Source organism: Diadema antillarum, unplaced genomic scaffold, assembly GCF_040938485.1.
Source record: "Diadema antillarum isolate AM-2024a unplaced genomic scaffold, OU_Dant_1.0 seq00000043_RagTag, whole genome shotgun sequence".
NCBI classification, from domain to species: domain Eukaryota; kingdom Metazoa; phylum Echinodermata; class Echinoidea; order Diadematoida; family Diadematidae; genus Diadema; species Diadema antillarum.
This window is the reverse complement of record NW_027271155.1, coordinates 5,132-149,310: the sequence shown is the minus strand read 5'-3', so window position 1 is coordinate 149,310 and position 144,179 is coordinate 5,132. Positions and strand designations below refer to the sequence as shown.

The 144,179-nt window shown below is 38.8% G+C and overlaps 1 protein-coding gene across 2 annotated transcripts; it reads right to left on the bottom strand.

The window, feature by feature from the left end:
* Positions 1 to 49,739: 49,739 nt before the first annotated feature.
* Positions 49,740 to 122,282, bottom strand: LOC139725466 (BTB/POZ domain-containing protein 8-like). 2 transcript variants are annotated; one of them, XM_071636543.1, is made up of 14 exons: positions 122,260 to 122,282; positions 105,121 to 105,253; positions 90,349 to 90,531; positions 88,506 to 89,612; positions 86,527 to 86,616; positions 85,861 to 85,941; positions 71,400 to 71,496; positions 70,181 to 70,271; positions 68,088 to 68,190; positions 60,727 to 60,918; positions 58,958 to 59,095; positions 53,336 to 53,465; positions 51,617 to 51,681; positions 49,740 to 50,428 (listed from the first exon to the last, which is right to left on the bottom strand). In XM_071636543.1, exons 9-14 carry the CDS (start codon positions 68,184 to 68,186, stop codon positions 50,210 to 50,212), a joined length of 843 nt encoding a protein of 280 aa, XP_071492644.1. In that variant the 5' UTR covers positions 68,187 to 68,190; positions 70,181 to 70,271; positions 71,400 to 71,496; positions 85,861 to 85,941; positions 86,527 to 86,616; positions 88,506 to 89,612; positions 90,349 to 90,531; positions 105,121 to 105,253; positions 122,260 to 122,282; the 3' UTR covers positions 49,740 to 50,209. The 2 variants fall into 2 exon arrangements, with proteins under 2 accessions (XP_071492644.1, XP_071492643.1); XM_071636542.1 differs by lacking the exons at positions 49,740 to 50,428; positions 51,617 to 51,681; positions 53,336 to 53,465; ... (2 more) ...; positions 68,088 to 68,190; positions 122,260 to 122,282 and adding an exon at positions 121,653 to 121,755.
* Positions 122,283 to 144,179: the final 21,897 nt, after the last annotated feature.

The window sequence follows — 144,179 nt, the reverse complement described above, 5'->3', positions numbered from 1 at the left end:
GGCACTTTGGGGCTATTGTCTGGGGCCCCGTAAAGGACAAAATAACTGGCTTTGGTGTTTTGTATGTCTCTGATGGGTACTACTTCCATTGCAAATGGAATTAGCCGTTACTCTTATCAGCTGAATAAAGTCAATGCGTGTGTAAAAGAATCACTGCTATAATTTCTTTTGCAATGGAAGTAGTACTCAAGGAGGTATCAAAAACACCGAAACCAGTTATATAGCTGTACGGGGCCCCACGGAGTGTTCCTAAAGTGTCCCCACATGTAATTCCACTATCAAGATCTGCATCCCGATCTATTCAATCTGTCAGATCGGGAGAGAGCGGCAAATTAGTGTACGGGGACCGGGAGCATCGTAGCAGCAGCGTTTGGGTGATGGGGTTAGATCTGGCAATTTTACAGATCGGGAAGAAATTTTGAACTGGTTCAAAATTTCTTCCTCATCTCCCCATCAAGATTGACCTATTTTGAATCGTAGCTCAAACGGGGAGAGAGCAGTGACAGTGTAAATACCGCGGGATGAGCGTAACAATTCTAGGTTTTTCTGACCGTAGTAACAGCGGCACAAGAACGGGAAATGTAGTCTAAACTAGACACCGACGACATGGTCCCGCTGCTGCGCCGCTTTCTTGATCAAAGCACGACCTTCCCGCTTTAACGACGCTCTCACTAAGTTCTCTACTCTCGTATAAAATTAAGGCCTGTTCCTACGACGCTTCATTCCTGCTTCGATAACGCTGTTGGCCGCTTTAGCTACGCTGTTCCTACGCTTTCCCAGACTCAATTATGCACGTCTTCCGCTCTCGCCGCTCTAAAATCGAACGTAGCCGATACGCTGGAAATGTTTGCCAGAACAGCAAAACTGATGGTGATGAGGAGGACGCGTTGTCGTTGTCGCGAATATGAAGACGAAGGAGCGCATATTTAAGAAGAAGAGATGCAAACAATAAAGAGAATAAAGCAAAACACTTTGGAGCTACTGACGGGACCCTGTGCCGGATAAGATATCTGACTTTGGTATTTTGATATCCGATGGATACTACTTCCATTGCAAAAGAAATTAGCCGTGACCCTTTTCGGCTGAATGAAACCAATATATATATATATATATATATATATATATATATATATATATATATATATATATATATATGTGTGTGTGTGTGTGTGTGTGTGTGTGTGTGTGTGTAGGGGGCACTTTGGGGCTACTGTCTGGGGCCCCGTACAGGATGAAATAACTGGCTTTAGTGCTTTGGATATCTCTGATGAGTACTACTTCCGATTGCAAAAGCAAGTAGCCGTGACCCTTTTCAGCTGAATAAAATCAATGTGTGTGTGGGGGGGGGGGGGGGGAGGGGCAGGGGGTAAGGGGACAATTTGGGGCTACTGTCTGGGGCTACTGTCTGGGGCCCCATGCAGGATAAAATAACTGGCTTTGGTATTTTGGATTTCTCTGATGGGTACTAATTCCATTGCAAAAGAAATTAGCCGTGACCCTTTTTCAGCTGAATGAAACTATTGTGTGAGTATGTGTGTTGGGGGGGGGGGGGGGGGCACTTTGGGGCTACTGTCTAGGGCCCCGTAGAGGACAAAATAACTGGCTTTGGTGTTTTGTATGTCTCTGATGGGTACTACTTCCATTGCAAATGAAATTAGCCGTTACTCTTATCAGCTGAATAAAGTCAATGTGTGTGTGTGTGTTTGTACGTACAGGGCGTATAGGGGGTGGGGCACTTTGGGGCTACTGTCTGGGGCCCCGTGCAGGATAAAATAGCTGGCTTTGGTGTTTTGGATATCTCTGATTGGTACTCCTTCCATTGCAAAAGAAATTAGCCCTGAATCTTTTTAATTGAATAAAATCAATGTTTGTGTGTGTTTATACGTAGGGTCCTAGGCCTATGGGGGGTGGGGCCCTTTGGGGCTACTGTCTAGGGCCCCGTACAGGATAAAATAGCTGGCATTGGTGTTTTGGATATCTCTGATGGGAACTACTTCCATTGCAAAAGAAATTAGCCGTGACCCATTTCAGCTGAATAACACCATATTTCTGGGACCCTTTGGGGCTACTGTCTGGGGCCCCGTACAGGATAAAATAGCTGGCATTGCTGTTTTCATGATAAGTACACCCAAAGGAACAATATCCACCAACTTTTGTCCGTGACCCCCTTCGGCTGAATAAATCCATTTTTCGGGGTCCCTTTTTGTGGTCCCTAGGCTTACGGTACAGGATGTGACTTGCCAGCAATTCATTTTATTGACCCTTGGCCACATCCTTACATGATGAGACCATCAAAAAGTGTGACCCTTTTCAGCTGAATAAATGCTCTGGGCCCCCGGTCTATTAGTGTTCGTGCAAAGGCAGTTGAGTCTGAAAAGGCACATCAGCCAATAGTCCAGTAGGCGATGTCATAGACCATGTACATGACCTGGAAAAGTTTTTAAGTACAAGGTTTTATTGTTGATTTGTGTTCTAGAAGGGTTTTGGAGTAAATTTAGCTTGGTTGCCACCTGGGCAACCTTGGGCAACTTGTTTTATTAGCCTAATTAGCATAATTACGTAATTACCATATATAAAATATGTAATATATTTCTAGTTTTGATACAGGGAACCAGAAAACATGGTAAATAAAAACTTTTTAAGGGATTTTTTATATCGAGGAATCCATTCATAACATTAATTTTCAATTTCAAATTATGTAAGTGTCTTAAATACCATAATTAGCATAATGAGCGTATTTGCATACTCATAATATAGTGAAGTATATGGTAATATATACCATTGATATGACCTGAAAATGCTGTTAAGCCCAGGTTTTGTTGGTGTTGTGGTTGATTCATTCTTAAGATGGGTACTGAAGTTATCTGAGCTTGCTTGGTATCTTGGCAACCTTGAACAATCATTTTCATTAGTCTCCTTAGCATATTCAGCTAATTAGCGCAATATGTCATATGTTCTTTAATAATTTCACTGCAGAAAGCCCGAAAACACACGTAAAATACGATTTTCAAGGGTTTTTTTAAGACCAGGAATTCATCTGTAACATTGGTTTGTACTTCCAAATTATGTTACTGTTGTAAATATCATAATTAGCATAATTACATAATTAGCATATTATATATGTACAGTGTACAATAGTCCAGCAAATGGTGTCATATGCCATGTACTGTATATGACCTGGAAAAGTGGTGTTTAGATGGGTACTGACAACGCAGTAAACTAATTAAGCTGGTTGCCATCCTCTCAGCCTTGGGTAAATATCTTTGATTAGCCTAATAAGCATAATGATTTATACCTAATTAGCGGAATATGTATCCTGCTAATCTTAATCCAGGACGCCTGGATATTGAACTTTAATACAGGAAGCCTGAAAACACGCATATTATAGCTTGTTACTAGGAATCCATTTGTAACACCAGTGCCCAATTTCAGATGATCCAAGTGTCTTAAATATCATAATTAGCATATTAACCTAATTTGCATGTGTACAAAAGTAAATGAGAAGTAAAGTAGATAAATAAATGCACCACATGTAAATGTTATCGAAAAGTTGCTTAGTACAAGGCTTTTTATTGCTATATTTGTTTTAGACAAGTATGGAAATAAGCTAAGCTTGGTTACCACCTTGGCAATCTAGTGCGATTATTATCTATTAGCCTAATTAGCATATTCAGCAAAATAGTATAATGTTTAATATGTAGTTAAATTCAATGCAGGAAGTCTAAAAGAAAAAAAGATGTTTTTCAAGGTTTTAAATGAAGAGGAATTCATTATAACATCGGTTTTCACATATTTGCAAATGGCTAAAGTGTCTTAAATATCGTTATTGGGATAATTATTTGCATATTTCCGATAGTCCATTTTATGATACTAGATACCGTTTTATGTGACCTTGAGATGTTGTTAGATATGTATATATATGTTGTCATGAATATGCATTTGTACAAAGTGAGTGTGGCCTGTTCGGCCCATGTATGAAAAAAGATAGATCGAGACTGGGACGATGCCGCTTGAGGCGAGGGAAGAATAAAGTTTTTGTTTCTTTAAGTCTGATATCATTGGTAGTGGTGATTTGTTTTGTTGTCAGAATGTGTGACATGCTGTTGTGCCACCAGTTTTTCCCCTCCCTTCGGTAATAATATGTATATATTTTCACCACACAACAATGAAAAACTATATTTTGTTTTATAGGGGGATGTCCTTGCCCTCCCATCCCAGCCATCGCCCATAAAAACTGGCGTCACAAATGGATTCCTTTTCATAGAGAACCTTTGAAAATGTGTCTTTTTTCAAGCTTTCTTTATCATAAAGCGTAAACAACATTCTATTGTCAACCTAATTAAATCTTTATGCTATTAGGCTACTAAACTGTAATTGCCTGATGTTGCCAAAGTGGCAACGAAGTATTATTTATCCTTGAATACAAATCTCAGAACCTCAAAAAGTTATATCTTATGAGAATTCAGATTCATGGATTAAGATTAGCAACATGCTCATTGCATATTCTAATTAGCTAACATCATGCTAATTAGCCTAATCAAAGATAATTACCCAAGGTTGAGAGAGTGGCAACCAAGTTAAACTAGTTTACTGCATTGTTAGTTCCCATCTAACAAATCTAAAACCCCAGTCTACAAAGACCTTGTACATACCAACTTTTCCAGGTTATATACAGTACATGGCATATGACACCATTTGCTGGACTATTATACACTGTACATACATATTATGTTAATTATGTAATTATGCTAATCATGATATTTATAACAGTTGCATAGTTTAGAAGTACAAACCAGTGTTACAGATGAATTCCTGGTCTTAAAAAACCCTTGAAAATCGTATTTTACGTGTGTTTTCGGGCTTTCTGCAGTGAAATTATTAAAGAACATATGACATATTGCGCTAATTAGCTGAATATGCTAATGAGACTAATAAAAATGACTGTTCAAGGTTGCCAAGATACCAAGCTAGCTCAGATAACTTCCGTACCCATCTTAAGAATGAATCAACCACAACACCAACAAAACCTGGGCTTAACAGCATTTTCAGGTCATATCAATGGTATATATTACCATATACTTCACTATATTATGCGTATGCAAATACGCTCATTATGCTAATTACGGTATTTAAGGCACTTACATAATTTGAAATTGAAAATTAATGTTATGAATGGGCTCCTCGATATAGAAAACCCTTAAAAAGTTTTATTTCCCATGTTTTCTGGTTCTCTGTATCAAAATTAGTAATATATTACATATTTTATATATGGTAATTACGTAATTATGCTAATTAGGCTATTAAAACAAGTTGCCCAAGGTTGCCCAGGTGGCAACCAAGCTAAATTTACTCCAATACCCTTCTAGAACACGAATCAACAAGAAAACCTTGTACTTAAAAACTTTTCCAGGTCTAAAAAGTTTCTACTCGACTACAAATAAGATCGAAATGAGGGATACGGTTGTTTTGTAAGTGACGATGCACGATTACACAATCGACGTTGTCCAAAATATCTGAATGCACACATTAAGATGCATAGGGTGGACAGTCTGTAATGTTAATCAGGCGAAGGGGATGGGATCACACAAACAAACAAAAATCTCCGTACATAGTCCTTATGTGTAGGAGGCCCATGGTCAGGGACACTGTTTCAAGTCGATAAAACATGGCAAAACATGCACCAAATTGCACCATTACCAACATAAAAAAGATAAAAGTTCCCACTGCTCGGGTGGGGGGTTCAAATCCTAGCTACGCCACTGGTATATATCAACGTGAATACCGTTGGTCAAAGCGTTAATGTGTTTAAAAAGTCGTTACGGCCAGTGCAAAGACACTTTTATTTTCAAGAAATGTAATGGAGTTGATAGAGGAGACATGAATAAGCCAGTTCGGGGTTCCAGTTTGAGCATGAGCAGAAAAAGGTCATTTGTACCGAGAGACGGGTTGGTTTTTAATTTCACTGAGATAACCATCTGTAATGCTATGATTATTCATGTAATCCTTATACAAATGTAGATGGTGCCTGCCAGTATATCCACCTGACAGCAAGCCTAGTGTTTGGCAATGTTAACAGAAAAAGTTTGTTAATGTATTCAAAACAGCACAATGAAATTATTCTTCCCAAAGTGTTGACTGACGAAACATTCCGGTCACTTCATCTACACAGGTTCATTCTTTGTGAGAATACGAGTTCCATAAATTGCTATGTTGGGCAAGCTGCTGCATTATGTTGCTTTGAAATGAGTGAAGTGCCTAACCAACTGAGAAAAATGAGAGGTCATTTGTACCCATGTGCCATGCACATGAGCTATCTCCGAACTGGCTTATAGTGAAAAGGGTGCACATTCAAAGGCAACCACATGGGAAGTGTCCAGACTATTCACACCGCACAAAACATGCATTACAACCGATGCGAATGCAATAGGCCTATATCGTTTTAAGCGTACATGCTTTTCAAAAATCGTTCCGACCGACTGTATTGAAAAGTCGCTTTTATATCAAAAAAAAAGAGTAAGGAAATTGATAGAGGAAACATTGCTCTACAATGCCTATACATAGTCGAAAGGGTGCACAAGAGCCCTTTTGGATGTGACCACCCCCACGTCAGCATGGAAAACGGGCATTATTTTCCTCAGTGATTCACACGTATGTCTGCATTGACTGAATGTTTACCTTCCGGGAACTTTCCTTTTAGGTTCGCTCATTTGCATACATTCAAAACCTGTCTATAGCAACCACCTGTTTATAGCGGCCACTGAAAAATCCGCCTAGAGAAAAGCCCTGTTAAAGACCCTGTGTACGGTGGCCACCTGTCTAACGCGGCCAGCGGCCACAAATTTTGTTTCCCGCGGTAGATTTTAACCTGTCTATAGCGGCCACAGACCCACATGGAGCCGAAGTAAAGCCGATGATTCAGCGTGATTTTCTACTTGTAGCCGTGCAAGTCATTCATGGGCAACGTTCAGTATTAGCCACCACTACGGGCGGATCCAGGAATTCTGTCAAGGGGGGGGGGGGGGGGGCGCAACTAATATTTCTAGTACCACTTCCGGGTTTCATTTAATTTTTTTCCTTGTTATTTCTTTTGTTTTTAACGAAAAATAAAGGGGGCGTGCGCCAGTTGCGCCCCCCTCTGGATCCGCCACTGCACTGCATTCATCGCTCATTTAGTCATGAATAATGCACTAGTGTAAAGCTTTCTTCACGACTAAATAAGGGCCTACACATGCTTTTGTGCACAAACTTGATAAACACCGATATTGTTCAATGCATGAAACAACACACGTGTGCATACGTACACATACATCTACATGTAGGCAGTGCACACAAAAGTCGGATAACCTGTCTATAGCGGCCACCTATCTATAACGGCCACTCTTTTCGTCTCCCTTGGGTGGCCGCTATAGACAGGTTCGACTGTATTTAGCAGCGACTTGCGCTTAAGTTGAGTATACATAATGCAAATCGTATGGAAAATTGCCTCGATCGTAACCTTTCTCGGTTGTTTAGTCGTTATAACGCAGTTCAGTCTTAGATCAAAATAATGCATAAAAACAGACGAAATGATGCATACATTTAGTATTTCTTTGAGATGGTGTAATCATTTTTTTTTTCGGCTAGCTGTCACTATAGGTTTCACAAGATTTGTGCGTGTGTGTCTGTGTCGCTTATAATTTCATTCATCCAGATTATGCAGAATAATGCATATAATAGGACCTCGTGAAATTTCGAAACACCTCCCCCTCCCCCATTAGTTTCACCACTCGCGTATCATTTGAATACAAATCTATAAGACGTATTTTATTCACTTCCTATACAGAGCGTATAAAAAGAGAGTAATCCAACTTTGGAGGGCTGCCATTTCTTAGTTGTCAGTTATGAAGAGCACAATGTTGATTGTAAGGAAAGAGGAACCCTTCTTCTTTCCATTGATACCTAATGTTGACAATTGTCATGCATGACCGAGCACATGGACTTTAAAGACAACAATGACAAATTGCACTTTTTCCAAGTTTGCGTGTTATTGTGAAGGAACAATGCATGTCTCACTGCATGGATGAGATCTGTCAATGAAAGTTGCCAAATAGGCCAGCCTGTACGAATGCAGGTTTGTGTTTAAGTTTTGTGTTTAGGGTTTGTGTTAACGTTTTCTCCTAACATTTTAATGGTCCATAAACTTTACCATGGCCTTTTGTCCGAAAACTTTGTCGCTCCCACAGAGGCCAACCCACACAATCCATTTTTCTCTGTTCATATTCAACACCTAGCTCCCAGTGGCAAACCATGTCTTGAATATGAAGAGAGTAAAATGGATAATGGTTTCGCCTTAATGGGAAGGACCAAATATAGACAACGTGGCCATGTTGAACGTTATGAACCATAAAACGTTAGAAGAAACCCTAAAACACGAATCTGCAGTCGTGTAGGCTGGCCTGATGATTTGACCACTTTCATTGACAGATCTCATCCATGCAGTGAGGCATGCATTGTTCCTTCACCACACTAAGTTTTATAGAGATATTTAAAGTATCCCAGTGATTTACATGTACAAATAATAATTAAATGTTTCTAAGACAAGTTTTGTAAGATGTATGAGTTGCATAATTCTTCAAATATCTATTATATTGATTACTGTTGTGCTGACGGACAGCCTATTGTTGAAAAGACATCTGCTAAATTCTTAGGCATTACTATTGATTCAAATTTGTTTGGGAGTGATCACGTCATATACACAATGTTCATTATTCAGTTTCTAGAGGCCTCGGAATCCTATACCACCTAAGAAACTTGGTTTCTCCAAAGTCTTTGTCTATTTGGTATATGGTCTATTACACGTACTGTCATATCGTGTCCGAATGCAAAAATAAAATCAATCAATCAATTAATCAAACCAGTTTGGTGAAGCAAACTGTCTTTGACAATAATTCAGATTGTGCTCAATGTATTCCGCATGAAAGAGCCGAGGTTTCTGTTCTCAAATTTCACTTGCTTTTTACTTGACTTTTGACCCTTTATGCATTGAGTAATTTTCAAGGTATGGAGAAAAAAAGGTGTAATTTCAGTATAAAAAAGTAAAATAATAGCACTTTAACTTGACCTTGGACCCTATGTCCCTAGAATTCCCTGGAGAATCACTGTCAGGTATATAGAACATGCATAAATATGTACTAAGTTTCATGATGATACCTTGAGTAACTTTCGAGATAAGAGGGAAGAAGTGAAATATAGCACTTTCATTTGACCTTTGACCTTTTGGCAAGAAACTTCCCAGAGAATCTTTGTTGGGTAATACATGTATTAAGTTTCAACAAAAAAGCTGCAGGCATGGCATAAATATGAGGGGAAATTTTGAGGAGTTGACCTTGACCTCTGACCCCCTGACCTTTGACCCATGACCCAAATTCCCTAGATGATCACTGCCAGTCAGTACATACATATCTACTAAGTTCCATGAAGATACCTCGAGCCATTTGCGAAATAAGGAAAAAAGTTATATTTTAACATTTTCACTTGACCTCTGACCTTTAACCTCATGACCGAAAACCTCTCTGGAGAATCTTCATTTGGTAGTACATGTATACACTAACTTTCAGGAAAATACCTTCAAGCATTGCATAGATATGGGGGGAAATAGTGAAATTTTGAGCATTTGACCTTGACCTTTGACCTTGAGCATGTGCATCTTAAAGTTGATAGGCACAACTTCGCCTACTCATACACATACATGCCGAGTTTCAATAGGATACCTCAGACGGTTTTTTTAGTTATGCTGTCCGCAAAATTGATTACGTACGGACGGACGGACAACCCGAAAATAATAAATAATGCCTCCCGAGGCACTTCGTGGCGGAGGCATAAAAAAAAAATCAAAAAAAAATCTCTATGAAATGGGTTATTAGTTATTCCTCTCTTAAACTCTCCGTCTCCATGGCAACCACTATTGCAAACACCAACCAGATCCCTGATCTAAGCCAATTTTTACCTTAACTCCTCCGACAGCTCTGATCCAATTTGTAACTCCTGTCCTTATCCCTACATGCAAACACATCACAGCCCTCAGTGATACCCTGCCGTCTCCCCTCTGGTACAAGTCATGTAGCCTATACCCACATGCATGCCCACTAGCTCAACCACCTTCCTCAAAACCCTTCATCAATGCCATATCCACATCAACGAAGCACAATCATGTATTCCTTCTCACGGTATTCCTTTTGCAATCTATCAAGGATGAACACTGCATATCATCCCTTTTCCTAGCATAAAACCAATTTGCATCTCGTCCAAGTCTGCAATTTCATGAATTCTCTTCCGAAACACAATCTACACGATCTTCATTACATTCTCCAGAAGCTTTCACTCCCGTGTAAACCTCACAGCTCATCGCATCCTCTTTTCCCTTCGTTAATAAAAGATCGGAATGGAGTCAAAAGAGGCCTGAGCTTTCGATCCTAGCGGAATCTTCGTCTGAGGCAAAATGACAAACAGGCAGGGACAGCCATCACATATAAGGAGGGTGGACAGACAAAAGGCAGAGGAGGGTCAATGATGATCCCGGGGACCATGGGGGCAACCTTTGAAGGATAAGGATGAATAGGGAGGCAACATCAAACAAGATGAGGAACAACAGAGGGATAAAGAAAGGAAAAGAGTGAAATAGCAACAGCAAGAATGAGGGGAGGGGGAGGGCTGAGCAAGCAGGGAGCAACCTGGTGTACCAAGAAGAGGCAACAAAAAGAAAGTAAGAGTCAACCAACAATTGCAAGTTATCAAACATATCATAGTGTATGCAAAATAATAATAATAACAATAAAGAAGATATTGATAATAGTAATGGTAAAGATAATGATAATAAAAATCATGAAAAAGGGGGAAAAAACACAAAAACCAAAGGGAGACAGATATAATATATGCATATGTGGATATGCATGCATGTAGGCCTTAATATGCATATACCGTATATGTATGCACATATAAACACAAACAAATACAAGTGTGTGTACGTGTAGGTGGAAAAGAGCTGTATAAAAGAGACTCTGACAAGAGGAAGGAATCAATCGGGAATAAAAGGTGTGCAATATAGGAAAAAGTGCAAAGAATGGGGGGTGTTCGTCATTTTCCTCCTGGATATTGAGGCCATGGGGTTGGATTGTGTGAAGTCGTTTCATCCAGAGCTTCTCTCTGCTGGTTCGGACTGTGTCTTGACGAGTGCCTAAAGATTCAATGCCCTGTAGAGTCATATCAGTGATGGAGTGATTGGGGAGATTGAAATGATGGCCCACTGGAGTATCGAGCTTGGCTGTGTTGACGGTAGATCTGTGTCCGTAGAAGCGTCTTTTGAGTGTTGTCTTGGTTTCCCCAACATACTGGATCCTAAAAACTCTGCAAGTGATTCGAGATACACAACATTAATGGTGGTACAAGTGATGTAGCCCTTGGTGTGGTGTGAGAGGCCGGTAGAGTTGCTGGTGAAAGAGTCACTCTCATAGATATGTATACTACAAATGATGCACCTATTGGCTGAACATTTGAATGTGCCATACTGTAAGGGGGAAGAATTGTCAGTGAGGGAGGGTACTTTGATCAGCACGAACGATGAGATCCTTGAGGATGTGGGGGCGTCGGTATGCCAGGATGGGAGTATCTGGAACGGCCTGTAAGAGACGATCAGAGGTGTGAAGGATATGGTGATTGTCACAAAGGATATTGTGGAGAGGGGGTATATTAGGATGGAAGGTGGTCACGAGGGGTATTCTGTCAGCGGTGTCCTGCTTGTTGGTTTTTTGGTTTGAGAACTTCAGATCTGGGGAGAGAACGAACTTTGTTGATGGCTTCTTGAACTCTCCTGGTATCGTAGCCCCTGGCTGTGAGATGTCTCTTCAGGTTCCTGGCATGGAAAGAAAACTCAGAATCCTCAGAGCAGATACGGCGAAGTCTGAGAGCTTGACTGTAAGGGATAGGCCTACTGGTTTTGCAGTGGCGGGGGTGGCAGCTGGCTGAGTGAAGGTACTGATGGGTATCTGTGGGTTTAGTGTAGAGAATTGTGGTGACACGGTTAGATTCCTTCCTAACGGTGACATCAAGGAAGTTGGTCTCATCCTTGGGAGAAATCAGAAGTAAATTTGATGGTTCTGTGGAAATAATTGATGTGGTCAATGAAAGCATGGTGACTTTCTTCCTCCCTGGTCCAGGTAAGGAAAATGTCATCGATGTAGCGCCACCATATCCATGGACGACGGGGGGCTGAATCTAATATCTGCTGCTCCAGCTTGGTCATGAAGAGACAGGAGAAGGAGGGAGCCATCCTGGTACCCATTGTTGTGCCAGATACCTATAGGTAGTGCTTGTCCATGAATGTGAAGTTTTTTTTTTCATCAGTACATGTGACATGAGGGATTTGGTGTCAGATATTGGGGGGGGGGGGGGTGTGGAATGACCGCTGCGAGCAAAAGCCTCACATGAGGCTAGGATACCTTCATCATGGGGGATATTTGTGTAGAGAGAAGAGACGTGTCAAAAGTACCGATGATTGCAGTCTTGAGTATCTGGTCCTTGATGTTATTGAGTTTCCTGAGAAAGTCTGGTGTGTCATGGATGTAGGAGGGTGCAAGTGAGACAAGGGGTTTAATGTGGTGATCAACAAAGAGGGAGATGTTCTCTGTTGGGGAGCCATTTCCAGAGAGGATGGGAAGACCAGGGTTACCAGGTTTGTAGATCTTGGGGATGAGATAGAATCGGGCAGGTATGGCATTAATAGGGGAGAGAAATTTGTGAGCCTTCTTGATGAGGTGTTCATGTTCCTTCATGTCATCGAGTGTCCACTGGATTTGTTGGGAGAAATCATTGGTGGGATCAGAGTCAAGGAGTATGTAGTGGGATGGATTGTGGAGATGTTTCATGGCTTCATCGATGTACTGCTGGCTGTCCATTACTACAACAGCTTATCCTTTGTCTACAGGCTTAATGGTGATGTCAGACCTGTTTTTGAGAGATGAGAGAGAGAGTGGCGTTCCTTTGGGAAATTGTCATGTGATGCACTGTTGAGGGTATCTGCGGAACGGACTTGAGATGAGACAGCTTGGATGAAAGTTTCGAGGGAGGGAACTCTATTCTTGGGGGGAATCCATGGGTTGAATTTTTTTTTTTTTTTTGGGGGGGGGTTATTTTGTGGAAGGGCTCAGGAGCAGAAGCGGGTTCATTGAGAAAGAACGCTATGAGGCGTAACCTAGCTGCGGCAGAAAGTAGAAAGGTCTTGGCTGAGTGGACGTGGACCTGTGCGCTATACAAGTAGCCACTATTATTATCTGATCGACCTTAGGTGGGGTGGGACAAAACTTGAGACCTTTTGAGACATGGCTTCATCGATGTACTGCTGGCGGTCCATTACTACATGTACAACAGCTGATCCTTTGCAGGCTTAATGATGATGTCAGACCTGTTTTTGAGAGTTGAGAGAGAGTGGCATTCTTAAGTCCTTTGGGAGATTGTCATGTGATGCACTGTCGAGGGTATCTGCGGAGCGGACGTGAGATGAGCAGCTTGGATGTAAGTTTCCAGGGAGGGAACTCTTTTCTTAGGGGAATCCATGAGTTTTGGTGTTTGTTTGTTTTTTTTGTTGGGGGGGGGGTGGTTTTTTTTTCTGGGGGGGGGATGGAAGGGCTCAGGAGCAGAAGGGTGTTCATCAAGAAAGAACTCTTTGAGGCGTAACCTGCGGTAGAAAGTAGAGATCTTGGCTTAATGGACGTGGACCTGACATGCGCCATACAAGTAGCCACTATATTATCTGATTGACCTTAGGTGGGGTGGGACAAAACTTGAGACCTTTTGAGAGAAAAGGCGTTTCTGCTAGAGGGGAGAAGAAGAAAGGTTAACGACAGAAGTGGAGATACATCAGCAGATATGGTGTGTCGTCTGAATCTGTTAGGCCGTTGTCGTTTCTTCGTGAAGTTGCCTATTTTCTTGTTCCTGCGTGCAGTGAGGTCAGACACATGTTTAGAGAGACAAGATTCATCATCATTGTATTTGAGCCACTGGGTGTTGGTGCAGCAAGAGCGGAGTTCACACTCCAGTCTGTCGATGTCAGCTGATAAGGAATTCAGTGAGGCACGGCACACTGTTTAGAGAGAATGTTAATCAAATGGGAAGCTCCATGTAGAGTCTGGTTCCAGCGTTTTCCGTAGTTCAGGCGAGAGTGTTCCAAGAGCAGGAGTGCAGTGGAGTTGGAGGCCTGTGAGTATCATGCGGTTGAGGGAGTAGAATCTGTAATTATCCTGGTGGAACGAGAATCTTTATTGTTATTATTGTTATTTTATATACAATTTGATATGTTTGATAACTTGCATTTATTGGTTGACTCTTACCTTCTTTTTGTTGCCTCCTCTTGGTACACAAATGTTACATCATTTGAAATGATTCAGATGACTCTGGATGATCTGCAGAAATCGTTGCATTTCATCAATGTATATCGTCCACCTAGTTCAGTAGGCCTACAGTTTCAGATTTTCTTGAATGAGTTTTCTAATGTTCTTGATAGACAGCTTCTCTGCTCGTCTGACTTGTTGATTGCAGGTGATTTCAATATACCCATGGACTCATCAACTTCGAATTCGAAGTTGTTCTCTGAATTATTGTCAGCCTTTGATATGATTCAACATATTAATGAGCCAACTCATAATCGAGGCCAAGTATTAGATCTGCTTATAACTCATAAAGGTAACACTGTATACAACTTTGTAATGTAGGCCTACTGGTGTTGTGGAAGGTATATCAGATCATTCAGCAATAATGTGTGAATTGAACCTTCCTAAACGTTGTGTCAAAAAAAAAAAACATTTGTTATTACACGGAATTTGAAATCTGTAAACCCACAAGAGTTTGTTGCTGATAGTCATGTTAAGTCTCTTATATCAGCTGGATCTCATGTTAATAATGTTGATGACGAAGTGAATTTGTATAACACCTTACTCACTGCTACCCTTGATAAGTTGGCACCTGAGAAACAAATCAAGGTCACAATCCACCCCAAATACTGAATGGTATACCCCAGAAATAACTCAAGCAAAACTGCTTCGCAGACAGTTAGAAAGAAAGTCAAGGTCCACAAAACTGGAGATTCACAAGCAGATGTATCATGCACAAAGGCGATGTGTAAATGCCTTGATTAAGGATGCAAAGTTACAATTTCATTCAAAAAATGTTACGAATTGTGGGAAAGATACAAAGAAGTTGTACAAAGTTGTTAATGCTTTATTTTACCGAAAACAGCGATCTCCTTTACCAGAAAACCTCACTCATGGTGATCAAGTTGAGCTAGCAAATTGTTTTAATCAATATTTCGTTGATAAAATTCTGGCAATCCAACAGAGTTTCCCAACTTGTTGTGAACAGCCAAAAGACATTGTCTGTGAAGTCAAGTCAGAATTGAGTAAGTTTCAGTCTGTCACTGTTAAAGAGATAGAAAAGCTGAAGAACTCACCAAACAAATCATGTGAACTTGATCCAATCCCAACAGATTTGGTTAAGAAGTGTAGCAGAGTTTTAGCACCCGTTATCACAAGAATCATAAATGCTAGCCTGAGATTAGGTGTAGTTCCAAAGGTGTGTAAAAAAGCACTAATTCATCCAACTTTGAAAAAAGCAGGCTTAGATCAGGAGTGTCTCAAAAATTACCGCCCACTTTCAAATTTACCCTATTTGAGTGAATTGCTTGAGAAGGTTGTTTTCTCACAATTGACAACATATCTGCAAGATAATGAATTGTTTGATTCATTTCAATCTGCTTACAAACCTGGTCATAGTGTAGAAACACTGTTAGTCAACTTAAAGGGTGTGTACAGTTCTGGTCGAGGTGAGGATTTAGCTTTTAACATTTTGCGAGATATTCAGAAACCACTCTATGAGATGTCAAAGAGCATGCAATTCCAAGGGGTATCAAAAGGTTATTTGATGAAAATCGGTTTTGAAATGACTGAGATATCCAAAAACAAGGTGAAACAAAGAGATCCTAATAAAGTTGTGGCCTGTCCCCTTTTATTATTATCATTTTTTTGGATATCTCAGCCATTTGAAAACCAATTTTCATCAAATAAACATTGAATCCTTCTTAAAATTACATGCTCTTTCATATTTCATAAGAGGTTTCTCATTATCTCACTTAAGAATGTTCAAAACATGAATCCCCACCTCAACCAGTACTGTACAGTCCCTTTAACATATATTGTGTTCAGAGAATTAGATAGTGGTAACATCACTGCTCTTATGCTTGATATGAGCTCAGCTTTTGACACAGTCAATCATGCTGTTCTGATTCAAAGGTTGAGAGATTTGGGCATCAAAGGAACTGTCCTTGATTGGTTTATATCCTATTATGTGAACGATCTCATTATGTCAGAATTGGTGATTCTACCTCTTGCAAAACTATGACAAAGTTTGGTGTACCTCAGGGCTCTGTTGGAGGCCCGCTGCTTTTTTCTCTGTACATGTATATGCAACCAATTAGTAAAGTATTTCGCAAGCATTGTATTCGTTATCATTGTTATGCGGATGATATACAACTTTATTTGTCTTTTAAACCCACTGTGTCTTCATTGTCATCCGCCATTGCAAAACTTGAAGCATGTTTGCAAGACCTGAAAATCTGGCTTAAATCCAATGACCTTAAACTAAATGATGATAAATTTGTTGTTGTTGTTGGGTTCAAAGCATATGTTAGGTAAAGTTGATTATCAATCATGTAGCACTTGCATTATTCCGTCAAAAACATCCCGTAATAAGGTGTCATATGATCAGGAAATGTCATTTCAAAGTCATGTAACTCAAATTCAGCGGAATGTTCGATATCAGCTGCGTAATTTAAGTTTCATAAGGAAATATTTATTTAAATCTGCAGCTGAGATATTTATTCATGCTTTGATTTCTTCTCGGTTTGATTTTTCGAATTCATTGTTGTGTAATCTTAAAAAAAAAAAGATGTCACAAAACTTCAACGGTTGCAAAATTCTGCTGCCCGATTATTAACTTTTACTAATAAGTTTGATTCCATATCACCAGTTCTCCGTTCCTTACATTGGTTACCTTCAGAAAAAAGAATTATTTTCAAGATTCTGTTATTAGTACATCATTCAGTTCATTCTTTTCCCCCGTATACCTAAGTAATTCTGTTCAAAAATACAATCCAACACGAAGTCTACGTTCATCATCAGATGCATTGTAAATCCAAACACCCAGAGTAAAACATGGATGGGGTGATCGGCTTTCTGCGTTATAGGACCAAAATTGTAGAATCAGTTACCTATTCAGTTAAGGGAACTGTCATCTACAGAGACATTCAAATCCAAACTTAAAACTTATCTTTTCCTCTCACACTGAGGACTGTAATTGCCGTATGTCATTAATATTTGGAACAACATTGTATTTTTACTTGGTATATGTTGTATTCTTTATTTGGTATATATTTGTTGTTTGTTTGCCATTTTCTTCTTTGTTGACATGTTTGAACACGATGCATGTATATATATCTTTTTTATTTTTGAAGCGCCATGAGCACTGAAAAGTGGACCTGTGCGCTATACAAATAGCCACTATTATTATTATTATTGTTGTTGTTGTTATTACACCAGGTAAGGGCTCCCTGCTTGCTCAGCCCTCCCTCCACACTTGCTGTTGCAGGGGCCGCGGAACGGGGGGGGGGGGGGGGGGGGGGGGGGGGCTGGGCTGCAGCGCCCCCCCCCCCCCCACACACACACACTTTTGGTTTGTGAAAAAAAAGAAAAAAAGGGGGAAAAACCAGGAAAAAAATCACAATGCCCACTTAAATTTCCTAGATTCCGCGCTTACATAAAGTTTCCGTCTAACTCTGAGCACCACTCACATTCCGAAAAATCAATAGTTCCCTCATGTACAAGGAAAATATCCCCTTTCAATCAACCATTTCCTCTCTCAATTCCCCCTTATCATTTAAACCCCCCCCCCCAAAAAAACAAAAAAAAAACAAAACCCCGAGATATCTCAATTTCAACTTTAAAAAGGCAAAAGCTCCATTGTACGGGAAAGGTAGGGATAGCACTCTCCCACGCTTTCTCCCAGTTTGCCCCGCCCTGTGCATACAAGTAGACTATGGCTACACATTGAGTTCTCCAAATATATGCCACAAAATGTGTGCACCAAAACGTTAACTGCAATCAGAAAATACAGAATCGATCTCCCTCATGTTCATAGGAGGGGAAATAGCCCTGGCTTATCCCCTCCCACATCTTCCTGCTATGTCTCTTTCCACAGACTTGCACTTCTCTATAATTGACAAATTTCCAGATATTCCAACAGAAAAGTGCCCAAGTTGAATTTCAGTTCTAAAATGAAAAAAAAAAAAAAAAAAAGCTCCCTCGAATATGGGAGGGGTATCTTGCCACCCTCCAATTGATTGGTCCCCTCTGTATACTTAGTACATTTTGGGGAATGACAATTTCCGAATTTCCCACAAAAAGTGCTTCAGATTGCTTTAATTCAATTTTTAAAATGCAAAAGCTCCGTCGATAGGGAGGGGCATCCCCCTCCACCCTCCCCTAAGCTCTACCTCACTATAGACTTTGTACATATACACAGAGATGATGCACACTCGGAATAAGAGCTAAATTCCATGATTTTGCTATTAACACTTCCCTGAAAAAAAGCCCAATAATTTCCATTTTGGGGGGGGGGGGGGAGCTAGAAAAAATTCCAAGTACTGCACCAAAAGTTTGCACCAGATCGCTGAATTTCAGGTCTGAAAATGTAAAATCACCTTCGTGTGAGAGGAGAAATATCCTTATGTACACCCTCGTGTGCATGCCTTTTCTGTTTGATTGCTTAACCAACAGCGTTCATGAAATTCATTATAAGAATTAATACAAGAAGTTTATTTGAATGCTACCACTTTAATAGGCAAATTTATTGTTCAATAATAATCCACATCAAACATCCTGCTACCTTAAACAAGTGGGGTAATTTCAAGTCGATAGAGCACGCAAAAACATGCAAATTGCACCATTTACAACATCAATATGCAAAAACTTCTCAACGTTGGAGGGGGACACCCCCTCCCCCTCTCGCTCTCTCCGCTCGGGCTCAGTTGCTTCGCTCCCTTGCATAGTAACCGTCGGCCCCCCCCCCCCCCCCATCATATCCTAGCTACGCCGGTGCGGGGGGGGGGGGGGGGGGGTTGGCGGCTTGGGGCTTGACCATGACCACCCCCCCCCCCCCACCTGGTCCGGCAGCCCCCCTACACTGAAAACCGTTCCGCTGCCCCTGTGTTGCTATTCACTCTTTTTCTTTCTCTATCCCTCTGTTGTTCCTCATCTTGTTTGATGTTGCCTCCCTATCCATCCTTATCCTTCAAAGGTTGCCCCCACAGTGCCCGGGATCATGATCATTGACCCTCCTCTGCCTTTTGTCTGTCCACCCTCTTTAATCCTCCTCCCTTTACCTGTTGGGCTCCTTGCCCCTGACCTCCAACCCTCCCCTTTTGTTTTCTTAGTTCTGTGTCCCTAGCCCTCCCCTGACTGTTCTTGTTGTGTGTTATCCTTATATTATGTGATTGCTGTCCCTGCCTGTTCGTCATTTTGCCTCTGATAAAGTTTCTGCTAGGATGGAAAGCTCGAGCTTTCCATCCTAGCAGAATCTTTTGACTCCATTTGACTCCATTGGCTCGCCACTATGGGATAAGCAGTTTTCAGCAGCCTTTATTTGCTACACTTTGATAAAAGATCGGTACATGTGAACTACATGTACCCTTTTGTATAATAGTTTTTATGCCTCCGCCACGAAGTGGTGCCGGAGGCATTATGTTTTCGGGTTGTCCGTCCGTCCGTCCGTCCGTCCTTCCGTCCGTCCGTAATGAATTTTGTGGACAGGGTAACTATCAAAACCTTTTGAGGTATCCTAATGAAACTTGGCATGTATGTGTATTAGGAGGTGAAGTTGTGCCTACCAACTTTTGGGTGCACATGCTCAAGGTCAAAGGTCAAAAGGTCAAGGTCAAATGCTTAAAATTTCACTTTTTCCCCCATATCTATGCAATGCCTGAAGATATTTTCTTGAAACTTAGTGTATACATGTATTACCCAATTAAAATTCTCTGGTGAAAGTTTGGGGTCATGAGGTCAAAAGGTCAAGTAAAATGTTAAAATTGCACTTTTTTCTCTGTATTTTGGAAATTGTTCAAGGTATCTTTATGGAACAAAGTATATATGCATGTACTGACTGGCAGTGGTTATCTAGGGAATTTGGGGTTCATGTGGTCAAAGGTCAGGGGTCAAAGGTCAAGGGCAATACTTGAAAATTTTACTATTTTTCTTATATTTATGCAATGCCAGCAGGATTATTTTTTTAAAAACTTGATGTATGCATGTATAACTCACTAGAGATTCTCCGGGATTTTCTTTTTTTTTTGCCAAGAAGGTCAAAGGTCAAAAGGTCAAAGATCAAGTGAAAGTGCTGAACTTACTTCTTTCTCTATATCTCGGAAGTGGCTCAAATTATCTTTAAACTTAGTACATATTTATGTATGTTCTGCCTGACATTGATTCTCTTATGAATCAAAGGCCAGATGAAAATGATAACAATTTACTGTTCAATGCAGAAATTGCACTTTTTCTCCATACAATTTATACCTTGACAATTACTCAAGTGCGTAAACTTATGAAAGGGTCAAAGTCAAAGTTAAAGTTCTTAAATCCCCAAATACATGCTCTCCTATTCATCCAATTAAACATAGGTCAAAGAAGGTGAACATTCGATACATTTTTGACAAACATGTCATTTTAATATTTTGCCAATTTTGTGAAAATGTAATCACACATTGTCCACATGTACTATAGACCTATTAGGAGAATCATGCATTAGGCCAAAAAAAAAAAATTGTTGCATTGGCGTAACCCGCCCGACCCTAAAAATTCCGCCGACCCAATGTTTTTTTTATTATTTTTTTTTTGCTATCGATATCAAATATCTTGTTGATTGCGATCGCGATCGCACAAACCCGGAAGTGGAAACGGCTCTGGGGATATCGGATGTACGAGGGAGAGATCTAGCGCCTCGCATAAAAAGCCTTCCTTGATCAGTACGTCATCTGTTTCCAACACGGACACGTGCTCTCACAAGATTTATTCAGTGTATACGTAGCATTCAGACTGCGATGTATTGTGCACAGTTTTGCCATAGGTTTCTTGTGTGGAAAACTTACACGAATCTGTATATGTGGGACTGTAATAGAGATCGCCGTGTGCGATGAAAAGATCGTACATATGGGTCAATTTGCATCTATCTTATCTAAGTCAAAATAGTAAAATATGAAGTGAAAACATTCAGGATAGGGATTTCAACATCTTTAAATTCTGTGAAGGGGTATAATTCCAGTAATATCGGCCTCATAAATGATTTGTAGAATAGATGAACACAGCACATTCGGTGCAGCAGTTGTAACTGTTTACTGAGCTGAGCACGAGTTTTACACGTAAAATGCAGGTAGCAAAAAAAAAAAAAAAAAAAAAAAAATCCGCCCGACCGACCCTATTTGAAAATCTCATGTTACGCCAATGCAACAATTTTTTTTTTGGCCTTATGGCAGAGGCATACCAGTCGCCATAGCGACATTTCTAGTTTACACATGTCTACGGTACACCAGCCTTTACAGTGCCTCTTCCCTCTAGTATACCCTCACAGAGCTCCATAATCCCTATCTCTCCACTCATAATCATTTCCAAACTTACTTCAGAGGGGCAAACCGCTTTTCCCAATTTCATTTTCCTCATTAATTGCCTCCACTACTTCTCCTAGTTAACCCTTAATGGCCCTTCACCATTATAGCTGCTTCCATCCTTTCATCCCATTTATTCTCATTCATTATTCTCTCCATATGCTCTCTCCAAACTCTTCCTCTGTCTTTCTCCCTAAAATCACACCTCGCATCACTCCCTCTCATGCACCTTATATTACCCCTTCAACACCTCTTTCATCCCTTTTCATTGACTTCATAACCCCACACACATTCAACTTAATTGCTTTGTCCCTCCTATTAAAATGCTTGAAGCTGCTGAAAAACAAACAAGATTTGAATGATTTCATAGAAAATACATATTGTTATTAGACAAGTGCAGTATCATTGAAAAGCTTTAATTTTTCTCTAGTTTTGATGATGAGCATACTTCAAAAACTTTGAATATGACATTCATCTGTTCAATTGCATTCAAATTCTTCATGTGTTTTCTGGCTCAGGAAGCTGCTTTTGAACTGGCTTTAGCATCTGATACATAGTGCGGCTCAGGGCCATCGACAGCCCACCACTGCCTAGCTCCTTAACCCGTTGAGGATGCTTTGATTTTGCTACAACACACATTTCCCATTGGCACTTGCCCGAGTATACTTGGGACTCATCCTCAACAGATTAATTATCCACACAATAGTTGAACAGTGAATTTGTTGCTTTCTGGACCGCAGCAATCGTGTGAGCTTCTCCTTTCAGATGATTTATTTCAGGATACACCCTCATTTTACAGTCAAAATTTTACTTGCCCAACATAAAATCTAACTTGTCCTTGGCAAGCAGGCAAGCACTAAAACCCTTGGTTATATCACTTCTCTCATTCTCTTTCTCTCTTTATTTTTGACACATACTAGTTCAAATATATAGTTTTGAAAATTACAATAAGGCCTGTCAATACAAGCTGGATTTGACTGATTTCTTGTTTATGTTAATGATATGATTAATGTCTCACCAATATTAACTTACATTTTGTTTGCAGATGATACAAATATATTTTATTCACATAAAGATACACAGATACTTATCCACACACTTAATTTTGAATTAGGTAAAGTTTCTTCCTGGTTCAAATGCAATAGATTATCTTTAAATATTGATAAAAACTAGTTTTATATATTCTAAAAATGTTCATTCTTTTGATATTGAATGTAATTTATATATTGATGGGGTACACCTTGTAGAAAAAAAGTCTACATAATTTCTTGGTGTAATTATCAATTCTAATCTTACCTGGAATAAACATGTAAATAATATAAGTAATATTGTATCAAGAAACATAGGTATATTGTTTAAACTGAAAGATTTTTAGATAGAAAAGTCTCTTTTTATCTTATATAATGCCCTGATTTTACCATACATCACATACTGTAATATGGTATGGGCAAATTCTAACAAGACAAAATTTCAATCAGTTCATCTTCTCCAAAAAAGAGCACTCCGCATTTGTACCAACTCACATTATCTTGCAAATTCTGAACCACTATTTTTTAAATTGAAAACTTTGAAAATCCACGGTATTCATACATTACAAAGCGCAATATTCATGTACAAATACAAATCCAACACCCTCCCTTCCTCTTTTCCACAACCTATTCACTGTGAACTCCAGCGTCCATGCTTACCGAACTCGACAGTCTAAAGATTATCACCTCCACAATCCCAAGTTCGTGATAGCTCACAAGTCAATTAGACATCATGGACCTGACGTTTGGAACAATCTCCCTGAGCAAATTAAGACAACCACCAAGTTATATATTTTTGAGGCACTTATGAAAAAATATCTTTCATCGAAATATGATATATGAGTGATAAGAAGTTTTCGGGTTTCTACGTTCACTCATAAAAAGTCAATATTGATATAGTATTAGTTTTAGTACTTTGCTGCGCATCAAAATTGTTGATATTGTATACAGAAGTATGTAGAAGACATACATGTGACACAAAGAATAAACCAGAATCCATTTAATCAGGTATATATACCCAAACATTAAATTAACAAAATTATATTGTATCACATGCACAGCTCCGCACAGCTCCGCACAGCACAGCACAGCACAGCACAGCACTCACCTCAGCACAGTATTATGGTAAAAAATGCCTATTGATAAGAAACAAACGAAAACTATTTTGAATTTCTCCTTTACTTTTAATTTCATAAATTATTAAAATATTTTCGATTTGACTATTGATTCTGTTTTTGTAGACACGTCCATTATACAGATATGTAAAGCGATTTTAAGCTTTGAATTTTAACCCGAGGCCTCGATCCATGTCAAGCTGCTGCTTATGATCGCGGTCTCCTGCTTTTCTGTTATCATAATAACCAAAATGTTTAATTTCCAATATCAATTTATTTAAATCCCCTCTGTTATATTCTTTTCTCTGAAATTCGTTAACTGAAACGACTTGATCATATGCTCTGAATGAATAATTCATTATTATTTACATAATCTACAAGTGTTGATTTGATGATTCTCCTCCGAACTTTCTTTTTTTGTGAGTGATATGCTACATGTTTTATACATCGAATACTGTCATGTTCATAGTGTGTATGTGTATATGTACCTTGAATTAATTTGTAAGACAGTATATGCTTGCTTAAATGTCATGTAACGTTGATTTCCAAATATGTGTATTCTTTTGTAATGTGTGATTTGGAAAAAGGCAGAAATAAAATCAATCAATCAATCAATTTGTTCTTCATCTTTCCATGGTTTATTTCTGAGCTCAGTATGATCACAGTTTTCATATCTACTGGTGTGTAAAATCATTTAAAATCATTCAAATATTATGCACATTTCAAATGGAAGAAAAAATGCAGAAAGATACATCTTACTTCATTCCAACAATGAAAAAGGATAGGTCTTAACTGACTCAGTACTGTGCCACTTCTACTGATATACATGTAGTGAGTGTACAAAATGATACCAATAACTTGGAATGTTAATGTTTGCAAACCATTCCCCTGTCAGCTACATTTTGTTTGTTGATTGCAGTTGGCCTAAATACTTTCTGTCATGGACGCTTATGAATCACACATGACAATGGGCACAGTGTTAATGCCAATAAGTTGGGCCATTCTCCCTGTGTCCTCCATCACACATCAAAAGCTATTTGCATTACATGTACCTGTATGTAGTCTATGAACATTGCTTTGATGCTAGAATGCACTGATTTTTAATGAATACCCTGGATGGCTCCTTGTCAATAAAGGATACAGGTCCATGGATGACAGTTTGCAAGCATAATAAGAAAAAACAACAACAATAAACATACACACAGAACACATCCATCATTCAGATCAAATATTTTCCAGTAAGAAGTATCAAAATTATGACATTGTATGGCACAGTGGTGTTACATAAGGTAAAGAACCTGGAAAATTTTACACTGTAAGACATTTGTTTCATCTTCATCCATAAAATATGCAAGAAAATCCATGAAATAAACACTCTTTTTGTTATACATTTCCAAGCAGTGATCTGCAAAGGAGAGACATGTACAGAGCAATTTTCTTTAATACACAAAACTTACAATATCATTTTGTGATAAAACCTAAAATACAACTGTACTGCAGACAGAGACTGAGCTCATGCATTGTTGTACGACAATGCCTATGCACATTGTAGTAGTAATCTGCAGCAAATCACGGAAAATCTTCACCCTTTTTATTTGTAAACAGCATATAGCATCAGTATGATGTACCTTTGACCCCCATGACCAATACAGTCCCAAGAAAATCACTGACAGGCAGTACATGCATATGTGGCAATTAGTTTCATGAAGATTCCTTGAGCCATTACAAAGATATGAAGAAACAAATGAAATTTTAGCATTTTCACTTGACTTTTGACCCCATGGCCAAAAAATTTTCATAGAGAATCTTTATTGGGTAATACAATGTAAATGTATACACTACGTAAAAAAAAAAATAAATAACTTCAGGCATTGCATAGACATGGGGGAAATAGTGAAACTTTTGAGCATTTGACCTTGACCACATGGACCCAAAAGTTGATATGTATAACTTTGTCCACTCATACATACACATGCTAAATTTCATTAGGATACCTCAAATGAATTTTAAGTTATGCTGTCCACAAAATGCATAATGGACAGACGGACAGACTGTCAACTGAAAGATATCATGCCTCTGGCGACACTTCACGGCAGAGGCATAAAAAATTACCAAAAGTATTACTAGTATTGTTTTTGTAGTCACAGTATGGTAAACAAACAAACAAACACAAAGGTCATGGCAAAGAGTGAACATAGCTCTGGCTATGATTCATCCTCTAGAAATACACTGTAGATTGCTAGAACATAGCAGAGTATGACAGCACATCTATTAATCCTTGAATAAGGAAGAACCAAAGTGGGGATGTCAAAATTCATTGCTTTGACATAATTCAATTTTAATTTTTGACCAAATGTTTATAATAGGTTGAGGCCATTGGATTAATTGTGTATCGGATTGATATTCGGGAGGACTTGATGTCGGGCATGAGTTTTTCTGAGACGGGCTATTATTATAACATATGATTATGAAGTATAGTTGAGATGTGTGTAGGGTTTGCATTTAGTTGAGTTTATTGCTCTATGTGATGGGAGTGTTCTGCCGTCGGGTGGGCTCTGGTTTGAGGCTTGGAAAGGGCTCTTCTTTTGTCCATCTAGTCTGAATACATTTTGTTATTTTGAGTTATGTGAGGGAAACCAGTGTCTTTCAAGACTTATTGGGACAGATTGTCGTCACTTGCAATCACTTCTTCATTTGTAATTTATTCGGCTAAGGAAGAATTAAAATGGGAAAGTCAAAATTCATTGCTTTGACATAATTTAATTTTAATCCGTGGCCCTATGTTTAGGTTGAGGCCACTGGATTAATTGTGTATCGGATTGATATTCGGGAGGGTTTGTTGTCGGGCATGAGCTTTTTTGAGACGGGTTATCATTATAACATATTTTTTAATATATATGAATATAAATTAAAGGTTTATAATAATGGGGCGTCCCCATCCGGGCCTGGGCTTTTCCAGGGTTTTTTCGGTTCCCCGGGGCGGAGTCGTCTCATGTGATATTAATAATTTATGTAATTTATTGTTATTGTTATGTTAATGGGGCGTGGAATGAATGACCGTGTCTCATTGTGAATAATTTACGTATGCGGAATCGCCCCACTCTATTATATTGGACTCACTGGAATACAAAATAATGCAAATGTTTGTTAAAATTCAATAGGTATGTTAAATGCCGTCAAGAGAAAAGTGTATCATGTATGTTCTACACTTGTCCTAGTTTTTTTTCTTCTTCTCCTTCGTCTTCTTCTTCTTCATGCTATTTTACTTTTCTCCTTTTTCTTTCTTAGTCTCCATTTTCTCTACTCCTAATCTTTCTGGTCTCATTTCTTATCCTTTTGCCTGCTTATACAATATTTTTCACACTTTGAATATGTGTAGGATTCTGTCTAAGTTATGTGTATTTATGTTCGTAAATCTTCTGTAACATTGTGTGATATTTATGTATATGCCCTGCTTATTCTGTTTATCAAGTTATGTCCTGGGCTTTTATGTTTTGTATTTATGTATTCCTTTGTTCGATTTGTATATCAATAAAGTGATGAAATATATATTTATTTCTGACAGGCATAGATAGCACACAGAGAAACTGTAAGCAGCTGTCTAACAATTAATGCTCACTGTCACCAGAGAGGATTACTATCATTCTTGCAAGAAGGTAATCTGGTGCAGGTCTGGTGTACACAAAGTGCTGTAAATTCAAATGAGCCTGCAAACAAAGTCCCATGTTTTTCATAAAACCATGAATGCTACATGCAAAGTAGAATCAAGGAGGTTTAAGAGATGGAGTTCCAACTGGCTGTAATTATTCAAACAGTTGTCACTTTTCTATTGATGTACAAAAGAATTCCACAGGTGCATCTGTGCCTTTGGTGACGGGGTTTGATGCCGCCGTCTTGCTGAGCAATCTGAAGATTCATTTTGAACGTTAACTTAATGTTGGTTATATTTTGCTTGTTTATCTATCAAATGAAACGAAATCTCACTTAATGATAAAGCTCATTAAACAAAGGTCAATCCCTTCAAGAAATATGTGCAAAAGTGTAAATCAGAGCTGTATCATGTGAAAGTGTTTAAAACTGTACCCTCCTGGAAAGCCGGTTTTATCACTTTTCCACTTAATTCCTCCAAATAAAACTGATATGGAATAATCTTCGAGTATAATTCTATATTAATAGATATATCAGATTTGTGGCCGGGCACGGCCAGTTGGGTAATTTTCATTTTCATTTCATCATTTTTTGCGCAATTTCTATTCGCGCATCCCTGTGTCTTTACCATTATATACCACCTATCTTTTATAAGTAGGGATGGCGAAAAGTAATTACCATCACAAAGACATATTTTCGTTACAAAGTGGCTGATGATTATGCAATGAGAAATGAGTCAATCGTCTTCCTATCTGCGCGGCAGATCCAATTTGCCACATGCTTCAAATACTTTCGAGTGGCGGCATCGAACGTGACTTCAAAGGAAATATGACAGTTGTGACTCCATTCTCTTGAACCTCCTTGGTAGAATATTATCATCTAGTACATGTATTTAGAAACAACAATTCAACACCATCTTTATACACAGTAGCCATGTTCAGACGTATTTCTTGTCGGAGTAAAATCTTATGGCGTAGCAATTAGAATTCAAATTTATGCTTGTCTTACCGTGACCCTGTGTCCACACGAAGGTCATGGGAAGAAACTCCGATCAATTTACCACGGACTTTGTGGGGATCACCGTGGAGGGTCGGCGTAACTTCCGGAAGTGGTAGCGCCGTGCACGTCGACCATACCATTGTTTTTTTTACCAGTGGCATTTATCTTCTCCCTTCTTGTTGATGAGAATTTCTGAGCGCTAACTTCTAGAGCTCTGTCGTGATCGACTAGGTTTGAATTGTACTGCACGCGCATGCGTACTCACATTTAACTCCGGAAGTTTTACCGAGGTCGAATAAGGTTTGTAAGGTCATAGATACTCCGATCTATTTGTCCACACGGGCAATTTACTCCGACCGGCTAGTCGTGGCAGCGAGATACTCCTGGAAAAACTCAGGAGAATCTTGGTCGGAGGAAGAGGTCGTGGTAACTTCCCCCGACCAGAGGAAGTTACCACGACCTTGTTCAGACGGGCACTACTCCGACCTTTCCTCCGACCCTTCCTCCGACCCTTCCTCCGAAGTTACTCCGACCAAAACTGCCTCTGTCTGAATGCAACTAGTGACATTTATACACATAGACTTTATAATTTATGAATTACAGTAGGCAATATCAAGCAAGCATCAGGTTGACAATGTGTTTTGAAATATCTCAAACCTGTATGTGTTAACAGCAAACATTCATTCCATGTCTCTAGAAATGTGGCAGCTTAATTGTTCATGTCTCATTACCTGCATACCTACGACTGTATTGCCCATGTATCCCTTGGGACAGCTGGTACTCCATACACATGAACACAAAGAAATTTGTCAAGAAGCATTCCATAACCTCCTTAGACATACATTTTGTGCCCACATTCCCATAGGCTACACTTTAATACAGTGTACACTTTAATAAGGGATCTTCAAACACAATGGAGTTTAAGGACATGACTGTGGTGATATTTGTAATTTTTAATTAATTTTGGTTAAAAAAATACATTATTTGCACATCTTACATACAGCTGATAAAAACACCTCATTTGTGATACTGGCTATTGTGTACAAGGTTTACAAAACTTGCAAGTGTGGGTAATTGTACCAAATGAGATATATTTTTGATTTATCACCAAATTTAATAGATGCACTGAGTCTGTTTATTAACACATTCTTCTTTTGTGATACTACATGTATGTGTTAGTATAGGTTTGATTTATGTTTCTCATTGTCTATAAATGAGGCTAATTTTTGTGGAACAGATGGCAGAATTTGTTCCACTATTTGGAAATTATTTTCCCAAACTCTTCAAAAATGACAGGATAGTGTTTTGGTTTGGAGTATGGCACAGTGGTATCGATCAGTGGCCTGAATTTGGCCCTCTGAATGACTCAGTGAAGTCTAGTCCTTGTGACATTACATTTTGTGGTCTGGTTGGCAGATTGGTGGAAACTTGTGTATGTATCATTCGTAGATCAGATTTGTTCCTCTATTTTTAGGAAAAGTAGAAGACTCATATGGAAGAGTAACACATAAGAAAGTCTTCCAGAGAGCAACATCCCACTGAAAAGATGGCCGCTTCACAGGGTGAGCAAAATTCTTCAAGAATTATGGTGCTCTCGAGACAGTTGTCAAAGAAACAAGGGGGGGGGGGTGGGTTATAAAAACAGAAATGGAATCTGAGTTGATTAAGCAACATATTGGGCTGTATGCGTAATTAGAGGCAATTGTTTGCGAGCAAAAGCTTTAGCTAGTGAGCTCAAGCAATTGTTTGCTGCCTGCAAGCAATTGCTTAATAGAGACTAAGCATTTGCTTAACCCGTTGAGGACGGTTTGATTTTGCTACAACACGCATTTCCCATAGACACTTGCCCGAGTATACTCGGGACTCGTCCTCAACGGGTTTAAGACATATGCATAAAACAGACCTTTTGCTTGTTCTTGCTAGCAATTGTTTACATTTTCCCAAGCCCTGTAAAACGAGCTTGAGCTTTTGCTTTACTAGGATGCTCGCTTTTAAGTATCATGTTCATATTTGTAAAAGAAAGGCCAAAGTTGTGAAAGAGTGGTATAAATCGACAAGAAATTTCTCATGAGATGTATCAGAAACTTCTTCATTGAAACATGGGGAATGTCCAGTGGTTAGCGCAAAAATGTGATGAGAAACCGGCAGGATGTATGGCATCTGTTGAGAGAACAGAGACCCCTCTGCAAATTTGACCTGGCAGATCCAGGCAACTGAGCATCAGTCAGGGAAGTGATGGGAATCAGCCAGTGTGTGTGTGTGCACGCATGTGTGCATTTTTGAGTGTCATTTTCTCTGCTATAACAGGAAATGTCTCCAAACACACATGCCCTTTCAAATGTTCTTGTATTTGCACAGGTGTGACCTTCCTTTAGTTAAAAACGCAAGCAATTGCTTGAGCAGGACAGGTAAAAGATTTAAAGGGGAAATCCAGTCCAAATATAAGTTAGTCTGATGAGAAAGAATAAAATAGTATGAGTTCAAAGGTACAAATTGATCAAAATCCGATAAAAAAATAAGGAAGTTATGAGGTTTTGAAATTTCCCTATTTTTTTTTTTTTTTTTTTTTTGGGGGGGGGGGGGAAACCGTTCTTGAATGGTCAATATGAATATGCAAATGGCAAAGTGAGCATGTCATTCCCTCACAACTTACTAATACATACTTTGTATATAGAATTTTGAAATCACCTGCTTTTTCATTCAAACACAATTATGCCCGAGGTTCAAATTCTCATATATCCAACTGATATTCTGAAGTTATTCAAACAGGAATAACACCATGTTTCAAACTTCAATGACAGAAACATTGAATTTTCCTCATTATTTTGGTACATGATCAATGCAAAATTGTGGGGGTATGACATGGTTAGCTCACTCATTTGCATATTTGTACATTTAAGAACTGTTTTGGAGAAATCATCAAAACCTAAAAATTTCATAACTTCCTTTTTTTACATCCAATTTCAGTCAAACTTTTACCTATGAACTCGTAATTTATTTATTTTTTTTAATCAGACTAACTTATATTTGGACTGGATTTCCCCTTTAAGTACTCATAATGAGAAAAATAGCATAATATTCATAAATAAGGTGAATTATACATTTCTGGAAAAATTAGGTCTCTAGGAATATGAATAATTAAGTTTCAGAAGGTGAAAATGTCTCTAGAGATGGAGAGATGGTGTTTTGAGACCCTTTTCTGACCATCAGAACCCAATTTGACAGCGAAATTTTGGGGACTGAAATTATGACATCAGACAAGGAACGAATCAGCCCTGCGCTGATGCACTGTTGCTACACAGCACCGTGGTTCAAAGCGTGAATTCTGCATGATCCGTAGACACATTTCAGCTAGGTATATCTTTCTAAAAAAAGGAGGTACATGAACTTTGTCACATATAATTTTTGTAGATTTATACTAATTGAATATACTTTGCTTAAAACTAAAAAGAACTAACTGTTATTAGATTGATCTAGAACATCTAGTCTAAGTGCTAGTTCTAACGTTAGGTTTCAATAGCATGTAACTAAGATACTGGTCTATACACAGCCCAGTTGATGTATCATTGTGTCTGGTCAGGCTCAGTAACATGAAACGTTTGGCCTATCGCGAAGTCTAATTCCCTTGAAATTTTGCACATCCATCTTCATCTGTAGACCTCTAGATCTTTAGATAGAGCTAGCGCTAGAGATCTAGACTAACATTATTCCTACTCCTGTGAGTAGAGCTTCCCATTAATCGTCTCCTCAAACTTTCATTCTGAGAGTATATCACCTGATATTGTAAACAAGGAAAAGTAGAAATCACGCGGTGCGTAATATATGTCCCCGCCGGAAGTAGCATTTAGTAGCAAAATGTACAATATAGGTAAAAAGATCAAGGTCAAAGGTCAAAGAAGTCAAAGGTCAAAATTCTATGTAGAAGATTTGAAGCCCTCACCTAGTGCCATTACATAAAGCAAACGGAATCGAAATCGGGTTAGAAATAGCGAAGGAGTAGCATTTGGTAGCAAAATGTACAATACAGGTCAAAAATCAAGGTCAACGGTCAAAGAAGTCAAAGGTCAAAATTCTGTGTAGAAGTTTTGAAGGCCTCACCTAGTGCCATCACTTAAAGCAAATGGAATTGAAATTGGGTTACAAATGGCGAAGGAGTAGCATTTTGTAGCAAAATGTACAATATAGGTCAAAAATCAAGGTCAAAGGTCAAAGAAGTCAAAGGTCAAAATTCTGTGTAGAAGTTTTGAAGCCCTCACCTAGTGTCATCACATAAAGCAAACGGAATCAAAATCGGGGTAGAAATGGCGAAGGAGTAGCATTTTGTAGGCAATGTGCAATATAGGTCAAAAATCAAGGTCAAAGGTCAAAGAAGTCAAAGGTCAAAATTCTGTGTAGAAGTTTTGAAGCCCTCACCTAGTGCCATCATATAAAGCAAACGGAATCAAAATCGGGTTAGAAATGGCGAAGGAGTAGCATTTTGAAGCAAAATGTACAATATAGGTCAAAGGTCAAGGTCAAAGGTCACAACTGAAATTCTGTATAGAAGTTTCAAAGCTCCCATGTAGTGCTATCATATAAAGCAAACAGAATCAAAATCGGGTTAGAAATGGCGAAGGAGTAGCATTTTGAACATTTTGATCACACACGGACGCACGGACAGACGGACACACGGACACACGGACACACACACGTACGGAGCCCGTTTCATAGTCCCCTGCTCGAACTCGTTCGGTGGGGACAAAAATGATTATCCTTGTTGAGACATGTTCTCGATAAAGCAACTACAGAAAAACTGGTTCATGCGTTTATTTTTAGTCATTTGGATAATAATAATGGTTTGCTCATTGGAGTTCCAGACTCTCACCTGAAAGGACTCCAACGGATACAAAATTCAGCCGCAAGGCTTGTGACACGCAAAAGGAAATTTGATCATATAACTCCCATTCTTCGTAGTCTTCATTGGTTGCCCATAAGAGCTCGTATCAGGTTTAAGATTTTGACCTTTGTATTCAAATGTTTTCATGGAAATGCCCCTGCATATCTCAGTGAACTCATCAAGCCATATCATCCTGGTCGTAATCTGCGCTCAAAATCAAAAAAAATCTCCTCTCTGAAATAAGTGTCAAATCTATTAAAGACATATGGTGATAGGTCTTTGGGAAAAATGGCACCCTCATTATGGAATAATCTCCCTCTCAGTGTTAGATGCATTACAGATTTTGATAAATTCAAATCTGTGTTAAAAACTCACCTTTTTGATTATTGTTGATTACACGTTTGAATAGAGAAATATGTGACAGATTTTGTTTCATTAATTTTGTACACACATAGAGACTATCTTATGGTATTATGCGTTTCTAAGAACTGACTATTATTACTATTATTATTCCCCAATGTCAGATGTGATGAGATTTGAAGCACTAGTCAATGATTTATACCAGATTTGGCTTCTGGTTCTGGATACCCTGTCCTTTCAGTGGCAACCCCCTGGAATTTGTTGCATTCATACAAAGTTTGAAGACCTTGGTAAGGGAAAGAATTTCACCAGCAGAAGAGCTTTACTATATTGGGCAGTATGTGACAGGAGCAGTAAGGGATGCCATTGCAGGATTCTTCTATGGAGACACTAAATCAGCTTGAAGGTGTATAAAAAACCTTATGAGGAAGGTACATTATATGGACATCCATTCAGTGTTCAACAAGCCTTCAGAAAGCTTGACAACTGGCAAAATATTGGTGTCTGGGATAATTCTGCACTGCAGAAGTTCGCTGACAATCTGAAGAGTTACAGTGATGCCATGCCATATGCCCATGGGCTACAAGTCTTGAATGATTGCAACGAAAGCCAATAGTTGATCACAAAATTGCCCGAGTGGTTAGTGACTCGGTGGAATTGAGAGGTCACTGAGGATCTCTAAAAGGGATGATATCATCCTTTTAAAAATTCATAGACTTTGTGGGTAAAAAAGTAGGGATTGTAAATAACTTCATCTCCTTTTTTTGTAGCATTGAGATCTCGGGAAGCCCTAGGATCTGTAGATTCAGGCACTAAGGTCCAAGGTAATGCCCCAAAGAACAAGGCAAGTGCCATAATGTGTCTCGCTAATTCGCGTACAAGAAATTGTATGCGAATGGGATATAACAGATAAAAAAAAAGAGATATAACGGATAAAAGGGTAAAAATTTATGGCAAAAAAGAAACGTGCCATAAAAACTTAACATTGGGCCCTTAAAGTTCGTTGACCCCTGCCTGTGACCTTTAACCTTGTGGTGACCATCCACTCCCCAAGGGACATCTACCATCCAAGTTTAGTCACAAATGGAGTTATGGATCAAAAGTTATGACCTATGATAGAAACGCGCCATAAAAACTTAACATTGGGCTCTAAAAGTTCGTTGACCCCTGCTTGTGACCTTTGACCTTGTGGTGATCATCCACTCCCCAAGGGCCATCTACCATCCAAACTACGGACCTATGGATCAAAAGTTATGACCCATAATAGAAACGCGCCATAAAAACTTAACATTGGGCTCTAAAAGTTTGTTGACCCATGCTTGTGACCTTTGACCTTGTGGTGACCATCCACTCCCCAAGGGACATCTACCATCCAAGTTTAGTCACAAATGGAGTTATGGATCAAAAGTTATGACCTGTAATAGAAACGCGCCATAAAAACTTAACATTGGGCTCTACAAGTTCGTTGACCCCTGCTTGTGACCTTTGACCTTGTGGTGATCATCCACTCCCCAAGGAACACAAATGAAGTTATGGATCAAAAGTTATGACCCATAAATAGAAATGCGCCATAAAAACTTAACATTGGGCTCTACAAGTTCGTTGACCCCTGCTTGTGACCTTTGACCTTGTGGTGATCATCCACTCCCCAAGGAACACAAATGAAGTTATGGATCAAAAGTTATGACCCATAAATAGAAATGCGCCATAAAAACTTAACATTGGGCTCTAAAAGTTCGTTGACCCATGCTTGTGACCTTTGACCTTGTGGTGACCATCCACTCCCAAGGGGCATCTACCATCCAAGTTTAAACACAAACGGACCTATGGATCAAAAGTTATGACCCATAAATAGAAACGCGCCATAAAAATTTAACATTAGGCTCTAAAAGTTCGTTGACCCCTGCTTGTGACCTTTGACCTTGTGGTGATCATCCACTCCCCAAGGGACACAAATGAAGTTATGGATCAAAAGTTATGACCCATAAATAGAAATGCACCATAAAAACATAACATTGGGCTCTAAAAGTTCATTGACCCCTGCTTGTGACCTTTGACCTTGTGGTGATCATCCACTCCCCAAGGGACACAAATGAAGTTATGGATCAAAAGTTATGACCCATAAATAGAAATGCACCATAAAAACATAACATTGGGCTCTAAAAGTTCGTTGACCCCTGCTTGTGACCTTTGACCTTGTGGTGATCATCCACTCCCCAAGGGACACAAATGGAGTTATGGATCAAAAGTTATGACCCATAATAGAAACGCGCCATAAAAACTTAACATTGGGCCCTAAAGTTCATTGACCCCTGCCTGTGAGCTTTGACCTTGAGGTGACCTTCGTAGATGGTAAAATGTGAAACTTTGTATGACCCCTCTTCCCTCGAAGTTTGATTGCATTTGAAGCCCACAGTAAAGAGTTATTGAAGTTTTTGTAGCGTTACGGACAGACAACGGACGGACGGACGCCGCAGGCGATCCCTTAGTCTCCCCTCACCTCCGCTGGGCTCGACAAAAAGGGCTCTTCCCTGAATACCAACAATTAAGTCCCTAAAGAACACAAAAGCAGTGAATGATAACACAAACGAGCCCAAGTCACTACACAGGAGATGTCAAGCTTTAAGCCAGAGGATGTTCTCAAGGTACTATAAGCAAACTTTGCCGAGATGCATCACTGTAATGAGGTCTACTCACAGAAGACATACAGGCCGTCCTCAAGCATCTGGAGATCAACATATTATATTAGTGTGAGGATGGTCACTTTCAAATGCCGCTTCTCTTTAAGAGTTGACCAGTGTTGTCCAACAATAGACAGCTTGCAAACATTCGATACTAGCATCTTCAGATGGAGATAGAAAGATGGAGAGAGACAGGAAGTACAAGGAACATCTGGCCTCTATGACAGATTTCATTGACATGAGCTTCGCAGAATAAGGCACCTCTTGGGTCCACAAACTACATTCCAAATCATGGTGTGTATCACAAGAAGACGCAGAACTCAGAAATAGTCTGTGATCGTTTGGCCAGATTTGGAGGCATGTGCTCGAACGATCACTTGCTGATGGCCCAGCTGGTGAAGGAAGCCAGAGAACTCTGTTGGAAGGGTGGTCTCTGCCTGCACTAGATCACCTCAAATGACAAATCAGTAGTGGAGTGTCCCAGAGACAGAGCGTGCCATTGAGGTGGTCACCATAATAGGTTAGAACTAACAGTCCTTGTGGCAGGAAAGGTCAGCTCTATGCTGAGAGATAAGCATAGTACCAGCATGCAGGGGAATTCTACTGGACAGATTCTAAAGCAGAACTGTGCTACATTCACAAAGAAGCGTGAAAGTTCCATTCATTTGTGGCTAACAGCCTAGCAAATCAGAGGGGGGACATGTCAACATCAGTGGCATTATGTTCCCACAGATAAGAACCAGTGCAAGGAATCAGTGCAGATCAGCGATGGGACACTTGGTGGTTCGAAGGGCCAACTTTCCTCTGGGAGAAGGACATAAGAACTGACAAGGAAATTCTAGACACGAGTGTCAGAGATGCCGAAGTCAAAGCAATAATTGTACCTTGCAAGTGACACAAAACCTGACATGGCAAATCTGCTAGGACATCTAGCAATGATTTTCAACTGGTTCATGATGGTCAAGTTGCTATCTCAGTTGAGGACAGTGGCAAAGAGCTCCAAACATGGGTCAGTTGTGCAAGAGAGGAAAGATGCAGAACTGTTCATCTTGCCGCTAGTCCAAATGGAGGCTTTCCGTGAGGAACTCCAGTCCCATGGCAAAACTGTGAGGAGCACAAGCAGGAAATCCCGATCCATACATCAATGAGGATGCTACAAGCAGGGGTACACTTAGCAAGCTCTCCAATGGCATATCACATCCAGTCATTCTGCCAAAACAGAGTTTGATCACCGAAGCCATTGTTCATCACTTCCACCACAAGGTTCACCATCAACGTAGAGGTGTAACCCAGAATGAGCTACAGATAGACCAGCAGATACAAATGTATTGGATATAGTAAAGGGATCTTGAAGCTTGGTGAAGCCAAGGAACTCTGTGACGTGCAGAAAACTTTATGACATGAGGAAGAAAAGAAGATGGAAGACTTGCCTGAAGATTGCATAGAACCATCTCCCTCGTTCACATAGGTAGGTATGGACTGCTTCGGACCATTCATCATGAAGAGAAGTCATTGAGAGACCAAGCATTACGAGCTGTTGTTCACATGTTTTTGTTCTCAAGGTGTTCATGTAGAGATGCTGGACAACATGTCTATGGATGCATTTTTTAAATATCATATTTATATTATATTTCTTTTTTCTTCTGATCGACATATTGTGTGCGTATTTTACATCTGCATTCATAAAATCAACATTTTATATCATCATACGATTCATATCGACAATTTCATATTCTTTTCATGATGGTGCAATTTTTATAACACACATATTTTTTCTTTTATAATGATGAGTTGAATTGAGACTTCTGTGTAATATTGACTGAGCTTATGTAATCAGATCAGTATCAGAAAATAATTTTATGAGAATAATTGAAATGTAACATATAAATGAATGTTATGTTTGTATGCTTATTGCATATGCGTGGGTAGCCCCCCCCCTTATATGTATAAGGTATTTTGGTTTTTGTATAATTTTGATCATTAATGATATATAATATTGTTAAAAAGATAGTAATATCAAAAGATTATAAGGATTGAAATGATGATTCGAATAGAAATATAAGATGAAAAAGAAATAGATTCATTATTTCATATCTCTTTGTACATCTCATTCGAAGTATTCTCTTCTGTCTCTTTCTATCCCTCTTGCTATCTCCTTCCTACCTCCTCTGTGTTTCTCTCTCTCTCCGCCTCTATGTACGTAAGTGTTTAATATTTCTTATGTCATCACTGCCGTCTTACTTTTTTTTCAGTACATGTATAAACAAAATTTGAAAGTCATTGGAGAAGTATAATGATTTGTGTATATTTGATATATTTTAGTCTATAAGTTTGTGTATTCAAATATGATAATGACATGAAGATTATGTTTCATTTTTCTCGCAGCTCTTTTAATGTGTATGTACAAGTGTATTTGATTAATTTTGATATTTTGCTTATCAGGTGTTTCTATATATATATATTATTGTGTAGTTTTATATTTTAATCGAAGAATAATTGTATGACTATTGACTATGTATGTCATTATAAAATGAAATGATATTGTACAAAATTCTGCAATTCAGCCATCTCCATGGCTGCAAATGAATTTTTACATAAACCATTACCATTACCATTACCATTACCATTCATTCTCGCCCTTCGCTGCTTTCTCGCCATCAGAGGAGCAGTCAAGCAAATTCAATGTAACCAAGGAAACAATTTCATAGGAGCCCGAAATGAATCACAGGAAGCCATTCAGAAAATGGATGTTGACAAAGTAGAGGCTTACCTTGAAGAAAGGCAAAGTGAATTTGTCTACAATGCCCCACGCTCTAGCCATGCAGGCAGGATGCGGTAAAGACAAATAAGAACCACCAAAAAACCCACCAGGGAGAGCTTTTGCCTGTTCAAAGAGTTCATACATGATCAGTGAGCTCTTTGAGCAATGGTTTGCATTCTTCGTAAGGCAGATTCCACCAGCTAGGCCAATGCTGTTGCTGCTTGATGGCCATGGCTCCCACATCACTCTGAGGGTTCTGGAGAAGGCCAAGGCCGTGCAGATCGAGTTGCTGTGTCTACCACCCCACATCACAAACTGGCTACAACTACTGGACCGTACAGTCTTTGGGCCAATAAAGAGGGCATGCAATGAGGAATGTGTGCAATCTATGCACACCTACCCTGGGCGTATCATCACACACACTGCACACACACAAGAGTGTACCCATGTAATGCAGCAGCAGTCCGAGAGGCATTTGGGCCATTGGAGCCTTACAAAGAAAGCCAGCCCATCCCAGACAAACAACAGCCAGCACTGCTCACATTCTTGCATTTTTAGGACTACTTGTACCTCGATATGCACAGTTATGACATTTCAAATTCCTCCTCATTTCCTGCCATTTTGAAAGTCTTCAAAAGGAGCTTACAAGGCCAGGCAGGACTCTGGATAGAAGGGAAATCATTTGAGAACTTTGATGATCTGAAATCAGCCTTTATTAGTCGTTTCAGTGGTACCAAGAGTGCATAAGCACACATTCAAGAGTTTAATTCTAACCAATTCTCACCAGGTGAACCTGCGGAAATTCACCTTTCAGAAAATCCACCAAACCGCATCGTGGATCGACTGTGGTGAGAAACAAATCCGAGACAAGTTTCTCAGCACCTTCTTAAATTTGAGAATGCTAATAGACAGAGATCGTACTCATGCGGACGCAGACCGACGCGCCACGCTCACTCATACTCGACGCCGCGACGGAGCGCAAGCACATACAAGTAGGAGTTGCAATAGATATGGAAGCAGGAACCCATCAAAAACATCACTTCCCGACACGTTGTAATTCCACTTGCTACACGTTGCACTTATAATTACAACACAATGTAATTATTTGTTACATGTGACAAATAGAATGACATTATACCACACGACATATTTGCTACGTGTGGTAATTCCCTTTAACAGCCATAGTTGTTAAAATGGGTTTACAGACGGCAGTTAACCTTTTACTTCACAGGGGCTGCCGGCAGGTGGCCATCAGCCTTGGCGGGGCATAAACAGTGAGCGCGCGCATACGATGTATTACAATGTTGTTAATTTCAAACGGACCGCTTTCCGGTTATGACCAAAAATAGATTCGGGGTGGCGCGCACTCGAGTTAAGCGTAGTGGTTTGGAAGGGAAATGCATACCTCCTTCATTATGCACTTGATTTTAATGGAGATCGGTTCATTGTAGCTCTTGGTTCTGCTCTTGGTTCTGCATAATTTCATTCACCTATATTATTATTCGAAATCCCCCTTTTCGGGTTGTAACTGTTATCTGAACAGGACTTGGTATTAGAATTTACCTTCAAGTTGTAATGGCATAACGGTAGGCCTACCTTTGTGGTGATTTCGAGTTAGGCCTATTAAAGTTGTTTTAATCGCGAATTGTTAATTTGTTTGGGAAGGAACAATCACTGACTTCGTTTACAGCGGAGAGCTCAAGCAGAGGGAGAAGCGTGCGAGTTCAGAGTCTAGGGCAGGGCGAGCCGTGGGCCCAGCCAATAGAGCCCGGCCGCCGTCAGCTTGGGCTACTAACGTTGGACAGGCGGCATCGGGGGCAGAAGGTCATTCCAAGCTTGAATGTAGGTGATGAGATGCAGTCCAGGGGCCCTGCAGTGGCCGGGCCTTCCAGGGAAGCTGTCGGTGATGGTCTGGAGACAAGCTCAGCTACATCAACTTCACAACCTCATGGGCAACAAGCTCATCGGCTGCACCACCAAGGGCCGCTGCATCAGAGACAGCTATGGCGGTATGGGCCGGCGGTGAGTTGCAAAGTGTGCAAGCCTCTTGCATTGGCCTGTAGTAACTGTAAAATTAGTGTTAGTTTGTAACGCTTTAGTGGAGGAATGAAGCGAATGAGTTCACTGGCATGGCTGTGGATGAAATTGTGCGCCCGAGCATGATACCCCCTCATTAATGACAATGGCAAGGGATGAGTTGGACTCCGCCGTCCCTTTGGCTTTATCAATTTATTATGAAAAAAAAAAATGCCCCAGCCCAAGGGGACGATATGGCCATGGTATTACTATAGGTCTATGACTATTAGTATTACAATTAGCGGTGTTTGGCTCTAGAAACCTCTAGTACGTAGGCCTAGCCTAGGGCATAGGCCTACCGTTCAGCTGCAACCACAGCGCAGGGCCCTGCGCATCACTTCCATTGAGAAATGGACGAGCGCCTTTTTGGTTTTTGCATCCAATTAACGCCGAAAAACACGTCCTTAGGGCACGTGAGCTTTTTAAGTGGACATGAATATCGTGCGTACCGCTGGTAACCGTGGCGCTAGGTTTGGGGGCTCTGGATGACGGACATAATAGAGCCTAATGACACACAATTCCGCCTCCTCCAACACCACAAACCCACACGGTTGTGGGCCAGCATGGAGATTTCTTATGCGTTATCCAAACGCGCAGGATGCTCAGTTTTTATGGGAAGGTGTTTAGCAAAGCTTTTAAATGTGTATAGGTCTAGGCCTAGGCCCCTAAAGGACAAACCCCGGCTGCGTCATACCAAAAGACGTTAAAAGATGGGAGTTGCTGCTACCTTGTTTGCCGTCAACAGTTGAAAAGGTTAGAGTAACGTCGATCTGGCACTGCTCAGTGGCTGCCGGACCCACGATCAATTGGGCAAAATGAATTTCCATTCTTGGACAATAAAATTTGGAGTTTATATCCAAAACAATTATTATTATTATTATTATTATTATTATATATAGGGCCTAAACTGCAAAAGAAATTGCATTGGGCCGCATCGTAGGGCCTTTCAAAACTCCCCATTTCGCAATTTTCGGTGTTCAGGCTGTGGGGTTGCAAATGGGGGCTGTTCGTTCGCTTGTTTAACAGCACGTTTCTTGAATTGAAGGAGGTCGCAGGTTCAGGAGACATGTTGCATTGACTGGACGGCGTCTTTTTCGTGGGGACGTCTGCCGTTGAATGTGAGCACCTAATGTATAGTTGTCCGTCTATGTGCGAACGTCTTGGAATAGTCTCCCTAGATCTAGCTATCTATTGCCCGGGAGAAGTCGGAGGGGTCAATGACAACTATCACTTTATTAGGCTTTGAGATAGATTTTGTAATAGGTCAGGTGAGAGTGCCTCAAGAGTAAGGGGTCCTCCTTATTAGAAATGATCAGAGTCATTTTTTGTAAGGAGAAGGTTATGAGGCGAATATTGCAATCGGAAGTGTACGTGGCGCTGTTGCTCCCGGCGGGCCTTTTTGAGACGGCAAGTTGATTTGGCTTTAAATGTGCGGGAACTTGTCTTTCCTTGGGGGCCAGGGAAGACCTCAAGGCATGACAGCAACTTTTGTTTTGTTTAATGGTAAGGTTCTTTCCCGGGTTCGCATTATATGTGACCGTGCAGCGCAAGGCGAGCAGGAGGTCGCACTCCTTGGTTTTATGTGAGGACTCAAAAAAGGTGAAATGGTTCAATCAATCTCAAGTTTTTTATAATTTCTGAAAGAACCATCCTATATTATTCTTCAGTTTGTTATCTTAATATGAATGTGAAAGTGTATTTTTGGCAGTTTTTCTAAAACCCCTTTATTGGGGATGGGTATCATGATCAGGTATGTTTTAGAGGCCGGTTTTCATGTCTTCAAATCCTTTGTACACTCTTCACTTTCAAGTCCAATAACTTTTGGAAAGGATCACGCCTCTGCTTTGAAAATCAGCAGTAATCATGATCAGAATGCGTTGATAGAACATGGTCAATTTCAGCTTAATCTGACTGAAAATCCTTTCATCGTTGTTGCTCTGGTGGTTTACGTACCCGTGTTTTGCCCCTTTTATGGCACAGATGGCACGGCTCGGTAAAGATTAAACGCTTGAATAGGCTGTGGACTTCAGAGCCTCTTTTCTCAGTTCACACTTTTCCAGAGCGTGGCTTTCTTTCCAATACTTAGGTAGGTTACGGGCGTCCAATTGAATTGAATTGTACATCATTTTAAAGCTTAGAGTCTGTTTTTTCAGAATCTGCCCTTAACTAAAAATTCATGTCTGGCCCCCCCCCCCCCCCCCCCCTTTTGTTCGTTTTGGGGTGCAGGATCGCATATGGAGCGCAAAGAATTGCATCTTCCTATTGACCTAGACACATCTTGGGGCATTGGATTTGGTGCCTACTTCTACGGCAAGTGGTCGCAGGGCAGATGGCCGGAAGTTGTCGGCACTCCTAGATATTCCATTGCCCTTCTAAAATTTTCCCCATTGTTGTTGGAATACATTTTTATGGGTATCTCACTTGGCTAATAAGTGAGTGTTGTTTTCGTCGGATAATCAGACCGAGGTTACAGTAATAAATTCACAGACATCCAAATGTCCCTGGCCTTGGTTATGCAATTATTGAGGGAGCTGGTAGTCATTTGCCTTTGTTATAACAATACGATTTAAGGCGTGTTATGTTCCAGGCGTGCAAAAAATAATATTGCCGATGCTCTTTCTCGTTTTTAGAACGAGTGTTTCAGGCAAATCGAACCGGATTCAGATAGTACCCGACGCCTCCCCTGAGCCATTTATGGACGATTTTCGGCTGGAGTTGTTGGACTTATGGCAGTTAGGTTTTAAAACACACATGCGGCGTATCGGCTCGCACATGAATCATTTAATAAGTTTTTTCGCAATTGACTTTCCAGGAGAATACGCATCATTTTTATTTGAATAGGTTCCATTAATCATTTCTTATTTGTTTTTTCAAGGTTACGCAGGTCCACCATTTGCGTATATATTGCGGGGTTATCATTCTCTTTGCGGTCTTCTGGGCACCGTTTCACAAAAGTTGTCAGCGCTAGCGCTGACGAGTTGTTAGTCACTGAAAATTACCATAGTAACAGTCAGTGACAAGAGCGTCTCAACCAATCAAAACCAAGGATTTTATTGAGATAGTCAGCGCTGAGTATATTGATGAAACTCCCCACAGGGCGCCCAGATATAAATAGGCACTTTGGAGTAGTCTGTCGGTTATTGGAGGGTTGCCGTAGGCGGCGTTCTGGGACTGATATGATGTTATTCTGTTTTGTCCTTTATATATTATGGGAAGTTGCTTCCTTGTTCTAAAAGGGAGTGCACGTTCTATGAAGCAGTGCTTTTCATAGTATAGTTGTAATAACAGTTGCTTTTTTTCGGCTTTTGAGGTTATGTTTAGGCGAATTCAGCAGTATCTCACGGTCAGCAACACTAACAGGAGCCAGCCTTAGCATGAACTAAGATGTATAAATTGAGTCTAAAACTAAGGTTAAAGGTTAAACGTTGCGTTCGATATTGTTTAATACAATTGGCGAGAGAGGGATCAAAACAGTAATGAGGGGCATTACTTCTAAATTTGTAAGAATCTATGTGCTGCCGAAAGTTTTGTTTTTGCTTTTCATTTTAGATCGGGAGGCACCAGCTGTGTTAATCGTTGGTGACTCCATGGTGAATTGGGCCGGAAGACAGGCAGCATCGGAGGGAGAGCCGGACATGGGCCTTGGAGCCAGCGTGGCCTGGGAAGGCTGTAGAGGGCTCAACCTGCGTTACGTGCCGGACGTACATTGTAGTTCATGGCCTCCTCCGAAGAGACAAGACCCTTCACCCAGCTTTTATTCTTATCCACCTGGGAACCAATGATATCGGTCGAGCCACGAAGTATGAGTTGCGCAAGCTAGTAGAGGACATTTTTTCAACAGATCCATGCATTATCCTTCCCCACACCCAGGTAATGTGGTTAGAAATATTACCAAGGAGGTAGCATTGGGGCTTTATGACCGAAGGGCAGCCAAAGCTAGAACGAGGGCGGCTTACCAGGAACAAATGGGCGTGGGCGGTGTGCAACCGCACCGGAGATTTTACAGTACGTCACTCCATAATTCAGTACGAGAAGAACCATCTGTCTAGAGTCGATGGGGCAGGCCTCCACTTTTCGGCAATAGGTATTGAAGTATTCCTGCGCAGCCTCAAGCAAGCCTTGCAGGCAGTCTTGTAATCTTGAGAAAGTGGGGTCTGTCCATTTCCAGTGGGTTATCTTTATTTAGTAGGCTCTCAGTAGAGCACCGGAGCATCGACTTCCATTTAATATCATGTGTGGCTATAATGCTTTGGATATATGTAAGTCATTTAAAGTCATCTGATGTCACACTCACAGGGGCCACCTTGTTTTAGAGGGTCTATCAGTTTGGGTGTCAACCCTCGATTTTAACGCATTATAAAGCAACGTGTCACAGGTAAAATGAATGACTTATTTTAATAGGCCAATGAGTATCATATAATAGTTGTTCGTTTGGTACAATGTAAAGTACCTGGTTCGTATCAGTGAATAGCGCATTGTTAGGTGGTCTGCACAGTGTGTCATGAGTGGGATAATTTTGACAGGTTATGGGCATGGTTTGTTGTTGTGTACATGCATAGTATGGCTTGAAGTTCTTGGTAATATTGCTTGTTTGAGTTGGTTATAATTAGTTTGGTCATTGGGAGTTTTTAGCACTATGGAGGATCTCCTCGCGAATGGCTTCATTACTTGAATGTTTGTCGGGGTATGAACGGTGGTATACTGTTACCTGTGAAGAGGGATATATATATGCATGTATGAACTTTGCGACTATTGAACATAACATGGCGCATGTAGTTATCAGTTTGGTATAATGTAAAGTACATATACCTTATTTGTATTCAATTATGATTACGATATGTCGTAACGCTTTCTCTAGGAAGAGTTACGCAGGTTTGAACTTTATAACCATCGAGCAGAATATAGTACTTGTTGCGAACACTGTGTATAGTACCTATAGTTTACATTTACGATAAGGATATGCCATTTGCATATGAAAATCGATTTCGAATTAGTATTATAAGCTTTCCCCGCAGACGGATCATGAGGGAATTTTGGTTCCACGTTACACGCGTGGTCCACCTGCACAGTGGCGGCGGACGGTGCCCGTGTGGCGGCAATTGGTAATTGTAGGAGGCGCTGTGCCTATGTACCCCGTTAACAATTGGTGATTTAATGTACATTGTACTGCTTTAGCGGAGCTCATGGGAAGGTTTCATGTTTTGGAACTTGTTTGAATAAATTTGAAGTGGAATATTGGCCAGATTTTGCATCCTGCACTATTGTGAATCATTATGTATAGCGGGAAGGGTCACGTACGCGTCCCGCCTGTGAATGGCGAAGCGCCATTCGTGGATGCAGGGGGCTTATTGGGATCCCTTGGACCTTAGCTTGGGGGGTGTCGTTGGGGGCTCGCCTGTTCTATGCAGTGGGGTCTTCATAATATACACCCTTAGCAGGCAAGGGGGGATTCGGAGGGTGCTTGTCTGTAGGTGGCCCTTATGCAGAAAGCATCGGTGAGTTAGCATGGATGGCCATGCTCAGTGCGGATGGATGCATGTATACGATGAGAAAGAATGAATGTGACAGAAAAAGCCCGGGTCCTTCCAGAAGTGATGCTAAGGCAGTACGTGTTCAGTACCATGATGACATGAGTTGTGATCGAAACACATATCCAATTTTGAAATAATTCTACCAATGACAAGAGTATTGCCGTGGTATTTGTAATCTGATGTGTTTGCTGATATGTCTATTACTATGGTATTATGCAACCTGGTAATGTGTTGCAGTGATATGTCTATGACTATGGTATATTTAACCTTACAATGGGTGGTACTGATTTGTTTATTGCTATGGTATATGTTACCTGATAATTTGTTGCATTGATATGGCTATGGTTATGGTACAATGTATATGTGAACTGATGATGTGTTGTACTGTCTATAACGGCATACAAAATTATCTCCATTAAACCTTGTCTCGCAAGCTCCAAACCAAATCTAAAGTCTTGAGGTGTCGTTAGTGGTGTCTGTAATTAAAATTACAACATGACATTAATTCCAGGGTCATGTAGCAATTCAAATTACCACACGACGTTAAATAGAACTTTGCCTCTGGCCAGAATTAACGCCATGTTGTTATTCGAATTGCAACGTGACCCTGGAATTAACGTCATGTTGTAATTTGAATTACCACATGTGGCAAATATTTATGTTATGTGGTAATTCGAATGGCAACGTAAACCAGGAATTAACGTCATGTTGTAATTCGAACAGTCATAATTATTTACGTGTTGTTTGGTCATGTCATAATTATTTACAATGTGTCATTTGGTCATGTCATAATTCAGCATGAGGAAGGGGGTATTTACAACGTGTTACACGGTCATGTCAGAGTGTATTGATACACTCTGGGTAATAATACACTCTGGGTCATGTCATAATTCGACCCGAGGGAGGGGTATAGATCTAGGCAGGGAGTTCGTGTTTTTGAAGGGGATCATGCACGCCAGGCGCGGCCACACCGCGGGCCGATCACTTGTCATGTCTATCAATTAATGGGCTGGTGCATAGGGCTCGCGCGTTCTATCAAAGAATCTTTGGTTTAAATATATATGGGCAAGTGATCGATTGGCATCACAGAGTTATGTAATATAACTGAATGGTGTTCATACAAAGACTAAAGTACAGTGGACTCCCGTTTCAACGAAGTGTTAAGGACTGGCAGTTTTCGTTCATTATATCAAAATTTCCTTATAACTGAACAAATAAACAATAGAAATATATAGAGCGGATAATGTGGAGGCCTGAATTTGTACTTCATTGTAACCGGAATTTCATAATAACAGGAGCGCTCTGTACATGCTGCTTTTATTGTCCAGATTTCCGGTTATCAACAACATTGATCTGAGCACATTTGCCAATGTCTTGACCATATAGACATTAGACAGCTGCCACGTGCATATAACCCGCGAGCTCTATACGTGCCAGCCTATTGGTTGGTAGACATGAGTGGATCACCCTTGTGATCCCACACTAGATTTATACCCCTCCTATGATCATGCTGAATTATGACATAACCAAACGAATGTTGTGGTGACCCCTCCCTGGGGTCGAATTATGACATGACCCTGCAACACGATGTAAATACCCCTCCCTAGTGCTGAATTATGACATGACCAAACGACACGTAAATAATCATGACATGACTGTCCGAATAACAACATGACGTTAATTCTGGCCAGAGGCAAAGTTCAATTTAACGTTGTGTGGTAATTTGAATTGCTACATGACCCTGGAATTAATGTCATGTCGTAATTTGAATTACCACATGTAGCAAATATTCATGTCATGTGGTAATTCTATTTGCCACATGTAGTAAATAATTACATCGTGTTGTAATTATAATTGCAACGTGTAGCAAGTGGAATTACAACGTGTCGGGAAGTGATTTTTTTGACGGGTTCCTGCTTCCATAGATAGACGTGATTACAGCCGAGAGCATAGCCCATATCGACAAGCATCTCAACATCGGCGCAAGCCAATATGTGACTATTGCCTCGTTCCAGGTCACATGTGGAGGCATTGCCAAAAACGCATTAGGGACCTCGAAAGTCTTAACCCTAAAAAGACTGGGCTATTTTGATGCCTCGCAGGACTTGGGGGGGGGGCTCATTGGGGCCCCCCCAGATCTTGGCCATTGACTGCGTGATCGCAAGATAAATTGGCACGCGCGTCACCCACAAGGTAATCTACAAAATTGAATAGGTAATTATTTCACAATAATTCAAATTTATCTTTAATGAATTATGCTAATTTATGCATGAAATTTTAAAAATTGGCTGTAAATCTGTAATTAAAGGTCCAAAACTGCTAATTTTTGGTCTAGGTACTCTTTGTAGGATTCTTATTGAATGTACGTCAAAAAAACGGCGGTACCAAAAAATTTTTCTTATGTATTTTATTGTTTTAAAAATTTCTCACGTATTTCATTGTTTTTGACTTTTTGTTTTTTACTGTTTTTTTCGTCGGAAATCATCGGCGACACTATTCCAATCATAAACAACATGAAATTAATTGATTTTGATCAGTAAAAGTAAAAATAATAATACATTTATGAATTTTGGTCAGAAACAGAATTTGCATTGAATTTGTACACGAATTCACGTTTTTGAGCAATTTTGGGTCTGACATGCACTTACAAAATATTGCGTAACTTCAGTACCACATACCCGGATGTCGCGAATTTGAAGGTCTCAGAAGTTGCGCAAGACCCTAAAGAAAAAAGTAATGAAATGTCGTGGGGCGAGATTTTTGTGTTACAGATTTATTGTGAAATATGTCGAGGGGGGGCCCAAATGAAATATGTCGAGGGGGGGGCCCAAAAAGCCCCCCCCCCCCCCCCAGTCTTTTTAGGGTTAAGTCACGACAAACTGGTCAAACAGGCCATCCCACCAATCATTCAGATTTTTAGCGCGGGAGTATGGCGGTCGCACTCATCGCTCGTGCTCCCAGGCTCATGATCAGAATAACGCCAATCATTCAAAACTCACTTCTACCCACATAGGCTCAGAGGAAGTAGATATACAGCTCAATGAGAGAAATATCATGAAGGGGAAACTACAATATTCTTACTTTGTTTGACAGCGGTGCATCTAAAACTATCATTTCTGGAAGTTTTGTCCAGGCTACCCAAAACAAAAGTTTCACCTGTTCGATTTCGACTTGGTAATGCCTAGTATGTAAAACACCTGTGAGTTTAACATGCTCTGGATTTCTTTCAACTTACACTACTGTCCTATTCCCCAAGTGTTTAGTCATCAATACAGTTGATCACTGCATTGAAGACTAGCAGATGAAACAGTACCATAACATACCAACATACCATGGACAATACCTGTTTACTATAATAATTAGCAAACCAAGTGTCAATTAGAGCACTAAACCCTATTAATCTATTACTTTGATTTTGTTCCAGCTGCAGGTACGTGTCTCATTCCCCTTCTATCATGTGTCACATCTAATTGCCTCTGCCCTTGCACTCTACTTCTGTTGCCCTCTTCTCTGCCACGGCCAAACGTCTGTGTAGTTCCAGATGATGTTGATGAGGCTGATGAGGACAATGCATGTGACCTCCTTTGATGGTTAAATGTCTTCTTCTCTGAGCTGGATTTTGGCTGAGAGTGAAAAAAGTAGAATTTCAGCAAGTTAGTGTTGAAGAATTATTTCTCAGCTTTATCCGACTGAAAGAAATTGATGAAATTTTTAGGTCTACTGTCACACAAATTTTAAGCCCTATACAGTTCGTGGAATTCGGCTCAAAATTTATCACAAGCATCTTCTTCAGGGGTGTTGAAGGAGACATCAGAATATGATATGGAGATAACTTCATATCAGTATCGGGACAATTACCCCAGCTAAACATCCAGAGCTGGAGTAAAGATTAAAGTTAGGGTCAGGTTTAGGGTTGGAATTTGGGTAAGGGTTAGGTTTAGGACTAGGTTCACGATCATACTTCCATTCAACAGAGATTTTTTCTCATTGGTCACTCATCGGAAGCAAAGTTTGTTGCTTCCGGCCACCAACAAAAGTGTATCGGATTGCAGTCTGATGAATCTGATTTAGTTGGTCGACTATCAGGTGAGTGTCAGACATGTCACACCCTAATCCTATCTGACGATCTTGCCTCATCGGATCACAGCCTGACATGTCTGACACTGACCTGATAGTCAACCCACACAGGCTGGATTCATCGGACTGCGATCCGATGCACTTCGGTTCATGGCTGACAGTGAAAAACTTTGTTTCTGATGAGTGACCAATGAGAGAAAATCTGTGTGGAATGGGGGTATTAGGATTAGGGTTAGGGTCAGGGGAAGGTCTGGGGTAATTATCCTTACTAGAACCTTCATATCAATACATCATACACATGAAGTAAAAAGCAATACAAAGTGCGCTCACCAAAGAGGACAAATTTGATTAAAGCAGACTTCCAGGCAATGAGGACTTTTGCTTAAATATCTTTAAACTTTATCGAAAAAATAAGCAAAGAAAATGGGATAATCGAGGGTCTACGGTACTGACTGCTGCAAGTTAGTTTATTTGTGTATGGCACAACCCTGTGTTGATATCATATACTGACTGCTGCTCATCATCTGAAACATCATTTGCCCTTTCTCTCGTGTGTGTGTGTGTGTGTGTGTGTGTGTGTGTGTTGGAAGGACCACCTCACCAGGTTTGCATCTTGTACTTTGCACATAGAGTCATCCCAACAGTTATAATCACGAGCATCAAAAACATTACAAATCGGGCAGATTATGAGGTACATAGTAAAAAAGGTTAGCTACAAAGTAAAGTTTCCTTACTCTCTGAGAACTTGACAGGACAGGCTTTTCTCTCTGTCTTTGTCTGACATCCACAACTACAGCATCTACATGTATAAACAACAGGAAAGAGATAGAGCTTGATGCATTTGTTTGCAAAGATGGCATTGGGCAGGTACTGCTTACTCTCTTCTCCCATAGTAATGGCTCCTTCTCACTGTCATGCAATCTGCTATGCAAGCTACAGTTGAGCCATTAGTAGCTGATTGCGTTATTTTTGTTTATTTGTACCACAATTTGTGTCACGATTGAAATCGTGGTGTGAATCATTAAGTAATCGTGGTAGTCATATCAGAATATTAGATCATAGATTATCAGATCTTATCAGATCTGGAGGTCAGTTGAGGCAATCATTTTGATCGTTGAGAATTTTTGAACCATCCAAAACTTTTCTACGATCAACACAACTGCCACGATTGACCTCAAGATCTGATAAGATCTGATACGATTATCTTGATTACTCAATGATTCAGACCATGATTTCAACAGTGGTGCAGATTGTGATTAACAACATAAATAAAAATTCAACAATCAACTCTCAAAAGCCCATCATTGCATGCACAGCCGATAGTACAACAGTGGGAACAAGCCATAATCAATCATCTCTTTTTTCTACATCTAACTTCATATTGCTGAATTAGAAGAAACCATGTAAATGTAGATGTTGCACACTGAGGGGTGTGGAGGAATTATGTTTTCAGGGTGTTTGTCCATCAATCCATCTGTTCTTCTGTCTGTCCTTCCAACAGATTGCTATTGGAAAAAAAAATCACTGCATTTTAATGGTACCTGGCAAAGGCATGTTCACAAGAGGTGTAAATGTTTTAATCAAATCTTGGACAAAATTCCTCTATGTCAAAGGGCAAAGGTCGCTAATCTTTGGCTTTATACTTTGGCAAGAAAATGTTTATTCTTTTCAGTCATTACTTCAGCTAAGAAATGTCCAGTGATAACAACAAGGTAGAAATATGTTGGCAATTATTTGCAAACCCAATATCAGTCTAGTGTTGAAGTCACTTTACTCAGTGTACATCAGTGTACTTTGGTTTACAATGCTTTCTTGCTATACAGTAGCTTCAGCTAGAAATCTCCAGCGGTAATATTGTCTACTATCAAAAAAAGGAGAGAAATAAATGAATAATTAAGTTGCCTGCAATCAAAAGGGTGAAAGATCAAAGATCACTAACCTGTTGCTAAAATATCATTTTCTGGCCTTAGATTTTATCAGGTACATAAGATGCAACAATAATGCTACAATGTATGTGAAAGGATAGAAATATATTGGCAAATATTTCCTTTGTACAGCAAGGGTTGCAGTCAATCCTAGGTCAAAGGTAAAGATTATCACCAAATTTACCATTTGGTGATGATCCTTAATCATCACCAAATTTACAATTTGGTGATGATCTTTAATCATCACCAAATTGTAAATGAAGGGTAAGATACTTAGAGCAGATAAAGTGCTTGCAGAATATGTAGAGGCATCCTGGTCGACTATGCTCAGTTGTACGTAGTTTTATTTTTCTCTTGATATGCAGAGCTTTATCATTCATTTGTATTGACATGAGCACAGATTTCATTGCGATTTGTTGCATTATATGGAACTATGCAGTATACAGCAATCTGTTAAATGTAGAAATAAATATTGCAAATAAGTGTGTTGTCCTGGTAACAAAGGAGCATATTGAAAAAGAAACGAACCTTTTTTGATCTGCACTTGCAGATCCTTTGACATTGTATTCCATGCTGCTGTCCCAACAATGAGGCTGGCATTAGTGACCGCCATGTTATAACATCGGCTGTATGAATCCTTGAAGAGAGCACAGGCATCCTGTATAAAATACAAAGTATGGCACATATAATGTAAGTGGTTGGAAACTACTAGGGATAAAGACAATTCTGACACCAATACTTGATCATAAATGAAGTCAAAGTGGTTATTATTTAGTTATTACATGTATATCAATGTACACTGCACATGACTTTTAATGTCAGAAACTTGAAAATGTCATCACACAGACATTTCATAAAAATCTGACTTAAAATGACACAGATGTTGCTGAAAACTGGGGGGGGGGGGGGGGGGGGGGGGGGGGGGGACATTCAATGCTAAAACATAGGAGTTCCCTGCCTGGTCCTGTCCAAGATTCCACTCCCAAAGGGTATGCTTTTATATTTTACAACCTTGCTGAGGCATGAAAGGCACAAGTGCTCATACAGTGGTAATAGCTTCAAGGAATGGCATATACTATCAAAGTTGAGTCTACTTATGCACATGGTTTAATGCAGTATTTACACCATGTTTCCAGCGGCCACAGCAATCAATTTTCTGGCCATCATGGACAAGAAGGGATGAACTTGTGACTACGCAGGGGGACGGTATGGACAAACATGTCGGACCATGATTGCCATGCATGCCATGTCAGATTTTTAAACAGTCAAAAAAATTGCCCAGCAGGAACAGTGCTGATGAGAAAAATAGTGAACTGTAGTAAAACAGGTAAACATAACAGGGCATGATAGCACATAATGGGCTATAACAAGACTTGGAGGTGGTCTGTAGTTGGGATGTGACAGGAAACATGCAGGGCCTGCAGAACCTGGGGGCTGCAGCCACTGCCATTGTCGTGCCTTGAACTTGGCCTTGTGTGATGCAATAAAAAGTCTAGGTTGCTCTCTGATGCACTGGACACCATGTACGAAACATGCAAGCTGATAAACTTTCCACCAAATCGCCAAAGTCTGCTTGAGAAAATCAAAGCACATACATTGTATGTAGTAGTTTCGCTCACTGTGGAAGTCATGTATTTAACAAATGCAAGCATAACTATTAGTCTGTGTTTCATACTTTGAATAAAACTAAATGAAATCACACTTACAGGAGGTCCTATTGATTGCATATGATGTCAGGTTGCAAATCAGCAATTTCTGTGGTTCCTACAGATAACATTTATGCTGCCGGGATACAACTGACACATGACAAATGATTACTTCTAGAACCTTGTACAATGCTTTTAGATTGTGGAAAGGGTTGTCCATCGTGCACACTGCACGAGGCCTAGTGCAGAGCAAGCAATGGTTGAATTTACGCCCGGATTTCAGCCACTCAGAATTGAGGACTCATCAATTGAGGTATATGACTGATTACATAGAAACAAGTCTATGGCAGCAGCAACCATAATCTGAAGAGCATGCTTTTTCGACGATTGACTGTTTTGTTGTTATTGTTTTTTTGTTTTTGTTTTATTTCTGTATAAATCTTGCACAAAGTGATTCCATACCGTGTTTATTTTTTTTTCAGGTTTATGACTACAATGTATATTAATACATATTATATAAATAAACAATTTCAGAAGTGTTTCCTCGTTTATTAATTTGATAAAATAATCACTCCTATCAAAGAAGATATCTATGTTTCCATTTTTTAATACGCAATTCTTCATCAGAAGGAGCATAAAATAAAAAGCTTATAAAGAATGTGTTGGCTCATTATCAGAAATGGTTAAACTTAACATTGTATTACATTCAAATGCATGAAAGCATACTGAAGCATACAACAGAATTGTGCTGTCACTATCAAGAGACTAATGAACAAATATCACATCTATGTTCAGTTGAATATTTCACTGTAACAGTGCTGTCTATGGGCACTAATGAGTATAATCAATCTAGTCACACACACTAATTTTCTCCTTACCTCAAATTTACACAATGACATAGAATCTGATAGCATGTACATGTAGGACCATTCACCTACAATTTCTCAAATTGGACACACTGACTCTTTAACGGTATGTGCCTTTAACATCGCAGTAAAATTTAAGAATATGACTAGTGCCACCTAGTGTTAGCTCAAAATATCTGTGCTGTTCCTATGGTGCTTTCTTTATCAACTTTGACCTTAAATTCACTCAAAACAAACAAATAAAATACAAAACAAGTTCTTCAACTTGTTTTAAAAATATATGACATAATTTTGCAGATTCTTTTTAAATTCTGTTCTTAAAATGTTCTGCTGATGACTCAAATTAGTTTTTTACACACAGCAATGCTGATGCTGATACTCTCACTGACACAACAAAGGACTTAAATTTGTGCAGTCTTGGCTACATGCCAAGAAATTATCTCTAAACATAAATATATATATAATAATAATAGTGGCTACTTGTATAGCGCACAGGTCCACTTTTCAGTGCTCATGGCGCTTCAGAAATGAAAAGATATTTACATGCATTTGTGTATATACATATTCAAACATTTCAACAAAGAAGGAAATGGTTAACAAAAACAAATATATACCAAATAAAGAATACAACATATACCAATTAAAAATACAATATTGATCCAACATTAATGACATACAGCAATTACAGTCCTCAGTATGAAAGGAACAGATAAGTTTTAAGGTTGGATTTGAATGACTCTGTAGATGACAGTTCCCTTAACTGAACAGGCAACTGATTCCACAATTTTGGTCCCATAACGGAAAAAGCACGATCACCATACCCATGTTTTACTCTGGGTGTTTGGAGTATGAATGTATCTGATGATGAACGTAGCCTTCGTGTCAAACTGTATTTTTGAACAGAATTACTTATGTATGCGGGGGAGAAAGAATGAACTGAATGATGTACTAATAACAGAATCTTGAAAATAATCCTTTTTTCTACAGGTAACCAATGCAAGGAACGGAGAACTGGTGATATGGAATCAAACTTATTAGTAAAAGTTAACAATCGGGCAGCAGAATTTTGCAACCGTGAAGTTTTGTGACATCTCTTTTTGGAAGATTACATAACAATGAATTCGAAAAATCCATCCGAGAAGAAATCACAGCATGAATAAGTATCTCAGCGGCAGATTTAGACAAATATTTCCTTATGAAACTTAAATTACGCAACTGATATCGAACATTCCGCTGAATATGAGTTACATGACTTCGAAATGACATTTCCTGATCAAATATGACACCTAAATTACGGGCTGTTTTCGGAGTAATGCAAGTGCTACCAATGTTGACATGACATGATTGATAATCAACTTTGCTTAACATATCCTTTGAGCCCAATAACAGAAACTCAGATTTATCATCATTTAGTTTAAGGCCATTAGATGTAAGCCAGATTTTCAGGTCTTGCAAATATATATATTACTGTATGATTTTTTGTATTAATTCAACAATACTTCCCTGTCACATTAAAATCAATGACATTGATTTAAACCAAATTAATTGTCCAAAATTGCAAGGTTCTCGTTGATGATAGTGCCTTCCTTTCAAATTCGCACATTGATTATCTCAGCAATATCCCTTCTATCAATACCGGTATCCTCAATAAACTCAAACATATTTTTCCAGGCCAAATTCTCCTTAATGCTCATTCAACCTTGGTAACTCCATATGTTACATACAGAATTCTTGTTTGAAGAAATGCTATTAAAATCTACTTGATGTGTACTAGCTTTCAAATTAAAAAATCCACCTAAGGAAAGGAAATAGCGAACATGCTGAATACTGGATCCAAACAAACAACCTACTCCTAGAAAATAAAATAATTTGTCTGTTACAAAGTTGGCATAGATCATGTTTCAGTTTTCTGCAATGGAGTTTGACACCCTCATACGTGCCCACAAGTGATTACAAGACAGTGTAATTTCACTGTCAGACTGTAAAGCAGCAGACGATGCAAAGCTCACAAAGAGTGAATTGTTTTGAGCAACAACATGCAATATCTCATACATGTGTAAAATAAGATACTTAGCTAACTTTAGTTTCAGATTGTGTAGGCAGCAGCTCATATAATGGCGAAGCTGGCAATGACATGCTAGTGGACATTGATAACAATGCTTCCCAATATCCGATTTGGTTTAAATCTAAATGAGTGACGGAATATGAGTTATGAAGTATTTCCTGTGATTTTGGTGTGTCTTGATAAAGGTGAATTTGAAACATCTACCTAGATATGAATGTAGGCTTATATTAGTGCCACACATTTCATGTGGCAAGTTTGTATCACTGTCACTAACGTAAAGAGATCCACCATTTGTTTCAATAATGCAGTAGAATATTTTTCCTTTTGGGCATTTTCAGCATGGACTATATCTATCCATGTTGTTATGCCATTCTTACTCAAAACCCCTCAAAAGAAGCATGGCATTTATGTTACGAAAAGAATATAATATGGTTACACTTTACGAGACAGAAAATTATCTGTGCTAGTGCTTGGCTTCGAGTGTGCACACTGGCCTAGATACAGTGCTCTGTCTTTGAAGTCTTTACACTTGCGGTGTGGGTGACTGTGAGTGGGTGGTATTGTACAGCTCAACTCAGCTGCATAGATGCAGTCCAGTGGGTTTTATGTACAAATGAAGAATGATCATTTTTTTGATGGTTGTCTAGTAGGCCTACAACATATAGGAATGGAGAAATATTTCACAAGTTAAGTCTACCCTGATGTAATTGATGAAATGAATGGAACACTGAATTCAGGATATAAAGTTTTGGCATAATTGTGACATAGGTCTAGGCTACTGTGTAGTCCTCTGAGCTCCCTCGGCCTCACCTCTGATCCCCACTCATTCAATTCAGCTTTCACGCACACACATGTACATGTACATGTATGTGGGGAGGTGGTAAGAGTCCCCACAGCACTACACAAAATGAATTACAACTATGCTATTAAAGTAATGAGCATTCATAATGGTTCATTAATAAGTTCATAATGGAATTCGTCAGGCGTATGTAGCTCAGTTAAATCTAGTGTAAGCCTGCCTCAGACTGGAAGAGATGAGATTGATGAGACATGCTGACAGTAATATTCTATTTGTATTTCATTACACCAAATCCTGTGTTGATTTTAGTTCCTAGACTTACGCTCGATTCCTTTCAGTCATAAAGTTACGCTTGATCTGGTAAAAGTTTAACTTGATTCTTTTTTTTTTGCAATCAAGTGTAAGTATCTCTATGAAACAGACTTTAAATCATGATTGAACTCCTGCTCAATTCACATTGTGGCATACGATCAATCACCACTCTTAATGAAACAGGGCCCTGGTTTCCCCTTTTCATTATCCCCAGGCCTTTTTTTTTAAAATCTTGATTTACTATTTTTTCCTCCCTCCATGGTGCAAAAGTGGGAGTGCAGATTATACACCAGAAAATATGGCAGAAGAAATAGTATTATTAAATATATGGGACATATTTAGATATTCTCTTGGACATGTAACTGATAATCAAGAGTATTATGACTCAACACAAGTCAACAAGTATTTGTACTGCATAGTACCTTCGTAGGAAACATATTCGATGTAGTACAGGTTACTCACTGCATTCCACTCGGATGCTGACTCTCTTGCAAGCATGTCTTGTGTAGTCTGGATGAAGGTAGGCCAGTGCTCCAAAGACCCGTCAGAAAGCATCTTGTTAAATAGTAGTTCCACCACATCTCTCTTCCAGCCCATCCCCTAAGGAAGAGAAGCAAAATCCCCTGTGCTATATCAAGTTGAGATGACAATCAAAATAATCACATAGTAGCAGAGCAGAATTGAAGTTTGGAGGATTCTTGCAATAGGAAATGGTGCCAGGAGTCGGTGATTCTCAGTAAGACAGCCTTGCAAACTTAACAAATTTTCTGTTAATTCATTGAAGGGAGCTTTACTAAACATTTCCTTTGTCAACTGATATTTCTCACATCATTCATGAAATTTGGCAGTTTCATAAATAAAAGTAGCTTAAAATATAAAAGGACATGTCTCCGCAGAAATACCATTTCATCTGTGTAACCAATTGTGTGTGAATGTGCCACAGCTCATGTGGTACTAAATTCAAGAGTCATACATGCATAGCTGCAAGCTATTATTTTAACTGCTGTGAAATCCTAAAGGAGAAATTTAATGTTCTAATGGCATATGACTTACCAAAATGGGATGTCGAGAACCCATCAAAAAAATAAAAATAAATAAAAAAATGACAGAAAATCAAACATGCCAAAATGATACTTTTGAGAAAAGAAACTTTGAAGTGAAGGGTCTACTGAATCGAGCCATACCTTACTGCATGTAGAATAGGGGGTTTAATACGCTATTGCAACCTCTGTGACAGGATTATCAGGTTAACCCCAAATCTGGTACACTGATTAAGAACATTCTATAATTTACTTAAACGTTTTAGTAGTCTGCTGGAAGGTTCTGTGGGGTCTTTATACAAGCTATAGTACACTTCATGGGTGGGATATAGAGAATCCCAATTTCAGACAGGAACAATATAGGTGTTCAAAATGATTAAAAACACTACTATAAAACACACGTTTTTGCAGTGCATTTTCAGGAATTGGAGACAACAGCCTTTTTCGCGAGTTGTCTCTAACATTCAATGCATATAGTGTAAACAAGAACTTTCGCATGCATTTCAATTTTGCGAATCTTGGCTCTTGCAAATTTGTGAATTAAAATGCTCGCAAACATTCCTCTTTTTACAGTATGTATCTGATTTCACGTTTACTAAGCTTTGAGTTAAGATTCCACAGAGGACATTCTCAGAAAACACTAAAATGTCAAAATCAGCCTCGCTGAACCAAATAGATATTTTCATTCAACTGAAAAATCATTTTATTTATTTATTTATTTATTTTTTTTTTTTTGGGGGGGGGGGGGTTGATGTGAATTTCACAGAACATCTTATTTCTTTCTTTTTTGTCATTGCAAAATTGCCTGCACTTGCGAACCTGTGACAGCGTAGAGACGATCAAAATAACCCTGACATCAATTATGTGATATCTAAAGCAAGTACAGGAAATAAAGATGACAAGAAATTAAAAAGACAGCTAAAGACATTAATAAGAGTCAAAGCTACCACCCATTCAATTGTAGGGCCTATCCTATTCCAAGATGAGGATAATGGTTGGATGAATTGAATCACTATCATGTACATTTGAGTTTTCCTTTTATTTCATTGCAGTAAATGATTGCAAATCTTGCTTTGTCTCAAGTGTCTAAAATGATCATAGTTCACACATACACACACACACACACACACACACATTCACACACCATGCAAGGTAGGTGAAAGAGAGAGGAAGAAAGACTAGGATTTTTACCATCAAGTATTTTTCTTCAAATCCAGCTAATGTGATGATGGCCTTGAACCTCCTAATTGAATAGTCCAGAACCTTCTCTTGAGTCCTCGCCACCAGCTGTTTGACAGGCTCAGCCCATGATGTCTGGCCAGGTGGTAGTTGATTCTTAACCTTGTCTAGTTTAAATAACATCTCCATCACAGTGTCAGCTGTCTAAAGGTGTGTGGAGGATGGAAACACATACAGTCAACCTCGCGTAAGTCGACATAATTGGGACTGAGAAAAACATGTCGACTTACGCGAAAGTCGACTTACGTGTAAGTCGACATTTTGTCGACTTATAAATGAAAACTAATTTCCCCTAGAGTAACTGCGTCAGTAAGCGGCCGTGCAGCCGTTCGCGGCAGGTACAACATACACGGTAATATACAGCTAAACACAGCATTGCACTGTTACATGCACACTACACATATACTAACACACTAGCAATCAACAAAAACCAACCGATAAAATGAGCACGATCTCTGACGAAAGTGAAATTTTCTCACCTAAATGACAACATATCGCATCCAAAATGAAATTTTCGGTACTTCTTAACATAACAGTTAAGAAACAATGGTCCAAGAAACTGGATTTTTTGTCGTTTTCTCAATGTTCATGGATTTTGAAAACATATCCTCACGTAAAATAGAATTTTCGCGAGCCGATGTGGGCCGCCATCGAAAAAAAATGAGAAAAACACGAGAAAGACATCAACAACACCGCCAGAATTGCGATCTTGTTTGCGGCCAATGCATGTGCGCACGCTATTTTCACGTGCTTTCGCAATGGGAATTGGCGCTTATGCAATGTTCGCGAGAAATGTGAAGGCGTTCAGCTAAAGATCGCAGAGCACGCGCGTATTGCATAGGGATTGTACATCGTGCCGCAAGCAGAAATACTACGTCGCATATCGCCCTTATCGGCGAAAATTGTGCCGGGTTTTGCCCTGGTAAATCATGAAAACTACGTTGGTCAATGGTAAATTTCTTTCATGAAAACAATCGCGTTAATGAATAATCTTGTCTATGATATATGACATGGTTGAAAATAATTTGCCTGATTTGTTTACAAGTTGGAAAAACTCTTAACAATGCTTAAACTGCCGCAAACGGGATATTTTACTCTATACAGAGTAAGATCATGATGCGGATCGCTACCCAGATCTTACTCCTTTTGCCGCCAAAACATACCTACTGACATTAGCAACAATTATGTTTCAGTTCATGCATAAATCTCATGTGGATTAGTAACGACAACGCACAATTCCCAAATCTCTACAGAGATTTTGAGAGAGCGGGATCAGAAACCTGGGCCCGTTTCTAGACACTGTACGTTTTAAATTTGATTTGAAAAATCAAACACATATTCCCCAAATTGCATGCGGCTTTGCAATTTAAATTCAAGTGCGTTGCTGCGAAGATATGTGTGTAAATTTGTATGATTCTGTCGAGATGATTTTTCAGTGCCGACCGAGTTGAAATAACATGTGTGATTTTCCTTCCCTAAGTCGCCATATTTGTTTTGCTTAAATTTCTATTGCCATACTCTGAAAATGAATTGTTTTCGCGCTCTGCGATTCACAACATAACCGCTCTGTACGGCGCGGGCCAGTCTGAAATAAAAAGAAGAAGAAAAGTTTGTTAGTCCGAAAACGACATCTTTTGGGATATACTAACCTTCGTAAAGACAAATCTCTTTCCATCGTCACACTAATTTAACTTCGGACTGAGATTTAAACCTTCGGCAGAGCGAACTGTAACAATAATTTGCTACTATTTTTTCATTGACATTTCGTGAAGCAGCATGCGTTTCGGTAGTTTGAAACGTGTAAATGTTGTGATGTCTTTCCCCTGCTAGTGCAGACTAAGTTCAGTCACGGCGAAAGTTCTGTTACGAAATAAAAAATAATGCAAGTCTTTCAAAAAATAACACACTTCCGTATAGTTTTTAAGCGTTTAAACGCAGTTTCTAGTTTCATTTAAAAACCGCAAGTCTTTTCTGCAACGCTCTTGCGTCTTAAATACATGTACAACGTTGCTTGTGATTTGTTGAACTTGCATTTGATTTTTAGAATTGCATTTAAACGCAATTGAGTTTAAGTTTCTTACAATTTTCTAGTTTCGGATGATTATCAAACGCAAGTCTTTTCAGCGTTCCGTGTGATTTGATGGACTTGCATTTGATTTTCGGGGTTGCGTTCAATTCTTAATTTTGCGCACGAAATAAAAATAATGCAAGTCTTTTCAACAAAAACGCACTTACGTAGATGTTTAGAGATGCGTTTAAACGCAGTTTCTTATAGTTTCGTACAAAAACTGCAAGTCTTCTCTGCAACGCTCTTGCGTTTAGATACAGCGTTGCGTGTGATTTGATGGACTTGCATTTGATTTTTAGAATTGCATTTAAACGCAATTGAGTTTTTAAAAAAAAGTTCCCTTCAATTTTCTGGTTTCGTATGATCATCAAACACAATTCTTTTCAGCGTTCCGTGTGATGTGATGTACTTGCAATTGCATTTGATTTTCAGAGTTGCGTTTAATCTTTGATTTTGCGTACGAGATAAAAAAAATAATGCAAGACTTTTCAACAATAACGCACCTCCGTAGATGTTAAGAGATGCTTTTAAACGCAGTTTCTAGTTTCTTGTGAAAACCGCAAGTCTTCTTTGCAACACTCTTGCGTTTGAATACAGTGTTGCATGTGATTTGATGGACTTCATTTGATTTTTAGAGTTTAGCGTTTATACGCAACTGAGTTTCAGGTTTGTACAACTATTTTCTAGTTTCATATGTTTATTAAACGCAAGCCTTTTCAGCAACGCACTTGCGTTTATGTGCAAAGTTGCTCATGATTTGATGCACCGCCATTTGATTTTAAGTTGCATTTAATTACATGTAGTTGCATTTTAATTAATTTTCTAAAAACAGGCCCAGGTTTCTAATACCGCTTCGGAATACTAGTAATTAACGTTAGAATATTCGGATAAACGGAAACACCAATTTCATGTTCTGATAATGATTCTCTACTAGGACCTATAGGTGTACAAAATTTGTGCGTTTTGAGAATAACGAGAAGGAGAAAAAGGGGAAAGTGAACTGCTTTGGGTACAAGTAACTCTCCAATGTAAATGAGTGTATGCCCTCTCTATTCTGACGTACATGTACAAGACAATGGACGCATGGTGCGAACAGTACCGCGCCGTACACTAGCGAATTACCGAGTACAAATGCTGCGCATCGGAGCGGGAAAACAATTCTTTTTTCAGAGAATGGCGATAAGATTTTGAGCGAAAAAATTATGTCGACTTAGACGAGGGAATTAACACGTATTTCAACTCAGTTGGCACTCAAAAATCAGGTCGACTTACGCGAGTTGTCGACTTATAAATGTGGACTAAGACGAAGAAACTTTCAAGGAATAACAAAGGCAAAAATCGGGACTTTTTTATCGTGTCGACTTAAGCGAGTTGTCGACTTATGCGATGTCGACTTAAGCATTATCATACATTCACGCAGCAATGTAAGAGTTGTAATATGGTGCCGGGTAAAGATGCCGGTGGTAGTTAAACTGTTGCATGAAAATTTGTCGGAGGGAAAAATGTCAGGTTTAAAAACATCACGGGTAAAAATGTCAAGGTAAAAATGTCAGGTAAAAATGTCAAGGAAAAATGTCAGGTAAAAATGTCACAAATAGAAGTATCAGGGGTAAATCAGTGATCGCCAACGGGCAGTGACGTCTATGGCAGAACAGAGAGAGAGAGGGGTAAATATGTCACTTATTAAAATGGCCAGTAAACATGTCAAAGGCAAAAATGTCGGGGAAAATGTCAGATATGAATATCTGGGGCGAATGTAAAGAGGTAAGATGGCAGAAGTGGATGTGTCAGAAATAAAGATGAAATACAAATGTTGCAAAGGCGACTGGCAATGCCTCCTCGGTAATGCATGATTCTCCTAATAGGTCTATAGTACAATGTCTTGACAATGTGTGATGACAGTTTCACATAATTGGCAAATATTAAAATGACAGGTTTGTCACAAATGTGTTGAATGTTCACTAACCTTGAACTAGGTTTAATTGGATGAATGGAAGTATCATCTAAAGAGTGCAGGTATTTGGGGATTTGAGGACACTTACTTGACCTTTGACCCTTTTTAAAGTTTATGCATTAAGTAATTTTCAAGGTTTGGAGAAAAAGTGATTTCAGCACTGAATAGTAAAATATTTGCATTTTAACCTAGCATTTGGCCCCTTGACCTCTGACCCCATGACCCTAAAATTCCCAAGAGAATCACTGTCAGGTAAAAGATGCATAAATATGCATTACTCAATAAGCTGCTATTTTCACGAATTTCGCGAATCAGTGTTGGATCGCAAATTTAACAACATGCAAAAAAGTGCCCATGCGCTGGGGTAATAGTACACATTCGATAGCCTCGATTTCAATTCGCAAAAACAACATCTCGCAAAAATGTCTGAGACTTCCAAAACTTCCAAAAGAATCTCAATAGTAATACATGTATATATCAAGTTTGAAGAAAATCCTGTAGGCATTGCATAAATATGGGGGAAATAGTGAAATTTTGAGATGACCTTGACCTTCTGCCCTGACCTTTCACCAGTGACCCCAAATTCCCTAGATAATCACTGCCAGTCAGTACATGCATATGTAGGCCTACTCAGTTCCATGAAGATACCTCGAACAATTTGCGAAATATAGGGAAAAAAAGTGAAATTTGAACATTTTAACTTGACCTTTGACCTCATGACCCCAAACTCTCTCTGGAGAATCTTTATTTGGTAGTACATGTACGTTTATAAACTAAGTTTCAAGATATTGCATAGATATCCGGGAAAAAGTGAAATTTTGAGCATTTGACCTTGACATTTTGACCTTTGACCTTAAGCATGTGCACCCAAAAGTTGATACACACAACTTTACCCACTCATACACATGCATGCCAAATTTCATTTGGATACCTCAAACAGTTTTTTAGTTTCGCTGTCCACAAAACTGATTACGGACGGACAACCCAAAAACATAATGCCTCCAGCGACACTTCCTTGGCTGAGGAATAAAAATTCAAGAGCAAAATATGCCAGAGGTTACAATGTTAATCACGGTGGAAACATTTGAGCATTAACTTACTATAATTAAATCATTTGCTCCACCTGTCGTGTTTATTTTTCAAATAGTAAAGTTCACAGGAAAACATGACAGCATCAAGAGCAGTATGCACATGGAGAAAAAAAAAATCAAAACTATGTGGGCCTGTGAGGTATAATAGATATGTGACCTGACATAAAGGGATGTTTATATAGCAAATCTATTTCATGCATCATACACATTTTAATTTATAGTAATTGGTAAGATAAAATGTCTGTACAATGACTGCTTGGGGCTTTATTTTTCTTTCATATTCATTTATAACAGGATTAGCAGTAAACTATAGAGAAAGTTGCTAAACAACTGGCATACAGGCAGAATCAATTTCTTCTATTTGATTGTGATTTATATAAACATGTCAGAGACCTTTGCTGTTGTTTTGATGCCAATTTTTACCAATATTTTCATTGACTTTTGTCTTTCTTTCATGAAGGGCCTACACTTTACAAGCATTGTCTTTTTAGTGGGTCCCTCCATTTTTCGCAAAGTGCATATTGTTTACACTGTCAAATCCAAATTGTTTTGTTTACATGATTTCTATCACTAAAGAAAGTGAGATGTATATCATGTTATTCTTATTGTTGTAAAACAGAAAATTGGATTGAATTGAATTGAATTGACCTATGTCATTGACAAGCATTATTGGCAATTATCAAAATTTATGACGGCTATGAGGAAAGGATGGCAAAGAGTACATTTTTTCTATTGACATTTTTACTTTTGACACTTCTTCCCCTGACATTTCTACCCTTACAATTTTTACTGACATTTTTATCCTGGACCCGGCAATGTATGGTTTACTAGAAATGTTGCTATGGCGACTGGTATGCATCTGCCACAACGCATGGTTCTCCCAATAAGTCTATAGTACAATGTACGTCTTGACAATGAGTGATGACAATTTCACATAATTAGCAAAAACTTAAAATGACATATTTGTAACAAATGTGGCGATTGTTCACTTTCCTTGAAGTAGGTTAATTGGATCAATGGCTATATCGTTTAAGGGAGCAGGTATTAGGGGCTTTGACGATTGTTACTTGACCTTTAACCCTTATATATGCATTGACTAATTTCCAAAGTATGGAGAAAAAGTGTAATTTCAGCATCAAATAGTAAAATTTTAGCATTTCAACCTGGCCTTTGATCCTTGAACTTTGACCCCATGACCCCAAAATTACCCAGGGAATCACTGACAGTCAGTACATGCATATATATGTACGAAGTTCCATGATGATACCTTGAGCCGCTTCGAGATATGGAGGAAGTGGAATGTAGCCTTTTCACTTGACCTTTAACCTTTTGACCTTTGACCCAAAAACTTTCCTAGAGAATTTCTATTTGGTAATACATGTATATAAAGAAAAACCCTTGACACATTGCATAGATATGAGGGAAATAGTGAATCTTAAGGAGTTGACTTTGATCTTTAGACCTTTGACCCCGTGACCCCCAAATTTCAAAGAGAATCATTGTCAGGGAGTACATGCACATGTTCTAAGTTCCATGAGGATACCTTGGACCATTTCCGAGACATGGGGAAAAAGGGGAATTTGAGCACTTTCACATGACCATTGATATTTGACCTTTGACCTCACATTGCAAAACTTTTTTCTAAAGAATCTTTCTTGGGTAATACATGTATACACAAACTTGTGAAATTTTGAGCATTTGACCTTGACCTTTGACCTTAAGCATGTACACTCAAAAGTTCATAGGCACAACTTCATCCACTTATGCATATACATACCAAGTCTCATTAGGATATCTCACGTTTTTTCAGTTATGCTGTCCACAAAATTAATTACGGACGGACGGAAGGATGGACAGAAGGACGAAAGTACAGACAACCCAAAAACATAATGCCTCCGGCGACACTTGGTGGCAGAGGCATAAAAATGTCCCCCTTCTTTACAGAAGGAAAATAAACTATTAGTGTCAAGTTTGCATTTACTTACATGCTACTCTGTAGGATAATGCTGGGGTTGACAAGTCTTGCTCTTGGGACTGCTGCAGGCATATCATTACAAGTGCATCTCAATAAAGCTGATCTTGTTCTACTAAGTTTCTCGTTTAGCATGAAAGTGTCATTTAAAGATTGAGCAGTACTGGTGTCCTGGGCGACATAATATGACAAAAGAATCCTCACGACTTCAGCTACAAGAATTCTTACCAGCTGGTCAATCACATCTTCAGAGCATTTGTTCATCAGTGGCAGAGGTAGGCTAGCAAAAACTTTCTGAGCCCAGAAGCGATCTAGGTGTTTGGTCATCCATCTGTCAAAAAGAGATCAAAATAAATGGAGATCCTCGAAAAAATGTTTCCTGCTTTTAATGCTTCAAAATCATAATTCCTGACATAAATGCCACTACTAAAGTTTTGCCTTCTAAATACATAACATTTACAAAATATTCCCCCCCCCCCAAACAAAAAAAAAAAAATGCAGAGAATTAATATATTGCAGGTCTTCACTGAGACTAATATTTACAAAGGTCTTCACACAAAAAGCAAAAAACAAAACCCAGTAAGACACAAAGCAATGATAGTAACAAAAAGGGTAATGACTGCTGTCACAACTGTGTAAACAATACAGCAACTTCAAAATAAATTCCATGTGGAATGCTTTGCTCTTTCAGAACGTCTATGAATTGAGGTATTAAATGTGAGAGAACTCTGGCAGTCAGACCATAACACCATAAGTACTGAGGCAGAAACCTGAGATTTACATGTAGGAGGGGCATGCAGCACTTTTCTGTGCACTTTGCATACTTAATGAGATGTGAGACACTGCTTTCTAAAATTGCAATAATTAATGATCACAGTCACGCATTATGAAAATACAAGTTGCACACTGTATGAGCATGAAAGCTGATAGGAAACACTTACAGTTATGACTATGTTTCTTTAAATTTGACCCCTGAGTACTGGATAAGATTTTACCAACCAAGATTTGCAAAATTAAAATACATGCACAAGCTCCTGTCTACACTATTTGCATTGAATGTCAGTGGGCAATTCATAAAAATTTAATGCTGAGAATATTTCTGGTTTTACAGTATGTGATGAATAAAACAGAAACATTCTTTCCTGCTTTTCAGCTCAAATGTTAAATAAATCTGGTTGTATCAGACTTATTCTTAGGTCATTTTTTGGATCAAATTTTCCTCTTTACGCATCATTTCATTTGCTATATATCTTTAATGGTTTTACATTGGTCAGGAGTAAGCAAAGTATCATGTACATTGTAGATTGTGCCCATGGATTTCTGTATTCCAGGTCTGTCATTGGGCTGACTCCAAACTAAAGCTTGTAATTCAAAACAAGGCCATCCGTGATGTTGACCTACTAATGTATCTGTGCTACATGCTACACACCTGTTAATATCAAATCTGTCAACCGTTGACATTCAACAAGGCTTTACATTGATCAATTGATGTTTCATATCTCTACTCATATTGTGCCAACAATACTTCAGATCACTTGTAGATTATAAAAATGTGTCTCTGTAAAGTACTAATATTAAAAAAAAAAATATATATATATATATATATATACATATATATATATATATATATACGACGACAAACTGCCAAAAATGCAAAGGTATAAAGTGATGTAAAAACACAGCTGTGCATGCATGAAGCAGACATTTTCATGTACTGTAAAAGTGGAAATTTTTGCAGTGTTTAAATTTTCGCACATTTCACGCAACCAGAAACTAGTGCAAAAATAAAAGCACGCAAATATTTTTGCTTGCCAAATGTTCTAGTAGTTAATGTTTTGATTCCGAAGAATTAAAACCACGCGAAACTCTTCTTACCTGGCCAAGCGCGGAAAAATTAGATCTCACGACAATATCCACCTTTACAGTATTAGTTACCTAATAGACTAAAATTTGAACATGCTTTTCCTCAATTGCAATCATATTTGTCAACATAACATGACTGCTATAATATTGCTGCCAAACTAAAGAATATTGGGCCCTGCTCTAGCATCCCCCCCCCCCAACACACACACACACACCACCACCACCATTATTAGGGAGCTTTAGATTTGCTGCGCGGATGTTCGAGACAACGCTTGAGCTGGACGTTCTCTTCGTCCCTGCGTCGCGCTGAAAAGTAGCTTAATATTACGCTGGGATGCAACCTATAAAAAATAAAATGGCGCCCTCATATGATCGGTGCATGAAGTAGCTCTCTACGTCATGAACTGAGCTGACGTAAAAAATAGCACACAACGCATAATGAAAACAAGATCACCTACCTCAAGCTTGCATGTGACAACTGTGGGAGACCAAGCTCTCACTCAGTGCATAGCAGTGGGGAATAAGTAACATGCAGTCTGCACACAATGGCTGTAAGGATGAAATCAAAAATATCACAGTTTGGGGAAAAATTGTATTAAAAAAACCTTAAAATACTTTTGTCTTTGTTACGAGAACTATTAGTTTCTTTAAGTGATGGTGTCCTACTTACCTCTTTTTCAACATTGAAAAGCACTTTTGTGTTTTGGGTATTTCTATTTTGTGTCCCTGTCATTGTATACTCTACTTCTACATGTGCATTGAAGCATGTACCACCCGCAAGCAGACACAATGGTGCGAATCGAGTTCCTCGTAAAGTTGACTTAAAAGTACATTGTAATTTGGAACATGTGACCCTATTACTGACCTACATGTAAATATATGATCTTGCACAGCATCATAACATAAAATTCCCCAAGTACATCTCTAACCCAAGTTTATTTGTACGTGGAGTAATGGTTTGAAAGTTATTTCTTGGCAGACAAGTCTTGCAGCTAAACTCTAATTCAAGATGGATAAGTGCTTTTTCAATCTCTTGGTGGTCTTACTCATTTCTATACCTTTCTTCACTAGTATCTTGATGAGATAAGATTAATGCATCAACAATTTTATCCCCTCGAATTTGCAATCAATATTGAATATGTGAGAAAAAGTTAGTAAAATTTCTGCAGTTTATAAAAAGGTAATACATATCTGAAGGTCATTTATTGTATTACCTTCAAATCCAGCAAGTTGCAGAAACTGTGTTATGTGGTTTGAAGCTGTATCTTTATATCAGACATTACTCAGAATACTATTCATATTTAGCATTTCACAAACGAGAAGAAAAATTTTCTTTTATTTCAGCTTTTTGTTGTTCACATGTAATTGCTCGATTTAGTTGCAGAGTTTTCAAAAGCTTAAATGCTAAACTTATGACTTGATTTGTGACCAGACACTCTACAGTGTATCTAGAAGACAAGTTCCTGCTTCCATCTCAAGCTGGCGATATTTTTTTTAAAATTAAATTTTCTTTCCAATTATGAATGAATGAGTGGATTTAATCTGTTCCATTTAATCCTTCTCCAATAATTGATATGCAATAATATTCAGAGGCACTGATTCAATTACAAAAAAGATGGAGTTGCGAGCTTTGCAAAATGCAGACAACATGACATACAATAATCATACTTTAATTACCTTATGGAAAAAATGACACCATTCTCTTTTCAGATAGAAAGCAGTCACCTCTTTAAGACCCTCTAGTCCATACATGTCAGCTGCCTGCAGCACATCCCTGCCAAACAAAAAAGTATCGACATTGTTACATATATCAAATTATGATATTGTACAGAATTTACATTGGTACTATGAAGAAAGTATCTCAAACAAGAGCGCTCGCAACGGGGGACCTGTTCGAGCACCGGTGTATCCCCCAAACCCGTCCCCTATGCCCCATCTGGATGACTTTTTAGGCCAAAATGTTGTATAATATGGTAACCGTCGCAGGATACAGTGAAATAAGATGAACAAAGAGTCTGGTATAGCACATACAAGGAATATGACACGTCATCCGACAAAAGTCTGAACAATGTCGGCACTGTCAATGAAAACTTTTATTACCTAGAATAACTACCCAGAAACCTCAATAGCAAGTTTGAATAAAATCCGACACGAAATGTGGCTGATAGAGCACAAACAAAGAAATGTGACATGGCATCCAAATCAGAGCACTGAGGGCACTGTCACCACAAACGGTTGTGTCCTACATGTACATGTAGAATTACCATCCAAAACACCTCCTATGCAAGTCTGAAATAAAGTCCAAGGAGACATCAGGCTGGTATAGCACGTACAGGAAATATGAAATGCCATCCTTTTAAAAGTTGGAACAATGAGGGTGCTGCCAATTGAAACTTTTGTTACCTGTAGAATAACCCCCTGCTAACATCCCACAGCAAGTTTACATAAAATCTGACAAGAAATGTGGCTGATAGAGCATATACACCAAAAATGTGACATGGCATCCGAGTCCGAACACTAAGGGCTCTGTCATCACAAAACTGTTGTGTCCTACATGTACAATAACCAACCATGCACCTCCTTAACAAGTGTGAATAAAATCTGTCCAGTAACAATAAAGTTATTGAATAAATAGGCATTTTTGCAAATTTTGACCTGATGGTGACCTTTGACCTTGTAAAAGGTGGAAAAGTGGGGGCAGCATCACCAATAGGTATAGGTTGTACACTTGACTATGATACACTTAACTTGACAAATTTCTGTCAAGACACACAGCCATCGCATACACAAACAGTCCCTGAAAAAAGTACCCTTTTTGTGTGTAAAGACGGAACAAGCGAAGGCACCATAACCAAAAACAATACTGTTTTTATAGGCTTCTTTGTTTTACCATAATACACATTCATGCTAAATCTTAAGATGATTCAAGAAGAAGTGCAGCCGGATAGAGCGCTTCTTTATGAAATTCTCCTAGCGGCGGATGCTGTGGACGCTGCAGATGCTGCGGCGGCAATGTGACAAGGCCAAATCCATAGTATCCTCCGAACTCTCGTTCGAGGGATACAATCATGAGCATAACAACAGCAATCAATAATAAGTGCAGAACAAATGCCAAGGTTACCGTTATGTTTGTCGTCATTCTGTTTTCCCATTAATACAAACTGTAATATCTTTATTTCATTCTTTTGATTTAGTGATTTAAGAATTCATGAGACAATTTCAAGAATCAAATATCATTTACAATTTTCCTAATTTTAGAAATCAATTCAAATTCCTTACCATCTTATATTGCTTCTTCTCTTCATTTCTCTTTAATCTGGGGTTTGATGGAAGATTCTTGATTTTCCTCCATTATCTTAGCCTTCATTGATCTTTTAGGCTTCAAAGATATTGTAGAGGTCAGAGCTTTATTTCTGCAACTTAATTTATTTTTTTTTCATTGTGTTAATTTTTTTTTCTTATTGGTACATGGAAAAGCACTTATGAAGAGCATACATGAATGACAACTTGCTAATTTTTGCAATTTTTACTTTTGTGCCTTTGAAGAGAAAAACGAAAGTGCTCCCTCATGCATAAAGTTTACTTTTTTTATTGACCTAACAGAGTGATAGCCAATTAAATTACCTTCCATATGATATATAATATATTTTACTTTTAGACAAATATTCTATGAGAAATATAAACTTGAAAAAGTGTTTATTTTCTTCTTTTTTTTTGCTGAGTGTGAGTCAAGAGAAAACTTTAAAAAGAATTTGTGTAGAAAATTGTAGTAAATTTGTCACCCTCAATGGCTCATTTATTCAAAGAGCTATAGCTTCCGTATTCCTTGTCCGATTTAGCTCAAATTTGCAATGAATAAATCAAATAAGTAATACAATTGATTAAGAGAAACTTCATCTGCAAGTACTGGTTCCCTTTAAATAATGTAGAAGTAGTTTGCTCCCCAAGGTTTTGGTAAAATTGTGGTTACCATGGCAACGCTTTGTCTCACAAAAAAAAAAATCAGGTCTTCCACATCTATATCTTAATGCCACGATATCCACCAAATTTGATTTCAGATTGCTTCAAAATTATGGAAGTAGTTCACTTCCACAAGATTTTTGAGAAAATATGCAGTTGCCATGGCAATGCCTTGTCAGGTACATACACAAAGAGTGTCTTGCATCACAACACCTACAGATCATTATACATACCAATTTGAAATGAATTGCTTAAATACTGCGGAAGTAGTTCGCTCCACAAGGTTATGGGAAAATTGTGGTTACCATGGCAACACTTTCTCTGACAAAAAAAAACAAAACATGTCTTGCACATCTATACCTTCAATGTCATCATGTACCCCAAGTTTTATCTAAATTGCTTTAAAAACTGCAGAAAGAAATAGTGACGCAAAATTTGCAACTGACTGCCTAACCGACTGACCGACCGATCATTACGCTGATTCCCATATACCCCCTATATACTTTGAGTATGTAAATGCAGAAATTTTAGTGGTACATTAATTTTCACATATTTTGCGCTACTTTCTGGCTAGTGCAAATTCTAAGACCTTGCAAAAATATCTTCAACATTTTCTCTGCATATTTTCAATGAGTTGACCAACTGCAAAGCCGCCTATTCAAAAAACCCGGGAATATGTTTTTGAGGCTGCTCAATGTGAAAAATTAATCATGCAAAAATATAGATGTGTACAGCATATCATACAATTTTACCAGGCCTGAGAGGCTCTGGTTTAAACCAAAGAGTATAGAAGCTAACGCTAAGAGAGGGCGTACTCTCTTCGCGATTTCGCATGCAAACGGGTGTAGTACGCCATGGAGCCCAACATGGAGGCCCAATGGTGGCCATTTTAGTAATAATAACGCGAGCTTCTTAACATGTAAGCCTATGGAGCAAACTGTGCCTTCCACTCATTTTCTTCATTTTTTAGGAGGTACACCGGAGGTGAAATTGTGTTTCAGACCTCAAATAATATCAGCAGAAGCATATTTTCTGTTGATACATTGAAAAGAATTTGAAGTAATGTCATTTACTTTTCAATCTGTAGTCCTTCAAAGTTTGTGTTTGAGCTGACAAACGCCGTCTATCTCTTTCTCTCTCGGGCTACTTTAGCTCAAAACTTTGTGGTACTACATATTGGAAAATAAATGACATTTCTTCAACTGCATTTCATGATTATGACAGGAATGATACTTCTGTATGACAAAACAAGGTCCTATATAAGTACATCTCTTCCCCTGTATGCCCCCCTAAAAAGGGGAAAGAAATGAAAGGGAGAGACAGAAATCACTGCTATTTACAGCACTGTTAGAAGGCTCTGTTATGATCACGTAATATATCATGTGCAATCTGAACATTCCAAAGTGTGCTGCCAAAAGACAACTCATCATGTCTTGGAACATTAAGGCGATAGACCATAACAAATCTGCAGTGATCCAATAGTTCTCTCCTGCTGAAATTGAAAAGTGTACTTGCTGCTTGGAAGCACCGAGGAATTTGTCACTGCATATAACTCCACCCTTTTTGCCATCCTGGATAATTATGCTCCAGTAAAACGTCGCTCTGTCGTAGTTCGCCCTATGATCTCAATGGTACAGTGACGAAATATACGACAAGAAAGGTTAGTTTGAAGGCAGTTCGAGAGGAAATGGAGATCATCGAAACTTGAGATCCATAGACAACTGTATTGCCAGCAACGACAGCGGGTTCAGGGCCTCCAATCCGTGCAGCTAAAGTAGCATATATCACTCAAAGAGAATTGAAGACTGTGGGAAAAGACTCTAGACAGTTATTTAAAGTTGCAAATGAACTCCTGAGCAGAAAGCAAAACGTCCTCTCTTCCTCAGCATGAATCAAACAAAGATTTGTCTGATCAATTCAACAAATACTTCGTCAGTAAAATTATGGCCATTCGTTCATCTCTTCCTGTTGTCCATATGACTGACTTCACTGTGAAGACCTCTGCATGCCTGGAATGTCTTTCCTCCCACATCTATTAATGAGATATTTGAGATCATACAGAAATCACCATGTACGTCTTGTGAGCTGGACCCAATGCCCTCCACTCTTCTGAAGAAATGTGTTTGCCTGCATTTGCTCCCTGCATTGCTAAAATAGTTAATCAGAGTTTTTCAACTGGCATCATCCCCACCTGCCATGAACAGAAGACAGCTGTGATTCGTCCAGTTTAGACCCTGAAATCCTGCTGAATTATCGTCCTATATCCAACTTAATACCTTACCTCAGTAATATAATGGAACGTGTTGCTTTCTCATGGCTTCTTGGGCAATCTACAAGACAACAATCTCTTGGATTTCTTCCAGTCAGCGTCTTAGGCCCTCATCATTAGCGTTCAAACGCTTCTTGCGAACCTTAGTGATAATATTTTGAAGCAGAATGGATAGCGGAAAACATCACAGCGCTTGTCCTCCTTGATATGTCTGCCCGCCTTTGACACTGTCGATCACCGAATCCTCATTCAACGAATAAGATCTGTCAAGGTCTCTGGTACTGCATTGCGCTGGTTCACCTCCTATCTTTCTGGCCGTCTCCAGTACATCAAGATTGATGACTGCAGCGTCAAAAACCTGTAGCCACCAAGTTTGGAGTTCTCACAAGGATCAGTTGGCGGCCCACTCCTCTTCTCTACTCTATCTTCAGCCCATTAGTCAGATCATTCGGAAGCACAATGTTTATTATCATTGCTATGCTGATGACATTCAATTGTTTGTTTCCTTCCCGCCATCTGAAACTGCAGCAGCAACAGTATTAAAACAACTTGAAATCTGTGTTGATGAAATCAAAGGTTGGATGAGCAAAAATCAACTAAAGACTGAACGACAATAAAACAGAGTTATTGGTACTTGGGACAAGACAAATGCTGACAAAGGCTTAATTGAGAATTGGTAACAGTGTTATTAACTCTTCTGAAAAAGCACGCAATCTTGGTGTTGTTTTTGATAGTACCATGTCCTTCAAATATCATGTTGCGTACATATCACAATCTGTAAGATTCCAGTAGCGTAATCTGGGTTTTATTCAGAAATAATCTCACTAAAACAGCAGCGGAACAACTTATACATGCTCTTATTTCCTCTCGTATAGATTATTGTAACTCCTTGTTTTTCGGTATGTCAAAACAACAAATCAACACTCTACGTCTTCAAAACTCTGCCGTAAGATTACTGACCTATAGTAGGGAAAACTGCTCACATCACGCCAGTGTTACGTTCTCTACCATTGGCTTCCTGTTGAAAAGCGAATTATTTTCCAAAATTGCTCCTTCTTGTGTATCATGTGGTTCACTCAACTGCATTCGAGTATTCCCAGAATTCTTTATTATTGTTGTATGACTACTGTATGAGCACATGGTTATGGTACAAAGTACATGTACACAATACATGTAATATGCCTCCAACATGGTCTGACGGTGGGCTGTTTCAAAAGCAACAGTGGGTAGCTAGTAGCTAGGACTGTTTTCTAGTCTCACCTAAATTTCTACGTTTTCTAGCTGTCTAATGGACTATCCTCTCCTGCTAAAAATGTGAGTAGGTCTATATTGGGTACATTCTAACAGCAAGTGTAGACTACCATTGTAAGGATCTTGAACAACATTATTGTCAACATCTTCTTGGTATTTACACTGTTGCTCGAGTTGATGAACTCTTGCAGTTTCTCCTCCGTTACAAGATCAAATCTATATTATGTAAGTTGAACCCGATCTGCGTTTCCAACAACGCTCTCTCGGAGACTGGAGGCATCCATGTTTGTTTACACTTCGCGGTTGACTGATCACAAAGGCATTTTCTCCCAATCACTTTTCAAGTATTGAGCGTATGCATCGTCTGCGGCATGCGATACCCATTTATTTGTACATGAAAATTGACCTTGTCTTCTTGCGTAGCAAAGATGCCATGATACTCATTTATTTGAAATTTGACATTTGAAATTTGAAATTTATTCATATTCCACATAGTGGACATTATATCATGAATATACAGGGTATGACACATAGTGGACATTATAAGCATATCATAACTATACAGAGTATATTATTATGCAAAATATCGTGATATTTTGAGATAAAATTACAACATGTACAAATGTGGAGGGGACTATTTAGAAGCACTGCTTGTTAAATGTAGTCCCCCTACAGATAATAGACAAAATAATATCAAAGATAAGGCGGAGTGGAATAACGAAAACAACATATATACACTATTTACAAGGGCACAATTATGAACCGTACTATGGATATACAGTAAGTCATGTAATGTTACAAAGCACATGTTTATGTACAAAGTGTTTACAGTGTACATTATATACCATTAGAATAATGAATGAAACAGAAGATAACCTTTCGAGTATACTTAATGAAAGTACTTCTAGAAAACATTGGTTGAAATAAACATACGTTTAATTACCATAAAACTGTTTATTAGTACTTATCAAGAAACAAATTTTTGAGCTTAAACTTAAAGCTATTTAAGCTCTGAGCTTGTTTTAGTGAATGATCAAAGGAATTCCAGAGCTTAGGACCAGTAAACATAAAATTTCTGTTGCCAAAACTACCAACGTTCTATTTTTAGGAAGATGATAGTCACTCGCATACCTTGTTGAGTAATTGTGTATAACATTATTTTTTCGAAACATTTCCTTAAATACAGCAGGGGTAGCGTTAATTTCTACATTGTACATAAAACAACCCAGCTGAAGACAATATAAATCAGTAATCTTAAGAATGCGGTTTTCTTTAAACAAGACATCAGTGTGTGATCTATAAGCAGTACTGCATATCAATCGCATTGCTCTTTTCTGCAAGTGAAGTACCCTGTCCATTTTTGTTTGTACTGCATTTCCCCATGCCATTATGCCATAATTAAGGTAAGGTAGAATAAGAGTTGAATATAACATAAGAAGCACTGACTTGGGGAGAATCCGTTTAACGTGATTGATAATGCCAATATTTCTTGAAACTATCTCGCAAATTTTATCAATATGACAATTCCAAGTTAGCTTGAATATTGTCAATTGTAATACCAAGAAATTTTGTAATCTTGACTTCTTTAATGACAGAATTATCAAATATAACTTGGTCAGGAAGTTGTTTAACAGAGTTACTAAATAACATGTGATTGGTTTTTTGTTTATTTAAAGATAATTTATTCGCTTTTATCCAATTTGTTACATGTGTAAGTTCTACATTTAAAACTTTTACTAACTTATTAGGATCACTGTGAGTATGGAATAAATTTGACTCATCAGCAAAGAGGATAAAAGAGAGAACACTTGAAGAACATCGAATGTCATTTACATAGATAGAGAATAACAGAAGACCAAGAAGGCTTCCTTGGGGAACTCCACACGTGATTGGTACCGTAGATGAATTATATCCATCAATGGTAACAAATTGCTTTCTTCCAGAAAGATAACTTTCGAACCATTCCACAGCCTTACCTCTAATACCATAGTGGGCAAGTTTGTATAACAGAATGTCGTGATTTATAGTATCGAATGCTTTAGAAAAATCTAAGAACAAACCGATAGTATGACAGGATTTTTCGATTGAAGCTGATATGGTATTTATTAAACTTAGAATGGCATGAGTTGTGTTATGTTTTTCTCTAAAGCCAAATTGGGAGTCAGATATGATGTTATGAGATTCAAGGAAGGTAGTTGTCCTTGAATGAACAATTTTCTCTAAGATTTTTGATAACAAAGTTAACAAAGATATCAGGCGATAGTTGCTGATACATAATTTGTCTCCTTTCTTGAATATTGAAGTCACCTTTGTGAGTTTCATATTAGATGGTACTTGACCAGATTGTAGCGAAAAGTTGTATAAAAACAATAAAGGATCTGCTATACATGTATAATGTCTTTGATAAGGACATTGCCCATGTCATCATAGCCAGGGGCTTTGTTTGCTTTGAGCTGAAGTACAATTTTGATTAATTCTTGCCTGTCAACTGGTTCGAAAAAAATTGAGAGGTCATTTGGTGAGGAAAGAAATTCGTAAAATGATTTATCACTCAGAGTAATAGTTTCTGTTAAGTTTTGAACCTATTTTGAAAAGTATGAAATAAAAATCTCGGCAATTTCAGACTTGTCCTCAATGACAGTATTATCAACTTGAACTTTAGAAATGGGATTTACAGCCTTCCCTCTATTCAAAACGGTATTTATTACTTTCCAAGTGAATTGACTCAATTGGTCCGCAAAATATTTCTTTTTAGCTAATCTGAGTGTATTGGTACGAATATTTTTGTATGAAATATACTTCATTCGAGAAGTTTCGTCACGGTTCTTGAAAGAATTAACATAAAGAGTACTCTCGCAAAGCAAAATCGCCACAATATCACCAGCAAGATTTTTCTTAAAATCATTTTCCTAGGGAAAATGATTTTTTTTAAATTATTTTCCTAGGGAAAATAGTAAGAATGTGATGGGACAAGGATTTTCATGGTAGAAATATTTCTAGGTGCTTTCACATCAGCCTGATGTTTCCAAACAGAGCTTTTTTCAACATAACAAATTAGCACGATATTTTATAATGTGAATTCAATTAGCGTGATAATGTGACAGCTAAGCTCGAGAAAATGTCTCAACCCTCACTCAGGGAAACTTCTGAAATAGCAGGACTTAGTGAACTACAGTCAACCTCACCTAAGAGATATAATGGGGACTATTAAAGCAAAACATGTCGACTTACGCAAAAGTCGCCTTACATGTAAGTCAACATTTTGTTGACTTATAGATGGAAATTAACTTTCCCTCTACAGAGTAAGATTTATATCGTGATGCGGGATCACCATCCAAATCTCACTCCTTTTTGTCATCAAAACATGCCTAGTATATCTTAGCAACGATCGTATTGTAGTTTATGCTTAAATCACTATATAGATTACACTCAACTTGAAAAATCAAATGCGAATTTCCCAAATCGCATGTAACTCCCCAATTTGAATTCAAGTGCTTAGCTAAACAGACTTGTGTTTGATTTCATATGATCTTGTCGACATGAATTCTAGTGCGGACTGAGTGAAAGTATATATAAATTTCATCTCCAAGGTCGCCATAATTTTTTGCTCAAATTCTCATCGCCATATTCTGAAAAAGAATTATCATTCTCCGCGTTCCAATTGGCAGCATCAATGCTATGTACGGCATGGTCCCGTCTGAAAATAATAATAATAAAACATGTTCGTTAATCCGAAAACGACATATTATAGTCAGATTTACTAATCTTCAGAAAAACAACACTCATTCCATTTTCTGACTAATGAAACTTTGTACTGACATCACCTTTGGCATAACGAACTGTAACAGTTTGTTACCACTTTTTCATTAATTTTTTATAGTGAAGCTGCATTGCGATTCGGTAGTTTGAAACATGCAAATATTGTGATGTCTTTCCCCTGCTACTAAGTCTGGTGCAAAAGCTGCGTATGAAATCAAATGCACGTCTTTTCAGAAACGCACTTGCGTTGATTTTTAGAGTTGCGTTTTTTAGACGAAGTTTCGTTTCTTTTGAAAAACTTCAAGTCTTTTCCGCAATGCTCTTTGCATTTGAATATAATGTTGCTTGTTATTTGATGGACATGCATTTGATCTTTACAGTTGCGTTTAAATGCAATTGAGTTTCAGTTTAGTACATTTTTAAAAATAAATTTCAAAGGATCATCAAATGCGAGTCTTTTCAGCAACGCACTTGTAAAGTTGCATGTGATTTTGATATACTGCATTGGAATTATTAAGTTGCATTTAAGCACTAAGTTTCTAGAAACGGGCCCAGGTTTCCAATCTGGCTTTGGAATAATTAACATCACGAATATTCAGATTGATGAAAGGGCCTATTTCATGTTCGGATATCAAAGATCATTCTATTAGGATTCATAGGCATCTATAATTTGTCCGTTTAGAGAATATCGAATCTTCAGAATAATGATCAAACCTTATTTCAATTTCGGAAGAACAAAGAAAGCTAGTGAGTATCACCTTTAAAAAACATATCCCTACCATCTGCATGAACAAACGATGAGCATGCAGACAGGAGGCGTGATATATACCTATACAGTATTTGACAAAATTGTATACACTACTGACTGCAACCACACGATATATGTTTTTTACTCAACTTAGCAGTTTTTTACGATGCTTGTAATTTTAAACACGACAAAAAAAAGCGAGATGAAATTGTTCGAGAAAAATTTCTCGCTGCACCCTCATTGGACCACGCAGCTTTAGCTCCATGTTTGCACCATACATCATGCTGATAAGACACCTCCATCATACGATACACAAAGACACAAACACCCAGAGAGAGAGAGAGAGAGAGAGAGAGATATGGAGAGGGGGAGGAAGAAAGTGAACTACCTTGGGTACTAGTACTCGAGTGTACAGGAGTGTATGCCCTTTATATTCAGGTGTACGAGACAACGGATGTACGGCACGAACAATACCACGACGTACACTGTTTTAGCGAAATAGGAAGTGGTAATGCCACGAATTTAAGCACGATAACAATTCTTTTTCAGAGTATGGCCATAAGAATTTGAGCAAAAAATTATGTCGACTAAGGCAAGGAAATTTACACACCTCATAATGCAGCTGGCACTCAAAATTCATGTCAACATGTGCGAGTTGTCGACTTATAAATGTGTACTTATTAATACAAGTAAATTTTCAAGGGATAGCAACTTCAGGGAAAAATTGGGACTTTTCTGTCGCATCAACATAAGCGAGTTGTCGACTTATACGATGCTGACTTATAAAGCGAGGTTTACTGTAGTGTGGATTTGATAATGTGGATTCGCCTCAAGAATTAGCGTGATGCATTCCATCATGCCTGGCATGTGTGACCTGATCAATCAAGGCAATCTGCACACAAATCATGGGTAATTTACCCCGAAAAAATTTCGGGCTAATTGTTTTTGGACTGATGTGAATAGGAAATGAAATAGCGCCCTCGTTTTGAGCGATGAATGTCCATGTGTGTTGCTATTTATCTTAGGAAGTGACAAGCACTATTCAATACAATGTATGAAGTATGGGGTCTTAGAAAGCCCAAACCGTCTAAAAAAAAAAAAGAAGGGGAGGGGAGGGAAGATGGCAACATGCAGGCCTACCATTTGTGGGTTAATTCCTGTCAAGTTTGGTCAAAATAAAACTTCTTTGAATGTGATACTTGCAAAGGTTATTAAAATTTGGAAATGGACTTTACAGCAGAAGATAACTAGAAATGTCGCTATGGCGACTGATGCCTCCGCCATAATGCATGATTCTCCCAATAGGCGTATAGTACAATGTCTTCACAATGTGTGATCCATGACAGTTTCACATAACTGGCAAAATACTGAAATGACAGGTTTGTCAGAAATGTCTTGAACTGGGTTTGCTATAATTTTCTAAGAGTGCAGGTACACATATTTGGGGAATTTGGGGGAAGTTTAGGCATTGAGTAATTTCCAAGGTATGAAGAAAGAGTGTGATGACGTACAAAATAGATTTGTGGGAAAAATTGATTTATAAGGATTTTGCGGGTAGATAGAGTGTGTGTAGATAGTAGTGAAGGTCAGAAGGTTAACATATACAGCTTCAATCACACAAACAAAAATGCGTGCTCAATCAATCTCCCTTTTTTTAACTTTATGATCCACCTGGAGAAAAGTTCACACAAATAATTGAAACGAGTCAAATATTCCCTTTTCTGTTTTTATTACAAAATATATATATGGTAGGTATGTTCAAATCAAAATATTGCACAAGTCAGAGAAGTGTAATTTTTGACATCGTAAAACACTCAGATTAATGTGGGAATTCACACGTACGACATGTAGAATGTAGAATGTAGAATGTAGCGCTACAGAGTACAATATACAATCAATATAAAAATGAGGACATACCAACTAGACTCTAAATGAAAGTCAGTGCGAAGTCCATTCAGTAAATGCAAGTGTATGGGCAAATGGCGGATTAAGTGTCCACAGTTCACGGTCCATTTAACGGAGCGATTTAAGCGTGCAGACTGGTTAAGGTAAGCGAATCGCTGTAGCAGGAGACCAAAATGAAGAACTGGAACGGTGACAGAAAAAGGGGCTCGACGAACGGGATCCTGCGGAGCTGAGCGGACGCGATGCGATGAAGAGCTCGATGCGGGGATCGTTCGGAGACTTGATGCGACACTCCGTCGTACGGGGCTGAAGAGCCAACGGAGGTTGAGATGAAGTGCAGCTCTCTACCAGCGCGGTGTGTCGGGCGTCGGCGGGGGGCTGAAGAAAACAGTTCGACAGGACAGTGAGTCGCCTGGAACGATGGTAGACATAGATGATGCTCAGCCGGACAGCGGGTCGTCCATGGCGGGAGCGATGGATGGATGAGGTCACTCGACGACAATGTCAATGAAAGTTGTGCAGTCACTCGACGACAATGTTGGAGGACGAATAAATGAAAGTTCTGTGCAGGAGGCAATAAAACTGCGAAGCTCCATCCCCGAAATCTCTGGTACAGTGCGCAGAGAGGACAGCGGCCGGGTAGAAACTTTAAACAGTCGTTCCTCAACGGTGGTTGAAGCGGGAGTGTTTCAACGCCGCGAAGGATCGTGTGACATCTCGCACGTGCGATGGGTGATGCGCGAATAGAGGTCGCGATTGGTCAAAAGTGACATCAATAACAATAATTACGCACTTAATACGCACTAAAATCTACAGTGATTGGATTAACACTATATGATGAATAATAAATCTACGTAACGTGTGCTACATTATTGCGACACGACATGACCGTGAACCGGTCTAAACCAGATTGAAAGGTCAACCAACTATACATGGGAATTTCCACTAGCTGTAAGACCGGGGAAATCTTAGTGATATTCAATAATGAAACAGTGACAAATTAAACTAGCTAAAACACAGGGTAGCTACACACAAAGTAATGAGCGGCTAATCGAGCCACTACAGATTCTTTTTTTTTCTTTTTTTTGGGAGGGGCATTGAAACGTGGCCTTTGACCCTTAACCTTTGACCTTTGACCTTCTGGCTGGAAATTTCCCGGAGAATCTCCATTAGGTAATGTATGTATTAAGTTTTGAAACGAATAATGCAAGCATTGCATATACTAGTAAATGCGGGAAATAGTAAAATTTTGAGGAGTTGACCTTGACCTTTGACCCCTGACTATTGACCCATGACCCCTAAATTCCCTAGATAATCCCTGCCAGACAGTACATGCATATGTACCAAGTTCCACGAAGATACATTGAACCATTTGCGAGAAAAGTGATTTTGCAACATTTTCACCTAACCTTTGACCTTATGACATGAAACTCTCTCTGGAGAATCTTTACGCAGTAGTACATGTCCACATCAAGTTTCAAGAAAATACCTTTGGGCATTGCATAGATATGGGGGAAATTGCAACATTTGTAGCATTTGACCTTGACCTTTTGACCTTTGACCTCTTGCCAGTGTCACTAAAATCTCCTCAACTAATTGTCCCATCATACATCATCCTTGGACCAAGTTTGGTGAAAACTGCTTCATCCAGATAAATTTTAGGATTTGACCTTGATATTTGACCTTTGACCTCTGTCCGATTTCACTGAAAAACTAATCACGTAATTTTCCCATCATACATCATCCTCAAACAAAGTTTGGTGAAATTTGCTCCATCCAGTCTTGAGTTATCGCGTAAACAGATACAATTTTATGATTTGACCTTGACCTTTGACCTTTAGCCGATTTCACTGAAAATCTAATCAAATAATTGCCCCATCATACTTCATACTTGGACCAAGTTTGGTAAAATTCCAGTGAATATTACTCAAGTTATCGCGTAAACGAAACGGAAAACATAATGCCTCCAGCACCACTTCGTGGCGGAGGCATAAAAATTTGAACACTTCAAGACAGCAAATACCAGACAGAAAGAGATCAACAGACTGTAACAGCTCAAGAGAGCCTGTGGCTCAGGAGAGGAAGGAAATTTTTATATTTTTTGCCTATTGCCTACACTGTTCACCACATTTATATTTAATTTCTAGAACAGGCCTACATACTAGACTGCCTATTGATGTCTTGATAAAAGTGTCAACTGTCTGATAGGGTAAAGAAATACTGTACTGAAATATTCTTAAGAATACCTCAGATTAGCTGTATCAGGCAAGCTGGCTACCCCTCCATACAGGAATGTCAAGATGGTGTCTGCCACAGATTGGCTAATTCTGCATTACAGTGAAATAAAACCCATTGAAAAGAGAGAGAAAAATTATGCATGTTTGACACAACATTCACACCGAAAAATACTGAAGACTTCTAGTACACACCACACACACACATTCACAAAATACACAAGGAAAATCATACCGTATAGCATATGGTCAGGTATCACAATATGTCATGTGTTGATTGTAAGCATTTGAATGAGATTTTTTTTTAATGAACTCCTAGACCTTGCACTTGTAATGTGGCATGCACAAACACCAAGCAATAGAGTGTCTTTCATGCCTCTTGACTTTCATTTAGAATAAACAAAAAATAATAACAATTTCTGGTTTTCATTCCTTCCATTTTATCAAGTCTTGAATGAATTGTCTCCAGTAATGCCTATTGTGAAAAGTTCTGTCAAAGTCTATCAAAAGACATCACCTACAACAGTTGAAAAACCTGCTGCTCCTGCCCTCAGAAAGAATCAATATGCCTTTGCGTTTGGGGGGGGGGGGGGTTACAAGCACAAAATTATCAAAAATTGTCATTTCCCTACACTTAGATGTCATTGTGTATGGTTGCCTTTGATATATGATACCAACCCTCTCAGGTCAATTTCTTGGGAACCACTTTCTCTCCATCCCCCTCCGAGCATCGCAGCAAAGTAGTCACTGCGACATTCCAAGATGAACCTGTGAAATTCATAAACACACTCCTTTTGAGCTTTATTCTTGTGCATAGTTTTGTGGTGGGAACATACATGTATTTCAGTCAATATTATCTTCATGCTCCAAAACACCATCTTCCCAAGATCATTAAGTCCTGGAAAATCCCCATCCTGTCAGTTGGCACAAGTTGTGAATCATCTCTGCAAACTCTCCACATACTTCTCAATGCGCCATTGTACATTTGTTTCCCCACTCCGCATGGTGAGTAGATCAGCTTTAATTGATCGTATTGTACGATGTGTATTTCTAACGCCATAATCCTTGTCAAGCATCTGCTTATGATAATGGTCTCCTGCATTTGTTACACTTAGATTTGCTTAATATGTGTCCTGAACAGCTTGTACATGGAATCTTGATTTTTTTTTTCAATGCATAGAATTACACCTGCTCATCTTTATTTTGTATTACTGTATCAAGAAAAACAGTGCTGTACCTTCATGTCAGTCATTTACTTTATTTCTAAGTATTTCCTCTGTTCAGATATCACTCAATAACTTTGTTCAACTGACTTTGTGTTATATTCTTGTATAAATAAGAGACCAGGGGGTCTCGCGCTCACTTGAGTATTGCAAGTTCACATTCCACACATTCTTGCAAACTCTTACCTGAGAACATTACAAAATTGGGGGGCAGGCCCTAGTGCAGCTTTGAGAGCTGGGGACATGATGTCCTATTTGAATATTCCATCACAATGGCAAAAATACTTACACTGTACTTTACTAGAAAGTTTGGCTATGCAGTTAAAACAAACAAACAAACAAAAAGGCGGGACCCCTGGATTTGCGATGAATAAACTTGAAACTACGGTCATCCACGTACTAACTTAGCTTTTAAAACGTCTGGTTCTAGAGAAGATTTGTAAATATTCCTTCATTTGAGTGGGGTTAGCCGCCCCCCCCCCCCCCCCCCGAAGGGAGGAGGGGGTACCCCAAGGGGAACATGGTGCCCATTTGAAGAGTCTGAGATCCTATCCGTCTATGGATGCTACCTGCCAAGTTTGGTGAAAGTCCGTCATGGGGGTTTTCACGGAGATGAAAATGTAAAATTTAGGCCCCAAGTTGGGGGGGGGGGGGGGGGGCTGGTGGACACCCTGGATCTGCCATGAACAAACTTTAAACTACAGTCATCAATGTACTTACTCACAGTATTTTGAAAGATTCCTAAATTTGGGGGAGGGGCATGGTGCCCACTGGATCCACATTAAGGAACTCATAACTATAGTCATCAAAGTACTTATCCATAGCATTAACCTAGCTCTATCACTTCTAGAGAAGAAGATTTTGTAATGATCCCTTAATTTGGGGGATCCCCCCCCCCTCCCCCGGTGGGGCACGGTATTTTTTTGAACAAACTGAGTTCCCATTCCCCTAGGGATGCTACCTGCCAAGTTTGGTGAAAATCCATCATGGGGTTTTTAAAGAAGAAGATGAAAATGTACAAAGGTTACGCACGACAGACAACAGACACCTGACAAAGAGCGATCGTAATAGCTCACTTGAGCCTTCGGTTCAGGTGAGCTAGAAAGAAATGTAGAAATAAAATCATATCAATTTTTTTTTTAAATCAAATCTTTTTCATATTATGCAGAATAAAACCCTCAACACAATCAGTAACCTCTAAGTTACTATAAAGTGTCATCAGACCCTATTCTCTCACTTAGAACAAGGACTCTTTACATGATATTCCTTTCTGTGTACCAGCATAATGATATGTTTTTAACAGTACTCATAAAAACCATGCAATGAACCTAACATGCATCAAATTCATAAGAACAAGGACGGTTTTCTCACAAAGATTATTTAGACTTCAACATGTTGGTTAAATAATTGGCTTCTGATACACTTATGACTAACCTGTGAGCTGAAATGACCTTGCCATTACTGAGAGCGATGCACACATCACTGAAAGTGCCACTTTGAAGTAAGCTCAGCAAAGCCTGTGAGATTGTTCCATTTGGTGCCGGAAGATTTTTTAACTTCTGAATCATTAGATCTTTATCCTGAGGAGCGAGTTCTTTCTCCAAGGTATCTGGTCTACATTTAGGCATTCCTTTGGACACTGCAACTGATTTTTCTCCACATGTCTTTTCACATGAGCCATCAAATCTTGCCTCATCAAAGCTTTGTGGTACTGAGACTGAAAAATTGGTGCTTGGCAAATCACCTGCTTTGCTTTTGTCATAAGAATGCCTGGGGTTCTGACTTTCAAGGAATGTCATATTTGTTTCCATGGTGACATATTCATGCATTTCTAGTCTGGACACATTTCTTGATTGGACCAACAGGAATTTGTGCTGATTGCATAATTCATTTTGGTTTTTAATGGAATCCCCCAATTCTTTTGCAATGCTCTGGGGTTCCTTCATCAGTGACACCTTTCCTTCTAAGAAGTCTGCTGTTTCATCAGCGGAAGATCCTGCTAGTTGAGGATGATCATGTGCCCCAAGCAAATATTGTTTCTGGTGGTCCTGCTGATTTTTGTTGATACATAACTTGGACATACATGTATCAATTCCAAAAACGTTATGATCATAATTTTTTACTTTGTCAGGAGAAAGACCTCCTTGGTGGAGAAACCTAGAAAGTGATGCATCCTTGTTCCTTTCAGCAACACTCCTTGTATCTGATGGACAATCAGTGGTTTTGATATCATGAGATGCTTTACTTGTAATCTCTGTATTGCCTGAAGGAAGTACTACATCACATAAAGTTTTATTTTCTCCATTTGCCACTATCTTTTCATTGCACAAAGATGCATAAGAGTTATCCTCAGTGTTTGCACATTCTTGAGGGAGATGATGTATAGCACCCATGGCTTTTGCTTCCCTTTGGTTTTGGTTTGCTATTGAAACCTGGCGATCATTTGATTGACTGTCATCTCCTTCCACAGAAGACGAGGAGAGAAACTGCAACAGGAATGCTTGCCATTCGTTGTCTAAATCATTTTTTTCATAGATAGCTCTGAAATCAAATGCAAACACAGTAAAGTGACAGGATTAGAAAAAAGAACATTATCATGCTTAACATAAAAACACTGTTGGATTCAACAGAAACTAATTTGGTAGAATAAATATTACAGGGGACAAAGTAATATGCTAACTTTCATAAGTATGCATACGTATTTGTATAAATCATGAAATGTATTGGAGCAAACATTCAAATGAAATTTACCAACACAAACCTTGCTACACACAAAACACACACACACACACACACACACACACACACAAACTATGTTAAAGTAGAAATGCAATATCATTCTTGAAATATATGAAGTTTTGTGACTGTGCGAAGATGCGATAATCAAGACATATAGCAAGTGCTGATAATCTCATCTCAAAATCAAAATATACATTTATCAATCCTAATGATAAAAATTAACTTTAGAACAGCACGCCTCACAATATATTTAAGGGTCTCCTTTATACCTGAAACACTCCTGTGCTTTATTCCCCAATTAGCACTGATCATGAGTGATGTCTGAAAACTAATTCCTAGTAAGTAATTTCTCCAGTTTCATCATAGTCTTCCTGTTAAAGCGAGGCACTTAGCTCACCAGAGCAAGCTGGTCTACTTGCAAATGGGTCAGGATTCATTATTGCAGAAGGATACCCTGAATGCTGACAACAACAAAAAAGCATGGCAAAGTACAGTCTAGTTCTTGGGTGCAAAAGGGTTCAACTTTGAGCTGCCTTACCGTAGAAAAATTCTAAAACTATCAGCGTTGATTCTCTTCAGTACTTTGTGCTGGGTAATCCCTCCAGGACACAGGATGTCAAACAGGCCCGGGATCCTGGCCTCCAGCATGGCTTTGTGGCAGGGCAGCTTATAGGAATCACACTGGAATACAAGGTCTTGACAGGAGCCATGTTGGAAGAGCCTTTTAAGAACAGGTAAAACAGCAATGGACATTTTGACAACAGGCAACAGGTAGCAAACACTTAAACACGGCATGTACATCCCATTTATTTCAATATTTCGTCGTGCGGCTGGCAGGAGGGCGATACCATGATTTTCGGCCCCAAAATTGATTTTGGGTTTTTCATGCCATCTGATAGAGAATTAAAAGCTCTATCATGTGATGCAATCAGAATTCTCCAAAGTGACCTAGTTATTACGTAATACGCTAAAGTAAAAGGGCGTTAGCATGGATCACACCAGTTTTGTAGCAAGCAGAAGGGCCCTTACGCCCTTGTCACTCTGACGCGAAGCACAAAACTGCGCAAAGCAGAGAGGCGTTGTGCGGAAAGTGTCGTCCGATCCCCTGCACCGGTGAGTTATTTTTTTAAAAAGCGGCAATCACTTTGTAATTGTACAAGTTTATTTGTTCGTATATCGATGCCCTAAATAGAGGATATATTTTGACTGTGATTGATCGCTCAATTGTATTTCTAATCAGTTCAAACTCATATAAAAAGTTGCGATAGAGACTACAGTCCCATGTGCATGTCTTTATGTTTCCTAGGCAGTGTCCCTTACGCTTACGGATGTACTGTAGTTTCTATGGCATGTCTAGATCTAAGTTAGATCAGACAAAGAAGGACGTCCTGACGTACCGTGTAAATGATGCATGCTGTTTATTGTCTCATTATGGCTTTATCAATTAAGTACTACCAACCCATAATAGAAACATCAAAAGTAGGAACAATTCTACTCTCTTTTTTTTTAATCTAGATATCTTGGCCAAGGTAGATCTGTAGATGATCTGACGTTGAACAGTAGAGGGCATCTGTTGCTTGTTGGAGTCAACTCGCTAGGTCTATTACAGTTAGAGGCTTATTCAATCTTACCCTTCTTCTGGTTAAGTCTGCCTCCTTCAACAAGCTGAAGATTCCTGCAGACCTATAGATTTCTAGTTTGGTTTATCTATCACTGTTCAGTATTCTACACCCCGCCCGGGCGGGGTGTACCTCTCTAACTTTAGACAAATTAACACATGAGGGTCACAAGATAGAGTTATTGTTAGACATCTATATCCAAAGTAGCCTGGTAAGACTCCCACGCCCCATCGTGACATTGTAATCTCGTCTGATTCATTCTTAGCATTCCAACCCCCCCCCCCAAAAAAAAATGTATATATATAATAAAAATGAAAAATAAAAAAGAATAAATGAATAAATTAAATGAAAGAGAGACACATCTAATGTGTAGACTTCAGATATTAATGTAATGTCACCAGTAAAAATATGGTTTGCTGTTGGTAGCTCAAGACATGTTGAGTTTCTTGTTTGTTTGGTTTTTTTGTTTAGGTTTTTTTCTTTAGAGCAAACAATCTAGAAATTCTAAGACTAGGCTCTGGTCTAGTGGAAGTGTACCGGTACTTTAAAATCAGATCAAAGAGGATGACTTAACACTTAGGAGATTCTAGTAGAACATGTACACTGATTTAGAACTAGTGTTGAGCCTTTGCCTAGGCTACAGATGGGCAATTCCGTATGGGAAGGGCAAAAACAGCAAAATTCAAAGTTAAGTAAATGCTCAGAAATTTCAGTTTCCCGTACAGATGGATTGTTGTATTTACGGAAACAAAAAACCCTTTTCCAATAACTTTCCTCGTTTTTGTTGTACACACTTTTAAAGTTGGATGACTATTTATTGTATTTATCTAAAATTTTACAATATTAAATGAAAATTTAAAATGAAACAACTTAAATATCTCTCTGCTTTATCCATACTTCAACATCTTTCTTCCTATGCTTCAACAATCACATGTAATGAAGCATTCAGTCACTCTCATTATGATATTTTTTGGAGAAAGTTTCAAAATCTACTGACAAATTGACGTAATTCCGTTACCATAAAATTGAAAAAAGTTTTCTCCTGAACAAACTAATCACTGATTTTTTCTCCCCTTGTAAATTTTTTCTCTACATGTGACTCCCTGAAAGCTCACAAAACATTTTGTGAAATATCTCCTTCAGTTCTTCTGTAATTGTGGTAACGGAATTACATGGTAACAGAATTACACGCACATCTGATATGGAAGAGAATGACATATCCTACTTTCGTGCCAATATGTATGTGAACTGTTCATGAAATAGTTTCAGGGCATTATTATTGAGCTTAACAGGTATAGTGATTGGCAGTAAAGGAGTGAAACTGTATGGTATGATACACTGACATGACTCAGCATACAGTGTAGCTGGATGCCTCTGACAGTGAGTCCTGACATCAGGGTACACGCTTGACAAGACTTCTTGTGCTGAAAGTCTCCTCCCTTCTTTCACCTTTTCTCATGTACAAGAACTACATGTGTACATGGAGACTGTGCTAACTGATAACTTTACAAGGTTTGCTACAGATACTCATTCTCAAATGTTCAAAATCATACTGAATTCTGAGATATCAATGTATATTTTCTTGCTAAAAAGTCTTATGGTTTCATACAAAATCTAAGTATAGTGATGAGGGACTATTGAATGGGTGTGATGCAGCATAAATTGAACAAAGGTTACAAAGAAGAGGAAGGACATAAAATTTCTTTAAAAGGAAAAGAGAGCACTGCTACTGACAGAGAGAAATGAACAGGATAATTTTTGTGAGCAAAGATCAAGAATTTAAGAGAAGGATCATACACAATGTGATAAAAGTCATTACTTGACACGGGATGCCCACTGAATGTGACACCTTTGATCTTTCTGTATGCTAAAGGCTTTATTATCTCCAAGTCGATAGTCTGACCTTTTATTGAACATGTCCTGTTTTCATCCTCAAGTCCTTTATCTTTAATGGTAAGTGTATGACTATGACCTTCTTTCATCTGTTTCTTAGATCTTTCCTCCACTATTTTGATCTTCATGCCCATTTGATACAGAGCATCTGCTACCCTTTGAAATTGTTCTTTAATCCTTTCTTTTTCGAAGGAATAAAGACAAAAACACCATTTGTGATGAACATTTACCCAGTCAGTAATTGTGATACAGCACTAAAATGTAACATTTAGGCCTAGACTTTCCCATCCTAAGAAGATTTTAGATATTAAAGTCAATGGGCTTCTACTTCTACCTTTACTCTTCATGTTACCATTTGCTGTACAATCCAGTTTCCTTTCATACAAGTGCCATTACAGTGTATTTTATAATTTGCTTTCAGGCAGTCAAAATACAACTTACTGCAAAAGAGAAGATGCACACTTCTTGTGAGTAAATTTATGGCAACACTCAGGATGAGGACATAGACAAAGTCAAAGAAGAAAGACAGAGACAGGAAACTTGTAGGAAATTTATAGGCCTGGTCATGATTATTTTTCTGAAGACGTCATATGGAAGTTTTGTGTGGTCAGAAGTAAATACTAACATTATTCACAGGTTGATTAATCTAACTCTAACACAGTGAGCTGCAGATGGATAAAAGAGGCCCTCTCACCTTTCTATGAAATACATTGTAACAGAATTTGGTGGACTCTAATGGTTGTAAATGTTGTAGTTTGTTAAAGTTATTTTGCTGTTTTCTATTTCCTTTTAGTTTAGTTCATTTTATTTTGGTGGGCTTAAGTAGGACTTACACTGTAAGGGAATTATCAAATTATGCACTACATTATATACTAGGGGGCAACTTCAGCTATTAGTAAAATGTCACAAGTTTTTAGTGATTAATATATGCCACAACATATAGATAATAATGATTAAGCACTGGTGCAGTACCATAAATGATAATCATAAAAGAAAATTTTCTTTTCTATTTATGATTGACTTGTAATTTGTTATATTTGTCATTGAACCACAACTGCATCTTTTTACTTAACAAATTAAAAGTTTCAAGCATCTTTAGTGTTCATCCTTAATATTAAACATTGTGTTCAATGATGGGGCTGCACACTGTGCTCTTGCACTGTAAATTGGCACTTTATGATTTAGATTTAAATTCAGTGTCAATCCGGACAGTTTTTTATTATTTTCTTACGCATGTGCACATAATATATATGTACAATACTTGTAAATAATTCACACATATTGTCAATTATTGGCATATTTAGGAAGAAGAAAACAGAGAAATCTGTCTTGCATGATATCAACAAAAGAAATACAAGAAAATTTGAGTATTGTTGACTGGATTTATAGAATTGTACTTGTGTAGGGCTATTCTAGCGTAATTCCGTTACCATGTGTCGTAGATGTCATTTACCTGCAGAGTGTGAAATTCTTAACTTGAAAGTAGACAAATTTTGATGGATGTGGTACTTAGAAGTTACGCGATCTTGATTGACATAGTTACGACTTCAAATCACGGTCGTTAGCCTGATTATTTTATGTTTTTTGACAATAAAAACTCATTTGGCACCTATACACTTGTACCAGTTCAAGGTCAAAGGCTAGAGAGTACTTATTTAGTGGTTATATTATAGCTAAAGGCATACACAATCTTTATCAAGACATTTCAGAATACATGAGTACCAAGAATGTGTATTTTTTCCAGTGTATTTCAGAAGGCGTAATTCCGTTACCATTTGTGTAATTCCGTTACCACTGACTTTATAGGGAAAAAGCCTGCTGCTTTGAAAATGTGATGAAATATTTGAAAAACAATACAACTGAATTGAAGTCAACACAATCAAAGATGAAATCAGACAACAACCTACAGTGTATGTGTTATAGATTTCAGAGAAACAACTCCCAAAGTCAGAGTTGAAGTTGTGACTAAATTTTCTGGTAATTCCGTTACCATCGCACATAGACCTCCTTTGTAACCAACCAAGTGAGAACATTTAATAAATTTGTATTTGGGGTGACAGTGTGAGTACCTCTGCATCTTTTAAATGTATCAAGAGAAGGCAAAGTTATCAATCCTGTATACAGGGTGAAAGAATATGAGCCAAAATTCTCTGATTTGTAATTCCGTTACCACGGAATTGCCCAGAGGTCATGAGTCTATCAAAGTTTAGATACACCTAGAACTAGATGACAATCGTATAGAACTATGTGTGTTTTGTGATTACATTAGAATTTCTGATGTAGATCACCTACAAAAACTAATGAATTAGGAAGTCTGTAGCATAGTCTAAACAAGGTCATGTAGATCTTGGTCTATGCGTATTAATACCCTCTTATTTAAACCCCCCCCCCCCCCCAAGAAAAAGAACCTACATCTTCACGAGCAGTTACTAAAGTTAGATCTGCCCTTCAGATCTAGATCTACACACAGGTATCCTAATGTAGCCATTTACATCTAGAAATGTTAGAGTAGGCTTGTGCAGAGATTTCAAATTCTTAGCTTACTACTTCTACTAGTAGTGTAGACTTTAGACTGTCTAGTTTTGATGGACTCAGAGGGTGATGTGACAATAGTCGACAGTACTGATGAATTGTTCCTTCATCGTGTATTAACTGCAATATAATACTTTGAAAAATAATAACTGAATGAACAAAATAGATTTAATATTTTTCAGCGTGCGTGTAGCTACCATGAGTAACTAAACATGTTTTGCATGAAGTTTCTAATTCATCCATTTACCAACGTTCTTTATTTTTATAGGTATGATGGAAAAAGCACAAGAGACACTGATGATCATCAAATGGAGGAAGGATGGCTCCTTCAACACAGTATCATCCAGAGACGTTTGGCATGGCAAGAAAAATCTGCAACCAGGCAGAACTGTGAAGATGAAAGATGAAGGTGATGGGCCGGAAAAGTGGTTCATGTCTTGCCACATACTGCAATTGGTAAGCCTATTTCTTGATTAGTCAGTGAGGTGTAACATATAGTGAGTAAATTTTCAGGTCTCAAACCAAGATCCTTGCCTACTAAACCAGATGGCAAAATAGTCCAGGTTATGGAACTCTTGTAAAAAAAAAGTGTATCCAAATGCAATTCCCAATAATCATATGCTTAATCAAAATTAAGCATTTACGATTAACACATAATTTTTCACCTACATTTGAACATAGATTTTGAGCAATCGGGACTACAGAGTACACCATTAAAATTCTACTTTTTTTCCAACTCCTCAGGTTATATTTTGTTCTTCTTGTTGTTTTTTAACCTGAATTTTGAACTGTCTTCCCCTCGTTAACAAAAAGGAATTAGACATTGGTTATATTTGTCAAAGTTTGGTGCTGCAAACTCATTCCTTTCAGTAGAGTTTTCTGATTTTCTATTTCTCTACTGTATTTTCAAGACAGTGCAGTTGCTCAAAGGCAGTGAGTACACAAGTGTCTGTATTATACTACCACAAAACCTACTACCTGTAAAAAAAAGGTTGAACTAAAAGTACAATCTATTTGTAAGTTGTACAATTAACTTGTTCCACCTTTGCTGGAATTTGTTTTGCACTGATTTGTGCAATAAACACATGGGTTAGGATGATGATGAGGACAATGTTTACATGGATGACATCCCATTATCAAATTGATTCACAAAGGAGAGCACCATTAAACCTGATAAAGTACTGTAGTAGGTAGCTCCGAAGCTAAAAGCAATCGGGTTATAAGGTAATGTTTTCCAAGTGATATAGCTATTTCAAATAATGTTGATAATGATGTATACATTTATTATAATGTCTTCATTTAATTTTTCCAAAATTAGTGGATATCTTGTAATCAAAATGGTGCTTTTAACTATTCAGTTTCTTGTCCTTGGTGTTGGTTTGAGTTTTGAATGGCTATGACATTTTTGTAATATTATGTACCTTCACAGATCAATGTACTTTCCTCCATTTTTTTTTTTTGGTTGACAGCATTCCTGAGTGTACTCCTGATGGCCATAATGAGATAACATCAGATTGAAGCAGACCATTGATCCAGTCAGCTCTTGATAGATCGTAAGTCTTTATCACCTTTGTAAGCTATTGGTAGAAGATATTACACAAATTGAGGAGATTTTGCAGTTCTTTTGTGCTGCTGAAAGATTCAAGTTTTCATTCTCGAAGTGGGATTGGAATTTCAATTGCTATGGCATTTCTGTAATATTTTGTACTTTCATGGCTCAATGTTCTTTAATCCCTTCGTTTGATAGCATTCCTGAGTGTAATCCTGGTGACCATTACTGGATAATAGATGGAAGCAGATCATCGCCCCAGTCAACTCTTGATCGTAAGTTTTAATCCCTTGAGAAAGCTTGTGACTAAACGTTTTCAAAACTTGGGGATGTTTTGTAGTTCACCTGCGCTGTAGAAATATTCAGTTACTCATTTGGGGAGTTGTTTTGTGTATTGAAATAATTTGATTTTTTACCTTTATTTGTTTGTTTTGTACATTCATGAATGAGGGTACCTTTCTCTCTTTTAAGGTGATGGCATTCCTTAGCGTACACCTGGTGACCATGATGGGATATTATCAGATGGAAGCAGATTATCGACCCAGTCAACTCTTGATTGTTAGTCTCGATCATTTTTTGTAAGCTTTTGATGAAGAGTTTTGGAAATTTGAGGGTATTAAGTAATTCTTTTGTGCTGCTGAACAATTCAGTTTCTCATTCTTGGAGTTGGTTTGTGTTTTGAATTACTCTGACATTTTTTCTTTCTGATAATTTGTATTTTCATGGATAAAGGAATTTTTCTCTCCTTTTAGGTGACAGCATTCCTTAATATATAATGTACACCTGCAGATGACCATACTGGGACAGCGTCGAATGGAAGCAGATCATCCACCCAGTAATTGTAATGACATTGTTGTAATATTATGTACTTTCATAGATCAGGGTTCTTTTCTCTCTTTTACGCGACAACATTCCTGACTGTGATAACTCCTGATGGCCACAATGGGATAACACCAAATGGAAGCAGATCATTGACCCAGTCAGCTCCTGATCGTAAGTCTTTATCACTTTTTGTAATTAAGCTATTGATAGAACTTTTCACAAAACTTCAGGATATTTCGTAGTTCTTGTGTTGCTGCTGAATAATTCAGTTACTCATTTTGGGAATTGTTTGTGTTTTGATTTGCGAAGACATTTTTGTAACATTTTGTACCTTCATAGATCAATGTATTTTCCTCTCTTTTGGTTGACAGCATTCCTGAGTATACTCCTGGTGGCCATAACGGGATAACATTAGATGGAAGCAGACCATCGACCCAGACAGCACTTGATCATAGGTCTCTATCCCTTTGTGAAATGCTTTAAGTCTCAACGTGTATATGCAAGATTTTTTTTCTTTCACTTTAAGGAAATGGACATTCCTCTGAAGATGAATAATTAAATGGTAGAAAAATATTTTTACCTAAGGCCTCAATTAGTTGCAAATAAGTGAAGTCTTTCAAAACGGGACATAAACCGATGGTGGATTGGTGAATGTTGAATTGGGAGTGAATAATAGAGTTTGGGACATGAATTCAGACCAAATTATTATAAGGGAAAACTCTTTCCTTCAGAAACCACTATTCTAGTACCACATGTCGTATGCAGTCAACTGATAGAAAGTGAATTGTACAATCAAAGAAGTAATCTCATGAAAGTGTTTGTCAGAATTTTCTTGCTCAGGGTGTATACTTTTACATAACATTCTTATTACTCTTGTTGAATAGCAAGTCTTATCAAAGTTATGAAATATTAAATGTTCAGATGAAAGAGATGCATCAGCATTGTAAACATTGTATTTGTCTAATCTCTATTGATCGTTAAGGCAACTGATCAATTTGAGACATGATTTTGGAGTCACTTGATAACTGGACTACAAGTCTCTTAAACCTCATGAATAAGATCAAACTCCAAGACAATTCATGATGATGACCAAACAATGAGCGAATGACCAGCCATATTTGACTGTGACAATCTCGACAAGTTGGATCAAGTTGAATGCTTTATATAGAAACAATTATAGCTAGAAAGGAAAATATAGGGGATTTCTCGTAGCCAAAGAGGGAAAAGATTGTGAGAACCACCCCTTGCTCAGGGGCAATTGATCCATTGATGATATAAGATATACAGGGCACAACATTAGCTTAGATATAACATACAAATGTATCATATCATTACATTGCTTTTCATTCTAAATTAATATGGGGTATGATGTTAGAGTCTTCACTTTCAACAAATCTTATATGTTTTGATTTCTTTCTTGATTTAAGACAGAACTTATTGATACTGCATGCATGCTGCACTGAAGAAGTATTCACAGCTTGTGGAAGGTGCTTGACTTTGCTCTGCTTGGAACACTTCGAAGGTGATGAACAGTGTGGTCATCACCTTGAAATACTGGTAATTGCATTATTTCTAAGTAATAAAAAGATTGAAGAAAGAATTATGGTGAATGAAAAATACAGCAAAGTGATGATGTATGATTTAGGGAGCATTTAGTCATATATGAGATGTAACAATGAATGTACACAAATTTGAATTACTTAACACTTCACATGCCGGGTTAACAGTATGACAAATTCAAAAGTTACACGCAATATCCCAACTTCCGCTTTGCTAGTGTCCGGCACGAAGAAACATGAATCATTATCTGCTTTCCTAGAAACTTATGCTGCTTACCAGTCCCTGTTTTGTTTACTATCATACAGTTAAACTCGCATAAGTCAATCTTCTCGGGACTGAGCAAAACACATCGACTTAGGCGATTTTCGACTTGTGCGTAAGTCGAAAAAAATCGACTTACAGTTACACCACACGTTGTATATGTATAATGTACATGTGTGTTGTCTACTCTGGAGGTGAGAGCTGGAGCGGTGTGCCCGATATTTGCCCGTCAGCAAGACACTTTATCCACATTGATGCAGGCCAGGGCTCCACACTAACTTTTATTTTGGTGGCCCGATTGGTCCACCAAAATGATCGATTTTTATTTTTTGGTGGCCCGAAAAAAAAAACACCAAGCAAAACTAAATCGGTCCTACTAAACATAGAAAAATAAATATTAAGTATTACTGAAATAGATTTTGTACACTTTTGATATTGACATTTTATTTCCTTATATTTATCAAAGAATGTGCAGCAGATCTTTCACTTACAAAAGTTCCCTCATATGCAGAGGCTTCGTTGGAAGGGGATGGTTCCCCATAAAAGTATTGGGGACAAACAGATCATTTTGCTCCTCCTCGTAACTTCCGAGATGTGGAAATGTTCTTACTTTTTTTGATAGAAGACTGTCTAAATATTTCACCCAAAGATGGCTGAATTTCAATTCTGAAAATATGACATCTCCCTCGCGTAAGAGAGGGATAGGCCTAACCCCTCCCATACCCTCCCTGTTAATCATTTCTACTTAATACACTTTAGATTGACAGATTTCAAAGTGTTTCATCCAAAGTGTGCACCAGGTCTGTTACTTCAGCTTAAAGAAATGCAAATGTTCCTTGGGTGGGGAGGAGATATCTAGATAATTTCAATTAACGGAGGATCCTCCTCCCCCTAAGAAAATAGTATACACTTCTGGAATTGAAATTTCCCCAGATTACATCATAAATGACTGTGTTTACGAGATATTTGTTGCTGCCAGTAATTGCCAGCAGTTGCGCCCGGTGCGCCCCCATCCCTTAATTTCCAAAGCGAAAAAAGTACAGCTACAAACGGCAGTTTTTGGACTGTAAAATGTCAATATTTTCAAGCTCGCTCGCTTCGTTCGCTCGCATTGAATCGTCATGCCATTCTCCTGATGTTGCTGCCGGGTAATTGCCAGCAGTTGCACCCGGTGCGCCCCCCTTATTTTTCAAAGCGAAAAAAATATAGCTACAAACGGCAGTTTTTGGAATGTAAAATGTCAAAATTTTCAAGCTCGCTCGCTTCGCTCGCTCGCATTTAATCGTCATGCCATTCTCCTGATGTTGCTGCCGGGTAATTACCAGCAGTTGCGCCTGTTGCGCCCCCCCCCCTTATTTTTCAAAGCGAAAAAAATATAGCTACAAACGGCAGTTTTGGGACTGTAAGATGTCAAAATTTTCAAGCTCGCTCGCATCATAGGGAGGTGGGAAGAGAAACACCTCCCTACTCGCATTTAATCGTTATGTCATTCTCCTGATGTTGCTGCCAGTAATTGTCAGCAGTTGCGCCAGGTGCGCCCCCACCCCCTTTCCTAAGCGAAAAAAGTACAGCTACAAACGGCAGTTTTTGGACTGTAAAATGTCAAAATTTTCAAGCTCGCTCGCTTCGCTCGCTCGCATTTAATCGTCATGCCATTCTCCTGATGTTCCTGCTGGGTAATTACCAGCAGTTGCGCCCGGTGCGCCCCCCCTTATTTTTCAAAGCGAAAAAAATATAGCTACAAACGGCAGTTTTTGGACTGTAAGATGTCAAAATTTTGAAGCTCGCTCTCATCATAGGGAGGTGGGAAGAGAAACACCTCCATACTCACATTTAATCGTTATGTCATTCTCCTGATGTTGCTGCCAGTAATTGCCAGCAGTTGCGCCCGGTGCGCCCCCACCCCCTTTCCTAAGCGAAAAAAGTACAGCTACAAATGGCAGTTTTTGGACTGTAAAATGTCAAAATTTTCAAGCTCGCTCGCATTTAATCGTCATGCCATTCTCCTGATGTTGCTGCCGGGTAATTACCAGCAGTTGCGCCCGGTACGCCCCCCCCTTATTTTTCAAAGCGAAAAAGACATAGCTACAAACGGCAGTTTGGGGACTGTGAAATGTCAAAATTTTCAAGCTCGCTTGCATTTAATCGTTATGTCATTCTCCTGATGTTGCAGCTAGTAATTATCAGCAGTTGCACCCGGTGCGCCCCCACCCCCTTAATTTCCTAAGCGAAAAAATATAGCTACAAACTGCCATTTTGGGACTGTACATTGTCAAAATTTTCAAGCTCGCTTGCTTCGCTCGCTCGCATTTAATCGCTATGCTATTCTCCTGATGTTGCTGCCGGGTAATTGCCAGCAGTTGCGCCCGGTGCCCCCCCCCCTTAATTTTCAAAGCGAAAACATGTAGCTACAAACGACAGTTTTGGGACTGTAAAATGTCAAAATTTTCAAGCTCGCTCGCTTCGCTGGCTCGCATTTAATCGTAATGTCATTCTCCTGATGTTGCTGCCGGGTAATTACCAGCAGTTGCGCCCGGTGCGCCCCCCCCCCCTTATTTTTCAAAGCGAAAAAGACATAGCTACAAACGGCAGTTTGGGGACTGTGAAATGTCAAAATTTTCAAGCTCGCTCGCATTTAATCGTTATGTCATTCTCCTGATGTTGCAGCTAGTAATTATCTGCAGTTGCGCCCGGTGCGCCCCCACCCCCTTAATTTCCTAAGCGAAAAAATATAGCTACAAACTGCCATTTTGGGACTGTACATTGTCAAAATTTTCAAGCTCGCTTGCTTCGCTCGCTCGCATTTAATCGCTATGCTATTCTCTTGATGTTGCTGCCGGGTAATTGCCAGCAGTTGCGCCCGGTGGCCCCCCCCCTTAATTTTCAAAGCGAAAAAATGTAGCTACAAACGGCAGTTTTGGGACTGTAAAATGTCAAAATTTTCAAGCTCGCTCGCTTCACTCACTCGCATTTAATCGTAATGTCATTCTCCTGATGTTGCTGCCAGTATTAAATTGCCAGCAAATGCGCCCCGTGCCCCCCCCCTTAATTTCCAAAGCGGAAAAGAATATAGCTACACTTTTGGACTGTACAATGTCAAAATTCATGATCTCGCCATGATCTTCAGTGTAAGAATTAAGACAAGAAGTTTCTCTAAATGACACCATTTTGTAGGCAAAATTGTTCAATAATAATCTACATAAAATGTACTGCTACCTTAAACATGTTGGACTGTTTCAAGTCGATAGAACACGCAAAAAAAATGAATCAAATTGCACCATTTACAACATCAATATGCAAAAAGTTCTCCCCCTCCCACACCCTCCCCCCTCGCTGGCATCGCTCCCTCGCATCTAACCGCTCCCCCTAAGATCAAATCCTGGCTACGCCAGTGATAGGCCCCACTATTTAGTAGGCCTTATCACAGTGATGTCGCACAGGGGGAGCAAGAGCTGAAATACCACGATGTAGTCATTCAATTATCTATGAACATTCCTTTTTCTTACTTGTTTTTTATAGGAAAAAAATCCCAAATTTCACCAAAAGTGTGCACCAGATCGCTGAATCCCTGAGGTCTGAAAATGCCAAATTTTCCTCGTGTGGGAGGGGGATACCCCCCCCTCCCACACCCTTCCCCCGCTAGGCGGCTCCGCTCCCTCGCACAGATATTCAAACTCAAAGTCCCTTCCCTACCCCCCCATCATTAAAACAGAACGATGCCCCTGTGATGATTGCTTTACTGACTTAAATCAAGAAAATTGAAGAATACAATTAATAGCTACAGGAAAATATCTACTACGTTATTCAAGAAATGGATATCCTTATTAGCATTTTATTGAACTTATTTGGGCATTATTCAGGGCTGCGCTACGTTTTTGAAAGGGGGGGGGGCAAAATACTTCTAAGGTCTGATTTTCGCCGAAAGTCGGCTGACAAGAAAAAACAAACAAACAAAAACAAGAACAAAAAGTCGTCATATTTTTGCTGCCACTTCCCTCCCACTTTACATGGAAAAGAGTGGGACGTGGGACATTTGATCCCTGTAAAGTGTGTGTGTGTGGGGGGGGGGGGGGCAAGCTCCCCCCCCAGGCTGCGCCGGTCCGGTTATGGACTTGTAATCGTGGTGATGGTGACTATGGCCAACCATCCCTCCCACTCCTCAGTGCGGATTTACGCCGTTGCTTCATACGTTTACCTCTGACGAAATTGCTCTCATTACTCCTGACATTTTTACCTCTGACATTACCTCTGCCATTTTTACCTCTGCCATTTTTACCTCTGCCATTTTTAACTCTGACATTTTTACCTCTGACATTTTTACCTCTGCCATTTCTACCTCTGCCATTTCTACCTCTGCCATTTTTATCTCTGCCATTCTTACCTGGCACCACCTATACACCTCCTTAGCAAGTGTGAATGAAATCTGCTGAGTAACAATCAAATTATTGCATAAATAAGCATTTTTGCAAATTTTGACATGATCAGGGTGACCTTTGACCCTGTAAAAGGTGGAACAGTGAGGGCAGCATTATAAATAGGTATAGGTGTACAGATATGACTTTGATACATTTACATGACAAATTTGAAAAAAAAAATTCGGTCAACAAAAACAAGGCCAGCATCACACACACAAGCAGACCCTGTTAAATTTACCTTTTCATGTATAAAGATGGAACAAGCGAGTGCGACATCACCAAAAACGATAGGCATCTTCGTTTTACCATAATACACCTTCATGCCAAATTTGAAGATGATGTAAGAAGAACTGCAGCCAGTAGAGCGCTCACAATAAAATCTCTGCGGCGGACGTGGACGCGGCGCAACGAGGCCAATTAATCCATGGTATCCTCCCAACTCTGTTCAGGGGATACAATCAATCCTAGAATTTTCATACAGAGGACAGAATGTGCAAATGTTAAAATGGTATGCTGGAAGCCTAAAGGAACATTCATGAAAATCTAATGTGATCATTTCAATCCCAGTAGCTTAAATTCATTTCATAGCATACCTGGTAGAGATATTTTGTCCACTCATGAAACTAGAATAAATCAGAGTTCTTTCTAAATCACAATACCTCTGTATGTCAATAGCATGTTGTTGGCAAATATCCTCCTGTATCTTTGCATGCTCCCGTTCGGCTCTTTCTTCTAGTGCAACTGTCTTTTGCTTCCTTTGACTCAGAGCCATGGTCCTTGTCACCGAAATTCCTAGCGAATAAACAAACAAAAAACACTTCAGGAAACTACTGTCATATAACTGTCACTACTGCAATTAGGTACAAAATAAATTACCCACTGCTTAAACAACTACAGAATCAATAATATAATGCAAGTCTCTATGGAACCCTGCTTACCTGAAAAAAAAAAAAAATAAATTCAGAAAACAACAGCTAAACATGTTTTATATATGTGAAAATAAAACTGCATTTCCATGGTTACTTATATTGTACTTTGAAACACTGACATTGATATAAAAAGATCCCACACATAGGCCTATGTATGATTATGGAAATGCACTTTGCCTTTTTTTTTGTATGAAGAGAAAAATGGCCTACTGGGTCCCCATTGCCCTGTATGCCAAACATCCACCCTTCACAATAGAGAATATGAGAGTAAGCTCCATTAACCACTACCTTGTTCACAAGCTTGACACTTTAATATCCACCAAAATCTGGACAAACTGGGTCACTTTGCCATTATTTGTACCATACTGTGGGAAAGCCGTCAACCCCTTGAACCATACTCATGTCATTGAAAAGCTCTTCCATTCAGGTGCTGATGTCTCCATCATACCAACTGTGTGCTGTTTCTTGACAGGTAGAATCCAAACTGTCCGCTACCTATGGCAGAATTCAGGTCCCCTCAACATAACATGTGGGGTGCCATATGGAAAAAAAAAATGGCCTAGTCTTATTTCTTGTTTTTGTTGATGATTTTGCCCTTACCAAAAACCTCTGTTGGAAGTATGTGGATGATCACAGTTTGGTGAAGTGCTGCACAGGTCACAAAAAAGCTGTTTTGCAAAAGAAAATGATAAAACTCTGGAGTAGATTTTTTGTAAGTCGTCCTCTCCTTCTCTGGTCCACTCCTTCCGGCCCTTGTCAGGGTGTAAGATTTGAAGCAAAAGCCTACCCTTTCCTCAAGAGACATGAAGACCATGATCTATGAGTAACGCACTTTGCACGCATCCAACGATATGTGTAGTTAGTTGTGAAGACAACAATTGCATTTTAAAGATTGTCTGAGTGTCTTGTTAATAGACAAAGTTTCTTAAAAATTTGACTTACATTTGTAGATGTCTAACACTCATTAGAATTGTATGTTTTGATAACAGACAGTACAAAATTTCTTTCTGGGAGAATCGCAACGAGGGGTGGATCCAGGAATTCCGTATGGGGGGGGGGGGGGGAGGATGCATCCGGTGAGCCCTCTTTAATTTTTTTGTTCCTTTTTTATTTCTTATAGGTAAAAAATAACAACAAAACAAAACAAACAAGGAAAAGTAGAAATTACACGGTGCGTAAAATATGTCCCCGCCAGAAGTAGCATTTAGTAGCAAAATGTACAATATCGGTAAAAAATCAAGGTCGGTCAAAAAGTCAAAGGTCAAGGTCAAATCACAAAAAGGTCGAAATCGGGTTAAGTCAAATGGTCAAAAAGGTTCTGTGTAGAAGTTTTGAAGCCCTCACCTAGTGCCATCACAAAAAGCAAACGGAATCGAAATCGGGTTAGAAATGGCGAAGGAGTAGCATTTTGTAGCCAATGTACAATATAGGTCAAAAATCAAGGTCAAAGGTCAAAGAAGTCAAGGGTCAAAATTCTGTGTAGAAGTTTTGAAGCCTTCACCTACAGACTGTAGTGCCATCACATTAAGCAAACGGAATCGAAATCGGGTTAGAAATGGCGAAGGAGTAGCATTTTGTACCTAAATGTACAATATAGGTCAAAAATCAAGGTCAAAGGTCAAAGAAGTCAAAGGTCAAAATTCTGTGTAGAAGTTTTGAAGCCCTCACCTAGTGCCATCACATAAAGCAAACGGAATCGAAATCGGGTTAGAAATGGCGAAGAAGTAGCATTTTGTAGCCAATGTACAATATAGGTCAAAAATCAAGGTCAAAGGTCAAAGAAGTCAAAGGTCAAAATTCTGTGTAGAAGTTTTGAAGCCCTCACCTTGTGCCATCACATAAAGCAAATGGAATCAAAATCGGGTTAGAAATCAAGGAGTAAAATCAAAGGTCACAACTGAAATTCTGGTCAAAGGCAAATTGAACATTTTGATCACACACGGACAAAGAAACTCGTTCGGCGGGGACAATTAAGTCAAAGGTCAAAATTCTGTGTAGAAGTTTTGAAGCCCTCACCTAGTGCCATCATATAAAGCAAACGGAATCAAAATCGGTTAGAAATGGCGAAGGAGTAGCATTTTGTAGCAAAATGTACAATATAGGTCAAAGGTCAAGGTCAAAGGTCACAACTGAAATTCTGTGTAGAAGTTTCAAAGCTCCCATGTAGTGCTATCTTATAAAGCAAACAGAATCAAAATTGGCTCATAAATGACAGAGAAGTAGCAAATTGAAGATTTTGATCACACACGGACGCACACACGGACACACAAACGTACAGAGCCCGTTTCATAGTCCCCTGCTCGAACTCGTTCGGCGGGGACAAAAAGTGGAATTGAATTTTTTTGGTACTGTTTATGACATTCATTTGCTGGTATCTCTGTTGTTGTAGCTCAATATTATCCCAAATTCAGATATATTGTACTTTGAACATTTCCCTTTGAAGTCCATGTCATTGTTTTGCAATTTGATGACGTCATCATACTGGAAAATGTAATTAAAGACAAAGACTCAAAATCAGCCAAATTTACGTGTTATGTCAATGGGAAGTGATTTTTTTTTTCACAACCATGCATTGACTTGACGACCTTCTAGCACCTGTATCTCAGTTGATTTTGCTCTATGTCTTCTAAAACTTAAAGGGACTGTACAGTACTGGTTGAGGTGGGGATTCATGTTTTGAACAATTCCTAAGTGAGATGATGAGAAACCTCTTATGAAATATGAAAGAGCATGTAATTCTAAGAAGGATTCAATGTTTATTTTGATGAAAATTGGTTTTCAAATGGCTGAGATATCCAAAAAAGTGATAATAATAAAAGGCGACAGGCCATGCCTTTTATTAGGATCTCTTTGTTTCACCTTGTTTTTGGATATCTTAGCCATTTCAAAAACCGATTTTCATCAAATAAACTTTTGATACCCCTTAGAATGGCATGCTCTTTGACATCTCATAGAGTGATTTCTGAATATCTCACAAAACGTTAAAGATAATATAAAGTTTTGGTACCTCAAAAGTTTCCCTGAGTTTCCTTGTCTTAGTTTGTGCTTCAGGTTAAAGTACCTTTCATATAACTAACACTGTGAGACTTACTTGCCCCAAAGTGCTCTCATGTCTTAGTAACCATGCAATAATCGTTTCGTACAATACGTGTATATTGATTATCCCGGTACCGCGTCGAGTCAAACTAACGGCTCGTTCGAATTTTTCAGAGCCCGCTCTGCTCTGGTACGAAACCATTATTGCATGATTACTAAGACATGAGAGCACTTTGGGGCGAGTAAGTCTCACAGTGTTAGTTATATGAAAGGTACTTTAACCTGAAACACAAACTAAGACAAGGAAACTCAGGGAAACTTTTGAGGTACCAAAACTTTATATTATCTTTAACGTTTTGTGAGATATTCAGAAATCACTCTATGAGATGTCAAAGAGCTTGCCATTCTAAGGGGTATCAAAAGTTTATTTGATGAAAATCGGTTTTTGAAATGGCTAAGATATCCAAAAACAAGGTGAAACAAAGAGATCCTAATAAAAGGCATGGCCTGTCGCCTTTTATTATTATCACTTTTTTGGATATCTCAGCCATTTGAAAACCAATTTTCATCAAAATAAACATTGAATCCTTCTTAAAATTACATGCTCTTTCATATTTCATAAGAGGTTTCTCATTATCTCACTTAGGAATTGTTCAAAACATGAATCCCCACCTCAACCAGTACTGTACAGTCCCTTTAAGTTTTAGAAGACATAGAGCAAAATCAACTGAGATACAGGTGCTGGAAGGTTGTCTAGGCCTGGTTGTCGTCCAGATAGTGTTATGAGCTGGTACTTGCGCTATAGATCAGTGATAACATTGATGCTACACTGTATTTCAAATTGAGTTGAAATAGGTGTTCTCTGTTACGTTGGACAAATGATGAGAATGTGCATAGGCACATCAGGAGATTTCCATTGTCCATAATATATCTGCTATCTGAAACGTATGGTTCAAACCTGCCTCAGATTCGGATTGGTTGATATGACATTGTTTATCGGTTATCAAGCTCCTACATTATGTGAGTGGACATTAAGTTGAGTTGACAAATAGGAAGAACTTGTTGGAAAAGCTGGTTAAAAGATAGACTTGACAATTTGGAGATGAATGTTCATTGCTGCTTTCACATCTTGATCAGTGACACTGTGCATGACTGTACAGTGGAGTAAATGCTCGTAAATGTAATATTCTAGTCATATTGGAGTATGCACTGGCTAAATACCCCCCCCCCCTCTCTCTCTCTCAGATCTCTCTTTCTTCTTCTTCTTCTTCACTCTTCTTCCTTCTCTTATTTCGATATCTTGCTCTTGAAGATGATATGAGAGTTTAGCAGTATTATAGGGAACTTATATGTCCAGTAATGCATATATACTGTCGGTTCTTTGAGAGAACAGAATCTTGCTTTATTATACTGAGTTGTATAAAAGGAATATTTGGATATCAATATCTGTTATTGGTGATTGAGTTGCAATCATGCTAATTTCTCTATACACTGTGGTATTTGTCAATTACATAAATTTGGTAATTATTCTGCGTTAGATGCATTATTCTGATTTGGGCAATCTCACAATAAGTGGGGCACATAAGCGGGACATTCAGGCTGCAAATTAAGTTTTGTTAATTAAATGCAATTTCATTATTTTCATGTAGCGAAATACATGTTCTGCCATAATCAAAATGTGAAAAGATAAGTTAGGACCACCTTTTCAGGGATCGCACTTAACTTTTTTTTTTAACTAGCCAGGCGGACTACTTAGAATCAATTTTGACACTGAAGCAATATTTTGGCTAGCCAGACGGACTAGTAACTTCAGAATTTTATGATTTTTAGCTAGTCCGACGTGATTTTGGGTGGCCAATGGCCAGCGGACGATCGCCAATTTCGAACCCTGCTTTTCTTTCTACTGGACCTTGGATCATCATGTTCACAAAAGTGAAGGTACGTAAAATGGACAGACATTGGTCCCTTTCAGCAGTATATTTTATTCATAATTTGAAAGAAGCTGTAGTTAATATTTTCAGATACCACGCACAATGAAAGCAAAGTTGAATATTTCCGTGGTATGTACATTTTTTATGAAATATTGTGAAATGTTAACATTGATTAATCATAACATTATTTACATGTTTAGTTTAAATTCTCTGTTAAGCCAATGTGGAAAGCAAGGGCCTTTTAAAACAACTTCTGTTACTTTTTATACTGTGTTAAGTGTATGAATTACTTAAAGTAAATGCTCTTCATAGAAATACAGTTGTTTTAAGTTACAACACAATGTTAACCATGTGGTCAGGGAGCTTGTGTCACTGAAGGTACAAACATGGACAGACATCTGTCCATGTTCGTACCTTCACTTGTGTAATGGTTCAAAATTTCTAACAAGAGACATCTGTATGCTCTGATCTGCTAATGAAAAAAATCATTACATGAAATTATTTTGACCACGTAAAATTACATCACCTGAGAGATAATAATCACAAGGGGAATCTGATCTTGAAGGTACAAACATGGACAGAAGTCTGTCCATGTTCGTACCTTCACTTGTGTAATGGTTCAAAATTTCTAACAAGAGACATCTGTATGCTCTGATCTGCTAATGGAAAAAAAATCATTACATGAAATGAAATTATTTTGACCACGTAAAATTACATCACCTGAAAGATAATAATCATATTGAATCTGATCTTGAAGGTACAAACATGGACAGACGTCTGTCCATGTTTGTACCTTCACATGTGGAATCATCTAAAATTTCTTATTAAAACCATCTGAGCTCTCTAATCTGCTAATAAAAATAGTGTATGACATGAAATGAAAGTATCCAGATCATGTTTAATTCTATTATTAGAAAGATGTCACCATCATCTGTCAAGGAAGGTACGAACATGGACAGACACATGCGTTTACTGTACAGGTTGTCTGTCCACGCACGAAAAAATTAATTCCACACATATTTTTGAATGATCCACAAAGGAAAGTGATTTCAGACATTTTTAGTATACGATGTCTTTCTGAGGCCATAAACCTTGATGACTCATCTTTCTGTATTTGTTATTAAATTTTATATTCAATGAAGGTACAAACACTGGTGAAGGTATGTAACAAAGTGGACAGACAAGTTTTTGGCTACTGTCAAGTCACGGTAGAAACTTGTGGGACTTCCCTAGGGAGTGGAAGTATACTGATTAATCAGATGCTGGCCAGGCATGTCTTATGAATCCAAGCAACTGCACTGATGTGGCTTATTTTTCAAAAAAAATGAGTCTCCTTAAAGATCTGTTACGTACCTTCAAAAAGTGGACAGACAAAGCAACACTTAAGTTTGATTGCCAATTGCATTAAATTTGCTTTCAAGCTAAGCTAGTTTTGGTTAAAACATTTAAACTTAGCCCGTAATGAAACTACTTAATCACCAAAACTCTCTTTCTGCCCACTGGGAACAAAAGAAATTAACAGGTGAAGGTATGTAACAGGATGGACAGACATGCCTATATCATACAGGCTATAATTGAAATCTATTTTCATTTATTAAATGAAGTAAATCTGAAAGGTAGAGACATTTCTTATTTCAAATCTGATGTAGATTGTACAATGGAACTGTTCTGGATTCGGTTTCTTTGCTGATTTTTTTTTAGATTACTGTTCAGATTTCTGATACTTAAAATGTCCCGTTTTCTATGCCTGTTTTACTGTCTAAATTGACGTTTTTCCGCCCATTGAATAATAATAATAATACAGGACATTTACATTGCGCAGCTACTATAATAATATACTCTACTGCGCACTACAAAATGACATGCATACAAGAAATTCAAACAGAAAATACATTACTTGAAGAGATGACTTTTTAACCTGGCCTTAAACTCATTAGTTGTAACTGCTTGTCTTACAAACAAAGGGAGATTATTCCATAATTTTGGTGCAGCGTACAAAATGCCCTGTCACGAAGAGTAACTTTTGATTTCCCCGATGGATATTTCAATAATGTTTGATCCCGTGAACTTCGAAAATGATAAAATATTTGAAATTATGTTTTTAACTCTACAAGTTCCTGTATGTACACTGGTGCTGTACCATGAATAGCTCTATAAAATTAGCAGAGTTTTAAATATGATTCTCTGCTTTACAGGCAACCAATGTAATGCACGATAGTAATGGACTACAATGAGAAAAACGAGGAGAATTACAAACTAATCTAGCACATGCATTTTGCACCCTTTGTAGTTTACCTAATTGATTATCAGGTAAGCCATAAAATAAACTGTTACAATAATCCAATCTGCTTGTGACAAACGCATGGATGATTTTTCAGTACTTTCTCGTGTCAAATGCTTCCGAATATGTGCAATATTAAACAAATGATAAAATGAATTTTTACATACTTCAGAGATATAATGTCTGTCAAAAGCTAGGCGTGAATCAAACCACACTCCCAGATTCCGTGCAGAATCAACAGGATATATATCAACATCGATCACTTTCAGGCTACGCTTTCAGTGCGTAATTTTGAAACTTGCTGTTGAGTGCCACATATTACAAATTTGGTTTTTTTATCATTACGTAGAAGATTGTTGGATAATAACCATTTGTGAAGATGCACAATACAGTATGTCCCCCAAAAAATTACAACGGGGCCCTCCGCAATGATATCTTTAAAGATACTGAATCAATCTAAATACAAATTCAGGGTATGAAACTATAACTCATTGCCCACATCTTACAGAAAACCCCACTCGATTTGCTTCAGCGGTCAAAGAGAAATACAAAATTTTGTAGAGGATGTCAGGAATCTCTTCTGTCCAAGTTCTGTCTATTTATTCACACACAAAATCATCGAAATGCTAAACTCGGAAGAATCCGATTCATGACATGCTTTGCAACAATCCACATTTCTCTGTGACCGCTTAACCCAATCGAATGGGGATTTCTCCAAAATAGAGCTAGAATGTTATATATTAAGACCCTGAAGTAGCATTTAAAAAATGTAATCATATTGGGCGTTATCAATGCGAAAATCTGATTGTAATTTTGGGGGGACATACTGCAGTAACTCGCCCCAAAAATTACGATCAGATTTTCGAGTTGATAACACCCAATATGATCAACCTGTCTAAGTGCTACTTCAGGGTCTTAAAATATAACATCTTAGCTCTATTTTGCAGAAAACCCCATTCAATTTGGTTAAGCGGTCACAGAGAAATGCGGATTGTTGTAAAGCATGTCATAAGTCTGATTCTTTTAATTCTAGCAGTTCAATGCTCTTGTGTGTGAATAATAGACAGAATCTGGACAGAAGAGATTCCCGACATCCTCTACAAAATTCCTCATTTCTCTTTGACCACTGAAGCAAATTGAATGGGGTCTTCTGTAAGATGTGGGCAATGAGTTATAGTTTCATACCCTGACTTTGTATTTAGATTGATTCACTATTTATAAAGATATCATTGCAGAGGGCCCCGTTGTAATTTTTTTTTGGGACATACTGTACATCACTCTATAATGAACACAGAATAATTCTCATCTGCTGCAGTAGGTGAAAAAGATATGTACAGCTGTGTATCATCCGCATAGGTATGACACATTCTGGGAAATTGTGTTGGATTTCATGGAAAAACCTACTAGCATACAGAGTAAAGAGAAGGGGACCCAGGCAGGAGCCTTGGGGCACACCCCAGGGTACATCAAACTCCTTGGACATAGTGGAATCGACTTGAACCCTCTGTCTCCTTTCATTCAAATAGGACTCAAACCATGACAATGCCCTGTCAGTTATTCCAAAATGTGTTTGGAGAACACTCACAAGAATGTCGTGTCTAATTAAATCAAAAGCTGCACTCATGTCCAGTAGAACCAAAAATACCACCTGTTGCTTATTCATTGCTAACAGCAAATCATTTTCACCTTTAATAGGGCTGTTTCTGTGCTGTGGTTTTGTCTATGGGTAATTCCATTAAAAAGGGTCCCACTAGTTAAATGCCCCTTCTATTTGCTTCATATTGTCATTGCTTAAAAATTACATACCCTAAATCAATTTTACTTCTGAATACTCTTATTCAGGTAAGTATCTTCCTTTTCAAAGTAAAATATAGAAATTGCTTCTTCAAAGTTCCACATGAATTTTGACAAAAAGTGCAAAATCACGTTTTTGGGCAAAATTATGTGACATTTTACTCTAACACCAGTTAGACAGATTTACAGCTTGTTTGTGGATTAAACTCTATTTTAAGGGGTCAAAAATTATAAAAGACGAGCAAATTTTGAACACTATAAATATAATTCATGCATCAATTGATACACATTTACGCACGTAAATCCCAAGAAAGACGTTTCATGTGTAAGTTTTGGTGTCCCCATATTTGCTTACACGAGAAACCTTAACTCTTAATGTGCCAGGCCCAAAACCCCTAACGTGCCAGAGGTTTTTACCTTAAGCTAGAACGTTTCGAAACTGGACTGACAATGAAATTTAAAACCGCCATACACACTGTATCTCTAAAACTATTGACTGTTTTGAATTGAGTTCTACACAACATACATCAAGAAATGTTTGTTTTTTCATGTCATTTAGTCAGTTTGCCATAATTTCTATCTGAACCTGAAATATTGCAGAAATAATTGATACATCAAAAAAAAAATTATTAGAAATTTTGTGTAGTATGGAAAAAAAAGAGTCAGTCACGGTTTTTCTTCAATAGAACGCTCCCTTGACTCTGTGAGAAAGTTTTAGAGCAACATCTCCTCTTTTAAATGATAACAAAATTGCCTTCTAGAATTGTATGATTCCAAAGATACTAGCAGTTTATTTTGTCTTAGCAATTTCTCTTTCTGCCTCAGTAATTCATTCCCAAATGTGAGTTCTTCAGTCCCAGATCCTGTATTTGCAACTGAAGTGATGTCCCTGGCCCTGGAAGAGTGTCTTTTGTCCACTTGAGAAGGAAGAACCTACATGTACTAATCCTCCTTTTGTCTAAGCGGACCGGGGGCGGGCGTACTCTATTGAAATCGGCTGGCCTTTGTCCGCATGCAATTCCTATGCTAGCATGGGGGACGATTAGTGACGTTTACCAAAACAAAAGGATGAAAGACTTGACCGACGAACGAAAGCTGACCCTCTTTGAGGGACAAAATCAAAGCAGCTTCCCGCAGGACAGCATCCAAGCAGAACAATGCCAGTGGAACCGCATAGACAATACACGCTGATTCAATAGCATACACACACGCGTGGTTTACCAATGAGACTTTTGGTCCATACACATCTTGCGGAGGGTGCGCTCTCTGCGGATTTTCCCGACGCGAAAAAAAATACATCTAGCTGAAAAATCATGTATTTACTCAAAATTTTCCAATGTAAACATGATCATATTTTCAGTGGAAACGATGGTCATACTAATCAGCTACCAGTACATATCATTGGCAGTTTCTTGGTGCATCACATTACGGTACCACAATAACTTAAATGATCAGTGCTTTTCTCGCTCTTCTTAGTCACCGATCTGCGACCATGGCACGTCAGGACTAAGGTCGCCGTTCGGCGACCATGGCACGTTAAGAGTTAAAGGACAAGTTCACCTTCATAAACATAAGGATTGAGAGAATGCAGCAATATTAGTAGAACACATCAGTGAAAGTTTGAGGAAAATTGGACAATCGATGGAAAAGTTATGAATTTTTAAAATTTTTGTGTTGGAACCGCTGGATGCGGAGACTACAAAGGCTCATGATGTCATATGAGTACAACAGTATAAAGAAAATGTAAGGAAAATTCAACATATTTTCACTTTTTTCGCATAATAAAAGAGCACTTGACTTGCCTCTTTCTAAAGGCAGTGGGAATAATATTACCCATGTCAGTAAGGAGTCAAGGGAATGTGTACTTTTTTCAAAAGATGAAATTTTGTGAAATTCTCTTTATATTTTCCTTATACTGTTGTACGCATGTGACATCATACACTGCAGTAGTCTTCTCATCCAGCGGTGACTGCACAAAAACTTCAAAAATTCATAACTTTTGAACGGATTGTCCGATTTTCCTCAAACTTTCAATGATGTGTTCTACTAATATTGCTACAGGTTGTACATTCCCTCAATCCTTATGTTAATGAAGGTGAAATTGTCCTTTAATTCATGAGTGTGGAATCCATATTAAGGACCAGTGTTGAACTGTTTGTTGTTATTTTGGTAGCAATCACATAGTTTAAAAGATTTCAAGAGAAAATTGGGGTAAAATAAATAAATTTGAGAAAAAGACCAAATTATAATTTTCACACACATGGCTTTGGTGTCCCCCTAAATATTACGTTGGGGCACAGTGATACAAGATGTAGCTAATTTTTTGTGTCTTATCACAACAATAATTGCTCGTCATTGGCATATTTTACAATGTAGCTGTGGTTTCTTTGTAACGGGTGTCAAAAATTGACCACTCTATTAATTTGAAGAAAAAAAAATGCAAAAATAATATTTGGTGTCCCCCTTACACGAGAAACATTGAAGAATCTTTTCCCTGGCCAAAAATAGGGGTTGTGTCATTTTTTCAATAGTATAGTTAATTTCTTACTTCAAAATAATTACTTCTATTGAAACAAACATTGAACTAGTTTGAATATGTGGTAAGATGCCAAAATGGATGGTTCACCGTGTAAGGGGGACACCAATGGTGTCCTCTTTACATGGTGAACCAGTTTTTCCCCATACACTGCAATTTGGTATGCTGACTTCCTTCAATTTCAGTTTAGAACGTTAATTTTCAGTCAGTTTTCAAGGGACTTACTCGATATGAATGTTTTTTAAAATTATGTTGAACAAAAATCTGATTTTCTGATTTTATTGGCAAAATAGGCATGTCACAAAGTGGGTCCCTATTTTATGGAATTACCCCTAAACGTTGTATATGCTGACTGCATTGGTGGTAGTAAATCATTGGTTACAAGATGTTGCTGAATTTGACCTGCTACAGCTGCTTCAACCAGTTTGGACACAATGTTGAACTCAATGTTATCTTTAGATCTCTCACACTTATTCTTTGCAAGAAAATATATAAACATAAGGAGGCAAATCTGAATTACTTTTATCATCAAAGCTCAAATATCAAAGTCGAAAAGGGAATACATGTAGTTATTGTGGGATTGCCCATTTAGCATGTGACTACCTAGTAAGATGTTCAAGTTAGTTAGTGAGGCATTTATGAATATCAAGAGTATAGTGTAGAACAATTCATTCTAGCAAGAAACACTGTGACGTCAAGACTCTAGAAAACAGAGCAATGGACCTAAGGTCATTCAATCCTCTCTGGTCAGCAAGAGAGCATTCTTGACACATTTACGACCTAGGAGCTTTCACATGAAACACCTGTCATAGAAAACTACTAGGCTACAGTTAAGCCATTATGCTGTCACATCTGGAATCTGTACCAAACCCTCTGACATATTCTTAACTCTATATAGAGAGAAAACTAATGAGAATCAGATATTTGCCAATGTAAATATTCTCGTATCAGCAATGGAATAGCTATAATTATGCAGTTGAAGAAAATACTCAATGAGCATATAGTGTGAGCTATCAGAAGTAACCATTCACTGTTGAAATGGGCAATTCCACGGTAACTAGGACACAGGTGCCAAAAATTCAAAATGATATTTGTTTCAAACACCATACATTTTCAGACAGTACTTGAGTTGAAGTTTTAAGAATCATTATGTTTTTCAATAAAAGCGGCCATTTTGATTTTCAAAATGGCTGCCAAAATATGCCTATAACTCAATGGTGAAAAGAGTGTATTGTCGCATAACTTACTCTCTGTATATCCACTTTATTAGTACTCTAAACAACAATCTTTCATATGTATGCAGTTACCAGAGAAGTCTTTTACCACACGATAGAAAAAAAAGCTGGTAGCTTTAAAGAATTTGATAAAAACTGTTAATTACTTTGATAATGATGGATGTAACGTCAGTTACCAAAAACAAGGAATTTTTAAGTTTATTCATCAAAGGAAGTGAGCTGTATGATGTAACTTGGGATTTCTAATGTATGCCCATATGCCTTTATTTTAATACCAGAAATAAGGATACTTGGCACACTGGAGAGTCAAAATGAACACTACAAAATGTGTAACGTCAGTTACCGAAACGTCATACATGAGTATGTAACGTCAGTTACCATGACAGTAATTATAACTGAGACAAATTTTTTGACTTTTGGCCATTTCAGTACATCTGGGAAGTCAACTTACAACAAAGAGCAGCAATCCCTTTTATAGGAAATGATGTCATTACCATGGTATGTCCATGGATATTTTTTTTATTTTATTTTTAAATTCATTTATTCATTCATTTACCATGATTATCTTTTTTTTTTGGGGGGGGGGGCTTGAGCTTTCGATTTTTGATTCAGCACAAGTTTAAGGTTAAATCATCTGGAAGTTTAGTTTGCCACATGCAGTATAAGCACTCAAATTAGTACGTTCCCAGTCCTACGGGATGATAAAGCTACCAAAGTTTGTAGGCCTAATCAGTGACATGATTGCATGTTAACCACATTTTCTATAAAAAAAAACCAAACAAACTTCTGCACAGCTGTATACCAACAGTTTAACAATCTTCACCAATGTTTGCTTTTGCTGGCATTTTTTTTTTCAGGAAGCTTAGTCAAGTTTCTACCTCAAGGCAAATGCACAAACAGATATTTCTTCTCTTGCACTTAAATGTGTAGTGTTAACATGGCTCATCTTGTATTATGGTATGTAAGGCATGTACTCATTATTGTTTGAAACTTAACACTGATATTGCTCAAAGTGAGAGAGGATTCTATAGGGTTTAAAAAAATTTCATACAGTGTGTATTTGTTGATTACTTTATTCTATTCATGCAGGCACATTTTGTAATACATCACATTATAATTATGAACAGGAAGAGTTTTTTATATTGATTTTAGTATTCTTTCGTTGCAAAGTCCGATTTCTTGGTATCTCGAATGTATTTGCAAGCCATGATATATCAGTGAAAAGGAAAAGAAAAACAGTTAAATTACTTCAAGCTAGGAATAAAACAATAATGCTCTTTTGATCAAAAAAGCATTTATTTTTCTTCTTCACAGAGAAATATTAAAAGTGCGACACTTTTCATTTAAATTGATTGATGATGGAGATCATCAGGAGTAAAATAAAGAAAAGAAGGAGAAATATATCACAATAGATTTCATACATATTTATGCATATTTGTGAGTTGATACATGTTTTTTTCCCCATGACCTGGAAGATATTTTGATACTTTTTTCAAGCACAAAAATATCCATGTTTTGTGTAGTACTACAAGGTATTGTGGGTGGAGCACTCTATGTAGATAAAAACTTTCCTGTTCATTAAAAAACAAACAAACAAAAAAACAAACAAACAAACAAGCCCTTAGTCATGTCAATATATTTATACTTGGAACTGCTTAATCTATTAATGGCTCTGTGTAATCATAAATGTTGAATAAAAATTAAATCTTCAGACAAATGTCAAAAAATATCCTCTTGTGCATTTACATTATTTTTGCCCAACTGTGCTATGGCATGGGGGGGGGGGGGGGGTGCTCCCTAAGGGCCCACCCAATATTATTTGTGTCTTTAGATTTTGTTTTATTTGTTGCTGTAGTTGCCTGGGATTGTCACTGGTACATTGCAGCAGTATAATAACCTGTTGAATATATTAGTTCTCTGTAAACCCCACGGCAAAGTATGTGTAACGTCAGTTACGTAACGTCAGTTACTGACATGTTTACATTTAAGTTTTCATAGAACACAAGGAAAATGGACTACTATTTCATTTCATTGTGTATTTATGACTGATGAACCAAGGTATGACTCCATATCAACCAAATCATTCTGAATGGTCAGAATTATGAAATATCACATAGCTATTCCCAATCATGATTTTGCATGTGTAAACCCTATGGCAAATGTAAGCGTAACATCAGTTACGTAACGTCAGTTACCGTCATGCCTTCACTGAAATTGGCATGGTGGTAAAAGGAGACAACTAAAGTGCACATTATTTTGCACACCTGTTCCTAAGAACCTAGGTGTATTGCCATATTAAACACATAAAGGCTAAAAGTCAGGGACATGGGATATTTCCATTTACATCTACACCATAATTTCCCATGTCCTTTTTCCGTAACATCAGTTACCGACACATTTTCACTTGCTATGTGATAAGAAATGCAGTTTGAGAGAAAAACTTTCCACCTATTTCTTCATTCTCATGAACTCATTCATCAATGCTAATTGCAAGCCCAAGGTGCTTTCATTCACAAAACTACAAGGTAAACAATTTCATGAAAATCCTTACGTGTAACGTCAGTTACCGTGGAATTGCCCAAATGTCAATAATCAACAATTATGTGCCAATTACAAGTTGCAGCTGGCAGTAATAATTGTAATTGCAGCAGTAATCATACTAAGAATACAAAAGACCAAGAATGAACGCAATTGAATTAAGACTGTGTATGCTAAATTGCTATATCAATGAACCTCATTCATTCATGTATTCATTGACGATACAAATGTACTCATTATTATCCCTTGTACATAATGTTTACAACTTTCAGGGTTTGGGCTTGTTTGAGTTCAGCCCAATGATCAGAACCTGCGAATAAAAAAGAACATTAGTAACCAACATTGCGAGTCCATGCTCCATTTGTTGCTTGTGACAAAAACAACTCGGTTTGTGTGCATTGTCAATACAAAAACAGCCGTCAATCTACAAAAGGAGCAGCACCACGAGGAGCTGAAAAGAGGCCACTCAAGTTCGACAGCGATATTTTTGCACTGAAACTTCGAATTGAAAAGGGAACAACAGCATTTGATAGTGCTGGATTTTTTCATCAATGTGAATTTCAGTGTTAAATATTCTTATCAAGCAAATAAAAATTAGGCAGTCGATGAGTAGTAGGACAAACCATACTTTGTAGGCAATAAGATGATGATGACACCCCCTTAATCAAGGATAATTGCCTGCATCAATGAAGAACTACAGTAGGCCTAGAACTATAATCAACACTGCAAAGATTTAGTTTTGAAAAAAACCCAAAGCAAGCAGGGGTATCACTTTCAAAAATGTCCCTTTGAGAAGCTTTACAACCTTTCAATGTGCAATTTCCCACATGATGTAGGGGCAAATATCATCAAAAAACATTTATGATGTTGAAAACTTAATTAAGAAATATAACCTCTAGAAATAAATTTACCTGTTAGTGTTATTAGCTCTGTTCCTGCTGCCCATGTTTGTGCTGGTCTACAGAATAGATTTGAGTAAATTTACCAACATTGTAGTATGCTGCATGCAAATGCACACAAGTCAATGGGAAGTATTCATTCCATACAAGCTCTGCTGCTGGTTTATGTTGATCTATGTTGATCTATTCTATTCTGTGACTAAGCATCGCACTTCCTGATGGATAATTCCGCTCCAAATCAAACTGGCTAACATGTTAGATGCAGCATGAATTTGCTCGTGTGGGATTAACCATACAAAGCCCAGCCGTGCTTCGATCGCACGGCGTCGATCTGCTGGTCGGGCTACTGAGCGGGCAGCGACCGCCTATTAACGTTACTTCTCTTCAATGTAGCTCATGTTGGTGGTCTATGCTAACAGTTCAGTTAACGTTAGTTTCTTTCGCGAACATGCACATGGTGAATAAAACATCTTCTGCCTCAAAGAGGGTTCAAAAGATATTGCACGAAGTTAACGAACCAGGTAAGTGGATGCTAAGTTCTTACAACATGCCTTTGGAACATTTATCGGTAGGTCACATTTATCTTTTAATTTCATACACTTTTGTACACTGTACTTACGTGCTCTTCTCGTACTGATCTCTGGGTTCACACAAAATAACTGGGTGGGTGGGGCCGATCGGCCGGTCCGATCCTCCTGGCTAGCCTCCCGGCCCTCGCGCCTGGCGCCCTGCGGCTTTCGTAGACGGATCGTCGTGGGTGGGTGGGCGTTCCATCCACAACTGACACATGTATCGCTTCTGAGTTCTAAGGTTAGAGTGATGTCATTTTGTCATTGCTCCATTACTTACATTATTTCACAAGCATTTGATTGAAACACCATGAAGTTCTGTTATCCCGTGAGTAAAGTGATTCTTATTGATGTTGATTGTGAAATGAACAATATCCGACATAGATCTAGATAAAGTCAAAGACATCCCTTTTTTCAAACACTAACAAGTTATGAGTAATGGGACTGAGGAGTGAGAAGTGTTCTATAGCTACATGCAGTATGGTATCATTGGTATAGGGTAAGGTAGCCTGACCAGACCGCTGTGCACAGACAATCGCGACAGCGGCTGCGTGTAGTTAAGGGTAAGGTTGACCGAAAGATCGGTCTGTATCTGTCCGTCGGGGAATGTTCCGCGGAGACTAGGATGCGTCTGTCTACGGAGGACAGCGTTAAAAAATATAAACGAGTCCTCCGGACAGACGGATCTTTCTGTCTAAGGGTATTAAGGCTGCGTTCACATAGAAGTATTCGGTATTCGCTATTCGGTATTCGCTATTCGCTATTCGGGCACCGAGTACACCATCACCCGCACCGTCAACTCACCATCCCATGCAGTGAGGATTTCTTCCTCCTACATCCCAGCAAATCTTATTAACAATTTCTAAACTGCATCAGAATGTCAGTCTATAGAATCTACGTATGCTTATTTTTGTAAAAGGGCAAATCCAGACCAAAATTGTCATTATTTCATAAACGAGAGACGGTATACTACGAGGCAAGAAAATTGAACAAGCTCGATTCCCACTTTACTATACTATTTGCAGCTATTCGGTACTTTCGAATAGTGCCCTCTTATGTGAACCGGTGTGAGGAAATCCTATCGTTCGATTCAAGCAATTCGCGTGCCCTCGAAAACGAGCCCCAAATACCCGAATAGTATACTTCTATGTGAATGCAGCCTTCACATAGAAGTATTCGGTATTCGCTATTCGGGCACCGAGTACACCATCATGCACCCGCACCGTCAACTCACCATCCCATGCAGTAAGGATTTCTTCCTCCTAGTCCTACATCCCAGCAAATCCTATTAACAATTTCTAAATTGCATCAGAATGTCAGTCTACATACTTATTTTTGCTAAAGGGTTTCGCTATTCGCTATTCGGGCACCGAGTACACCATCACCCGCACCGTCAACCCACCATCCCATGCAGTGAGGATTTCTTCCTCAGTACATCCCAGCAAATCTTATTAACAATTTCTAAACTGCATCAGAATGTCAGTCTACATGCTTATTTTTGCTAAAGGGCAAATCCAGACCAAAATTGTCATTATTTCATAAACGAGGGTAACTACACGCAGCGCTGGCGCAGCACAGTGTCTGGTCAGGCTAAAACGAGGGATGGTATACGCTGCAAGAAAATCGAACAAGCTCGATTCCCACTTTGCTATACTTTTCGCAGCTATTTGGTACTTTCGAATAGTGCCCTCTTATGTGAACCGGTGTGAGGAAATCCTGTTGTTCGATTCAAGCTATTCGCGTGCCTTCGAAAACGAGCCCCGAATACCCGAATAGTATACTTCTATGTGAACGCAGCCTAAGGCCTTCTAAAATCTTAGGGTACAACTACCGCATATCGGCAAGTTACCATAAGCATAACATCGCGTCGGCACCCTGCGTTCATAGTTAAACCCTAGCCTGACCAGACCGCTGTGAGTTTCACGACAGCGGCTGCGTGTAGTTAAGTTTTAGCGTATAACATTAGGCCCTAGAACGATAAAGTACGCGTGAGATTAAACTGTGTGTAAGCGGCATAACCCATAAAAACTATGGGCGGCAGTATGGCATAGGCTTTGACCGAAAGATCGGTCTGTATCTGTCCGTCGGGGAATGTTCCGCGGAGACTGCGTCTGGCTTCACGGATCCCCTCCAGGAGGACAGCGTTAATGGCAAAATATAAAAGAGTCCTCCGGACAGACGGATCTTTCTGTCTAGCATAGGCTATCTATGCTATGATTAGTATGAAAATGATAACGAAGACACGAAAAACAAACTCATAAACTAACTATGCTAGAAAAGCACACTCAGAATGCAGACCTCGCCAAGCAGTTACTTTCCACTGATATGATCTAGCTCATCCCAAAGAGATTTTTCTCTTCTCCACCACTGGGGAAAAGCTCTTTGGGCTCTTAATCTATGGCATAGAGATCAGTGATTTCCACCCATACGGATAGGTAATTTATGGTTGCATTGACCTACTACACATTGACCGCCTAATCTTTATTTGCTTGATAAGAATATTTAACACTGAAATTCACGTAAAAACTTGACCTACGTGAGTGAGAAAATCCAGCACTATCAAATGCCATCCTTTTCGATTCGAAGTTTCAGTGCAAAAATATTGCCGTCGAACTTGCATGGCCTAGCTCGTTTCAGCTCCCCGCGGTAACGCTTCTTATTGAGATCGATCGCTGTTTTTGCATTGACAATGCATGCAAACCGAGTAGTATTGAACACAGTGTTCAGGGGCGTCACCAGCTTTTTTTCAAGGGGGGTGCGTTTTGACAATAACGTAACGAGATTTTTTTTTTTTTGGACAGACATTTAGAATATAGGAAGCTCTCAATCCCTAGACTTTTACTGTTGTTGAGGGAAACCAAGCGGGGAAAGGGCACCGGCGTAGCTAGGATTTCATCTTTTACAGTAAAAAAAAACTACCATTTGGAGCTATATTTTTTCGCTTTGGAAATAAGGGGGGAGGGCGCACCGGGCGCAGCTGCCGGCAATTACTGGCAGCATCATCAGGAGAAAGACATAACAATTAAATGCGAGCGAGCGGAGCGAGCGAGCTTGAATATTTTGACATTTTACAGTACAAAAAATCCCCTGCCGTTTGTTGGTATATTTTTTTCGCTTGGGAAATAAAGGGAGGGGGCGCACCGGGCGGAACTGCTGGCAATTACTGGCAGCAATATCAGGTGAATTGCATAACGATTAAATGCGAGCGAGCTTGAAAATTTTACATTTTACAGTCCAAAAGCTGCCGTTCTTAGCCATATTTTTTCGCTTTGGAAATCAAGGGGGGGGGGGCGCACCGGGCGGAACTGCTGGCAATTACTAGCAGCAACATCAGGTGAATTGCATAACGATTAAATGCGAGCCAGCGAAGAGAGCGAGCTTGAAAATTTTACATTTTACAGTCCAAAAACTGCCGTTCTTAGCCATAATTTTTCGCCTTGGAAATTAAGGGGGGGGGAGCGCATGCCACCGAGCGCAACTGCTGGCAATTACTGGCACTGGCAGCAACATCAGGTGAATTGAATAACGATTCAATGCGAGCGAGCGAAGAGAGCGAGCTTGGAAATTTTGACATTTTACAGTAGAAAAACTGCCGTTTATAGCTATATTTTTTCGCTTTGGAAATTAAGGGGGGGGGGGGGGCGCACCGGGCGCAACTGCAGACAATTACTGGCAGTGAATAACATCAAGGGAATTGCATAAAGATTAAATGCGAGCGAACGAAGAGAGCGAGCTTCAAAATTTTACATTTTACAGTCCAAAAACTGCCGTTCTTAGCCATATTTTTTCGCTTTGGAAATTAAGGGGGGGGGGCGCACCGGGCGGAACTGCTGGCAATTACTGGCAGCAACATCAGGTGAATTGAATAACGATTCAATGCGAGCGAGCGAAGAGAGCGAGCTTAAAATTTTTGACATTTTACAGTCCCATTATACAGTCACTGGCAGTGAATAACATCAAGGGAATTGCATAAAGATTAAATGCGAGCGAACGAAGAGAGCGAGCTTCAAAATTTTACATTTTACAGTCCAAAAACTGCCGTTCTTAGCCATATTTTTTCGCTTTGGAAATTAAGGGGGGGGGGGCGCACCGGGCGGAACTGCAGGCAATTACAGGCAGCAACATCAGGTGAATTGAATAACGATTCAATGCGAGCGAGCGAAGAGAGCGAGCTAAAAATTTTTGACATTATACAGTCCCAAAACTGCCGTTCTTAGCCATAATTTTTCGCTTTGGAAATTAAGGGGGGGGGGGAGCGCATGCCACCGAGCGCAACTGCTGGCAATTACTGGCACTGGCAGCAACATCAGGTGAATTGAATAACGATTCAATGCGAGCGAGCGAAGAGAGCGAGCTTTAAATTTTTGACATTTTACAGTAGAAAAACTGCCGTTTGTAGCTATATTTTTTTCGCTTTGGAAATTAAGGGGGGGCGCACCGGGCGCAACTGCAGACAATTTCTGGCAGTGAATAACATCAAGGGAATTGCATAAAGATTAAATGCGAGCGAACGAAGAGAGCGAGCTTCAAAATTTTACATTTTACAGTCCAAAAACTGCCGCTCTTAGCCATATTTTTTCGTTTTGGAAATTAAGGGGGGGGGGGCGCACCGGGCGGAACTGCTGGCAATTACTGGCAGCAACATCAGGTGAATTGAATAACGATTCAATGCGAGCGAGCGAAGAGAGCGAGCTTAAAATTTTTGACATTTTACAGTCCCAAAACTGCCGTTCTTAGCCATAATTTTTCGCTTTGGAAATTAAGGGGGGGGGGGGGAGCGCATGCCACCGAGCGCAACTGCTGGCAATTACTGGCACTGGCAGCAACATCAGGTGAATTGAATAACGATTCAATGCGAGCGAGCGAAGAGAGCGAGCTTAAAATTTTTGACATTTTACAGTAGAAAAACTGCCGTTTGTAGCTATATTTTTTCGCTTTGGAAATTAAGGGGGGGGGCGCACCGGGCGCAACTGCAGACAATTACTGGCAGTGAATAACATCAAGGGAATTGCATAAAGATTAAATGCGAGCGAACGAAGAGAGCGAGCTTCAATATTTTACATTTTACAGTCCAAAAACTGCCGTTCTTAGCCATATTTTTTCGCTTTGGAAATTAAGAGGGGGGGGGGGGGGTTGGGGCGCACCGGGCGGAACTGCTGGCAATTACTGGCAGCAACATCAGGTGAATTGAATAACGATTCAATGCGAGCGAGCGAAGAGAGCGAGCTTAAAATTTTTGACATTTTACAGTAGAAAAACTGCCGTTTGTAGCTATATTTTTTCGCTTTGGAAATTAAGGGGGGGGGGGGCCGCACCGGGCGCAACTGCAGACAATTACTGGCAGTAACATCAAGGGAATTGCATAGAGATTAAATGCGAGCGAGCGAAGAGAGCGAGCTTGAAAATTTTACATTTTACAGTCCAAAAACTGCAGTTCTTAGCCATAGTTTTTCGCTTTGAAATTAAGTGAAGGGGCGCACCGGGCGGAACTGCTGGCAATTACTGGCAGCAACATCAGGTGAATTGAATAACGATTCAATGCGAGCGAGCGAAGAGAGCGAGCTTAAAATTTTTGACATTTTACAGTCCCAAAACTGCCGTTCTTAGCCATAATTTTTCGCTTTGGAAATTAAGGGGGGGGGGGAGCGCATGCCACCGAGCGCAACTGCTGGCAATTACTGGCACTGGCAGCAACATCAGGTGAATTGAATAACGATTCAATGCGAGCGAGCGAAGAGAGCGAGCTTAAAATTTTTGACATTTTACAGTAGAAAAACTGCCGTTTGTAGCTATATTTTTTCGCTTTGGAAATTAAGGGGGGGGGGGCGCACCGGGCGCAACTGCAGACAATTACTGGCAGTGAATAACATCAAGGGAATTGCATAAAGATTAAATGGGAGCGAACGAAGAGAGCGAGCTTCAAAATTTTACATTTTACAGTCCAAAAACTGCCGTTCTTAGCCATATTTTTTCGCTTTGGAAATTAAGAGGGGGGGGGGGTTGGGGCGCACCGGGCGGAACTGCTGGCAATTACTGGCAGCAACATCAGGTGAATTGAATAACGATTCAATGCGAGCGAGCGAAGAGAGCGAGCTTAAAATTTTTGACATTTTACAGTAGAAAAACTGCCGTTTGTAGCTATATTTTTTCGCTTTGGAAATTAAGGGGGGGGGGCCGCACCGGGCGCAACTGCAGACAATTACTGGCAGTAACATCAAGGGAATTGCATAGAGATTAAATGCGAGCGAGCGAAGAGAGCGAGCTTGAAAATTTTACATTTTACAGTCCAAAAACTGCAGTTCTTAGCCATAGTTTTTCGCTTTGGAAATTAAGTGAAGGGGCGCACCGGGCGGAACTGCTGGCAATTACTGGCAGCAACATCAGGTGAATTGAATAACGATTCAATGCGAGCGAGCGAAGAGAGCGAGCTTAAAATTTTTGACATTTTACAGTCCCAAAACTGCCGTTCTTAGCCATAATTTTTCGCTTTGGAAATTAAGGGGGGGGGGGGAGCGCATGCCACCGAGCGCAACTGCTGGCAATTACTGGCACTGGCAGCAACATCAGGTGAATTGAATAACGATTCAATGCGAGCGAGCGAAGAGAGCGAGCTTAAAATTTTTGACATTTTACAGTAGAAAAACTGCCGTTTGTAGCTATATTTTTTCGCTTTGGAAATTAAGGGGGGGGGGCGCACCGGGCGCAACTGCAGACAATTACTGGCAGTGAATAACATCAAGGGAATTGCATAAAGATTAAATGGGAGCGAACGAAGAGAGCGAGCTTCAAAATTTTACATTTTACAGTCCAAAAACTGCCGTTCTTAGCCATATTTTTTCGCTTTGGAAATTAAGAGGGGGGGGGGGGTTGGGGCGCACCGGGCGGAACTGCTGGCAATTACTGGCAGCAACATCAGGTGAATTGAATAACGATTCAATGCGAGCGAGCGAAGAGAGCGAGCTTAAAATTTTTGACATTTTACAGTAGAAAAACTGCCGTTTGTAGCTATATTTTTTCGCTTTGGAAATTAAGGGGGGGGGGGCCGCACCGGGCGCAACTGCAGACAATTACTGGCAGTAACATCAAGGGAATTGCATAGAGATTAAATGCGAGCGAGCGAAGAGAGCGAGCTTGAAAATTTTACATTTTACAGTCCAAAAACTGCAGTTCTTAGCCATAGTTTTTCGCTTTGGAAATTAAGTGAAGGGGCGCACCGGGCGGAACTGCTGGCAATTACTGGCAGCAACATCAGGTGAATTGCATAACGATTAAATGCGAGCGAGCTTGAAAATTTTACATTTTACAGTCCAAAAACTGCCGTTCCTAGCCATAATTTTTCGCTTTGGAAATTAAGGGGGGTGGAGCGCATGCCACCGGACGCAACTGATGGCAATTACTGGCAGCAACATCATATGAATTGCATAACGATTCAATGCGAGCGAGCGAAGAGAGCGAGCTTGAAAATTTTGACATTTTACAGTAGAAAAACTGCCGTTTGTAGCTATATTTTTTCGCTTTGGAAATTAAGGGGGGCGCGGGCGCACCGGGCGCAACTGGACGATTACTGGCAGTAACATCAGGGGAATCACGCGAGCGAGCTTGAAAATTTTGACATTTTACAGTCCCAAAACTGCCGTTTGATGCTATATCTTTTTTTTTTTTTGTTTGCTTTGGAAATTGAGGGAGCGCACCGGGCGCAACTGCTGGCAATTACTGGCAGCAATATTAGGAGAATTTAAATGCGAGCGAGCGGAGCGAGTGAGCTTGAAAATTGTGACATTTTACAGTCCCAAAACTGCCGTTTGTAGCTATATTTTTTGCAGTAAGGGGGGGGGGGGCACCGGGTGGAACTGCCGGCAATTACTGGCAGCAACTTCAGGAGAATGGCATTACGACTAAATGCCAGCGAGCGAGCTTGAAAATTTTGACATTTTACAGTCCAAAAACTGCCGTTTGTAGCTATACTTTTTCGCTTTGGAAATTAAGAGGGGGCGGAGACGCCCGGTGCGCCCCTCCCCCTGGATCCGCCACTGGTAGTCAAGGGTGTCGGTTTATGTTCATGACTGGGGGAGGTATGACCACAGAGGTGGCGTCGAAGTGACCAAGTATGGGAAGGATGTCCAAAATCTATGTATATATTCAACACTGTACAGAATACACTTGCACTAGTAGATAATTATGTATAAAATCAGTGCTGCCAGAACCAGGGGTTCGAATTGCTTTTGCCCACGATTTTTTCTTTTGTTTTTGTTTTTTTCCCCGATGCAAAATTTCAAAAAAAAAAGATAAATAGATAAAAAATGATAATCATTTAGTGTCCGGCGTTGAGGTCGCTCGCAGACTGAAGGTTTTTTTTTTTTTTTTTTTTTTTTTTTTAAGGGTCTGAAGGGGGGTGCGTTCGCACCCAACGCACCCCCCCTGGTGACGCCCATGGTGTTGTACGAAGCTTTTTACAAACTTCCATGGACATTACATTACGATTCGGTTAAAATATTCATTCGAAATTTTGTCCTTGATTAAAACCATTAATTAGTGAACAGTGAATTTTCGTGTTTCCCCACACATCCTCATCAACAGTCAAAGCCAATCCATTTTTATGTGCTCTGCGCGCAGTGAAGTGCGTACTAAGCGTTTTGTGCGCCAATACTACGCGGTCGGTTTCAATAAGGGCGGTCGATATGTAGTAGGGTTACCGGTACCATACTTAGGTACATGCTGAAAATTGCTCCATTTCCCAATATAAAAATAGGGCAAGTCCAAGATAAGGTCCCCTCAGAAGGCAAAATTTCATCTTTGCTCAATATTGACATGTTTGGTATCATTTTGAAGCGTATGAGTTGAAGTTTTGATTTCCATGGAGGAAATAATGATAAGTAAATCTATGCAAATTTCAAGGGCTTCATTTGCATAAATGTGAAATACAGCGTTACATATGGGACAGTTATAAAAATTCATATTTATTCAAAGGAAAGCAAATGATATTTGATTAATATGTTGAAATAAGAAGTTCATCAAATAGTTTGATATGAAAATTTAGGGATTATGCAAATGATTATGCAAATTAGCTCGTGTCCTATCATGAGATGTCCCATACGTATCAAATTGAGGTCATTTTTACCTCCGCCAAGGGAGGAGGTTATGTTTTCGTTACCGTTGGTTTGTTCGTTAGTTAGTTCGCTACGGTAGTTAGTTTGTCTGTGTGCAAAATAACTCAAAAAGTAGTGAACGGATTGGGATGAAACTTGCGGGAAAGGTTGAGAATGAGAATGACACAAGTACCAAACGATTAACTTTTGGCAGTGATCCGAGAATTGTTGGGGAATTTATGAAGGATTTTTCACATTTTGGCAGGTAGGGTCAATGAACTTGGGAGTTCAGGCTGCGCGTATTTGAGGTTTGCTTGCGCGCACTAAAGTGCGTGCTCTAGTTTCTGCTGGGGTGAGGCGCGCCATGCAGCTGAGGGTTTATGACGTAACAAAGGCTTCTATATTGGGAAATCTGGCAACTTTCAGCACACAATGCAGTACGTATGGGTGGAAATCACTGATATCTCTACGGAAGAACGAGATCAGTGGTGAAAATGATTTGCATGCTTGGCGGAGGTCTGCGCTCTCAGAGTGCTTCTCTAGTTTTAGGTTTTTTCTGAAATTTGTAAGGTTATTTGAATGCCCTTTTGGAAAGTTCTAATTTATTGTTTAGAGAAGTTAAATACCATAGAAAGAAAAAAATAGTAAAAGAATTATTTTTTATTAGGCAATTAAATAATGTTACGTATGGGACAAATGCGTTACGTATGGAACATCCTCATTCATATTGCATGTGAATGCATGTAGCTAGCTGGGAAAGTCTCTCAGTACACAAATGGTCAATCATCCTGAAGAAAGCATCCCGACTTTGCAGCTACTTTTAAGTTATAGACACTTGAAACAATACATGTACTTTACAGACTGAACAATTTTCAGAAAGGGGGAGGGGGAGATGGCAAAATACACAATGAAAATCAGCATTAAAGGGATGGTATAGTTTTTGTAGAAATGGGGATTCAGTTTCAACATTTTACGAGATGATTGAAAACCAATTATATGAATTAATAAGGGGCATACAATTCTAAGACTAGAGGAATTCAAAGTTTATTTGATGGAGATCCAATTTGAAATGGCTGAGATATCAAAAAACAAACAAATACAAAGTAAAATGAAGTGGTCCTAATAAAAAATGTGACCCACCTTTTGTTAGGACACCACGTTTCTGGATATCTCAGCCATTTCAAAATGGATTTTTGTCATGTTAACTTTGAATTCCTCTTAGAATTGTATGCTATTTAAATATTTCATAAAAGAAGTGCTAATTATCTTGTAAAAGTTGAAATCAGAATTCCCATCTGAACCAGAACTATACAGTCCCTATAAGTAGAGACCTCTGATTTAAAGGGTACTGAAACCGAATACACAAGCAGATTGAAAAATTGCAGTTCAACTACAAGTATATTGGGTACTGTTCACCACACAATGTAGAGCTCTAGCTGCATTGTAGCTGCATTGTATAACACATACATGTGATGATAATGAAGATGTTACTTCAAATTAGTGTTTTTTGTATCATTTTTTTAGGTGATCCGAGTATCCTCTCGGATCACCTTCTGTATCTGTACTGATTCTTTGTTTTTCTTCTTCTTCTTATTAGGTGATCCGAATATCCTTCGGATCACCTTCTGTATCTGTACTGATTGTTTATTTCTGGACAAAAGTTGTGCAGAGGTTAGCTCAGAAAGTCCTCAGCCTATCAATTTCAAAATTATACCATATATGTATCATGTCGCAAAGACGACAGATCTTATAAAATCATAGTGATCAATCGACCGTGACGTCACTATGACGTCATTATATGAAAACACATTTTCATTCATATCTCATTAATGGAATGAAATTTTTCAATAAAATTTATGTCACATATATTTCAAGTCAGGCGCATTCTACTCATTTTATCAAATTTCAGTTTACACTTAAACCGTAAGCGTACGCGCGCATTAAAATATTGACATGCTCCAATCGAGCTCAAATTTTTTTTGCACACATTTCAGATCATTTGGAGCATTTTTTTAAAAATTGAAAAAATTGGACGTACGCGTGCGCGCATGTGCGCACGCACAGCTCATATGCAATAGAAATTTCCTGTTTTTTCACACAGATCAGATTTCTGAAATGTCAATATTTCTACCAAGTTTCAAGTCAATCCAACTCAATATGACATCATACGGGCCCGTCAAAGTTGAAATTCCACGCGCGCGTCAATGGCGATATACAGTGCAACTATGCCAAAAAAACGCCAATTTTTTAATCCGATTTTACTCGTCAGGATGGACGGTGACCCCCCGTTTTCTTTACATATTCTGAAAGCTGATGAGTTGTAAATGTCATTTCATGGGTTGGCGATGGTGAAAAAATGATTAAAAGATGTCAAATTTCTTAATAAAGTAAAAAAAGTAAATTTTCAAAATGACGTCATCAAATTTCAAGTTTACTCGAGCGTATCTCACTTATCCTTTGCCAATTTTCACCCAAATTTCAATATGTTGTAGCTTATGAAACGTTCTTTCATAAATTTCAAAACATAATTTTGTTTGGATGACGGCATCACCTCGTAAAAATGTATTGAAAGTAACCTTGTCAAATTTGACCAGTTTACGTGTAATCTCTATGGGAGTGCAGTTTTTATGGAAATGAAAATTGACATGACTATCTTTATCGAGCACTAGCTCACTTATGCTTCAGTGAATTTCTCCAAGATTTTAATATGTGACCCTGCACCTCAAAACAAATAAAAAATCACCAGACATGAATTTGTAGTTAAGACCATATTCTGAAAGAGCAGACTTTAAGCTTTAAAATGATGTATAACTCAAATCAAATGGACTCTCCTAACCTATCTAAATATTGGAAAGAAAGCACAAACTCAGGAAAAGTGTGAACTGAGAAAAGAGGCTCTGAAGTAGTGTCTACTCAAGCGCATAATCTTTACCAAACCGTGCCGGCTGTGCGATGAATGGGACAAAAAACAGGAAGTAAACCACCAGAGTAACAACAATGAAGGGATTATCAGATCAAATTGAAATTAAGCATACCTCATTAACACATTCTGTCCATAATTAATGCCAACTTTCAAAGCAGTAGCACTATCCTTTCAAAAGTTATTAGAGTTGAAAGTGAAGAGTGTGGACAAGGTTTTTCAGAAATGAAAAAGGGATTCTAAAGACACACCTAATCACACTATTCTACCAAAAATGTTCGAGATAAACTGCTAAAAAAACACACTTTCCTGCCCATTTTATGATACCAAATTTTAGCATAGTGTAAAAGAAGACCCGTTCTTTCAGAAAATATGAAAAAGTCAAGTTCGGCTAGGTTGACCCATTTCACTTATTTTCAGTCCTCACGCAAAATCAGTGTGTGCGACTTTATGTTCGTTTTGAGGTGCACGGTCACAAATGTTGTAGCAGAGACTTTGGGCTATCGTAAGTGTGCCCTTCGTTTTTTCATACGATGTCGGGATCACGTCAAAAAACTTGCTTGAAATTAAAGCTTATCTTCGATGTATTGAAATATTTCTTTCTTTCTGCAACTTTCTGTGCAATAACTCAAGAATAACATACCCTATCACCACCAAATTTTGCACATGTTTAGTTCATGTCACGAACATTTTTTCATAAAATAACTACTTGATCACACCATCTTGGGTATGTAAATTAGGGTCAAAGGTCATAAATGTTTCATTTTGTATCTTGGTAAATACATGTTTTTTCTTTCCCATATTTTGCACACGTAAAGACCATGTTACAAGGATCATTTCACAAAATAACCACTAATTGCTCAGATGCCATCTTGGGTGTGCAAAGTGGGGTCAAAGGTCAGATGTACTTCTTTCTCTATCTTCGCTATTACTTGTTATCTCTATGGGAGGGAATTTTTCTAGATGTGAAAATTGACATGACTATCTTTATCAAGCACTAGCTCACTTATGCTTGAGTGATTTTCTCCCAGATTTTAATATGTTGTAGCTGAGACTTTGTGCTATTGTAGATGTGCCCTTTGTTTTTTCACACGATGTCGGTATCACGTCAAAATACTTGGTTGAAATTAAAGCTCATCAACGATGTATTGAAATATTTCTTTCTTTTTGCCACTTTGTTTGCAATAACTCAAGAAAAACATGCCCTATCACCACCATATTTTGCACAACTATGTTTAGTTCATGTCACGTACAGTATTTCATAAAATAACAACTACTTGATCGGACACCATCTTGGGTATGTAAATTAGGGTCAAAGGTCATAAATGTTTCATCCTGTATCTTGGTCAATACATGTTTTATCTTCCCCATATTTTGCACAGGCAAAGACCATGTTACAAGAATCATTTCACAAAATAACCACTTTTTGCTCAGATGCCATCTTGTCTGTGCAAATTGGGGTCAAATGTCATGTGTCTGCGTACTTCTTTCTGTATCTTCGTTATGACGTGTTATCTCTATGGGAGGGAATTTTTTTTGTCCCCGCCGAACGAGTTCGAGCAGGGGACTATGAAACGGGCTCCGTACGTGTGTGTGTCCGTGTGTCCGTCCGTCCGTCCGTGTGTCCGTCCGTCCGTGTGTGCGTCCGTGTGTGATCAAAATCTTCAATTTGCTACTTCTCTGTCATTTATGAGCCAATTTTGATTCTGTTTGCTTTATATGATAGCACTACATGGGAGCTTTGAAACTTCTACACGGAATTTCAGTCGTGACCTTTGACCTTGACCTTTGACCTATATTGTACATTTTGCTACAAAATGCTACTCCTTCGCCATTTCTAACCCGATTTCGATTCCGTTTGCTTTATGTGATAGCACTAGGTGAGGGCTTCAAAACTTCTACACAGAATTTTGACCTTTGACTTCTTTGACCTTTGACCTTGATTTTTGACCTGTATTGTACATTTTGCCACAAAATGCTACTCCTTCGCCATTTCTAACCCGATTTCGATTCCATTTGCATTATGTGATGGCACTAGGTGAGGGCTTCAAAACTTCTACACAGGATTTTGACCTTTGACCTTGATTTTTTGACCTATATTGTACATTTTGCTACAAAATGCTACTCCTTCGCCATTTCTAACCCGATTTCGATTCCGTTTGCTTTATGTGATGGCACTAGGTGAGGGCTTCAAGACTTCTACACAGAATTTTGACCTTTGACTTCTTTGACCTTTGACCTTGATTTTTTGACCTGTATTGTACATTTTGCTACAAAATGCTACTCCTTCGCCATTTCTAACCCGATTTCGATTCCGTTTGCTTTATGTGATGGCGCTATATAGGTGAGGGCTTCAACACTTCTACACAGAATTTTGACCTTTGACTTCTTTGACCTTTGACCTTGATTTTTTACCTATATTGCACATTTTGTTACAAAATGCTACTTCCGGCGGGGACATATATTACGCACCGCGTAATTTCTACTTTTCCTTGTTTAATGTGAAAATTGACATGATTGTCTTTATCGAGCACTAGCTCACTTACCCTTTGGTGAATTTCTCCCATATTTTAATATGTTGTAGCTGAGACTTTGCGCTATCGTGAATGTGCCCTTCGTTTTTTCATACGATGTCAGGATCACGTTAAAAAACTTGGTTGAAATTAAAGCTTATCTTCTATGTATTGAGATATTTCTTTCTTTCTGCAACTTTCTTTGCAATAACTCAAGAAAAACATGCCCTATCACCCCCATATTTTGCACATGTTTAGTTCATGTCACATACATTATTTCATTAAATAACAACTACTTGATTGGACACCTTTTTGGGTATGTAAATTAGGGTCAAAGGTCATAAATGTTTCATCTTGTATCTTGGTGAATACCTGTCCTATCTTTCCCATATTTTTCACACGTATAGATGATGTCGCAAGAATCATTTCACAAAATAACCACTATTTCATCAAATGCCATCTTGGGAGTGCAAAGGTGGGTCGAAGGTCATGTGTGCTTGTTGCTGTTTCTTCATTATAGTGTATACAGAATTTGGTACCAGACATGGCAGATATGACTCCCTTTGCTAAATGAAAATCCAAACATCACACGGCCAATGTCTCTAAACACAGATGAAACTTGTATGGTCATGCCTATTGCGATCAGGACTCAAATCATTGATAAAAAAAAATCGGATCACCTTAATTTATCAGTGATGACAAATTACAATCTCTAGTTCTTCTTTTTCTTCTTTCTCCTCAAAAGTTGTGCAGACCAGAGCTCAGAAAGTCCTCTGCCTATCAATTTCAAACTTATACCATGTATGCATCATGTCCTAAAGACAACAAATCTAATGTAGAAGCACTCCGTTGTGCAATATCTGCTTCTTTTTCTCTACTTCTTCCGCTTTTCCCTTGCCTCCCAAGTACGAAATGATTTTTAGAGTGTTGTGTGTTTTTTTGTAACGTTATTGCATCGTTTTTCTGCAAGGAAGAGGTGAGTTTCTGTTCGTGTATTGATGTGCACTGCAGTATGTGCAGGTGAAAAGCGTTCAAGCTTTATTTCCCGCGAGTATCGTGGAAACTCGATGTACATTTCTAGGCCTATTAAAGGAGATCTCATTATAACAGAATACTTAAACTATTTTCCGGTCAAAATGAATTAATTTCCTTTGTTTTCTATCGTTTCTTGACGATCCCAATGATCTCGTCGCAATACCGAGTTTCCGATGTGTATAAATTTTCGCGTAGCTTTCGGTGCTGCAAACTTTTGCTAGGGCCTTATCTAACTATACACAGCCCAGTCGCTGTACGTAGGTACGTCGCACAGCGTAATTACAGCGTCTGGTCGGGTTAGGGCCTTATCCTACTACTTGCATATCGTTCCATTTCTGTCGTTTCTCACACCTCGTTTGGTACGATTTCTTCCATTCTATATCACTTTATCCGTTCTCTTTATATACTTTGAAATATTTAAACATAATTCTTTTAAGTATCTCGCACTGTTATTTTCGTAACGGCGATTTCTCCGATTTGCAGCAATACTTTTTCGAATCGAAGCGACGTGTGTTGTCTTTTCTATATATTTGTGTTGTTGGGAGGTGTTGATACGTTGTATTTGCTATTTATTTTCCTCGGTGTTTATCTCGAGGGACTATGCGTGTTTCTTAATGTTGATAGGAAAAGGCTAAAATGATCTGAGTGATGTCTAATGGTGATGAAAACTGCTGGTATAAAAGACGGCTTACTGTGAATGCTGAGCGTACGTGCCTTTCGTTTTATTTCACTTTCCTCTTATTCTTCTTTCCCCCTTTACACTCATCTTCCCCCTCCAGAGAATGATAAAAAAAGAAATTACATACACCTCACAACAAAAAGATCCACGATCTATACCAACCTTCGTAAAGTTAAATCTAAATGTTCAATATCAGCAAAGAATAAGGGGCGAAAGCACGAATGACAATGAATTAGAGCGAAGAGATTGTGAAATACTGAATACATACAGTCTCTTCGGCTCGAAGAAACTTGACACCCACCCATCTCCCCTTGTGGAAATTTCCACAAAAGCAGGTGCCACACCCAGGTGCGTGCCAGACGAAAGAATGCGCGCGCTGTAGATATCCTGGAAATATCGATCGAAGAACCAGCTCATTAGTTGAATTCAAGGAATAATTGCAAAGATATCGTGATTTTATAACCTTTCTTTTGGCGTGTAGTAGGAAACATCAAACAGTCGAATATAGTGTACTTAATCGAATATCTTATGTTCCCTGAAAAATAAAATAAGGATCGATTAATCAGTCAATTAAAAAGGCAATCACAGAAATACTTAAAAGGTCTCATATGCCCGGACAAATTCACTACGAGTAGGTCCAATGAGATGCAATCATCACCTGGTTAGACAGAAAAATCATGACAATTGACAATTTCAGTTCATGCTCATCATAACTGCTTATCATTTTTCAAAGTTTTGGCTATCAGCATTCGTTCGTAGGTGTTTTTTGTTTGTTTGTTTTGTATGTTTTTTCTTGTGAAAGACGTAATGACTTCTTCGTATCGAATGTAAACTGCATGTTTACCGTAAACAAGCCATTCAGTTCAGCTATGGCGCATTCGATCTATCGAACTTGCGGTAACCTCTTAGGCTGGAGCACATGGCGCATTCCTTTGAAACTTGAAAGTGAAACCACGTGTTTGCACAGTGGTGCAACCACACAACCACACACAGCGCGGCATTTTGCGATCATCGTTATAGCAGACTTTCCGATTCCAGTCAGGGTAGAAGAAATTGGAATAAGTTCGGAAAATACTGATGTTTAAAATCCAGTACAATGAAAAAGCCTGAAAACAAGGCATGATTATGTTTTATAGTAAACAATAGTTGGAAACACCGAACAGAGTTTTGCATTCGCTCACACAGAAGCTTTCTTGAGAAGATGAAAGCATTCCCCCTCCCCTGCTAGATAGTGGAAGCTTCCATAACCAGCCCAACAAGTTTCTGGAGGTACATATACATGTATGCTGATGCGCTTGTACACATGCATTGCGAGAAAGCAATCGATCAACGCTGAACATTGCGTAGTTTGGATTCTTTATTGTGCTGGTGACCAGCTCGATACTTCGGCATGTGTCTTAATTTTATGTTTAGAGTCTGTAAGCCTTATAAGTCGACGAGTTTAATTCAAAATAGCAAATAGAGGGAGATGGAAAAAATACGAATTCTGGTGGAAAAATACGGATTTTTTAGCTGCTGAGTACGGATATGTGCTTCCAAAGCTTGGCAGCTCTGCTGATCAATCAACATGATTGTGGCGTTACATGAATGTTTCTAACCTAGACCTTGCAGCTAAAAAAAGAAGAACCGAGAAAGAAAGACAATATGAACAGACCAGGGTAAGAAATTACAGAAGGGAATGGGAGAGGGACCACACAAAACACCAACACACACACACACGCAGGTGCATGGCAGGCACAGACACACACACACACACGCACACACACATTTTGACTGTGCTAAAACCCTTTAGAGACTAAGAACAAGGTATCTCAGGCTTGTGTCTATGGAGAAATGCATGTTATATCTAAATGAAATCTTCTCCACCAGGTTAATACATGTAAAGCTAGGCTGACACTTGCACGATTTTGTGGCACGCATTGGCACGACTCGAGGCGTGCCAGGGCGCAAACTAGTCGTAAACTGGCGTGAAGTCGTGACTGCGTGCCATGTCGGGTCGAGAATTTTGAAATGTTCAAAATTTTGGTCACGACAAAATTTCGTGACCGAGTCGTGAACTATGCGCAAACTGTTCGTGAACTCGTTGTGAACTTGTCGGGACGATGCGGGGAGGATGCGTGGCATTGCGTAGCAGTGCGCGCCATGCTTTTCCGTTTCTTTTTTCATGTCTTTTTTTGTTTCTTCTTTGATTCTTTTTTTTTTTAGTTTCTTTTTCTCTCTCACGAATCGAGAAACGATGGTAACGTATCTGACAAAGCATTTATGCTTAGTGACACATTAAACTACCGATTTACATCAAACCCAGATCAAACAATCATGTGATTGAAAAAAAAAAACTCATGCAAAAAGGTAGACATCAAATCCTACAGTCATTTTCAGAGCATTTTGCAACCAAGGAAGTGCTCTTGACTTTAACCATAATAGCATTTTATGTAGATAAGATGCAAAATTATAATGAACAAAGGTAGGCCCTATAAAGCGTTCATGTAGCCTCGTTTGCTGTGAAGTTGACAACATAAGGTGGGTACCAGACTTCAGCCCTAAAAAGTCCTAAGTTGATTTTTTTCAGACAAAAATTTATTGTGGTACAAAACGCTCACACACACACACAAAAAAAAACCCTCAACAAAACAGAAATAAAATGGATTTGTAATGTGTATCTGACGGCACTTTTTGTAAATGTCATAATTCTAAGGGATAGTATAGCTCTAGTTTAGATGAGGATTCAGTTTTGAACCTTTTGCAAGAAAATTGAAATCCACTTGTACTTATGAAAAATTTATTTGATAATAATCGGTTTAGAAATGGCTGAGATGTCCATAATTAGGTAAAATGAAGACGTTCAAATAAAAATAGATCGGCCATCACATTTTGTCAGTACCTCTTTCTTTTGCCTTATTTTGGATATCTCAGCCACTTCAAATACGATTTTTCATTAGATAAACCTTTAAATCCTTTTAGAACGGCATGTTTTTTATCAGGTCGTATAGAGCACGATGTCAACCGGTTAAATCCGCACAAAAAAGCGCGTTGCGATTAACTTTGGTGCAAGATATACATTTTATTGGTAAAGCATCTTACGAGTTTGATGGTAACCTATCTGATGTGCCGTTACCATTTGCACACTATTATTTACCAAAAAACATATTAATTTTGAAAGAAAGAAAGATATTATTCAGAGGGGTGAAGGTTCAGATGCGAGTTTCTTCAATACATTAACTTTTTATATTATTAATTTTCTTGAGTAATTTCTGTTGTGTGACCAATCATTACCTTAAGTACTCAAAAGTACCGGAGCTTTGCTTTCGTATAACAGCATACCTTTTTTTTTTTCTAAATGTAGCAAATTTGAGGTAACGTATCTGATATCAGCTCATTGTAACATTAGGTTTCCACGGCTTCGGATCAGTATAATATTTTGTGACAAGAGATTCCATGAATAAATCATGGTTCCACGTATGAGTGAAGTTGACTTTGTTTAACACATTAAATTACAGTGCTATGCGGCTTTACTTTGATCTTCTCTTAAGGGTCTCAAAGAGGGTAACGTATCTTCCGGCGATTTAGCGACATGATACTTATGACCTCCTGGAGAAAGATCAAAACATCATACATGTATTGTTCAAATGTAATATTATTTTTCATTGAGGCACTTGAGGGGCAATGGAATAAAGCACAAAAGATTTGATGATACGTTAATGAGTAGGAACTTATGTGAGCACGTCCTCTTCTGGCGACATGCATGGGTTTTTTAGGGTTATACATCAAACTTTGGATCGTATTTCTAATATTATCCTGGGGGTCCCAATAATCTTTACTGAAATTATTTTACAGTTCCAACCTCTCGGATGAACTAAAAATATTGATTTCTGAGGGACAAAATATCGATCTAATCTATACGAACATGCTGGCGACACGAAAATCGCGGTTGTTGACATTTTTGGGGAGAATGGCCTAAAAAGAAAAAGACAAATGTTTTGAAATAAGATAACAATTCATTAACAAGAAAACAGCAAACAACAAATATATAAAAGTATTCAGCATGTTGTCTCTTCCACAGCCAATCCAAAAAGTACCAGGGGTTGGGGAGGCCCCCTTTATATAATGGCGTGGCCAAGTCGGCACGACACCGTCCGAATTGCGCAAACTCGTCGTGCCAATGCTGGAAGTGCGTAAACTATACGCATACTATGCGCAAACTATGCGTGAACTCGTCGTGCCAGTTCGTGTCTATGTGGACACTAATGGGCACGCGTTCGTGAACTATTCGTGAACTCGTCGTGAACTATGCGTGAACTAGTCGTGAACAGTGCGGGAGCCTCTCAGTTCGTGCCCTAAAATGGCACGAATTGCCAAGACAAAATCGTGGCCAAGAGTCGTGCAAGTGTCAGCCTAGCTTAATAGACCTCTACTGCTGATTGTGACTGAGGGAAACGTGGCTCCCTAAAACTCAATTTGGCTCCCTAAAAAGGTCCCTGAGGAGCCCGACTGGCTTCCTAGAAAAAAAGTTAAGGTCAAGCCCTGGACGCGTACGCGTGCGCGCATATACGCACGCACAGCTCATATGCAACAGAAATTTCCCGTTTTTTCACACAGATCGGATGTCTGAATTGTCAAGGAATATTTCTACCAAGTTTCAAGTCAATCCGACTCAATATGACGTCATATGGGCCCTTCAAAGTTGAAATTCCGCGCGCGCGTCAATGGCGATATACAGTGCAACTATGTCAAAAACCGCCAATTTTATATCCGATTTTACTCATCAGGATGGACGGTGATGGAAAAATGATTAAAAAGTATCAAATTTCTTAATAAAATAAAAAAAGTAAATTTTCAAAATGACGTCATCAAATTTCAAGTTCACTCGAGCGTATCTCACCTATCCTTTGCCAATTTTCACCCAAATTTCAGTATGTTGTACCTTATTAAATGCTCTTTCATTTGATCTAACAACATTTTGATTGGATGAGGGCATCACCTAGTAAAAATGGATTGAAAGTAATCTTATCAAATTTGACCAGTTTACGTGTTATCTCTATGGGAGTGCAGTTTTTCTGGAAATGAAAATTGACATGACTATCTTTATCGAGAACTAGCTCACTTATGCTTCGGTGAATTCCTCCCAGATTTTAATATGCTGTAGCTGAGACTTTGGGCTATCGTGAATGTGCCCTCCGTTTTTTCATACCATGTCGGGATCACGTCAAAAAACTTGGTTGAAATTAAAGCTTATCTTCGATGTATTTTCATATTCCTTTCTTTCTGCAACTTTCTTTGCAATAACTCAAGAAAAACAGGCCCTATCACCCCCATATTTTGCACATGTTTAGTTCATGTCACGTACATTATTTCATAAAATAACAACTAGTTGATGGGACACCATCTTGGGTATGTAAATTAGGGTCAAAGGTCATAAATGTTTCATACTGTATCTTGGTGAATACATGTCCTATCTTTCCCATATTTTACACACGCAAAGACCATGTTACAAGGATCATTTCATAAACTACCGGTAATCACTTTTTGCTCAGACACCATCTTGTCTGTGCAAAGTGGGGTGAAAGGTCAAATCTATACTTCATTCTGTATCTTCGTTAGTGTATACAGAATTTGGTACCAAAGATGGCAGGTCTGACTCCCTTTTCTAAATGAGAATCCAAGCATCACACGGCCAATGTCCCCTCAACACCGATGAAACCTGTATGGTCATGCCTATTTGCATCAGGACTCGATCATT

Bases quoted from the DNA above. Each gene is read 5' to 3' on its own strand.
- LOC139725466 (XM_071636542.1), bottom strand. From the start codon at position 105,233: ATGGCTCTGAGTCAAAGGAAGCAAAAGACAGTTGCACTAGAAGAAAGA. The intron at 86,617-88,505 runs GTTAGTCATAAG...TGAATTTCACAG, and splicing joins AAGGTCATTTCAGCTCACAG to GTTCATCTTGGAATGTCGCA. The intron at 85,942-86,526 runs GTTGGTATCATA...ACTGTAATGCAG, and splicing joins CAAGAAATTGACCTGAGAGG to AATTAGCCAATCTGTGGCAG.